Source organism: Miniopterus schreibersii (genome assembly GCF_964146895.1).
Source record: "Miniopterus schreibersii genome assembly, chromosome: 9".
NCBI classification, from domain to species: Eukaryota; Metazoa; Chordata; class Mammalia; order Chiroptera; family Miniopteridae; genus Miniopterus; species Miniopterus schreibersii.
The window spans coordinates 70809896-70954074 of NC_138118.1; the positions used below are offsets into that span (position 1 = coordinate 70809896).

A 144179-nucleotide genomic window follows, 5' to 3' on the forward strand; every position below is an offset into this window, starting at 1 on the left:
AAATGTCCCATGAATCCCACAAAAGATATAGGCAATGGTTCCCAAATTTATATACTTACAGAACCTCCTTTGTCAAACATCATTCTAAAAGACTAATATTTCAATAAACACATTGCGACACCAAGCGTGGTTGTTTACTTTCCGAGTTAAAATGCATGCTGTCAAATTAGACCATCTGCGTTTGAATCCTGCCTCTGCTACTAATTTTCTGCTACTAATTTTCTTGCGTGACCTTGAATCCTGAACATCTCCCTCAAAACGAGATGATAAAAAATAAAAGGCCTACACACGTAAAGCATTTAGAACAGGGCCTGCTAGAAAGTGTTGCAGAGAGTTAACTGCTAATATTATTTTTAAAAGTTGCAGAAGGAAGGGCCACGAGGTAGAGATCAAGTTCCATTATTGGTCTGGTTAGAACTTAGGATTCATCTTACTGCTCATACATCCACCAAAAATCTGGCAATAGAATTACATGAGACGGTAATGGTCTCACCGTAACAACCAAAACACAATGCATAATACGTGAGGTGAAGGCTGTGTTAGCTACCCTGATTGCGGTAATAATTTCTCCATACATATGGGCCCCAAATCATTACATTGCACACCTTAAACTTACACAACTTTATGTGTCAGTCATATCTCAATGAAGGTGAAAGGGGAGAGCAGTTACTATCCCACTACCCTCCTCACGGACATGGAACGACTTCACACAAATAAAGTGCCCAGTGTTAAACCTCTGAAAAACAGAAGACTAACAGGAGATGCTGTATTTACAACCACACCCAGTGTGCATGGTTAGATTACAAATTCCTTGAGGGCAGACACCACATCTGCCCAGTATCTTCCTTCCTGAGGCTTCGAGTTGAGCTTGACTGATCTAAGTGTGGCAAGAACTCAGGCTGTGGGGTGGGTGTGTGGGGAGACGATCAGCTCCCTGGAGGAACAAGATGAAGATGTGCCTGCGAAAGCTGGCAGAAGGCTGTTTTGACAGGATTTTACGGGGCGATGCAGATGGACCTTCCCATCAGGAGACAGTTAAAACCAAACAGGGCGAGGAGAGCGGAGGCATGAAAATCACATTAGTAAGACCAGGGACTGGAGTCAGGCGCTTCTCTAGTTGCTTTAGTGCCTGATATTCCTGAGGCTGATGCGATAAGAACCGGGGGTTTCTCCACCAAAATGCCTTGTGCCCGCTTGCACACAGCAGGCGCTGGCCACCGTGCTGCTGTGAGCTTGTGATGTGGCGAGGAGGAGCGGTGACAGTTGTAGAAGTGACACGTCCACTCCAGCTGCGGGGAAAGGGGACAACAGCAAACAAGAAACAGTAAATGAATGAAAACGGAGAGAAAGAAAGGCCAATTAGGCAAAAACAAGAGTTTATTCCCAAAGACTGAGGCGCGCGAGAGAGAGACCGGATTCAGCGGCCAGGATTTCTTTAAGGGTTAATTGCATGAGGAGAGTGCTCTGGAAACAGGGCTGTGAAAGCCGCTGGAGTGGCCCCGGGCTGCTATTTTTAGCCACATCTGTGCGGCTGGAGGTCAGGGTGCGGTGGGGGGCACCTGCAGAGAGAGGAACGAGTTCCTTGCAGCGAGACAAGTTTTGATGAATAATTGCTTGTGTTACAGCGTGCAGGCAGGGCCTGCTCCATTCCACAGACTGAAACCAGGCTTCCAGGGAGGAATCTCGGGCGGGCAGGGCCGGGGTGGCTGCGTGCGGCTTCCAGCGCCCATGACCCTGGGCAGCGCTGCCAGCGCGACCAAGAGCACATGGGGGGTGTGAACCCTTCTAGGGCTGCCCAGCGCGGCTTCATTCTCCAAGCAGTGCAGAAGCAGCAGTTGTTTTTTTGTCCCAATGTTCCAGGGAAATAAGGAAGAAATCCTTTTTCTTAGAATTCTGTTAGCTTTTCTACTTTGAATTTCTAAGCCCTAGCCTTTCGACTACGTACAAAGGCTCTTCCACAAATTTCATGTTTCAAGCGTAGAGTAGGTACAATCATTCTCCTGTTTTTATTTACGTACAACTATTTTCTAAAGCAGGTGCCAGGTTTTTCTCTTTTCCACTTTCCTAGAAGCCAGTGTTGTCAGTCCCTGCCCAGCCCTAGCCTTGTCTATCAGAATGGCCTAACATTAGACTAGGTCATTAGATATGTCACCTGTGAATGTAGGTCCAGTTTTAGGGGATTCAGGGTCACGACTTCTATTCTTTTTAAAAATATAATTCATTGCCCTGGCTGGTATGGCTCAGTTGGTTGGGCGTCATCTCGTGCGCCAGAGGGCTGCAGGTTTGGTCCCTAGCGAGGGCCCACGCCCGAGTTTGGGCTCAGTCCCCGGGAGGGGGCGCGCAGGAGGCAGCAGATGCATGTTAAGCTCTCACACCATGGACCTCAATATTATTATTATTTTTCTATGATGTGCATGTTCTCTGATCTCTGTGGTTTACAGACAGGGGACAAGCTAGGAATAAACTCTGAAATCCCAGCTCCACTATTGAGAGAGATAATAAAGCATAGTTTTTGAGATCATAGATTCAGCAGACTGGTTGGATTTTTATCATAATTCTGCCCCTTAGTAGCTGTGTGACCTTGGGCAATTATATAGCCACTTTGTACTTCAGATTCCTCATCTATAAAATAGGGACGATAAAATTATCTACCTCATAGATTACTAATAATTACTAATTCAGAAAAAAAATATGAACATTAATAAAATATATGTAAAGTACCTTAAAATAATGACTGGTACCAAGTTGTGTTCAAATATGTTAGTTATTATGTCATTATTTTCACCATTGTTATCACTTTTACTCCTAGCTCCGTACGTAATTTTGGCAACTTACATATCTTCATTCTATGTTTGTGGGTTAGAAGACATTTGTCTAGCATGCATGTGGACATTTGACTGATTATAAACATGCAGTTTAACACTTGACAAGATAGAGTTTCAAAATAATTTTTTATTAAAATAAGATGTTTAGATAACTCTAAAGTATGCTACGTATTTCCCTATCTTGTGAACAGTGTATGCCAACCACTATTTCAACTTTTGTTTACATATCAAGGTCAACCATCATTGTACTATAATTACAAAATATTTTAGGGATTATTAACTTGCCTTTTCAGTAAACGGCCCAGAGGACATAGCAATGTCTCATTTTCTCTGTGCTTTGGCGTTGACTCAGTTCTTCTCAAGGGCTGGCAGGGTACGTGGAACTATTCAGTCGACTCCATAGCCCAACGTTACGCATTTATGTCCCTCTCCTAAGGCATCTTTCTTTGCTAACACTAGTTCTCTGTTTTCCATCCCCCCCGATTCCAATTTTTCTCATTTAACTTTTCTGCGCTCTTGCTCGACCGCTCACATTGCTGCCACTCTCTGGAATGCAGCCCAGCGCTGCTCCTTCCCTTCAGGTTAATCATGTAACCGGGACAAAGGGAATTAGGGCGGTTTGTTTATTCTGCACAGTCCTCAGACTGAGGGGTCTCTCCTTGTGCACCTCTTGATTCATTCCAAATTGCTGCTTTTGCCAAAAATTTCACCTCCCAACAAGTTAGCCATGCGATTTACAATATGTAACATATGTTACAACTTAAAGGAGAAACTTATGTTAAGATTTTAAAATACAATGCTGTTTACTACAAAGAGAAAGTCATACAAGGAATTTCCACTTTAGATTCTATTCAAAAGTGTTTATTATGGAGATGCCAGTGTACATCCCTCTTTCTTGTACTGAATAAATGGCAAATTATTAATTGATAATAGAAGGGATTTCTATTTTCAGTCACTACATTGTTCAAGTCTGATTTTCAAAGCACACTCTCTGGCAGCAGACCTCTTAGGAACCAAAATAGTAACTAAAATGCCCCTTGTCGTTTTCCTTAGATGAACTGATTCTTTCTCTTTTTTCCTCTAATTTTTTATTTTGATAAAATTTTAGATTCTACAAAAGTTGCAAGAATATTAAAAGAATTATTATATACCCTTCACCCAGATTCCCCAAGTGTTAAAAATTTATCTTATTTGTTATCATGCTTTCTCTCCCTCCCCATCTGCCTCTCTCTCTCTGTATATATATATATATTCAACTATATCAGAGTAAATTGCTGACTATATGCCCATTTACCCCTAAATACTACAGAGTGGGTTTCCTAAAAATACAAGGACATTCTCAAATGTAATCATAGTACAATTATGAAAGTAGTGATAATATGATACCTTAGTTGAGTTTTTTCAATTGTTCTATTAGGGTTCTAATAATGTGATTTCTTGAGATGGACTGATTCTTAAATGATTTCTGTTCATTGCTAATTCACCACCTGGTATGTGCTGACTTTACTACTTTAGGGCTCAGAGAGGGATCTTCATCAAAAATCTTTAGAACATCTTACTTTAATAACAAGGGGAAAGTGCATGCTATCTTGGAAAATCTCAGTGACCTGCTAACAATGACAGCAATGGATCAAAGTGCCTCATTTCTTACTCTTCAAAACAAGTCTGGGTCAAGAATACTACTAAATGCAACACATTAAAAAAAAAATAAACTTACTTTGTCAAATGAAACTTGTTTATTTTTTGAATAAATAAATCTAGGAACTCAACCATGTATAAAATGTTGCATCAGAGCATAAGGAATATAGTTTATTAAGTATTATTTTACATATATTACATATTAAGTAACACAATAAAGGAACTATCTGCCTTGTGCTTTGTGAGCAGTGTAAAAGGAGCTGAATTTGTTGCTGTTAAAGGAGATGCACCCTTGTACGCTTTCTCTCCAATGGACAATAAGTCAGTTACAGAGTGTTTGAATTTTCACACATCTAATTTCTTGCTGCGCAGTCAGATTCTAAATTGCTAGTTGAGCATAGCAATTTAAATCAAAATACATGGTTTCATTTTCCTCATAAACAAAAAAGGTATTTCTCTGACTTTTTAGTTACTAAATTGAGTACTTATTGAGTACTTCTGTTATTGGAGGGGAGCGTGCCTCGTCTCCCCCATTCGTTGCTAAGGTCGGAGTTCTTGTGATACCCTGAGAAAGGAATTTTCTGAGATTCGCAGGGGAGGCTGCAATATAGTAGGAAGCTCTGTTTCCATGGAATTGCACCCCTGGGTTTTCAAAGTCCCATTTTTCTTAGTCCAGTCATAGAAGAAGCGTAGCTGGGGTTTCAGGAGAGCCAAATCAGAGCCGGTGTCCAAAGTTTCCATTCCATATTTGCATAGTCCAATATAGCATCAGGCTAGCCGCAGTCCATTAGTCCATTGTGTGTGGGGTCCGCATGGCTGTGGGCCATATGGGCAAACACCAGGAAGCCAAGAGCCAGCCAGGAGCACATGGGCAACAAGAGTCCCAAAAGATGACCTCCTTTGTTTAGGGGATTGTATATCCCCAAATGTTTGTGAGCATGCAGTGGCCACGCCCATTCTGTCCAATCATCGCTGTCTCCAGGTGTGACTGACAGGCAAATACCTTTTCTATGTTGCCCCAACTTTCTTGGGCATGCGTGTATCTTCCCTGTGTTGGACCCCTTCCCTCCCTGGGGAGTGTGAAATTGCAGCTTCCTGGTGAAGCTGCCCAAATGATGTGTCTATAACATCTGGACTTTCCTTTTTTCATTATTAATAACTAGCTAATTATAATGGTATCACTTACTCTCTACAGAATATGAGAAAATATTTTTTTCAATAAATTAATTTTCAGTGAAAGCTGTCTAGAGACAAGAAGACAAGACCTCGGTCACCAAGGAGATAACAAAAGCACAGGAGGTCCTTGGACATCTTACTATATTTCAACTAGCTTTGTTCAAAGAGACCAATGATACTTAAATATCTAGAGTCTGTAAGTTATTGTAGGTAGCTTACATAGAACTCTTGCATATACCTATGCACTTAGAATGGCAACAAAGTTCAAATAATCGTGTGTAAGAGTAAGTTTAAAAGCAAGGAAAAGTGCGAGGTATGGTAGAATATTAAAGGTATCAGTTAAAGGAAGGAAAATAATATATCACTGAGGAAGAAAATCTCCATAGTCCTGGAGAGGAGAGAAACACATGATGCTTTTAAGTTTTATTTTAATACCACATAGAGAGAAAAATAATCTCTCATTTGTATTGGCTTAATTAGTTATTATATCACTTTTAACTATAGAAAACCAGGTGTCTCTATGCTCGTTAAATAAAATAATGCTTTTGTTAGGCATTCAAGTATGTGAAAACACACTAAGTTAAAATTTGTCCAGAATATACCCCTAAATAAAAGTCCTAGGAGTAGCTAAGGAAAGCAAATTACAACGATCAAAGTGTTATAAACAAACAAAACTATAAGGAATATATTTTCTTTGGACATTGTCGAATAAATACATAGTTAGAAAGAGGACACACACAGAAACTTCTGATTCAATTAGTTTAATCTAATACCTTGAAATGGTAAAAGGAAAAGGTACGAAACAAAATTTAAGGGCAGGGCCAGTTGGAGTTGTTGAAAAAAAATCAACTTTGTTTTATCAAACTTGCTTGAATTTACAGCTTTCAAATTCTCATTGTGTGTAACTATGAGATGTCAGGTGGCAAATATTGACTCAGTGAAACAAAGGCACAAGCAAAGTGAATTACACTGAATAAGCACTGTCACGTATTAAGCGTTGGCCCTTAAAGGGATGGTTTTCTATGATTTTATACAGTATCACGTAACTCCAGTGATGGCTTCCAGGGTCAGAGGAACATCTTCTCCTCTGCAAAGGGAGCGCGACACAGAGGGCGACACAGAATATGCTTACACTGGCAACACACAGGAACAGGCAGCAACTACCTCCTCCTCCCTGTGCATTTATATTAAATATTAATTGGGATTGCATCTATGTTTCATTTCAAGTTCGCAAAAACCTACAGGGGTAGAGTAACCACCGAGTTCAGAAACGGTACCGTGATAAAACAGAAGTGTTCTCACCAAGGCTCTTCTATAAGATGTGCTAGAGTAGCAATAACTCAGGCTTGGAATTAGATCAGATTATTGCCGTCCCACTGGCCAGCTGGGCGACTTTGGAAAATTTTCTAACGTCAGAATTTTGGCTGAAAAGTGGGTAATGTTCAATGTATCACGGATGTGCTGAGACAGGGAGTGTAGAGCACCTAATAAAATGTTCATGATATTACAAAGTAAGAGGAAGTTATTATAATATGGAAAGTTATTATTTTATTATTATTGTATCTCAGGATATTGAGGCAAATATTAAAGCAATAAAAATATCGATGTAGCTAAAACAGTCACCTATGTTTAGCTCTATAAAACTCTTGCTTTGAAATGTGGATTAAAGAAGGACCATGTATAAGAAAAAATGACCCTATTTCTCTACTTGCATTTTAGGATTAGAATACCTAAGACAAAGATTTTATGGATTTGCTCCCTCTGTAGCAGTTCACATAAATGGAAAGCATTTTCCAAAGACTGCCATGCATTAGAAGTTAAAAGTGAAGGGGAAAGAAGCATGACGGCGTAAGGTTGAGATGTTTAAATTCTGGCTCTAGGTCCATCCGTTTGTGTCTAGCAATGATCTGGAATCACTAGTCAGGTTTCAGAAATGAGTTTTGAATTTCTCCTATTTTAGATAGTTCATGGAGCCAAGGTATTAGTATAGGGGCATAAGTCTTAACTCTGCTTACCTGCTAAGTAATTCTTACACATTAGGAAGGGTATTTAATCTTTGTGAGTCTCAGTTCCTCACTTCTGCCAAAAATGAGCAGTGCTAACTACATGTTTAATGGTTGTGAAAGGATTAAATGAAATCATGTTTGTAAAGTGCCCAATTCATAGTGGAGGCTGAGAAATACGAATGTCCTTTCCTTCTGCTCAGTCGAGGGAAATAGAATATTTGTGAACTCAAGCAACCAGGAACGCCTGACTTAGAATTCTGAGAAACAATGAGTATCTTATTTTTACTAAAATGGTCCCATATGACTGTATAGAAGGGACAGTAAAGAAAGTATTTATTTTAACCATTTAAATACTGTGTTTCTTGAGTAGAATTTTGGATGGGAATGGGGATAGCGCTGTACACTAATATATACAACTTCAAAAAGTTTCTTACTATCCTAATAGTCACACAAAACTAAGAAAAGACAACTTGCTTCCTTTTAAAAACTTTAGCAATATTATGAAGGACACATAGTTGAGGCTTAGAAATAAGCAACCTACCCCTTTTTGAATTATGAATAATGATTTCTATTTTTAAGAACCACTCTTAGCCTTAGGAAAATCCTTTGTTTCTGATGCTGTGCTGGATAAAGATATTAACAGTGAGATGAGAGAATCGTCCTTGTCTTCGCTTCTGCTACAGACTTTTGATGCCAAGAAGTACTAACTTTGGTTTTCACTCCATTTTCAAGGGTACATTAGCATACCTAGGACTGCACTACCTAACAGAGGCAATCTGACATTGGCTTAAGACCTGAGGATTAACATATATTTTCCAGAGCTTCAGGGTTTGGAAAAGAGGAGTCTTCCTGAACACTCTGTCTGATACGTGGACATCACAAATCTGTTTCCAAATTTTGACAACATAGTGATCTAATCTGGCAGGAAATGAATCCTTTCTTACTAAAAATACTTGAAATGCTAGACAACAACTATCAATAATAAAATTAAGTGAATATCTATCTGAACTGGACAAAAGAGAAAAAGATATTCCTGTGTGCAAGGAGTAAGAGAGGCGGGTAGAATTGGACATCGCCATGTTCCTTCAGTGTATTCTGTTGAATGGGTGTGTTATAGAGGCTGGGGCCAGGATTGCAATTCCACTGAAGGTGATCTGAGACTCATGTGATCCTTGGTGCTAGAAACCTTACTGCCTCTTCCAGCAAAGAGAAAGATTACAGAGTATTTTCAAACACAAGTGGAATATTTCTAAAAATTTGCCTGATACTGGGGCACAAAGGAAGTCTGACCAATTGACAACAATATATCTCATACTCACTAGGAAACAGCAATGTCGATGCCCGCTTAAACCTTAAAATTACAAAAGCAGTAGAGTCTCCTTTATTAAAACAAATGCCTTCTCTCTGTCCAAGCAGAATCTATTATAAATTTAACTTCTAAAAAATACCCGAAAGACTCAGTATATCACTCATTCAGGGGAGAACTGTTCATTATTCAGTATCTATGATTTGCCAGGCTCCTGGCTCAGAGCTGGAGAGAATTAAAAAAAAAAAAAGAGAGAGAGAGAGAGAAAGAAAGAATTTTTCTAAAGTAATAAAAATTGAGTAAGGAAATTTATGTAAATATATACCACATAAGATCAAATTTAATGCCACGAAGTTTGTAGAGTTTGGGTGAAGATGTGACTCTGGAGCTGGGACTTAAAGGACAGATAAAGTTTAAACAGATGGGGGGGGAGGAAGAACTCTGTACATGTGCCCTGAGACTGGCAAGGGCACATGTACGGAATCAGGGAATTGTCCACTTTTGGAGAAACAGCACGTCATTCCACTTGGTGGGAATTTAGAGGGTAAAGGTGTACTGAAGACAAATTCTGAGAGCTTTAGAAGCCATGCTGATGGCTTAGTGGACGGGCATAAAGAATTGGCAAATTATCTAAAGGGAAAATGCCTCAACTCTAAGTCATACTTTAAAAAATGTGAAGCTAGAGTGTGAGAAATCTTCACTTCAGAGTAAACAGCTCCTGGCTTCCATCACTGACAAGAAAGGTATCTCTGTTTTCACCCCTGGACGGGAGGTCACTAAGTGAGACGAATAATGTCCTGCCATTATTGAACCATGCACGATACGCTGAGTAATACCTTTATGTGCAATTTGCACAGCTTCTTAATTAGTTTTAAATATCCACCTTATCCTAGATGACATCTGAGCTTTAATATTATCCGATTCAAGCCGAGTATGTGGTTTTGAATTTGCTTTGCAAATAGCATGTTTTTCAGTGTTGCTTATGCAGCAATATTCTGATCTGTCTTAAGGATTTTGACCAGATAATTCTCTTTAGCCACAAAGATAGAATACAAATCTTTGAACAGATCTGGTGAGATGATGATTCCAGGATATGATATTCACCTGACTTTAAAAATTGCTAAATACTTTTTTCCAGGTTATGATAAAAGATCCAATAAATAAATGGAATTTATCTTCCTCCAGAAAAAGAAAAACACTCATATAAGCTTTTGCAAAGGAAATTTTTCAAAAAACAAAACCTCACAAAGATGTAAACAGCAGATGGGCCTGTGGTGGCCGTGGCCATTGTGTATAACAGAGGTTGGGAAGGGGGACAGGGGGATGTAAAGTCCAGCTCTTCACACTGATGTCACCAAGGCAGACCTGTGCTTTCTGGAGGGAATGCTTTTTCTGAATTTTTTTTTCCCCATTGCTTTTCAGAGAGAGTGGGGAGGGAGAGAGAAACATCGATGTGAGAGATACATCATCCATGGTTGCCTCCCGAAAGCGCTCCAACCAGGGCAGGGATCAGGCCTGCAACCCAGGCACGAGCCTTTGACCAGAATCGAACCTGCAACCCTTCAGCCCTTGGGACAACACTCTAACCACTGGACCAAACGGGCTAGGGCGGGAACTCTTTCTCTTAATTTACAAGAATAACTGACTTAGCATGCCCAAGAAGGCCAACATTAAAGTCAGCAGTAGGGAAAACAAAGAACCAACAGAATTCGTATTTCAAGGAGCACAGGGACAGAGCACTACGTGGGAACGTGGGTACTGAGTCAAGGGACTAGTGCGAACACTATTTGGGAACTTGGGTCCCTCCTTGACATCACACATCTGGGGAATTAATTCCCACCCCCAGCAGAAATCTGAAAGTTTAGTCTTTGAGCAGGTGAAAAAGGGGTCTCTGTTTGGGGGACCCCACAAGGATTTCAGAGGTACATTTCTGAAATGAGGGTTAAGTGACCACTGACATTCCAAACACTGAACACGGAAAACCCCCAGCCCTTCTCCTCCAGTTGGCTGCCGGAATTCTGGAACTCAGAGCCCTGACCAATGTCACTGTTTCAAGATGTTGGCTCTAGAGGGCCCTCAGAAACAACCCACTCAGGTAAACCTAGAGGTCCACTCAAACCATACGGGGTTCCAGTCAACTTTTTGCCTCCCACTCTTACACATGAGCAAACTGACCTTTGAGAGAAGAGATGTCATTAATGTGAACTATACAGCCCTGCATAAAGATGTTTTGGTTAACAAGACACCGCATATACGACTGTGCTCCCATAAGATTATGATGGAGCTGAAAAAGTCCTGTCGCCTAGTGATGACATGGTGCTGCTGGGAGGGACGTGTAGTGTGGCTGCCAGGCACCCGGTACCTCTTACTGACCTCTGCTTAAGACTCACCCTCCAGGCCTTTCCTCTCTCCCTCCTTCTATTCCCAACTTTCCTTCTCTACCTGTTCCCACCGTACCGGGCACATTCCAGGAGGAGCCCGGAGCCCAAGGCCTGGAAGGCACAGCCCCAGGGCCTAAGACGCCTTTTCGGGAACTGGTCACTGTGGCCCAATGTATTCATTACTCACGTGTTCGTGCTGACGCCGGAGCAAACCAACCCACTGCACTGCCAGTGGTAGAAAAGCATTGTACCCACAGTGGTGTTACAATTGCCTACAGTGCTCAATGCAGTAACATGCTGTGGAGGCTTATAGCCTAGGAGCAGTAGGCTAGCCCATATAGCTTAGCGGGTAGCAGGCTATGCCATCTAGGTTTGTGTAAGCACATTCTATGATGTTCCCACGCTGATGAAATTGCCTACGGTTGCATTTCTCAGTGCACATCCCTGTCATTACGCCAAGCATGACTGCAGTGATATAAGCAATTATAATGGGGACAAAAACCAAATGGAAGAAACAGAGACTGTGAGAGACAAGGAAGCATTGATATCCTGATAGAGATATAAGAAGATATTACTTACATTGCATCAGGTTGCTTAAATAAAATAGAAAAATAAGAATATTTATGAATTAACATATATTACAGTAAAAATGAAAAATTCAAAGGAAGGTGGATAGTTGGAAGATATAATTGAGAAAATCTTCCCAAAAGGTACAGCAAGAAAACAAAGATATGATAAATAAGAAAAAAATAAGAAATTAGATGAGCATACTAGGCAGTCCTATATCTAAGATGTTTTTTATATCTTCTTTCCCATTTCTGTAACACTTTTACTGCTAACAAGAAATGACATATATTCCCTTCTGAAGAATCTTTGAAAGGCATGTGTTGTTTTGGTTAGCAATAGTCAAAGTTTGGGAGACCATCAGCCTAATAAGTTATTCATTAGGGCCAATGCTATTCTTCTATATAACCCTAAATTATTACACACAGCACATCCACTTACAGGAGCAACACCATCCATACTGCAAACCATCACCTATGTCACATACATGAAGCTCCCTCCCTCATAACCAGATAATCTGACCCCAGGGAGCAAGGGCCTTATCTCTCTGATTTTCCGCTATCCCCACATATAAGCCTATATCTCTTGGCACATAGAGAACACCTATAAAATTTTGAATAAACATTGAGTGAATTTCCATAAACCTCTATCTAGTAAAGGGATATGTTTTTCTCTGATATATATAGAAATTGAAGGTGACTCAGCTTCAGCAGCTGCAGTTAATTAAATAATTTCTGTTTCCTTCACTTAATGCCTCTGGTGAGGTCATGACAATTTAGTCACCAAAATAAACAAATAAACACCAACCAGCTTTGCAGGATTTTATTCGGGGAGCTCTGCAGCTGTCGAGTTGCTCTATGATGAATGCATTCATGGTTGAAGAACATGGAAATGCCAAACTAGCCAGAGACGGGCTATGGCATTGATGAGGCCTGGAAATTCTTTGGATTACTTACTTACTATGTAATAAAATAATCAAGGGAAGCCTGAGGTCCACCACAACTTCTTATGTTGACACAAAGAATAAAGTATTATCGAACTATGGTAGCCCAGAAGAAGCAGTAATTCATTCTTAATGGAGCTGACATCTGTTCTGGGTAGAGCTTTTCCTTCCCTCTTTCTAGTTGCCATCATCAACATGAGGAGCTCACAGGAAGCTTGATTCAGTAGTTTGGGTTCCCACATAACGTTGCCTCAAGACCAAGGGACCCATTTTATAGTAAAGAAGTTGTAAAACTGGGCGCATGACCAAATTACTCCTGTGATTTCTAAATAATCAACTGCAAGCAAATGTAACTCGATGGCATCTCACCTCGGCTGCCCCCAAGTGGCTCACTTTCTGCCCCCGTGTTGCTCTGCTTCCACCACTAGGGAGGCATCCAAGAATCTGCTCAGCCATTCTGACACATGCACAAGTCAGGAAAGGCAAGGAAGTTTACACCTGACGAGGGAACACTTGACTGAGAGTGGGGACTGGAGCTCCCACCTCATCCACCTTGACCCTCCTCAGAGTATTTTTTGATGTGGGTGATCTGCAGAGATGGGCATCTGGAGGGCTGGGGTGGTGGTGGTGAGGATGGGGAGGAAGTGAGGAAAGTTCACCCTCTGTCACCTGCCTGCCTGGCTGGCACCTCGTACTTATCTCAGCAGAGAAGCCAATCTAGCCATTCAGCCCTATAAAGAAGGTTTGGTTTCTATAAAAAAAAAAAAAAGAAAAGAAAGGCCTTTTAATTGTTCTTTAGAATTAAAGGATTCATGTTGAACCATCCCTGACAATAATTCAAAGTAATCATGATATGGATTTAGAGGAAAATAATGGTCATTATGTCATAGACTTATTAAACATCTTCTTTCATCTTCAATTTGCTCTTCATTTCAGGTGCCTTCATTAAATAATGACATCCTGGTACCAAAAGCATAGCATATTTTATTTTAGAAAATGATAAATTTGATCCCAAAAGAACATATTCCAACATAGAATAAATAGTCATTTTTAAGACTATCCTAAAGTGATCTTATGGGCAGGTGTGTCTTTTCACTTCCCAGAATTAACTAATTTTAAGGAGATATTAATAAATTAAAATAAAATTGGGTTTTGATTATATCTAGTGAATCATTCTTATTTATTATACTTAAAAACAAATATGTTTGATTTATTTAATAAATATTTATTGAGTCCTATTAATACCAGGCACTATTATAAGCTATCAGAATAAATAAATTAGTGAAACAAAACAAACAAAAAAAGATTCCTCGCCTTGAGAAATGCATATTTTAAGAAAGGAGGAACACAGTAAATATTATAAAATTGTAAATTATATAATATTTTATATGATGGTATATTGCATGGTGCAATTGCTGTAAAAATATAGTGAAGGATAGGGGAATTGGGAATGTTGTGATGTAAGTGGCAGGAATCATTCTTAAATAGGGTATTCAGGATATAGGAGGTATTTGAGAAAAGTCTCAAAACTGGTGATAGAAATAACTTTGTAGGAATTTGAGGAAGAGTAGTCCTGGAGGGGGAAATGACAAGGCAAAAGACCCTAAGAAAACATGAACCACAAATCTAAGGACTCATAAGGAGCTAGTGTCATTGAGAGCACAGAGAAAGGGTAAGAGTATAAAGAGAGAAGATAAAATGGGTTAATTGGCAAGAGCATGTGAGAGGATAAGTTGACATTAAATCAAATGGAGCAGGTTGCACGTAGAGACAGGAATATCATGTTTAGTTCTGTACATATTGATTTGTGATGTGTATTACACATCTAAGTGGAAAGTTAAATGGGCATTTGGATATCAATTACATATTTGGCTGGAAATTGAAATTTGGAATTCAGTAGTGATTAGATAGAATGAGATCATCAAGAATGTGGGTATAGGAAGAGAAGAGGTAGAAGAAATGAACCTGGGAGCACTTCAGAATAAATTTGTTGAGGAAAAGACAAGGAATCAGCAAATGAGACTGTTAAGAAATGGCCAGTAAGAAATGAGGAAAACTAAGATAATATGGTATCCTGGAAGGCACGTGAAGAAAGATTATCAAGTGAAGGGGGTGGTTACCTGTGCCACGTGTTGCTGAAAGGTTAAGATGTGGACTGAGAACTGGATGTGTAAGTTAACAACATGGAGGTCTGACCAAAAATCCTGGTGCAGTGATGGGGTGCAGAAAATTTGATTATGTTAAACAGAATTTAGAAGAGAAGGAATTTCAAATACAGTATATAAACGTGGCTACTACAGCTCACAGGGAAAGTGAATGAAGGTCTTATTTTTAAATATGGAAGAAAACAGCATGTTTGGATGCTGATGTGAATGATCCAGTAGACAGTGAAATAGGGACAATGTAGGAGAGAGGGAAATTTCTAGAGATGCATCAATGAATGGGCTAGAGGGGATGAGTCCTAGTGTATAAGCAGAGACACCATCTTAAGATATATCATCTACAGTAAGAGACAGGACAGCAAATTATGAAACAACAGATGCCCTTTTATGTATGTTTTGCTCTCTTGGACAAAGTGCTCTTTATTCCCTATGTTAGGATTTATATATTTTTTCAATGTCATTTAGGGATAACTTTTCCATTGATGATGCCTATAAAAAACACACGGTCAATATATATGAAAACAATATGTCAACTACTTCCTCCATCAACATTCTCTATTCCCCCGTGATGTTCCACCCATAAAATGAAACCTTTAGAATACTGTAACTACCCCCACTCTTTTCACTTCCTCTGCTCCCCCCACTCTCCCCACACACTCTTTTCTTCCACCCTTAGGGGAAATCTTTGGGATCCTTTTACTTCTCTTTTCTCATCACAAGTCTAACCCAACTTTTCAACTTTACTGAAGTAACTTGACACTTTCAATTTCAAGCTATTATTAGAATCTCCCCACACGTTATCTCTTCTATTTCGGGAACCTTTATTCAAGTTTCCCCCATCCCTATCCCTTCAAGGCCTCCAATTCCTCTCTCTACCCTTGTCCATTTAGATGTAACCAGATGTTGCATGTTTCCTTGACAATCAATGCTCCTATATGCCTTGTCTTTCTCATTTTTTTGACTATTCTCATTTGTCTGCTCTTTGGGTGGACAGCTTTTCCATTTCCTGAGATTAGGTAAATAGTGATATATTTTCTAAAAATATGTTTATCTGAAAATAACCACTCCTTCACCTTGGCACATGGATAGGAACCAGGGCTGGCTGGGCATAGGATTTTGAGGTTGCATTCCAGGTCCACCCAGTGTTCTACAGATCAGATTGCCATGTTAGCTATTTACTAGGAAATCCCAGATATCTAAAAAACAAACAAACAAAAATCCAAAAAAATTCTTTGCTCACCGCCCCCCTCCCCCTCCAAGTCTGATTTGATTAATCTAAGGTGGAGCCTGGAACTAGCATTTTCTGAAGCTACCCAGCCACTTCTACGGTGCAGCTAGGGTTGCGATCTTGTGGATGTCATTCTACCGTGAGGCTATGCTGCTGCTGACATTACTGGCTGTGGCCCAGGAGGGAGATGAGAAGCTCAATTCCAGTCTCACCTGTCTACCTTTGTAATTTATTCTTTCTAAACAAAAATCTTAATCTTTTCTTTTCGTGTCCAAAATTTTGGAATTTTATCCTGCTTAGGTATGAGTTTTTTTCCTTGTAAATCCTGGCTAGAACTTGAAAAGTCCTTTTAATTGGGTTTTTGTCAACCCAGAGAAGTTTTTGTCTTTTATTTGATTAATTCATGTTTTAACATAATCTCTCCCTTCTTCTTCTTCTGGAATTCCTGTTTTCTGACGGTCTCCTTAATGTCTCTTAACTCTTCGTTTTCTAACCCCGTGTACTTTATTCTGTGATATTTCCTTTAGTTTTTCTTCTGTGCTACTAAGTCAGTAATCAACAGTAAAACATTCTTTCTACTGGCATGCTGAACTTTTAAACTTGAAGATGGTATTACTTAAGTTCCACAAGCTGCTTTGGAGTGTCCTTAAATTTTGCTAAATGCTTATTATCATTTATATACCCTAATGTCTAGCAGGCGAGTCGCAGCAGGAGTCTGGTCTGAGAGCTGATCAGTTCTTTCTCTTTTTGCTGGGCCCCCATGAGTGAGATGTAAATTTCAGGGTTCTGCTCATTGCAGTAAAAATCCAGCTGCTGGGGAACACTAAATGGCAGCACTCGCACCAGAACTTCCTCTGTCATTGTGGACAGTGTTGCAACCACCAAGTTGTCCATCCCTGTGGCAGTCAGTAAGTCTTCTTGTTCCCTGGTATCTACAGGCCTCCAGTCTTCAGGGATAGAAAACAGCCTATTTTCCATTACTCCTCCACTCATGAAAAGCTGAAGTGACCAAGTACGCTCAGGTGGGCTTATCTTGGCCTCTCTATCCTGGTGCTCACACGTACCTCCTTGCCAAAACAAGATCACTGTAAGCTCAGTAGAGGGATTATAGACTTCAGATATTCATCATGGGTTCTCTACCTCTGATCTCGGCCTTTTTCCCCAACTTTCCCATCTGTCTGCCTGAGGCTCCCATTCTTCATTCCCCACCTGCTTGCACATCACAGCAACACATTGGCCTGGGTTGGAGTTAGAAGTAGAGGAACCAATATCCATGAAGTCGGTATCTTACCAAGGAGCCCTGCTCTCTAAGTTCTAAACTTTTAAGGAATTGGTACTTGTTTGGCCTCATCCTAGAATACCCTACACCATGGTTCTCAGTTAAGGGCTGTTGACTGGTACAGGATCTGTTTACCAATTTCTTGTAATGGTCACAGTAAATAGGAAACCTTCTAAGCAATAATTTTCCATAGCTTGTAGAATATAAATTTATTTATTTTCACCTCCTTCCAGATAATCAAATATAATTGTTCTGTGGTATGGCCTGTGCATTGATATTGTTTGAAAAGTTCTCCATATGGTTCTGATATATAGCTAGGGTTGAGAACCACTGATATAAAAGAAAAGGAACCATATTATAAATCTTTTACAACTACTATACATAGCAAGTTTTACAAAGTCTGGTCTGATAACCATGTAAATGATAATACCTGAGGTGCTATTTAAAAGGCAAATCCCTGAGCCTCACATAAACCTAATAACTTCTTGGATAGAGCCCTTAAAACAGTCATTTTTACCAATCTATTGAGATGAATCTTATGTATACTATTTTTTTTTCTTGAGAACCACAAAAAAAGATGCGGTTGAATTCCCTGTGAAGACTCAAAGAAAGAGGAGAAGGCAGGTGTGCTTCAGAGCACTTTTATAAAACATCCTGCCTGCCTACCGCTCATCCACGCATGAGGCAGCATAAGCTGTTACACACAAATTCTCAGGAGCTTCATAAAATCCGTTTGCATTTCTGGCTCATGGTATATATCCAAGATACATAGGAGGATGGTTGTTCTCTACATATTCATCTGGAACGCAGAAATGACAGAAGCTCTGCCATCTTTCCATACAACCTCCTCAGCACAAGGTTTCAGCACTTGCTAGAGAAAGAAAAAATAGTGTGGGCAATTCACATCTAATCTCATGTGAATCTACATCTACCCTGAAGTTATGTATGTGCTTCCTCTCAAAGTTCACTGGCCAAAATTAACCACATGTCCCCAACCTACCTTTCTGGGAAGCTGGATAGTTTTCCCATGTGTGTAAGAAGGAAAGAAAAATTAGATACGATGAGCTCTAGTTATCTCTGCCACAAATATCTACTATGCGCTTACTATGTGCTAAATACTGGGCCAGAAAATAAGAATATAACTGACAGATAGAAGAATCATCTTCCTGCTTTCATGGAACTCATGAGACAATGAGGAGGAAATATAGGTATCCCACCTATATAATAACCAAAGCCAGAGTTGTCAATAAGATTCACATGAAATACAAATTTTACCCAGCATCAAGCTTTACAAATGATTAGCAAAGGTAATAAGAAAGAAGTATCAACAAAATATGCCACAATAATATCAGGCAGACGTCAGCTCATCAGATGCAGCCTCCTCCTTTCTGAACTATGATGTGTTTTGGTTCTGGAGTGAAGGGTTCTCACTCTGGCTTGAATTAGCCAAGAGAAGCCTCTTAGTGTTGTGGCCTGTGGCCTCACAGTTTATACGTCTCGTCATCTCACAGTTCTAGACATGTGATGAACTGGAATTCATCAGCACAGCTGCAGTTCATAAATCCATAACTTACAGATAATTTACAAGAAACAGTCCAGACAGATCAGGTACATTTGTTAAAAGCATTCCTAGATCAATGAGTGGGAGCTAGTAAATTTCGCCAGTCAATATTTGCAAGAAAGCGCGTGGTTGGTGTTAAAAGGAAAACTGTCTCATACGTTTCCAAGGTAGAAAGAATGTTACAGACCTTGTCAACATCTTTTTTGCAGCACCTGATCAAACAATCAGCCCAACAAAAGCAAACCTACCACAGTGGTCAGTGTGCCAAAGGGAAAGTGCATATTGCTACGAAGGGGACAATTGATAAGTCAAGGAAGTCAGAGAAAGTTTGTGTGAAAAAGTGTGAAGGTGACAGAGGGAGAGAATTCTCTAGGCAAAAAAAATAGCATGTGGATTGAGACTGGGCTGTGACGAGCAAGATAGACAACGGGGTGAAAATGATTTCTGAGACATCTGAAGGGGACAATCCATGGGCAAGGCAAGGTAGATTAGTGATCTTTATCACAAAAACAAAGAAACACTGCAGTAGTTTTAATGGGGGTGCACAAAGAATGACATGAGCACTGGAGGTAAGGAGTGACTAGAAATAAGGAGCTGGGTTAGATAACTCCTGCAGACATCTTAGCAGAGAGGTGATGGCATGAATTAGGATCGTGTCATGTAGAGAAAAGTGTTTTCATTCAAAAGATGATTTGGAGGAAATAGTTACTGAATTGGTGGTGGATTGTATATGAAGAGTGAATAGAGACATATCAATGACATCTCCCTGCATATCTCCATGCCTTGCATTAAGATGATACTCTTCCCCACACTAGGAAACAATGGAAGCAGAACAGGTCTGGGCCACTGTGGGAGAGAATTTAGAACCAAAGAAGCAGATTATTGGCCTCAGCACTCAGGCATGGCCTAGATGTGGGTTGAGGTTGTCCAGAAGGCTCCTATGGGAAGCAAATTATGGCTGCATTTTAAACAAACAGTACGTGAAAGAGTGGAAGGGCAATTTCAAGAACAGCATCCTACTGCCCAAATGGGAATGAGAGAAATTAAACAGCAAAAGGGTAACTGAAGCATCACTGTTGCGTCTTTCATTTCCGAGGGCTGCTGGAAAGAAGGGCACAGGAGTGGGATGATGGAAACAGGGAGGAAGGGAAAGGGAGAAGGAGAGAATAGAAATTTTTGCTAAAATTTATGATATGTTGTGAGATAGCAAACATTAAAGGGGGCAGTCAGATGCACTTGTTTTATATAAATAGATGGTTCCTTTAAAAATTAATCACAAAGAAAGGAATGTCTACGAGCATAGGAAAGAGTAGCAGGTATTCCCAAACACTTGTCAAAGCTGTGCAATAACTCAGTTCTAGATCCTTAGCTGGCATGTCCTAGCTGTGTGATCTGGGACAACTTGCTTATTCAATATGTGCTAATTCAGTAAATATTCCTTTATTCATCTGTAAAATAAAATTATTAATAGCTACAACATCTACATTAAATAAAATAGAGTATAAAGGTACTTTGAAAATTGTAAACCAGTTTTATACTTATATATGGTAATTATATACTTATCAATAATTATAAAATATTATACTATTACTATTAAGTATAATTATTAAATTTCAGAACAAACAGCCAAGGCTCAGAAGAAGCTGAGGAATGAACAGCAGATGAGCTTCTCATATAAACAGAGCAGGGTAAATTCACAGTGGTAAATTCACATAAGGACAAGTAAGGTGAAGTCAAGATTGTTTATGTGGTTGGGAGGCTTTACTGGAAGTTCATGTGCAGGAAAAGTCAACTTTCAAGTAAGTAACAATAATCATGGAATTATATTGCCAAGAGTAAAATCTTAAAGGAGGGGACTTCCAAGTTTTTCTTTCTTTCCCAATTGTAGTTTGTTTTCCTTTTTAAAAAAAGGTGTGAGGTCTGGGCAGCCTACCATTTCCTGTAAACTGTGCAGAGTAAGTATGTGGTCACCTCTTCCTCCCCCTCAAATGTAATCTACTGGATAGTCCCATGGATTCTGCAGTAATAAAGATGTCAACAGTGGATCCTGGGAGCCTTTGAAGATGTGAGGGAAAGAAAGGTGGGTAGTCATCAAGAGAGGCTGGAGGAAGGAGGCTTAATGCGTGTTCATTCAGTCATTTCTAAAATGCATTGTTTTTCAGTTTTTAATATTTCTGAAATTGGGATACAGCTTATAATTATGAGTATATTTAGTTCAGTTTTTCTTGTACACATATACCCCAACCACCACCAATAAAACCTTCAATCGTTAAACTGTCTTCATCTGGCACTGAAAACATATTTTAGCAAGGAAATACAATATTTAATATATTAATTTAGAGTGATCACATTTTATAATGATCTTGCCAATAAAAAAACAAAACAAACAATTCTTTTGCAAAAATTATATTGTTCTGGAGTGATATCCATCTTCATTCATTCTAGAAACTTCATTAAATGCCCACTATGTGCTGGCCCTATCCTAGAAAAACTATTCAATGGGCTCTGAGAGGAGGAGGTGAGGAAGACATCTTATGCAGAAAGGCCATCACTCCTAGGTAGCCCCGGACAAGTACCAAGTACGTGGACAACTTGCTTATTCACTATGTGCTAATTCAGTAAATATTCCTTTATTCATCTTTAAAATACAATTACTAATAGCTGCCCTGTCCACATTAAGTAAAATAGTGTATGAAGTTACTTTGAAAATTGTAAAGTACCAACGAACTCGCCCAGGAGGCACTTCTTTGCATTGCCTCTCATTTTCTCCTCCAGGCCTTTAATTCTCCAGACGGTTTATTTTAAAACCATGGAGTCTCTTAAAGGATACACCTGATCCATTCTTGCCTAGGTTGAGATGGAGGTCAATGACTCTGACCCTCCACTCAGGAATTATGACCTATCAGAGGGTGACCTTCCATAGGAATACCAATATGCTTTTAAACCATGATACAAACCAGCCTCCAGAATGCTGTTCTGATTTGCGTAACTCCAGAATGGCAGGCTAGCATCCTCTCTCACAAAACAGCCTTCCACTGAGCTATTAATTGAGAGACAGAGAGTCTAAGTAATTAGTTCAACAATCTATAAATCTACCTCACCATCCTATCGCTGAGCTCTTTTTTCTTTGATTTTTGTTTAGAGATAATGTAAGACAACTCATTAAAACCATGTTCATTATGTTTATGGCAGCCTCTGACTGACCTAGATAGTAATCCATGAAATGAAAAGAAAGAAAAAGGTGATTTTGAAAGAGCAATGCTCTTACCCAATTCCTCCCAAACTTACCTCATGTCTCTTGACAATCCCCATATCCATTAGGAGGTAGCTATGTTTGAGGAACCACAGTCCACAAGCAAAGGGAAACAACTCCATTCTAGAGGCAATTATAATCCTTGGTAGGGAAGATAAAAACCTGAAAATGACTACCGCCTAGAGTCATGTCAAGATGAAGACACATTTCTCTATCAAGAAAGACTGCCAGTGGAGCGAGTGGAAGTTTAGGGCAATTGTGCTGGCAGCTCTCAACTAGAACATGATTTAAAGGCATGTGTTGGGAATATGGGAGGGAGGAGAGAGTCATTTTAGCAAAGGTCCATAGGCATCCCTCAAAACCAAATATCTAGAACTGAAGTGTCCAAACTCAAAAGCCCTTTCTACTTCTACCACCAATTCTTATTGCTGAAGCTCAGAACAACCAAAAAGGAGGTGATAGCCAAACAAATGCTGTCCTAGCCCTGGGTGGAAATACAAGGAGCCTGATCCTGAGGGTCACCAGATGCTGCAGGAAATAATTTTCCAAATGACACAAATCCTCTTTTCCCTTTGGTTGATAGGAAGAAACTCAGGAGTCATCCAATGTCAGTTAGTATCAAATCAATCACTATTAATAGAAAAGTCCAACTCAGCGTTGCATTTTCTTTGGCCTGAAAGATGATGCTGAGAACAATCTGGCTTGTATTAAAGTCCAGCTTCTTTGCTCATCTCTAGATTGAATAACTGTCTTGTGATATCATGCAAAATTATAATAAAGCACTGATGAGGCCAACCTACATCCACTCCTGATATTTTAAATGCACATTTTAAATGTATTTTTAAAGTATTTTTCAAAGAAATCTGTATACACATCTAGCTCCTTATACATCTCATTTCATCTATTGCAGGATAGGACATTTTATGTGTTCAGGCATTTTGCTGTACAGATGGTTCTTAATTCATAATGGAAAGGGGGGAAAAAAGCTTTGTCAGTTTTCTTTTCAGACGTATCTTTTTATATATCTTGTGGATATATAACATTCTCAAATGGTTCAGCAAAAGAAATAGTCCTTCTTGCTCTTTTTTTCTCTCAGCTGCTCTTTTTTTACTGTTCGAGCCAGTCATTTCAGTCTTAATGGAGTGGAACTCTCTTCCCTTGACTATGAGTCAGTCCAAAATTGCTTGTTGAGGAAATGTTTATGTTTGCCCATAACCCCTGAACCTAACTTTATTTAAAAGGATGGTGATCTTCCTTCTATATAAAAACTGATAGCTCATTATTTCCCAATGACACTCTGCATTTTGAGCCACTCTTATTGCTAAAAGTTTGCCTTCATGAAGCTCAAACCATTGGTCTAGTGTGACATCTGAAAAAAATCATTGGTCCCTAGGAGGACACCTGAAGCTAAGCAGAATCAGCCTAACGCTCCCTCCTTATATAAACATATTATCTTTTAAGGACTCTAAGTGTGATGCTTGCTTTGTTGTTGTTGTTGTTTGTTTTGATAATAAAAATGTTTTATCTTTATAGCAAAAGAATGCTCATTCTCTTCCGGTGTTCCATTGAATTATCTTTTTTGACTCAAATTTCCTATTTGAGAAATGAGAATATCTACTTCCTCCCAACTCTGCTCTTCACAAATAAATACAAGATAAGATTACATTTTAAAAGGTCAATTTAGTTCATCAATTCTTTAGCAATAACAGAAGTTCACCTACAAGGATACTGGAAGTATCTGTCAATCAGGAAGAAAGGATAAGTGATTGTACAGAAATCTTGAGCATTTTGTAAGAATAAAAGGGCACTTTTTCTTAAATTTCACCTCCTCTGTGAAGTTTCCCCTCCCCTAGCTTCCTTTAACCTTCAAAGATTTGGGCTATGACCATCACACATACAAAGCATTAAAGGTGACAGCCCAAATTAGTATTTTGGTTTAATGTGTACAAATCTGTCTCCTAGCTAGATGGTGGGCAACTGGGGGACAAGAAAGTTAACCATTTATTGCATCCCTAGAGCCAGGAATATTGTGAGGAATCCACAGATATTAATTTACTTGAATGAGAAGTTGAGTTAGCTCCATTTCCCAAAGATAAGCTGAATAGATTCTATTGATTTGTTCCAAGGTCACAGACGTTGATGGTTTAGAATGAAGCTGATTCAGCTTTCCTAGTCTCACCCAGACAGGTGATTCGATACATACCATTCATGCATTTCATGAAACTATGTTCCTAAGAAACTATTAAGCTTTTTTGCTTACAATAAGCATATTTATATTTCACAACTCACAAAATGGAGCATACATCTTGGATAAGGAAATATTTTTTATCAAAATTGTTCTCAGATGCATACTATGGATAACCACACAATTTCTCCACAAGTCATTTTCAGCAGAATCCCAGAAACACTTAACCATTCATGTAATTTTTAGATCATAAGTCATACTTTTTAATTATCTGGATACTTTCTTAGAATTTTTCTGGCTTAAGCCAAGAGACTACTATAGGCTTACTGAAATAAAGCAAGCTAATTCTATTGTACTAGAATAATTTAATAATAAGTCAAAAGAAAAGCTCTTATTCTGGATTGAAAACATGCAGATTAATAAAAAATACATACAAAGGGCAAAAATAGGTATTTCTGTGTCAATTATGACACCAATCTCACAAAATCTAAGACTAGGACATTGCCACAGAACACTAGTAGCACTGGTGATCAAACTTACATGGCATTTGACTGGATTTAATGGTAACCAGTAAAATTCTGAAGTCATCTAAAGAAACACATAAGCAAGACAATATGAGGAACAGACCTGTAGGGGGTAGATGTTTTTACTAAGCCTTTTACTCTCTGGGGAGTTAATTAGTTGAAGTCTACATTCCCTGCCTTTCTGAAGAGAAGTGATGTATGCTTACCTCAGGATGTCCATAGAGCTGCCAAGTAGAGCCAAGTTTGTATAGGTTTTTAAAAATATTTTAGACATGAATAAGAGAAGTCAGATTATAAAAAAGGGTTAAACACAATCCCCCCCCGCACTATTCTAGTTCTTGAATCAAATGTTGCCAGTAATGTAGTACGTGATGTAAATATTATTTCACCAGTCATTTACAGCAACATTTTCATAGTGACGCAAGAATTATTACATTTCTAAAATGCAAATCAGATCATGATGCTGACTTCTCTAAAATACTTGAGTGGCATCTTAGACCTCATAGGTGAAGTTAAAACTCCTTAGCATGAAATATAACAGTCTGTGTTATTTTGCCTGTACTTATTGCTCCATCCTTTGTCGCTTATTGGCACAGCCCACATTCCTTCTCTATCTTCTAGTTGAGGCTGCAGCCTTGATAAACTATTTGTAGTTTTCAAACACGACACGCTCTCAACACCCATGCATTGCTTGGCTGCATGGAGACCATGCCTCCATCTCTTCACTTCCCCGCTGAGGTCACTCACCTGGAAATGTCAATCATCCAGAATACTGACTAATCTGAGATGAAATTAAAATAGGTTCTCAAATAAGCTAAAATCAAAGTTACAAAGACCAAAGAGAGACCTAAGTTAGAGCCTGTTAACTCTAAATTTAGACAAGAACTATTATCTGGTTTCTATGTTTATAAGATTAGAAATAGCTAATTTGAAAAACAGTGAGCTGATAGAGAAGGCCTGGTTATCAGCAAGAGCTAAAATAGGAAAAGCTGGAAAACATCAAAGGAAGAGACCAGGAAAATTTTAAAACTTTGATAAAAGGTTGCAATATAGAGCAACCTACATCATTCAAAAAAAGCTAAATTATGGTTAGGGCATATATTATGTACATTAGTATGCATTAGTAGAAAATTTTATAAGCCAATTTGCAAAGACTGTGCTAAGATGTTTAATAACATGAAAGGGAGGGTAACAAAGAACAGGACTTCGTTACCTAAACAGATTAAACTTATGTGGAGTAAGTGCATAATTATTGATAAGTATAGTATTATTTTATTTGGAAGTCTTACCACCTAACAATCAAGTTGTTCTATATGAGGAAAGATGCCCAATAAACAATGGCCATGTATTTCTTTCCTAATTGTATTGACTCTCAACAATACTTTTTCAAAGCAAAAAGAAATATTTATAAGCTTAGTTATACCAACTCTTGATGTTTGTATTTAAAGAGAGTCATATAGGATAGCAGTTTAAGTTTAAGGTATAATTATAAAATTTTAGTATAGATGTTTTACGATATAAATACCTATCAGGCTATGGAGGCAAGAAAGTCAGGAAAAGACTTCTCAGGTGCCCTGGTAGATATTGGAGTCGATGCAGTTAGAATAATAAGTGATATCTTGATTGAAGGAAATGGTAGCCCAGAAGAACATTCCATGCCCCAGCATAGTTCCACACAAAGTTTGGGAAAAGGTACATTTATTTTCATTAACGCACATTTCTGTAAAAAAAATAAAAATAAGTCCACAGGGTATTTTGTATTGCGTCACAAGAAAAGGAAAAAAATATTCTCAATAATGAAAGGCAACCTTCTCTCTCGGCAGTAACTAGGTATTTCCTTATGGGCTGAATGATATCATTACTCATTTCCTTCTGAGCTATAACTAGAAAAACCTCTCATTTCACTGCCTATTTCCAGTTTGGAATGAAAAGTGAGTTGCCTCTAAAAATTTCTGATTCACACTCTCATTTTCATTTCTCCACTGTGACCTGCTTACATTACACATTTCTGTGATTTAAGGTTCTTCTTGTAGTCCTTTTTTAGCATCCCCCCAAAATACCATTTTATCTGTTCTTTTTTTTAATACAAGATGTAATATACGCATTGAAAAAGAGTGAAAATACAGATTCTCTAGCAACTTGCTATTTCTCTTCGTAAAAGAGTAAATCTTTTAAAAAATTAATTAGGCATTAAAATAGCAAAAACTTCTAGTACATGCCTGGGAAATTTAAAATAAATTCAGAAAATAATCATCTTATAATAGGTCCTCAGTTTGATATCTAGTAAGTTTACTAATAACCCCTACAGCTATATGATGTTGAAAGAGAGCTGGGCCCTGGCTGGTGTGTCTCAGCTGGTTGGAGCATCGTGCCATATACCAAAAGGTTGTGGGTTCGATCCCCAGTCAGGATGCCTACCGGAGGCCACCGATCGATGCTTCTCACATCTCTCTCACCCTCTCTCTCTCTCCCCCCTCTTCCCCTCTCTCTAAAATCCATAAGCTTGTCCTCAGGTGAGGATTTTAAAAAAAGGAGTGTTGGGAGCCTCCCTGCAGCGGAGAAACACTGATGTAACCGCCGCTAAGGCAAAGCTATTCAACACGGACCTGCATCTGGGCTGCGAGTTTCCTTTTCAAAAGGATCCTGTTCACACAGTGCAAGTGGCATCTGGCAGCAACAGGGCCCTTGGACAAATTGCAGCCTTTTTAAAGAACGCTCCCCAAATGTGATTCTGCTGGAGTTAGAGTCCAAAGACTTGAGTCTGATTCAAGGGCTCATCACTAAACCTTACAAGCGGTGTGACCATGAGCCATTTACTTCATTTCTCCCTGGTAAAGCGACACATGGTAATAGCCCTACAGCTCATAGGTGGGTCCTGTGCACATTAAGGCACTTAGTGGAAATGCCTGGCATACAGTTAATGCTCGACACACTTTGGTTATTTCTATCATTAACGTAAGTAGTTATGTCAAAAGGGTGGCTCTGGTAAAATTAAAAAGGCCTTGCAGAACCCATTTTCAGTACCTTTAGGTGACAATAGCGGAGTGCACGATCAGACCCTCACTCTCCGCAGCCATAGATGGCCTCGTGAGGGTCACTGCAGGACTTGGCCTGGCCACTTTGTGCCTTTGTAAGCCGAGGAGGGATAACAGGAGAAAATGGTTTCACTGCAGTAACGCGTCGCTAAGGGAGGCTGTGGGGGGCGTGCGGCCACTCTGAAGAGCCGCTTTCCAGCCGCACCAAGAGCACAGAGAGGCCGCCACGTGAAAACACAAGTGGGCATCAGTCTGTGTGGCTCCCCCTCAGGCGGGCCCATAGGACTCTGTCTGCTCTTCTGGGAAAGGCAGGGCAAAGGGGCTGGATCTGAAACTCTCAAGAGCTGGAAGCCATGAAAAAATGATTAATATGGGGCAAAAAGGAACACATTTACTCAGGTTGGCTTCTAAATCAGCTTTCTGAGATCACCAGACTCAGTTCAATGAAATCCCTCTTCATTTGAAAACCTTTACATCAAATAGCATGAGAAACTCAAATAACTATAAAACAAAGCAAAACAAAAACTTAGATGTTTGGAGGACATGTTCAAGGGTATTAACAAAGGAAAGCTGTAATCCTCGTGGAAACAAAATGTTAATAAATGTGCACAGCAGAGCGTGGGCTGGGGAAACAAGTATTTCTTTAAATGTCTGGGGTGGTATTAAAAAAAATGGGTGACTTGCATTGGCCAGTACAGCTCGGCTGAGCATCCCCTCATGCACTTAAGGGTCGCTGGTTCGATTCCCGGTCAGGGCACATGCCAGGGTTGCAGGCCCGATTCCCCAGTACGGGGTGTGCAGGAGGCAGCCGATCCATGTTTTTCTGTCATAGATGTTTCTCTCTCTCCCTCTCCTCTCCCTCTCTAAAATAAAATAAATGTATGTCTCTATTCTGCTCATAGCTGTCTCCTCTCTTAACCAACAGAAGTCTTAAGTTTTTATTTCAAGTATTTGAGATTTGAATTTCCTCTTGACATTTTCTAGAGAATAAAACATTAAATCTCACTATTCTGAAATGCTGTGGTTTACTTTATTGAAAGAGAGAAAAGGGAAAGGTGATGGGAACTATCATGGATAGTTAAAATTTTATACGCCACACAAACAGATAACTTTGATTAGTTACTTTTTCTAAGTGTTTTATGAGTTATCTTGTTCATTCTCACAATAATCCAACAAAAGAGATCTATTTTTCCCCTATTTTACAAATAAGGGCATAATCTCAAACAAGCGAAGTAATTGACCAAAATAAACTCAGTAGGTTGTAGAAGGTAGAAGCCAACCCAGATCCATCTGCTTCTGGACCTCTGCTTACTGCAGTTCACCACTTTCCAATTAGCCAGAGAGAAAAATCTGCCCGAGTGTGATTCCTACAAGGAACTAATTGCTAGCTCTTGATGGGAGGCCTCCTTCCTTCTAGGGGGAAAGGCACTGGTCATTCTAGAAAACAGTGGTGAGCAGTAAGCCTCTCTCTCTGCCCAAGGCTAACTTCCTCATTTTGTGAGGGCTGAATTATTCTTTGGGTTCAGCCTAAGGAGCTTAAAACCAAATGTACTGCCTCATTGAGCAGGATATCAGTAATGAGCATGCAGAAGGATTCCTGGCAGAGAGGATCACAAAGTAAATAGCTTGTTTGGAAAGAGCATTTGAGCTTTAGAATGGAATGGAATTAATTCTCCTAAGTGGAGGAAAGTAAATTTTGGCACACAACTTCTTGCTTAAGAAAGAAGTTATCAATCCATGCCCCAAGTTGTAAATAATTAAGCTAGATTCTTCCCAGAAGCCAGAGCCCTCCTTGTTAGTGATGAAAGCACCCAGGACTTTGTTATTCCAGTTTATGAATTAGCACTGACAATGGTTGAGAAGAGCCTGAGATAACAATGGACCCTGAGACTTAGTAGGTTTCCATGTCATTCAATGAATCATTTTTTGCTCCATCTCAAGCTGCAACACTGGTGTGTCTGGACACATCTAGACTGGTTACATCTAGACCACCCAGCTTTTCACCTCGTAGAATCTTCTATGGGTTAGTAATTATTTCATATACTTTACTTTTTATATCTCAACTATACTGTTAACTCCTCGAGGCCCAGGACCAGAGATTACATGTCATTTCAATCCCGGGATGCAAGAGTGAAAATACTTGACATGCAATGAACCAAAACAAAGCATTTAGTGTCTTAAGCTTTCAGAAGCTTAGCACGGTTCTGGGCCTACAGTCACAGCAATAAAAAGAGCTGAGCCCTTTCAGATTTGCCAGGCACTGCGAATGTAAAATAGCTATGTAAAAGGGCAAATCCAATATAGTTCTAACACCTATGCCTGCATGATTTAATTTAGTCTTCACAAGCATTGCACAAGGAATGGATGACAGGTCTCCCCAGTCTCACCTCAGAACCTACTTCCTTTGACGCTCTGCTACTTCGCCACTTACTGAGAGGACCCAGAGCTAGAAGGAATTTCAAATCTTCAGTTTACAGATAAAGAACTGAAGACAAAGAGAGGGTAACTGGCTTGCCTATGGTTAAACTCCTATTAAATGGCAGAACTCAGCGGGAGCCCAGTGCTCTGGTCCTAAGCTCAGAGCTCTTTCACTAGAGCGTGCCACACGGAGGCAGTCTGTGTATGTAACTTGTGTGCAGTTTTCATGTTTTAGAGGAAAACTGTAGTAATTACAGGTTCTCAGTCCCTTGCATGCTCACTTCATGGCCTATGAGTGACCTTTATAAACAGTAATACATAAAAACTAATTGTTTTAGAGGTAGCATCCTCTATCACTTAACACTGGATGAAAGTGTTTCTTAACTGCCAAGCGGAGAGGTTAATTGAGAGGCCTGAGTGATGTGAGGTTCTGCTTGATGAGGAATTCTGTTAAGATTTTTCCTAGCAGAAAAATAGGAGTTTAGGCTTTTTAAAATTTTTTATTTGTTTTAATTTTTAATTTATTTTTGGTCAAGTATTTCAAATATAAAAGTAGAGAATATATTAGCCATACAAGCATCTCTAGGTAAAAAGAACTAGGTTAAATTCATGTTAATATTTCGCTGCATATGGTTCAAAGCTCCAATTAGAAAAAACAAAAATGTAATAAAACAGCCAATAACCCATTGCCTATATGATTCTGCCTCTCAATGTGACCACTCTTCTTGCCATGCATTTCCCCTCTGCGTCTTTTATGCCTTCTCTGTATATAAATGCATGTAATCATAAATAACACATAACGATTTATATACTTAGAACGTATACGAAGGGCCATTTCTCCATCGGGAAGGATGTGAGTGTTGAGGAGAATATAAGTATCATGTCTTCCAGTGATTTGACAAAACCTCAGATGTGTGGCCTGGCAAAGCGTCTGCGATTGCATATTGTTGGAGTGATTGCTGCATCCCTGGGAGCTGCAGCTTTCTGTTAGTCTTCAGTGGCTGAACTACACAGATTTCTGCAGAAATGATGATCCCATGGAAGAATTTTAGGACATGAGGAAGGCTGGTATCTTTCAGGGAGCAAAGTGATCTTGGAATGTAAAGAATTTATTTGGGTTGAGTTCCATGGAAATTTGTCACTGACCTGTGTTCCGGAACAAGGAAACATGAGTATTTGAGCTAAGGAATAGTTCTTGATAAATAAACAATTAAGACATACTGCGGACAGTAAGTTTTTGCTTAGTTTTTCTTAATGACATAATTCTGGGCACTTGCATCAGAATTGGTTAGGGATTTTAACTGTTTATAAACTTTATGAAGATAATTTCAGTATTAAAATTTTATTATTTTAGGAAAAAAAGTATATGAAATGTTACATATTCTATGAGTCCGTTTTTACCTTACTTTCTTCACTCAACATATGCTTTTGTTTTAGCCTTTAGTTAGAAAGTGGTCTTTAGGTATATAAATTATAACCTTAGCTGTTAAGGCATCTGACAAGTATGAACATAAGATATTATGAAGGAAAAACACATATTTAAATAGCAGATATTGTTAAGGCAAGGGATATTATAATCTTAAATTATGCATCTTGTAATTTTTAATGTAGGTGGTATAGGTATACTTCTTAAAAGTGAAAAACTGACATAATAAAATTGGACTGGAGCCCTGGCTGGTGTGGCTCGGTTGGGTGTCATCCTGCACACCAAAGAGTTGCCAGGTTGATTCCTGGTCAGTACACATGCTAGGGTTGTAGGCTCGATCACTGGTGGGGGTTGTGCAGGAGGCAGCTGATTGTTGTTTCACTCACATCAATGTTTCTCTCTCTCTCCCTTTCCCTTCCCCTCTCTCTAAAAATCAATTTTAAAAAAATCTAAAAAAAAAAAAATTGGAGTGGAGATATAAAAATACCAAGCATTATACACAGAGGACCAAGCTATAAGACATGATAAGAGAATCTAGGATAAGGGTGGAGGATTCCAAATGCTCTCAGATCCCAGTCCTCTCAGCCTTTAAGCTTTCTGCCCATTCACTGCCTTTCCAAAACTGTCCGCACCTGCCACCATCTCCTTATCCCCTTCTCCACCAGCTCTGAGTTTCAGCCCTGGCAGGAACTGCCAGTGGAAGCTCATCTTCCTTTCCCTTGAAAACTTCCTACCCAACAAAATCTCCCAGCAAGTCCACTACCTGCCTCAGGACCTCTCTTGTAAAGGTCCTCCCTTTGACAAATTGTTTTGCACTTCTCACTTGTTGCATTATTCATGCTTTTAGTGGAGAAAACTCCTCAAGGCATTTGACACAAATTTCTCATTTCCCACATCTGTTGTGCGACGAAAGCATATGGATTTATAAGTAATTTTAATAACTCAGTGGTTTCTTGAGTGATATTTCTCGAGGACTCTATGTCATACCATATAGAATAGATAGTGTTGACTTTATAAAGAGGTGAAGAGATTAATAAGGCAGTCTGAAAATTAGAGACATCAGTAAGAGTTCTGGTTTCTAACTGACCCACAAGCACAGGGAAGGGCCTAGTAACCTACAAAGTAATGGTTGCTTGTGTAGAAGTCACTTAATAGTTTTACAAATTACTCTTGTTTATATTATCTTATTTGATGTTCACAACACGGAGATGTTAAAAAAATAAAAAGAGTGACATGTAAAGCTACAAACTAGGCCTTGGCCAGATAGTTCAGTTGGTTAGAGCATTGTCCCGATACACCAAGGTTGCAGGTTCAGTCCCAACCAGGGCACATACAAGAATCAACCAACTAATGCATAAATAAGTGGAACAACAAATCGATGTTTTTCTTTCCCTCTCTCTCTAGAAATCTATAAAAAATAATTTAAAGCTGCAGACTACTCTTCCTTCTAATTCGCCTCTATATTACACATATCATACATTATAGAGTACTGAGACACAAAGCTGGATATAGGCCTGCCTTTTGGAATCCAAACCAGAGGTAAACACATAGCACCCCTGAAAAATAAGCATTTTGCAGACAGTGTCCTCTAGAGGGAGGGGCCTGCTTACTCTCTGACAAGGTCTGTTGACATTTTGATGAAATACTAAAATTAGGTCTAATTAGCCTAGGTATCTGTAATAATATCTGGAAAGTTTTATACTTCTGAACTGCATTAAGATAACAAAAGATTAAGTGAGAACATCATAATCTACACTTGGGACTGGGACTGGTGATTCTGTTTGTGCTACTGTAGCCCCAGCCCCATGTGCCTGATAGGAGAGAAATATGGTGTGGCAACTGGAGAATGCTCTCTCCTCCCCACAAAGTCCAGATAGTACCTGGGAGTTTAATATCTTCTCTAGTCTCTTTAACTTGTCTCTTGAAGGCCATACATTGCAATATTATGGGCAGAACTGTGTCCCTCCCAAATTTACATGTTGATGTCCCAACCCCTCCCTCATACCCCAGAATGTAACTATATTTGGAAATAAGGGCTTTAAAGAGGTAATTAAATTAAAATGAGGCCCTTAGGGTGGTGTCTTTACAGAAGAGAAACAAGGGGTATCAGAGGGATGACTGTAAAGAGGCAACAAGAGGGTGTCCATCTATCAGCCAAGGAGAGAGACTTTGAGAGAAACCAACCCTGTTGGCATCTTGATCTTGGATTTCCAGTCTCCAAGAAAACTATGAAAAAATAAATTTGTGTTGTTTAAGCCACCCAGTCTCTGGTCTTTTCTTACGGCAGTCCCAGCTAACTAATACAATAGCAAAAAAAGTAAGTTCTAAATACTTCAAGGGGACAAAATGGACTGCTCTGCAATAAAAAAAGCATCCCTTGGGGTTTTGAGCTCTCAAACACATACATCCACAGGCCCTCAGTCTTTGTGCTTTATTCTCTACCAAGACCCTGCCTCTTCTTTCATCGGCTTTGCACAGGGCTTGTTAGACATCCTTTATACCAGTGATTTTCCACCGGTGAGCCACACAAATTTTTAAACATGCAATACCTGACTATTTAATCAAGGGCACTGACCTCTTTTCCTTTAGACTGTCAAATAAAAAAAGGACACCAGCCAACACAACAATAGCTGTCTGGTGGGAATGAATCAAAACTATACCTATTTTTTTGTCAGATAGGCAAAAAATAAATTTTTGGTGTGTCGCAGAATTTTAGTAATGAGTTTATGTGCCATGAGATGAAAAAGGCTGACAATCGTTGCTTTATACCATGGATTCTTGTGATTGATAGGGACCTAGCAGCTTTAGGTCCTGAGCATTGAAACAAAAAATTCTACAAGGTCTGTGTTCAGGACACACTTTCTAAAAGATCATCAGAACTTTTCAATGAAAAGTCACTTCCTGTCATCAGATCTTCTTTGGGTCACTGTACAGAGTATGTCTATCAACTTCTTTGCTGTGATTGCCACTGATAAAGCCACCCCCTTTGCTATTGGAACTTTGATACACAGCACATTCCAAGAAATTTCTTGAATTGGCTTGGGGGACGTTTGGAAAATTCATCTTCCTGCGCTCACGGTACTATACAGTGGACTTTCGTCTCTGAAGTTACTTTGCAGTGTGCAGTTTCTTCTTCTTAAGGCACTGGTGATAACCAGCGACCAAGGTAAGTTTCTGTTTTCACCCTTCCTGAAGTCCTCTTTGCCTAGCTTCTGTTTTCCGCGCTGCTCTGTTCTCTTTGGGAATGGTTACTTTTTGTGTCTGAATTCTTGCTTCTCAGTCTCTGCATATATAGCTCCCCCAAATGAATGCAAGAGCAACATTTAGCAATAGGTGCCTATAAGAGCTTTCCTTATGTAAAACCGTGGCTACCTATGTATTTAGTGCCCTGGAAGTGCCACCTGCCTGTTTGCTCAACTCGGTGACACTGCTCACTGACCTGAGCACCTGTGCTTCCTCCATCCTGTTGGGAGGACTGGAGGATCATTGTAAACCCCTCCTGGGAAGAGCCATTTCCAGGTGGTGTCTGAGCTGAACTCATGGTGGCAGGGGTGATATTTACAATATTTAATAACAAATAAGGCATAGGCACACACAAATCAATACTGATACCTAATGTTAGGCAGCAATAATGAATCATCTTTAAAAGGATCCTAAGAAAGGCCCAAAGGAATACTGAAGTTTATCACATACCCTCCTATTGGCCCGGGATTTGTTATAGGGACATGAGACCTGCTAGTCACTCTAGAAGCACAGAATCATTTCAGAACTTGTCCCCCACTGGACTGCCACCCTTTGTGATATCCTGACACTTTTGGCATCACAGACTTACAGCTTCCAGAGGCTGCAAGAAACCCTGGTCTTATGTCCTGCTTGTTAAGGAGATGACTCTTAATCTACTGAGACAAGGGTTTGGTTAACTAGGTCCTCACCGGTTCAGTCACTCACTCCACTAAAGTTAACTGTTCCAAATACAGACCAGGCACTGAATTTCTCCAAAAAAATAAATAAAATAATATAAATAGATGTATGGCCTGGCCGGGGGTGGCTCAGCGGTTGAGCATCGACCTAGGATCCAGGCGATCAGGGTTTGATTCCCGGTCAGGGCACATGCCCGGGTTGCGGGCTTGATCAATGACTCTCTCATCATTGATATTTCTATCTCTCTCTCCCTCTTCTTTCCTCTCTCTGAAATCAATAAGGATATATTAAAAAAATAAAAAATAAAATAAAATAAATAGATGTATGAATAAAAGACTGACTAACGCCACTTTGTTCACAAATTCTCTTTGTAGCACAAATCTGAGCTATATTCAAAATAAAAAGCCTTAACCCAGAGCACAAAGTAGGCAGGAAACCTTTCACTTAAAGCAGGGGTGGGGAACATTTTTTCTGCCAAGGGCTATTTGGATATTTATAACATCATTCGTGGCCATACAAAATTATCAACTTAAAAATTAGCTATGGAGAAAGTTCCTAGATTTATTGAATTTCGAACGAGTCTCGCCTTCAGTTGCCTTGGCAGGGTCAGAGGAAGCTCCTTAATTTAACACAAGAAGGGTTAACTCATAAGCCTGTGGAGACCCGTTTCCTTATCTGCAGAGCCCAGGTTGAATTAACGGGATGCATTCCCACAACTGGAGAAGCAGTGGCTTTGTTTACTCATTCTGGAACTTCCTTCAGAACATGAACTTCTTGAAAACAGGAATTAGGATCATGGTCACAGTTGCCCAACAGGTGCTAAATAAGTGTTCTAAATGAGTGACCTAATGGATTGGTATGCTCTGGAAAGATCTCACCAAGAACACCAGCGTTAGCACTGGGCAAACATTTAAAGAGAAGTCCGGGAAAACCAGAGACAGTGACAAATGCAGGGGAAGAATCTGAAAATTCTTTATTTGAAATGAAGGAAATTGGAGTGTGCAGCCTAACAAGAAACTATGTTAAGGCTGAGGGGATAACAGTTGTCCCAAAGGTCTGAGGGACAGGATGTGGAATGGTGTTGGTGAAGCAGCTCCTCCCCCTGACTGCAGGGTCCATTACCCCAGCACTCAGGCCACAGAGTAGGCGCTCACTCAGTATTACTGAAGGACAAGGGAAGGAATTATTAATGAGGTTCAAAGGTAATTAGGACTCAGGTATAGGCAGACCTTCATAAATGGAGAAATTATCAAAACGGAAATGACCTGCCTTCTGATTGGTGGAGTTTTGCCATATTTAGGCTGTTGCAATACAATCTGGGTGACCGTATCGTGGGTTTCTTTCAACTGTAAGATTTTCTGATCTATTCTCTGGACTTCCAATGAGTTACCCTTTATTTTCTGGGTCAATTGGTTCTGATAACTATACTCAATATGAATGTGACTGATATTCATCGGAAGTGCTTCACCAGTGAGTTTATCTAAACATCTTGGAAATCATGGTGATGATCCATCATTACTGCCAAAGAAAGACACAAAGAAATAACAAAAACTTCAAAGTAGGTATTCTATTAGACTCTTTTTTCATAAAGCACTTCGAACAATTAAAAAGATCTTTCTGTATAGAAAATAAAATTGTTTCTAAAAATAGGCAAATAAAACCATCAAAAATCAATTGCATTACATATTTTAAAAAATTGCTACAGTATGTTTGCTAATTGGAATGGGCCATCCTACATAACCCTATATAATATATAAGATTAGATAATCCTTTTACAGATGCCTTCGATAGTCTACAATTTTATTTGTTAGAGTTTTTTAGGGAGATATATCAACCCCCTTGCTCCAGGGATTGTTTCCAATTACCTTATCCAATATCCAGAAAATATTTATCTTTTATATCCCAAAATGTTTACCTTTTCTTTTCGAAAGGCAGGAACAATTGCCAAAGTCCCACCTTCACGGTTAATTATAACTGGGCCTCTCTTGAGGTCTTTTCCTGTACGAAATACTTAGTCACACAGAATTATTTCTACTTGAGCATTGTTTAGTCAGGGTTGTAGTTTTTCTAAGACTTTTCTAAACAGTGGAATGTTTTGGAAATACAATCTCCTTTATTAATATAAGAGCCTTGCCCGTAAACTTGAGTTAATTCTGTTGAGTCAGGAATTACTGATAGGTTCCTGAATTTACTCAGAGCTTTAAATGTTGTGTTCCAAGTGCCCTTTGCCCCCACGGAATCAAGGAGTGCATTAATGTAGTTGTCACTGTAATATTTAATAAGGAGCCTTGTGTAAGATTTTAGAAACTTTCCATTTGAAGGTGTTTTTTTTGCTCCTAAATAATACAGAAGCTATCAATATACAAATAGGGCTGAGAAGGCAGGGAAGCTGGTCGATTATGCTTACTCTGCATTCCCAGTACATAGAAAAATGGAATTTAAGGAGTCAGGAGTCCAGAGAGAAGAAAAGTCTTCGAGTCCAATGTTTTTACTATGTACACAGTTGAAATTAACTGTCAAATGAGCTTTGAATCCAGCTAAGCGTAAAGAGAAAAATAAGAACTCACGGCTAACACAAGCATGGCTGTTGTTATGCCACAAAACCACAGAGGAAGCAAAAGGAATGAAGAGCAGCAGTGATAACAACAGGTCGTGCTATTTTTCATGTTTAATTCTTTGTAAATCCTTTAAGATAGTGAGCATTCATTCAAGGCCTTTCTGCATGTAAATTGAACTTTTGACCGATTTTTTTCTGCCTTCTCTGTAATTACTTGTTTACATGCTAGCTTCTCCACTAGACAGAAGATGAAATAAGAAAGGGTTTTCTCTGTTCATGTCTCATGCTGTGCGCGGAGCTTCAGACACGACAGACAATGCACACCGTTTCCTCAGGCGTAGTTAGTGCCTCTGCTGCTCTAAGAATAATAGGTCTACTTCTATTCCTTTTGAAGAAAGAAGGGGAAAAGAGGGAGAGGGAAAGTGGGGAGCGAGAGGCAGGGGGAAAAAGGGGAGACTAACATTGACTGGGTCGTCGTAATTAAAACAATGACTTTCCGTTTAAACTTATTGGGATCGTTGCTCACACACATGGTGCTTGACTTGGCATTACTTAGTGTTCTTTAAATGCTAATTAATGGTTAAGTCACTGCCATGTTCTAGGGAATCCTGAGAAGGATTTCGAAAGATTCTTTTCAAAGGTCGCAAAGTTAGACACTGAAAAGTTTTTCACACCCTTCTCCGTATTTTGAGTGTAATGAGCAGCAAAGTGTGCCTAATACTGGTCTTGGTAAACCAAAATAATACTTGACAGATACTTTTTCCATAAACTGGCCAGTAAAGTTGTGAATTGATTTGACAACTCAATTTTTTTTCTGACTGAATTTAGCTAATAATTCAATGTTTTATAATCAGAGAAACTAGTAACTGAGTAACAAGCTTACAGATATCCTTGCAAAGCTTACTAAGTGGTGTGAGCTTTCTCAGCGCTAGCTCTCTGCCAAAATTTTAATACTAAGCAAGGTTTGTGCTTAGTATCTCTCCTTATCAATTTTTGCACCTTGTATTTTCTTTAAGTGTTTCTCTTTTCTCAAAACAGCCTGTCTCCAAGTCAGTGACACATTCTTGGTACTTTTCAGGACTCCCTTCACCTATAGAAATGCCCCATGTCCCTTCACTAACACATGTTTAACTGTTGTGATTATTTGAGCTACAGTGCAAAAAGCCTGATAATGATTTAAAGTGTTATCCTTCCCAGTTGCCACTTTTATTTTTAACAGTGGCTTTCACTGTTTTGTACCTGGAGTGACCAACTATCTCAGTTTGCCTGGGACTTTCCTGGTTTCAGCAATGAAATTCCCAAGTCTCAGGAAACCCCTCCGTCTGGGTAAATTGGGAAAGGTTGCTTACCCTAATTGCACTGAAAGAACTAAGAAATGACCACTGGGGAGACGGCCTAGCCTTCTCTCTCAAATTGCAGTTCCCAGTTGGAGATTTTTCTGCCTCTTCTCTCACATCCTTGTTCTGGATGATCTGCTCGGCCCCCTCGGAGCCCAGCAAATCCTGTCTGTCTTCCCCACCCACCATCCTCGACAAGACACATTTTCTAGATTTGCTCACTGTGCTTTCTGTGTGATCTAAGCCTTCCATTGTTTTGGTTTTCTCAGTAACAGATGATAATCCCAGGCATCTCAGTGGTCACTAAAATATAAACAAATCAATAAAGGGGTCCAACCCTAGCTGGTTTTGCTCAGAGGTTGAGTGTCCGCCAAGGACAGAAGGGTCCTGGGTTCGATTCCAGCTGGGGCCTATACCTTGGTTGTAGGCTCCATCCCCGGCCCTGGTTGGGGAGCGTTTGGGAGGCCTCTCTCACATCTATGTTGGTTTTTTTTCCTCTCTCTCTCTCTCTCCCACTCTCTCTGAAAAGCAATGGAAAAAATATCCTTGGGTGAGGATTAAAAAATAAACAAATAAACAAATGGGTCCAGATTCATGTCACAGTCCCCACCCAGGACACCTAGTCTGTTCTTAGACTATCTTCATAGTTCCCCACCTGTCGAAAGAGCATTCTTTATCTGCAGCACTGAGATCCCATAGTGACAACTCAGAAAACCCAAGGGAAATTATCTACAAGCATGTATTATCTATACCAGTAGTTTCCATTAGTTCTGAAAGCAAGGTTTAACGATAAACCTTGCCTGAGGTAAGAGAACAGTGTAGTGAGAGAGCTCCAGCGGTCTAGGTCTGCCATCTCTCTGCAATCCTGCTCACTCTGTGGGTCTGAAACACCTGTCAGTTTTCTCTCAGGCATCCATGAGTTGCCTGTGCTTAGAGAAGGAAGTAAAACTTAAAAAGGCTCATTGTAGGATTGTTCAAAAGGCATTTGAACAAATAGTTGGTTTTGGTAAATATAAAAACTGAAATTGACCAACTCATTTTTGTTATGGGCTGAATTATGCCCCCCACCAATTTGTATTTTTTTAATCCTAACCCCCAGTGGCTAGGAACGTGACTGTATTTGGAGATAGTATCTTTCAAGAGGTAGTTAAGTTAAAATGAGGTCACTAGGGTGGGCCTTATTCCAGTGACTGGTGTCCTTAAAAGAAGAGAAGATTGGGACACAGACTCATATGTGAGGTGCAAACATGTGAAGACGCAGGGAGAAGATAACAGTCTACAAGCCAGGAGAGAGGCTGGAACACATCCTTCCCTACAGCCCTCAGCAGCAATCAACCATGACACAACTTTGATCTTGGACTTGTAAGAAAATAACTTTCTGTTGTTTAAGCCATCCAGTCTGTGGTACTTTGTTATGGTGGCCCTGGCAAATCAATACACTTTTCTAGTAGATAAACACAGAATATACTAAGTGGTTGATAGAGGCCTCATTAAGGACAGATTTGGAACCTTGCTCCAGGCAGGAACCCAGAACAGGTGGCTTAATTTCTTGCAGTTGCTTTGCAGCTCTCACATCCCAACTTGAACTCTCATCCCTAAGCACCCAGTAATCTTCCCAGCAATCAAAATAGAAAAAAATAAATTAATAAAGGTTCTCCAAGAGTGTGAAAAGAGGACTTCAGATTTTTTTCCTAAACTATCAGCGCAACCTCTTGAAAATAGCTTTAGGAATATAACATCAAGTGCTCTCTCCTCATTTTCTCATAACTTTGATTGCTAATCTTATTTTGTCACAACCCACAGCATCCCACTCAACCCTGAAAAATATCACAATACAATATTCCCCCCTGAAGGGCTTTCCTCCACACAGAGTAAATCGTGAATATACCTGAACAAACATTAAACAGAAACTGTGTTTTAAGAAAGAAAATGTTTTATGGGTTCTTAAAAATGGACAGGGGGAACTGTACGATATGTGAATTCTATCTCAATGAAGCTATTATATACATAAAGCAAACATGCATGCCACCTTCATATGTCCCTTTCATTTTGCTCTATTTCTCACTGTCTCAGAGTCATCTACTTCCCTTGGCTCATATTGCCTTTCCACTTTCCCCTTGGACAATATTTAGAAGTTATTACTGATTCAAAAGGAGGTAAAAGTCTCCAATGAAAAGTCAGATGGCTGAGAATAGATAGAAATACCATTGACCTTAGACCTGCTCCTGTAATTTCATTTAGAGAATGTTCAAAGGAGTTTCCACTGGCAGGTCATGCCACATGATCCTACAGTTTTCTCAGTCAGCCATTCTGGGGCCTCCTCCCGGGCCTCTCCCAATCTCTTTCTGGTAGCAGGTGAGGTGCAGCTACCAGGTTATGCGTCCTGCTTGAGAGTGAACAATTAAGGAGATCTGCCCCTGGGCCAAGTGAATCTGTAGTCTTGACGAGGTTTTAAATGGCCCTGTCATGTCATCAGCAATTTTTAATGATCTGTAGATGGTAGATATTGCTGGTGAGGTTCCATTTACTTAGAGTTAGATTTACTGAAAAAGTTTATAAAAGCTGGCCCATTACCCAGTCTCATAAGAAGGACTCATATGACTAGTTTCTTGAGTTACACGCGAAGGATAAGGTTTTCTGATACAGAAAAGAGTGCCGAGGTTAATCTCACTCACATTTTTGGTGGAAAATTGCTGTTGGCCTCCCCAACATCCATCTCTTCCCATTTCCAGGAACAGATTTTGATCTCACTTGGTGATCACTGACTCTCAGACCTGGCGATCTGGATGGGTTTGCAAGGAAAGAGCATGGGACCCAGGCCTGACCAATCAAAAACCACTGATTACAGCCCTCAGTGATTGGCTGAGGGGTGAGCACAAAACCTAAGTTGGCCCAAACTGAGGTATTCCTGAGTTATCAGGGAATATTCTCTTGCCCTACCTATCAATCAGGGTTCCCTGAGAAAAGCTGAACCACCAGCAATGATGTACATAAAGGATTTATCACAGTGATCTGACCAGACACATTTGTGAGCTGGCCGGTCTTACCTGGCCTTTTTTGTCTCTGGTGCTGAGCTGGAAGTCACAGGTCAGGCTGAGTGAAAGAAAAATGCACATTGACTGGGGAAGAGCAGGGACAACTGGAATCTCTATGTATCAGTCACCAGTACCCATGTTGGTCCCTCCCCAACTCCAAGCCTGCAAGCCAGCTGCTGTGGATAACCCCCAGGAGAAGTGGTGCTGCAGACTCACACTCACACCTGGCTGGGATTTGGAGAAGTGAAAGGTGGAGAACCAAGGGAAACTGGAGCTGCAGGCCCGGCAGCTGCCTCCCCCACTGACAAGCTGAGTCGGGGGCTGCAATGGGGCCTGACCTACATCTACCTTCTGAGAGTCACAGTAGCTATTGCTCCACTGTTGCAGTCCAGATCTTCCACAGATTTCTCTAGAGGTCAACTCTAACCAGAAATATCTAGTGGAGAGAACTCTGGGAAACACAGTTGAGTCAAATTGACACATTACAAAGCCACAACACCTGAAACTGGAACACGGGGAGATGTTGGGCGGGAGCTGCTGCAGTCATCTTGCCCCATGAAGAGAGAGAGCACAGAGCTGCTGGGCGGCTTTGCAGAGCCCAAGGATGAAACTTATATAATCAAAGGCAGAGAAGGGGGGTGGAGAGTGGGAGGTGGGAGACCAAACAAACAATTTGATTACACCTTCAAGTCCTGAATCCTGGAATGCCTGAAACTACCTTGGTAGTTTTCAGTTGTGAGAGACAATAAATTCTTTGTGCTCAAGCTTGGTAGAATCAGTGTACGAAAAACCAGTGACTTCATCATGACTAAGTTTTGATTTTCAACTACTAATCACATATTTATATGAATATATTAAGTGCCTCAGTATATTCCAATGGTATAAGTGTGGAACATTTAAAATCTGCTTCCTGGCACAAAAGGGCAGTCTCAGATATCTCAGAACAGAAAGAAAGAAGTCATAGATCCTCCTAGTCACCCACAGAAGAGTGACTAAAAAGGGAACTGGAGCAGAAAATGAGATATAACACACTGATGTCAAAGGGAGGTTTGTTCACTCATCACCCTTCCTCAGAGTCACCAACCCTTTAAATGCAGAACCACTGACTGGACAGAGAACACCTGGCTGTCCCTTTAAGCAGCGTCTGGAGTCATTTTGCAATTCTACAATTCTACAGTTTAACTCAGACAGTTAAACTGATCACATCAGCTATACACCTGTTTTTCAACGGGGAAAAATTAATGCAACAAGAAGTTTAACAAATGACAAGTCAGTAAGAAGAAGACTTTCCCCAAAGATATTTTACAGAAACAAGAGCATCACTGCATATATTTGTGAAATCATCTGAATACACCAAGTAAACGTCTCAAAGCCTTTTTATCCTCATGCGAGGACACTTTAAATCTATTTTTATTCAAATAACTTTACATTTCAAAGGAGAGGCAGGTCTTAGTTATTTTAAGTAGTTTTATAATCAAAATTACTATTTTTCAGGCTATTAATTCATTTAGAAAAAGTTCAGTTTATATGAATAAATTAAGCCATTATATAATGTGATTTGGGGTTTTTATTACAATGTAAAAACTATTGCTCTGTTGGGAAAGACTAAAACTTGTTTATCTAGAAATAAGTTTTTCCATTTTAACAAAGATTCTCTTATTTCTATAGAAATGAAGAAAATTAACGCAGCGGTTCTCACACTGGGGTCCCTGGACCAGCGGCATCTGCGTGGCCTGGGAACTCATCAGAAATGCAAATCTTCAGGCACCGCCCCAGACCCGGCCAATCAGAAATTTGGGGGGCGGGGCCCAGCGGTCTGAGTGCCAATAGCTCTCCAGGGATTGTTTCCGCTGAAGACCGTCCTCGGTTAGCCCCGCCTAGCGTAAGGGCAACGCAGGATCTGCGGGACGTCGCTCACCACGCACATGGGGAGACACTTCGTATGGAAGAGCAGGAAAGGATTTCTATGTTTAATAAGAAAAAAGATCTATGTTCATTAGAAAAGCCTCCAGCAACATGATTTTTTCATTATTCTCGTTTTCTTTTGAATTGCAACAAACATTCCTTAGGCATTGCCAAAATTATAGAAAATATAATTTTCATTAGCACAGTATGAAAATTCAAGTGTTGAAATGTCCAATTAAAGCACTAAATGATTTCCAGTGTGTTTTCTCTATTGTATTCTCATATCACACATTCAAAACTGTTTACTGGCAGTGACGTTTCTTAGACCAACACCATCCACTAGTGCAGTGCATTCTGCTCCTTCCAGGAAACTGGTCCTCCCCAAGTTCAAAACTTCATATGGCATTTTCTACATTCACATAAAATGTGCTGTATCCATTAGTGCTATGAACAGTTAATGACCCACTATTGCATGTACCATCTTAATTGGCCTTCATATTAAGGTTTAACAGAAGGAAGTAGAGGACTGTGGCTGACACAGGAAAATTGTTACGTTGCAAGCTGAGCGCTGAACTAAAATCTCATCCTAAGCCATCATTAGAGGGAAAGTCTGAGGAAATGAAAGAACTGTCTATGCTTTTTTCACTTCCAAAATGCTTTTAAAGAAGTTTTAGATTAATCATTTTTGATGCTTTTAATGATTTCAAAAATGGGACTTAAGCGCTTTATTTATTCCCTTGATTTGCTGCCAAATATTAAAGGCAATTCATGATTACTGAGTTAATCTTTTGATTATGAGAATCCATTATGGAAAGAAAACTAAAATTCAGAAAACTGAAATGATTTATAAAATGTTAGACTCTATTTATAAGGACAGTGTTTGGACATGGTTTTAAAATTTGTCTGAGAGGATTTATTACAAGATTATAAAATATCTTTTGTGTATTAATATTTAAACCATTGCTTCATCCTTAAGTTGCAAAGATTATGTTCTTCAGTTTTTAAACTCTTAAACTTCCCAGCCACAATCACAACACATGATGCAATGTAAACCTGATGTGATTTATTTAATCTTACTTCCCTAATCAGCTAACAAAATCTCTGTCTTCTCAGATCCTGCAGCCTGGAGAAACCCAGTTATTAATTCTTTACTATCCCTTCCCGAAATCCTCTGATTTGCTGACATGTTAATAAGATTCCAAGAATGTTCAAAAGAAAGCAAATTACCACTCAATGATCGTGTCCTGAACTTACAAGTCATTTTATTTTCCCTCTCCCAGAATTTATTTTCAACTAAAATAAATTCCACCCTTGGATGTGTGTACATAACTCCTTGGGCAGGCTTGGCCCTCCTATCACCAAATATAAATATTGAAAGCTGTAAAGATTGTTCTTAAGCTTTAGTTCAAGTTACCTTTGCCAGCATACCAAATACTCTGGGGTGGATGTATTAAAAGCTCTAAAAAGATTCTGCTTTTACTTTTTAGCCAAATGGATATGTTTTATTCAGGGCCCCCAAACAAAATCCTTATTCAGCTCGTCCACCTTACCTTTGAAGGTGTGTGTTTCCTTCCTTCGCTCCTTCACCCTTCCAGGCTTTCGCCCCAGTTCCCTGCATCGCCTGAGCACCCCCCGCCTGAGGGCTTCAGTGCACTGAGCAACTCTGTCTTCCACCAGCCCCAGGCTGGAAGCGATGCAGGATCCTCCTTCAGGGTCATCATTTCTTTCCAAGGGAAAACTTACTTGATCCCCCTCTTTCATATGATGGCCCCATATCTGTATTTCTTGGCATCCCAGCCTCTCCATCACAGCTGTTATTACAGTTGCCATTTTACATTTAACTGTATAAATTTTTATTATTGTCTGTATCCATCACTTGGCAATACCGAAGTCAGAGATCATGCTGGTTTTATTTTCCCATTATTAACCTAAAAAATCTGTGTGCCTGCCACAGAGTAGGAACACTCATTCCATAAATCGACTGAATAACAATAAATGGATGATTGTCCAAAACACATAAATACTGGCAGGTGGCCAGAGGATTGAACACATGAATAAGCACAGACCATCTCTTCTGAACTCTCTGCCAGCAGTTAACCTTTCTCCTGGCCCAATATAACCTTTGTCTTCCAAAAGCTTTATAAGATACGCTGGCGCATATGCTCTCTCACACACACACAATTTTCATAAGCATGTGAGCAGGCACACGTGCAGATATCAGTGTTTTGGGTGGTTAAGACTATTGCATTCAACAGTGATAAATCAAGTTTGTTTTTGTTGTTGTTGTTGTTGTTTTAATAACCCTTGTTATTAAAAATCCCTGAGAGTTAATGATCCTGAAGAAAAGTCCAGGATTGGCTAGGTCCCAAGATGTCGGGGAAAGGTGATGAAAACTCCAGTCCATGTTTACAGGCAACAGGTTTCTGATAACTCACACATTCCATTTGGCAGTCTTTCAAGAGATGGTGGACAAGAGCAGTGAGCTTCAAGTAAAAAGAAATAGCTACCATTTCCCTGTAAGTTTTAATATGCATTTTTGTATTTTTACCATTTTACTATGCACTCAGGATTTTTTAAAGAATAGAACCAAGTTTTGCAGAGAGAAAACCTACTTCACACTAGTGATTATAAGTCTGAGCATCCTCTCCAGTTCTTGGTTTCCTCACATGAAAAATGGGAACGATGCTGGCAAACTCCAGGGAGAAGTAAGAGATCAGATATAGGAGGCAGGCAGCCCTGAGCTCCAAGTGCGTGTGTGCTTCTCCTGTCTCCCCCTGGCCTCTTGGTAAAACCCCATCGTTCACATTGAGAGCTTCTAGTTTATCTGGGTATCTTCGTGATGTAATTATGCTAAACAGTCATCTGTTTTAACTTAAAGTAAAAGTAACTTTGAAAGGGACACAGGGTTTTTCTTCCCTTTATCAACAACAAAGCAGCCTAATGTTTGCATTTGAAATAGATACAAAAATACATGTCTGATTATAAAACCCATTTTGCATTTTGTGTGCTGCTGTGCTTTCACACGGAAAATATGTTTTCCAACATGAAAAATACAAGGAATATTTTTCTGAGCACGTTCTCTTTCACACACACACACACACACACACACACACACACACACACACACACGTTTCCCCCTACTCTTCTCCCTCCTCCAGAAAACATACCCTTCATTTCTATACTTCCTCCGAAGGGGAGAACGCAGTGGCTCTCAGAGCCTCTAAAGAATGTACTAGCAGTAGAACTCCAGTTAGGTCCCGCCATTGTTTGGTCACAGGGTTTCTCATTCTGTCCAAAGCTGATTGAAGGTCCTGTAGCACGTCTCTATAGCTAGTTCCGTAGTGAGCGCCCCAAGTATAGAGAAAGTCATAGGCAGGTTTCCACATCATCTAGAAAGAAAAAAAAGAGACTAGAGGAGTGTGGAAGGAAAACGGAGTGAAGTAGATGCTTAAAAAAGGTTTAAAAGCCTCCCAAGACTTCAAAGAAAATGAAATACTAATTATACATGGGCTTATTTAATATCATAGAAAACATTTTAATAACTATCAGTTTCCTGTTTTACTCTCGTGTCTCTGAGCCAAGAGACTTTAAAAATAATGACTACAAGCAGGGCCTTACTTTCCTCGATCCACCGTCTACACATTGCTCCTTGCCTTCATGTGAATATAAAATTACTTGCACAACTCTTTGATGATAACAAATGTTATTGAGATAAACTTTTCATCTCTGAGGCATGTTTAAGGTTAAAGTAATAACTCTTTTATTGTTTGATGTATCTGTATTGAGCTCTACGGCACCACAAATCCTAAGAAGGAGATGTACAGTGTGTTTAATGCTTTAAGTCATTTTATTCAAGCAAGGAAAAATGTAGCTTCATGATCAAGTAAAAGGGAAAGCAAAAATATAGTCCTCTAATTAAAAAAGTAATTTAATAATACACTTTATGACCAAAAGAAAGATTAATATTCAACACTTCATTATGCCTTCCCTAAGTACCCACCCGTACCAATGACATCATTGTCTCCATAGAAATAAATGTACGTCAAAGAGAATCTTCATGCACAAGAGTGTATGTAATGGTAACCAGGGCAACCAGGCTGAGAGAGAGCAGAGACAAAGGCTGACCAAATGAGACAAACTGTATAATACTCACACACACATAGATACCTTAAAATAAATTTTCTCTAGGAAAACAACAAAATGAACCATGCAATTATAATAGGAATATTTGGAATATAATCTTTATTACTTGCTACTTATTTGGCCTCACTAAACTAATTCATTTGTAATTTTATCACTTGCAAAATGCAGGAACACAGACCGAGCTAAATATTATGCAGAGTTGCCTTCTTAAAATAGGGCCTCCATAAACAGTAATATCAGATGAAGTAGGGCCTTGGGGTATACATTTTCACCTTCCTCTGATATCCCCATATATGCTACAATTTAAGTTAAATAAATGAAAGGCATAAATAAAGAATACCATTATGTTTCACTTCAATCTATACAAAAAGCCAGGTATCAGGCTCAAAAGATAATTTGATGTTATTTGTCTAACCTGGCATTCCTTGTGTGCCATGAACACTCATACCTTTACCTCTCTTGACAAGGTTTAATTCTGCAAAGTGGAGAAGGGAAGACAATTATCAAAATTATATCATATCAAGGTGGTCATGATGTAGCAACAGAAATCATCCCAATTGCTGTGTATAAGTTTTACCCTCACCAACCTACCACTCTGATAGAATGTGAATGAGGTGTCCTCTCATCTATTTTTCTACTTTTCTGAGTTCTCACTGAAATCAAATCCCCTAAGAGTGCAGGTCACCACTAATAGCTCAGCAGTGGAAGGTGAGCTGAGGCATATTAATAGGGCCTTTTGGCCAGACTCAATCTTGCCTGTCACTGCTCAGATGCAAAGGAGCACTAAGAAAGTAGATTATTCTGCAGTTGGTCACCCTCTGTAGTAAAAGCTCTGACACACTTAACTTTCCCTGATGCTCAACTGATATGTTATTTTTCAATTTGTCATGTATTGTCTAAAATAATGGTGTCCACAGGCGTCTAAGACATCAATCTAAGTCCTTAGTGACTGAGTCTGATAAAAGATGTGTTTGAGGATATTTTATGATAAACAGCAACTGAGAGCATTTCAGTACCAAGGTGACAGCACAGTATCACAGAAAGCAGATGTCTCTTAAGAATCCCAAACAGGTAATTTTCGGGTTGTTTACTACTCTACAGATTCAAAGTCCCTTCATAGTCAAAACGGCCCCACTGGCCTCTGGGGTAGAAAAGCTCTGCATCACATTGTCTTGCTGCAGGAAGCCCATTGGAAAGTCTGATGCATGCTTTGACCATGAAGCAGCCCCTCAGGGCTGCAGGGAGCAGGAAATACACCGAGATGATGCAAAAGTTGGAAACTTCAAATTCAGAAGTCCAGTGATACATCCACCTACTCACTTACGCAGAGGGCAAGATAACCCTCACACATTTGGTAATTTGTACTCAGCAGGACAGCGTGGCCAGCTCTTGCAATTTAGAGAAATTTGGATAGACTGTTGAATCATGGACCCTAATTAAGACTTCTGAAACTGTAAAAAAGACTTCCCCTCACTTACTTTGAAATGCAAGGAGGAATAGTGCCCTACACTCATTGGAGAGTCCCTGGAGTCTAAACCATAAGATACTTAGAAATGGATACACTAGCAATGGGGCCGAAACCACTAGGGCAATGGTAAACTTCATACTAAAATATGAGTATATTTTGCATCTCAATTTTTCCTCTTTGCTGCAAACTGAACTTGAATATTACTTCAATGCAAAATTTGATTTTCTCTATATAATATTATTGGTTGTCCTCAACGCAGATGACAGAAAAGCACTGTTGTAGCACAAATACAATGGAAATATTCAAAATACATTGTTTTTCATTAAATAATTACTTCACTCATTAAACCAAGAATTATTGAATACCTATCACTATAAGAAATTTTGTTGCCTAAAGGGATAAAATTATTGCTATAGTATACAGTATGGTTCTTGCTTTTAGAAGTATATAACATAGAAGGGAGATAGCCCAATTTCTGAAAAGATAGGACTTGGTAATTAAGAACAGCTAAGAAAAATGCGAAAATTACTTGCACATTTTAATTCAGTGTGAGATAAAAATGATAGTTCCATTAACTGAGGAGCACTATGGTATAATAGGAAGATGGGTTTTGGTGTCATAGTGACAAAACTTGGCTTTATATCTGTATTCCATTGCCTATTGAATGAGTCAATTTGAGTAAATTAATCAAATTATCTGAACTTTGAATTTTTTAACCCATGAAATATGGATTCCAAGTCTTGTGTCCAAGATACCTCATGAAGTGTCTGGCATGTAGGAGGAATGTGAGTACTCTTTGGGTTAGGGCAAGGTAAGAAGTCCAGTTTTAGCCCCGCCCAGTGTGAGGTAAAGGAGGGGCTATCTGATAAGACATTGAAATTGGGAGGTGACCTCCAGGGAGCAGTCAAGGGTTTAGCATCACTCATGATGAACTAATGATGAAAAACATGAGGGTAGAGGAAAATGCCAAGTAAGAGAATAAAAGGATTAAAATTTTAACTCTCAATTAAGTCTATAATTAGGGGCACAGTAAGAAATAAAAACAATAAAAAATGGAGAGAAACTGGAGTCAGAGAGATAGAAAATGAAACAGGGTGCTTCATGTTGCCAAATCCAAGGCCTAATAGCTTTCCAAAAAAGACACACAGTGGTTTGCTGGAGCCAGCTCACATCAGCTCCCCAGAGCCGATAGTTCAAGTAGCTTCCCAACTCCATGTTCAATGACATCACATCGGGAGATTAAAATCATCCATGTCGGGAGCATTTATACCATGGAAATTGGCAAAAGCTACAAATGAAGAGCTGGTTGTTAAACATCTACCAACATGCCACTCACTGAGGACATCCCTTTTCTGTTACCTCCTCTGCTACCTCTAACATCAAGTAATGTGGAAATATGAAGGCAAACTTTAAAAAGCCAGGATTTTGGCAATTAGTCGGCTAAATTTGGAAACCTTGGAAAAAGCAATTTAAAGAGAGTGGTGGAGTGCAGACTTCAGGAATGAGCAGGTGTCGAGGAACTGAAAGGCACAAAAGAAATTGGTCATACTCATAATTTGAAAGTTAAAGAGAGACAAAGCTAGAAGGAGAAGCAATGCAAAGTTAAAGTATTTTTAAAAGGACAAAATATGTAAAAAGTAATATTCTACAATGGAATGGGAGTTTGTTTTGAATCCTAACTTTGCTAGATAGGGAATTTAGGATTGTTGAGAATTAAAGAAGTAGCATTATAAAACACTCAAGAAAGAGAGTTAAATTCCTTTAGGAAGAAAATGTAAGCCATGGGCAAATATTAAAATTATTATGAAGCAGGGGTATGTAATTAGGGGGCAAGTATAAAAAAAAATTTGAAAAGGAATGGAATCAAAAGTAAATGTTGTAGTTATGTACCTTGACACACTGATGGAAAATGTTAAACTTGGGGAACTATGCTTTCCTTTAATAAGCAAGTATCTGCCAGATATGGTAAATACAACTTTTTAGTCATTGAGATTTGCTTTAACAACTCCTGACAAAAGTCCAGCTTTCATGAAGGCAACAGATAGTTTAATCAGTCATTTTGTGTCCTTTGTGATATAGATACATGACATTTGAACTCAAGTCCTTAAATATCTATACTTTTATTTCTTTTGGCATTTCTTATTATCTTATGTCATTCTAGTTTTCTTACTCAGCAAGTGAACATATATTACCAAAGGCAAAGACACAAGAGGTAACACTGCAAACATTAACTACAGACTTTATAAAACTGTGTTAAAAGGCCACAAAGGATTCTAAACTGTGTGGTAAATTAAAGAGAAAATGAAATCATTTTCTCTGGAAATGTCTGAATGAATCAAGTGAGTAGAATAAACACTATCCTTTCCGGGATAAGCCAAGCTAAGACTTCCAAAAGCTGGAGAGGAGTTGAGGACTGCCAAGATCTTGCGCAGGTTTACGCTCTTACTTCTATTCAGTGGTTTTAAAACAGTTCTTCTGCTCTTGCTCAATGTCATGACTTCAGAGAAAATACGCAGAAACGCTGCACTAATGCTTTGACAAATCAAAAGAAAAGCCTGCTCCTACGGGTTTGTTTTTGTTGAATGTTTCTCAACCACAGAATAATTTCTCTCAGCCTTCTCACCTCTGTCACAAATACTGGACCCACAGGCATCATTCTTGGCCCTCTACTCTGAGACTTTTTTTAACCGTAACTTCATGGTGTTAACGGGTTCATCTCTGAAAAGGAAGCGTGAAGCTGATCAAAACACAGAGTAGTTCATTTCTCATCTATGAGCTTTGATCTCTTTACAGAAAGGGCCGCAGCAGCACGCATTTAATCTATCGGAGTTGAGCAGTTTTCCAAAGCCCCAGCATTTGTGCAGAAGGAAAACATGTTGCTTTAGTTTATCTTCTGGGTACTGGAGGGCAAAGACAAAGGCAGAGGGGCAACGAAAAAGGAATCAGAGGAATGACAACAGGGATCTGAAATGAAACGAAACAGGGATAGAGATTAAAAAAATAAAGCTTATTCGCAAAAGCCAATAAGACTCTGGATAGCAGACGAGATAATGAAATACAACAGGAATAAAAGCAATTCAGATTGGAGCACAGCAGCTATGTCTTTTTTTAGCTTGTAAGATATGAATAGCATAAAGAATGCAATTAGTTTTAACTACCTTTGGATAATTACATTTTGCCACATTAAAGGATTAATAATCCACCTACTTTCCTCATAAAACTACAGAAGCAATGTTTCATTTTTAATACAATTAGTAGCAGAAATATTAAGGCAAATTGGCCTTATTAATGATGATGATGCATATTTGTTATTTACAATTTCCAGGCAGGCCTTCCAGCACCTGTAGTTGGTAAGTACATAAATATTGTCGAAGATGAAGTCACCATTATCTTTAGAAGAGAACATACTAGGGGTCCCCATTTCCTCAGAAGGGCGATGGCACTTAGTTAACACTGGACATAGGATTCTCTTGGAAGAGACTAAGACAGCCAAGATTATTTGTTCCAGGAATAACCTACCGCTTGGAGTGTCAGAGGTTAGGAATGAGCCAGAGAACGATGGAGGACCCATTCCTTGTTAGTACACCTGCTCAAAGCAGTCTAACATAATAAGAAAACCTGCTGGTCAAACCATTCTCACAAGTTCCTAGTTAGGGAGATTCCAGGCTGTTTGCTTGCCATCCAACCCTCAACCCCACCACAACTATGTTTTAGCAGAAACATCTGAACATCAGAGTTTAAAGAAACGGGGCTTCTCCAATCCAATCTTTCAATATGGAGCTAAATGAGGGAAGATACAAGGTGGGCAAAAGGAGGTTGTTGTGAGTACACAAAACAGAGTCTATTCTTGTGTTATTATTTATTAATTATTGTATTATTTTCCATATGAACAACTGTAAACCTACTTTTGCCCCACCCTGGATAGTGTAAGAGCTCTGGATTTATAGAACCCATCATGGCTTGAATCTAGACTCTTGACTTAGTAGCTCCAGGAGCTTGGGTAAGTCACAAACCTTCTCTGACCCTTATTTTCCCCTTCTGTAAAATAGGGGGTAGAGGGGAAGTGTACCCAATGCCATCAAAGCACTGCCAAGTATAAAAAGCAAACAGTATGAAGGGGCTTGATTAATGCTAATTGGAGTTTGCACTTGAAATGAAGTTAAATAACAAAACCATGGTCAAACATCTAGAAAAAGAATCCAGGTCACCATGCCATAAATCTAGGGCCATTTCACTGAGGTATTCCCATAAATCTATCTCAATAGTAAGCAGTTTCAATAAATGCTGATTTATGTCTTATACTTAGGTGGCCTTGGTTTTTCTGAAATTCCTTGTTGTTTGTGATCCTTAATAATAGTCCTTGATAAAGAAAATCTAAATCAAATATTAGTGTCTCAAAATCCATTTTAAAATATCTTCATAATATTTAACCAAATGTGACTATTATTTCTATTTGGTATTCAAAGTGGTAATGAGACATACAATATAGAATTAAAGATCATAAAAATACAATGCATTACCCCATTGATTTTTATGGTGATGTCTTTTTCTTTATTACATCATTTCAAATAATGGAGTCTTTTTGGAATTAAAGACTGTAGCAACAAGCCTTAAATAAGCATTGCAAAAACTAGACAATGGTAATCTAAATATTATGTCACTATGCCAAATCTCTAGTATAAACAAAGATTTGAGAAATTATTATGTACACTTTACCACTGGTAGATACATTTCCATAAAATACTTTTCCTTTTTAAAGAAACTGCAAAATATCTTTCTTACTGCAAAGGAACAGTGAACTATATAGATTTAAGTACCAAAGCTAGAGCTGAACCAGTTCCAGATGCAGACGCAGACAATGCCACGTCTCTGTAAGCAGAATCTAGGAGCTGCCATCTGAGCCAGAAAACCGGATGAGTCCAAGGACATTCTTTTAGCTTTTGCAAGAGATGTTTTCCAAGGAAAACGAAATGGTGTTAAGCCAGTAAGAAAAAGCTGATCAGCCAAGACCCTTTCTCGTTTGTTTCTATGTATTACAATTCTGCCAGTTTTTCAGAAGAGAAGCCTTGAAATAACTGCTGACTTTCCCCTTACCTGCATTCTTTCTACTGTTAACTCAGCCATTTTACTAAGAATTACTACACAGTACCTTATTTTCTTTCCAAAATCACTCAACATCACAGAATTGCCAAACTCACCGCTGCCTCTTAGTCAAAATAACAAATACTACGTATTTAGCTATTACAATGTGCAAAGCATTGTCCCAAATATTTCACATATAATATGTCTTTTAATCCTCTAAACATCCGATGAGTAAGAGAGTATTATTTGCCTCAATTAAAAAAAAAATGATTTCTAGAAAAGTCAAGAAAATTTCCCAAGGCCCTAGAGCTCGTGGATGGTAGAGCTAGAACTTGAATCCAGACAAGAAGTCTTAACCTCCATGCTCTGTCAATCATTAAAGACTCCTCACTCCACCAACATCAAAAAATATGTATCTAACCACATATCCCAATAATTATTAGGATAAGCTCTGCCCTCCAGCCTACATACCCTCCTTAGTGGCCCCTAGAAGTCACTGATGCCCATAAGCACTGAAATCCCCGCTAGTCCTCTCCAATTACTCAAATGCTTCCCCGTCCTTCAGGATGAGGCTGTTCCCCCTGATGGTTCCTCCCAACTTTGATCTTTTTCATTTAGTTAATTCTGAGAGGACTTAGAAATCAGTGCAGCACAGAGGAAAGGACTGTGCATAAAATACCTGAATTTGAATCTTAATTCTGTCACTTAAGAACCATGTTACTCTGAATAACTTATACAAATTCATTCACTCTTAGTCTGCAGTCTTGTAAAAAGCAGATGGCATCATGTTTTACTTACAAAGTTTGTTGTAATAAATAAGATATTGTAAAGAAAATGTTCATGTGATTAGCTGAGACAGTTCACACACAATAAACTGCACAACTACTATCATTCTCATTGTTAGTTATTTTTGTGTGTTTTTTTAGCATCTAATCATATACTTCTTTAAAATACAATTCAAATATAACAGTTTATCCCAATTCCCAGGCCAAATAAAATTTGGCTTTAGAGAGAAAAATCATATTTTTCATTCTGTTTGTGTTCTTTTAGCTCCTAATGTTCCAATGCTGAGAAAGGAAGTCTCAGAGAATGTGTTAAGTATGGATAAATTAAATATTGAGAGCCAAAATAATAAATAAATAGGAAGAATTCCATATAGAATTTTCATTTACTTATTAAGCAATTAATAAAATTAGCTGTTTGAGGATGACCTACTCTCCCATTTCTTATCGAGACTTAGAATAAAGTGCTCTGAACACTACAGCAGCCTGCCATAAATGAGGAAGGACAGATCCTGGCTAGAAAGTAAAGCAGAGAATTAGATCCTCACTGTTCAAGTGCTGACTACAAAAAGACACAAACATGCCGTGCCAGTTCTAACTCTCTATAGGTGAGTGGTTTCTGAGAAGGGAAAAAAGCTATTACATTTAGAAATATTGACTGTGTTGGGCTTCCTTAGGGAGGGTGGCCCATTCTGGCAGGTCAGATAAGAAATCAGCCTCAACAGGCCTACTGATTGGCGTCTGTGGTTGAGCTGAGCACAGGTAAAACGTATCTTATAGCTGGGAGTGAACCTTTAGTGTCCTTGGTGAATAAGTCTCCATACTGAGTAAGAAGGAAAGAGCATAATCTTTATTGTTAGGCAGGGGCCAATGGGTGAGCACTGTGAAGGGAATTATTGCCATACAAGGTCATAATCCCCAGAGGGCTAAGTGAAGATTACCTAATTTAGGCCTGTGAATATCTTATCCCTGAACCCCCGCCCCCCACATCGCCCCTTTCCAGGGGACTGTTTTTCTAATATTTTGTTGATTCCTATTTTGTTTAAATTAAAGATCTAAACATCTTCAGGAAAACTCCAATTTTTACTAACTTTCACAAGAAAACCTTGGCAACAACTAAACATCTTTGTATAGCATGTGTATTTTTTTCCAAAGAAATACTCTAAAAAACAAAGTCATATTTCAAGTTTTATAGTTTTGTTTTTATGTAGGAATTGCAATGTCATTAGAAAAATTGAGTAATATTTCTTAAAATTAATTTAGGGAGATGGTTAATTTAAAAAGTGATGTTCTCAGAAGTCTCCAGAGAGGCTTTTTTTTTTTTTTCATTTTATAAAAGAGTAAGAAATGGCCAAAATACTCAACAAAAATCTGAGAGACATACTATTAATAATCGCCATTCTTTAATTGGCTTGAGGCTTGATTAAGATGTTGAGGCAGATTTTAATAGTATCATAACTTGAGAAAAGGGGGGAAAAGTGAAATGAGATGCTTAAACCCCCCCATCCTAACCACGTCTACCCGCTCTGCCACTCAGCCACCATACTGGGTTGGGAGTGGGTGTGCAGAGTGCAAAGCACAGGGACCCCCAAAGTCAAAGGCCTGCTCTCTAACCCTGGCTCCATGGCTTTCTGGCTATGCATGTTTAAGCAAGTCACTTAGCCTCCCTACATTTTAGATAATATTAGAGCCTGACCCACAAATTTTTGTTGAAAGGATTAAGTTAATCTTTGAAACATTAAGGGAACAGTGCCTGGGGGCACAGAGTAAGTTCCAGATAAAGGTTAGATATAATAAACATAGAACAAAGGGAAAGAGAAGTTGGAGAGAAAGGAAAGTGAGGGAAAGAGCCTGATCGTAGGCATTGGCGGTCATAGAAGGAAATTTTGGGAATCCTGCCCTGTGAGGTGGTGAGATACGGAAATAAAAGGGGCATGGGAACCAGGAGACCTTCTTATCTCCCTGCCACAAGTCCAGTTCCCTTCCTCTGCAAACCCTATCCAGAGCTAATAACAGTGTGTTTTCAAATCAACTACTTGGCTTGTAAATTGATCATATTTAAGAATCATCTCCTTCCTGGGAGAAAAAATTATACAACTTTTTTTCTTTCCCCCAAGGGGATGGAAATTAGCATACATTTACTCTTCAGTTTAAGTGGCCCAACAAGTAAAGATTCCCACAGATTATTTGGGATGGCTTCAGGCCAATATACCACGGATTATTTTTAAGAATTGAATAACATAGATCAGAATGAAGACTGTTAGTTTTAATCACAATAAATTAAACATTAGCCCCTAGAAAGACACCTGGGGCTTTCCTTTCTGCTTCTGAGTATTTATTAGCCTCTGGCATAGACTTAGATATTTGTGATTGGGGCTGTGCAAATGTAAATAATGGAAAAGTAGGCTGTTTGGCATCCATTAGGATTTGGGGGGAAACAAACTAAAAACAACCATAATTAGAGAGAAGTCAAATGCTTACCAAAGTTGAGAGAATAAATAACACTTTGATAAATAACTCTCAACTAAACCTTTTTAGAAACAAGAGACTTACTAAGAAAAAAAAGTCCTGCTTTCAATTAGACAGTTTTTAAAAAGATTTTTTAAGAGACACTTTAGGTTCACAGAAAAATTGAGAGTTGTAGAGATTTCCCACGTACCTCCTGCCCCTTCATCTGCATAGCCTCCCTATTAACATCTCTCACTAAAGTGGTATGTTTGTTACAATTCATGAACCCACACTGACACAGCATAATCACCCAAAGTCTATAGTTGTCTTTAGGGCTTACTCTTGGCGTTGCACATTCTATGGGTTTGGACAAATGTATGTGACATATCCATGATTACAGTTTCGCTGCCCTAAAAGTTCTCTGCACTCTTCCTATTCACCCTCCCTCCCAATCCCTGGCAACCACTGACTGGTCTTTTTACTGTCTCCACAGTTTTGCCTTTTCCAGAATGTCATATGTTTGGAATCATACAGTATGTAGCCTTTTCAGACTGGCTTATTTTGCTTAGTAATATGCATTTAAGATTTCTCCATGTCTTTTCATAGGTTGATAATTTGTTTGTTTTTAGTGCTGAATAATATTCCATTATCCAGATGTACCCAAGTTCATTTATCTATATACCTACTGACAGAATCTTGGTTGCTTCCAGATTTTGGTAATTATAAATAAAATTGATATAAACATTCATTTTCAGGTTTTTGTGTAGACATATGTTTTTAGTTCCTTTGGGTAAATGCCAAGGAGCACAATTGATGGAGTATATGGTAAGAGTATGTTTCATTTGTAAGAAACAGCCAAAGTCCCTTCCAAAGTGTACCATTTTACATTCCCACCAGCAATGAATGAAGAGTCCTCTGCTCCGCATCCTCAACAGCATTTGGTGTTATCTGTGTTCTGAATTTGTTAATTCTAATAGGTGTGTAGTGGTATCTCAGACAACTTTTTAATCAGTTAACTGAAATATCAGAGCAGCATTTTCCTCATAATATTGTGCTTTTTTCTTTCTTATAAATTTCTCATCTTTTGGCTCATTCAGTAAGAAGTGATTTGTAGGTTGTAATGCACTTCTTAGGGTACAGAGATAAATGTAGTCTTTAAGAAGGCAATATGTCTTCAGCCTCTGGTGCTCTTGGCTAAAAAGTCCTGTTTAAAGGAGAGCTAGGCTCTAGGTACCCAGAAGCCAGCCTGCTGAGACTTCCACGGCACCTGCTGGGATTCAACTGACTTGGTTTGACTCTTGCCCCTTCATGGGAAGGTTGTTTTGTCCTGCACACCCAATTGGCATTGTTGCTTCAAAGTAAGAAAACTACCTCCAGTTTTATTAATTTCCAGCTCTACACCCAAAAAGGAAGTAGAGAACATAGTTTCTGCCTCCTGCCAAGTCATCAATAATCAGAGAAACGTTCTTTCCTTAACTAAAATATCTCAAAAATCCTTACACTGGGTGAGAGAAAGGCACATTTTATAGGTGCTCATCACTGGGATACTTTTATTTAAGTCATAAAAATTAACTTATATTTTTAATGATAAATAGAAAAAATATGTATCTAACTTATGCCTAATAGTATACATTTGTTTTAATATTAATAAAATTTTAATTTAATTTAATTTAATTTAATTTAATTTAATTTACTTACAGGTAAAGATTTACTTTGTTCCATGTGCTGTCATTCTGTATTTGATGTCTATAGGTCTTATTGCATGCAAAATTGTCAAAGAGACAATGAAGCTCTTAGAAGTCTGTTTCTCATTACCATCCACCCTCTTAATGCTTATTGTCACCAAATATTATTTACCACAAATGACTAAGTCTATGCCTAAGGCTGATAAATACTTTCTATTATATAATTTTTCCCTTGCCCTGACTGGGTCCAATTTCCTCCCTTCAAAGTTATGTGTTCTCTACCTCAAGTTCTTCTAGCTCTGCCTACTAACTGGCTAGCTATCCAATTTGGTCAACTCATTTGATCAAAAGCCATTTAATATGCAATCTAATAAGAGAAATATGAATATACTTTACTTAAAAAGTGATACATGTACGTTTCGGATAATATTGATGACTACAGGGGCAGTGACTTCAGTTAGTGGATTCTCTAGAACACTCCCCGTTGATCCCTGAAAGTCCTTCAGGCTTGATTACATTTGATTTACTTAGTCTACAATTTTTCACTATTTTATTCTTTAAAACAGAAATATTACCTCAACAGCAACATCTCCAGCTTTTCCTCGGTGAGGAATTTCATATGCCTCCATTTGTCGCTTTGTGAGTCGTACCAGCTTTTGAGCTAGTTCCCTCCAGCCTTTTCCCAGCTTGACAGCTGAAGTCAGGATAGCAGCCTCTTGGATGATATGTGCCACTAACCCCTGGCAATCCATCTTCAGCAGAGCCTGCAGCAATAATTACATGTCATAATTAAAAGCCACTAATGTGCCCTTTTTCTTAGAAATTCAATTTTTCCTTACATATTCCAGAAACTGGCATCCTATTTTTCACCCTACATATATGTGAGTTTCGTACAATTTAAGAAGCTCATTTACTTTTAAGCAAATCCAACCAGCAAAGTACAGCGGACACAGCTGGACCAAAATTAGAGATTCAGGACTACCTCAGTGGCTAATTACAGGGCCTAGGGTAAACCACTTAACTAATATGTTTCTTAATATCTTTGATTGCAAAAGGAGGATGCTGAACTAGACACTTCTAAAGACACCCTGAGGTTCCAGTGGTCTGTAATTTATCAACCCAGGGATGATAATTCACTCTCCAAAAAATAATTTCTTTCCCAACCTGAGGATTGGCTACAGGATTTCTCGAAGGAGTGAGCACACTGGTGCTGGTAACCATTATTCAATTTTTCATCAAAACATGATTTAAAACTAACCAGAATCATGCCATGGCATGAAAATGAGACACTCCTACAACTTTGAACAAAGCTATTGATAATTATGACTTTAAAAAATTAACTCTCTCCCTTCATCACCAGTGTTACTGTGCCTAATACAAACCACAAGATATTAAAGATAATACGCTCAGTCTTCTACAACACAAAATGGAAACTCATCAGACTCTTGCCCCCTTAGTCAGGCATCTGAGCTTTGTCAAGCACCATGTTTCAAAAGAGTTTATGAGTTTCTCTTTTGCCTTGAATATATTTTTAAAATATGGGATTACATCCATATCTCTTTTTTGTTCAAACAAGCAAATAAACATGTTTGGTAGCCCCTCATCATTTAATAGCACTTAAAAATGTTATCTATTATTATGAAATAATCAGTAAAAATGAATGACCAAGTAAGGCAACTATTAAAGTCCATAGAGAGTTCACTCCCATGGAACCATTAGAAGGACCCATAGTCTTTATACATAGATTATATATTGATCCATAAATTTATAGTGAGGAGTTATGACCTCAGGGAGAAGTACTGAGCCAGGAGGGCCCTGAAGGTTCTTTTATTAAACTGTGGATTAGCAATGCTTATCCCAGTTCCTTGTTTTAAGGGGGGGGAAATCTGCACATAGAACTACAAATCCTGAGTTGAAAGTCCAGCTCTATGTAGTATAGGACTTTAGGTAAATCACATTTTAGAAATTTTTAAAAATATGCTCTTGATTTTTTTAACTTTTATAAAATAATGAATTTCCACTTTAAAGACAAAACAGTTGTTCATCTTCTTTATAACTCTCCACTGAGACTTTCAATGAGTTGAATGTTTTCTGGGGAAAAAATGTTCCTGTGAATCCTATTAAAACATGAGGATTAAGAAGAGAATAAGCAATATTATTTGGGGGTTATGATGAATTGCATACAGAAGAGGAATATTAAATTGCTAAAGTAAAGGGCATTGATTATATGTTTTCTAAAAACCACTAAAAAGTAGACCTATAGTAAAGGCCAAGTTAATTAGTTCGTTTCAGTTTGCTCTCATTCGTGTTATTGGAATTTCTCTGATATTTTAAGAGCTATCCAAGTATTTGAAAGGGGAAGATAATCTCTTAACTGTTATGCTCCAACACAAACAGAAACTTTAATCTTCACTTCAAAAGATGATCCTCACAGGCCGAGTTCCTTGCTAAAATCACAATGGAATCTAAGAAACTATTTATACAGTTTTGTAGGAAAAGCTATATATTTGCTGTAAAGTGACTGCTGAGAATTTTTTTAGCTTCTCTCAGGTGCTTGGTTATAAATAGTACCAAGCTGATAAAGTTTTCTATGGTAAACTAATTACTGTGATCAAGCCATACTCACCACAACGAGTTCATAAAGAAACTTTCTGGTGTTCTTGTCTGCATGGCAATCTTCTTTTAACTTCTTTAAAACACAAGAAACTTTTTCTGATTCTTCATCTGCTTGTATCCGATCAAAATCTTCCAGTGTGAGATGTGAGTAACCCAGGACAGCAGCTAAAACTTTCCAATCATAAACTTTTTCTGACACCAAGGTCAATACAACTGAGTAGATATAAGTCAGTTTTTTAAAGGGCAGGACAATTTGTTCAAGAAGGTTCCTGGTTGTGAAGACACTGTCTGACACTGACATTACTTGTTCCTTTGCAATCACCTTGACATTTTTGCAATGTACAAGTCCAATCTTACCTCTCAGGACTCCCACATACCACTCTTTCACTTTGGACCGCCCGATGGCTCTTACCTTCCCTTCGCCAAGAAGAGCTATCGTGTCCCCTTGGAAATATTCAAGCAAGTAGTCAATCTTGTTTTGTCTTAGCACCGTCTTCAGAGTTACTCCATAATCGGCAAAGTTCAACTTTTTGTCTTGAAATGTAGGATATTTAATGTGCACTGCTGGAAATGAAGAAGCAGACTCGATTTCCTTCTTCTGCAAATCACCTGGCAGATTTGAGTGTCTTTTTAGGTTTGGGGCTGGACTAGGCGTAGTGATAAGGAACTGTGTAACTGGTCTGCCATTGGGAGGCTCTAGCTGAACACGGAAAACGAACAAGTGCATTGCTCTGGAGTCAACTAAAGAAAATAAAAATTGTTTATGAACCACCTGACTTGCTTGCAACTGCTTCTGTTTAATTTCTTTTCTTTCTCCTTCTGCCTTTACTTCAAAATCAGGATCACATGAAAAAACAGAAATATTTAAATCTTGTGGCTTGTCAAGTAAGAATGATTGCTTCCCCCAGAGCTGAAACACAACTGGAGATGTGTTTTTTCCACCCTTCTTAATATCAGAGATTGTAAGCTTTCTTGGCATATAACCGTGTCCACAAACTGTGAAAACAGTAGTGAAACTGGGATGGATATATTTGGGCCCATAAACTCCAACTGAGGTGGTCTTGTGGATATAATCCCAGATGGTGGCAGCTGGTGACTGAGGCGCTTTAGCTTGCGCAGCAACCACTAGATACATCACCTGACTCAAATCTATTAGCTTGACTTGGATAGTGTCTTTATAAATGTAGCAGTTGTTTAACACGTTGAAAGGGCCTTCTTTACTCAGGCTGTGTAAACACACCATTTCTGTCATGACTTGGCTGAAAGGATCCTTTCTTACTTCAGCCCCGATTTTCATCTCCAGCAAAATGGCTCCCATTGTGTTAAGGTTGCCTAACATGATTTCCAACAGTGGGCTTACGGTGCATGAAAGAGCGTGATTAAGCATTTGTGGAGGGTCAAGAAAAACCCTTAGAGACACCTTTTGGAACTCTCCCACAGCTACATGACCCTGGGGCACATGAATGGTGATATCTGATTCAGGTAACTGTACTGACCCTCCCCGGTGGTTTAATTTACAGACCATCACAGTCTCCGCAGCCTGGGTTTGGGCCCATCCAGGACTCTGATTAATTGTATTCAGATCCAGGCAGGAGCGGGCCAGCTGGCGTTGACTTAACCATGCCATTTTATAAGCCTCTCGATCATTCTGAAGCCATTCTAAATCTTGTTCTAGGATCTGGCTGGAGTTACATATATTCTGATGGGCATCGGCTGTGTCATCTAAAATGTCCAAAAGTTCTGAGACACTTTTAGATTTTGGGGATCTCCCTGAGGAAGGCTGCTTAAGCCACTCATGCACGAGTTCATCACCAGAGGAATCAAAAGAATTTCCAGTTTCTATTTCTCTAAAAAACAGAAAAGGATCTTCCTTCAAGATGGAAATATTATCTTTCTTCCGGTTATTTCTTAGCTGAGTTATATCATCCAAAAATGGGTTCGAAGCAGACAGTTCATTCCAGAATGGGTTTGTAGCTTTGGAAACATTATTGCCGTGAAGTGTGAAAACATCTGGCCAATTGAGACACAAACTTGGGTCTGGGCATTCTTAGTATTTAAACAAAAACAAAGCAAAGAAAAAGGTGAGTGTCATTCTGAGATACAACCAAGTTTAATTTTTATTATAGCTTAAAAATTCAAGACTTTTGAGCTCTAGTCTAATAGGTACTGCAACATTAATGTTAAATTTGGTCAAATTTTCATGCTGTGAGGAAAGGGAACTTGTTCTACCAGTTTATTTTGACCATGTCTAATGTTATTTTATCTTAAGACATAATGAATTATAAATAAATAAATGTTTAACAATTTAGATAATAACCAATTTAACACATTTCCTTCAAAATCACCCACACTACATATACTTATGCCTTATACTTTTGTGCTTCATTTTCACAAAAGAAAATCTCTGAACAAACAGGATAATTCAGTCAATTATCCAGAATTTTTTCTAAACATTAAATATTTGGTGTCAATATATCTAGATTATTCATTTAATTTTTTTCTCTTCTGGTAATATTCAATGTGAAAAATATCAAGTACATCTGTTAGTAGCTAAATTTTTTAAAAAAATAATTGGCTAAATAGATAATGCATTTTTCAGATTATTTCCTGATAACTTTGTATTAATAAATTTTAATAATATTAAAATTATTTTCATATACAATCAACATCAGATTAGGAGTTCACTGAGTCTTTTCAAGTTTAAAATGACAAAGCACAGGTTTACCATTATGAAATAAAAACATCTTATTACTTTAAAAAGTGAGTATTTTAAGAAGCAGCAACACATTAAAATATGCACATATCAACTAAGAAATTTCTACATATCTCACAAATATTGAAGTATTTTTAATGTTGAGAGCTACTCATGCTTGGTCATTTCTCAGTAAATATTGGTAATGATTCTGTGGACTCTGTGAACTTGGTATTGCTTTAGAGAAAAATGAAAGCCAAGAGGCCAGTCAAAAGAGAAATGAATTTGAGTAAACTACCAGACTATCTTTTGTTTAATATATAGAGAACTGTCAGGGTTTTTGCTTTAATATATATAGAACTATTATTTTGATTGAAATAAATTATAAGTGACATTGATTAAAAATTAGAAGATGTATTTTGAAAAAGAAAAGCTTTATTTCTCTTATTTCCATACGTTCATCAAACCAGTTCCAACCAGTTCCATCTAACTCTTAAAACTATTTTTCTTACAAGGGTCAATTTCTTTTATGCTCCATAAAGATTTTGTAGCCCACTCCAACCTTTAGAGATATCTTTAACCCCAAAATTCGTTGTATATTTACTGTATATACCATTCATTTAATAATGAGTTTTTGCCTCCTCATAATATTTATTATAATCTGTTGGCTCCACTATTTTGCTCATCTTTTGAATGGTAGTGTAAATATTTCTATGACAATGTTAGATTTTATAATTCTTTTAATCTTTTGTAGCACTTTTCAGAGGTAGACCTGCAATAGCCGCTGGTGATGGATGAAAAAACTACAACATTTATGCATTCCCATACCTTTGATATTGCAATTTTTTGAGGATTTTCGGGCTTCCATTTCCATCAAATTTCCTTCAGACCTGCTTCGTGAAATTCCTCTTGACCAAAAATGGGCTCTTTCACTGGTTAACATTTTTCCACCTACAAAGTAAAAAACAGACCAACATGTAAGCAGACATAGGTTGGCAGAGAAACCAAACTCAAGGTATTCACACATATTTAAATAGAAAAGTGCATATAAAAATACTCTTCATAAGTCATCTCCTTCTGGTAGGATGCTGGACTAGATATGTATTAGCACTCTATTGAAAAATACTCAGATCTTGGATTAATACAAACAAGAAAACTTAGAAATGCATTTGTAATTCTACAAAAAAAAGTAATAATGAGCCCACCTGGCACAGCTCAGTGGTAGATCATTGACTTATGAGCCGGGAGGTCATGATTCAGTTCCCTGTAAGGGCACATGCTCTGGTTGTGGGCTCTATCCCCAGTAGGGGGCGTGCAAGAGGCAGCCCATCAATGACTCTCTCATCCATCATTGATGTTTCTGTCTCTCTCTCTCCCTCTCCCTTCCTCTCACTGAAATCAATAAAGATATATATATTTTAAAAGTAATAGTGAAAATCCCAAGGTTAATAAAACAGAATAGTAAGTCAAAACTTCAATAAATAGACATTCCCTGTTTGGTGACTGGAAGACTAAAAATCATAAAACTAGAATTCTTCCCCAAATCCATCTATACATTCAATTTAGTCTCAAGAAAAATCACAACATGTTATGTCTATATAACACGTGTTTGTGTGTGTTTGTAAGTTCCTAAGCTATTTTAAAATGTATATATTATACCTTTAGAATATTATGCTAAGTGAAATAAGTCAGTCAAAAAAAGCTAAGAACCATATGACTTCACTCATATGTGGTATATAAAACTGAAACTCATAGACACAGATAACAGAATGGTTGGTTACCAGAGGGAAGAGGGGTGGGGGGGAATAAAAGGTAAAGGGGGCCAAATATATGGTGACAGAAGATGATTTGACTTTGGATGGTGGGGGCACATTGCAATATACAGATCCTATATCATAGAACTGTACACTTGAAACCCATATGGTCATATTAACCAATGTCACCCCAATAAATTTAATAAAAAAATTAAAAACAAAAAGATCACAAAAAAAGAAAAAGGCTGATGCTCAAGGTAATCCAGAAGAAGGTCACGAAAGTAATGTGCACCATCAGATACCAGCACTTATTATAAATCAGTGCTGAGTAAGACCATGTGGAATTAGGACAGAAAGAGTCGAAGGACACAGAGTACTCTCAGAAGCACACTCATCCTCACAAGGCAAAAGCCCTTGACCGGAAAGACCATGATGCTGACCTGCGGAGGGCAGTGTTTGTTTACACAGGTGCAAAGAGCCAACCATGGATCACTTCCTTGTGTTTTCTTCCAATTAAACCTTACACTCAGAGGCAAGTGCTATCCTTAATAGGAATTTTTACAACTTTGTCCAAAGAAGCATCAGTCAGTCTTTGTTAGAATGAGCAAGTGGGAAAAGAGAGTCTACCGGCCACTTAACTAGGGACATATTTTTGTCAATATGCCTTTTACAACAAACTTATTCTGATTCTACATGATTCATTAATTTTTTTCCTTAAAAATGATGAATAAAGTATTTCCCTTCATTTAGTTTACTGTTTAAACTAGGCCGTAAGTAACTGAGAACATTAACGAACTGTAAAATGAGCAAAGGATCTCAGATTGTTGGGAGGGCAGGGAATAGCCCAGGAAGCAATGGCACTGAGTAGAATAAAAGGTGTTCTCTTGAAGTCATTATATTTCTAGTGGTCGTTATACAGTAAAAATTGCTAATTTTAGCCATCCAGTAGGTTCAAAGTATTTTCCAACTAGTTCTTGGGTACCACGGCTCTCTCTTACATTTCTATGATCTGTACTGTTTTTAACTCTTAACCTATATGATATTAAAAGTACTTCCATGCAGGCTATAACTCTTATAGGTGACAGCAAATGCTAAAATGTCATAAGAGCAATTATTAAACAGGTGGACTCCTTCAAAGGCCAAAACTAACCAAATAACTTTGCATTCCCTTGTATATGTAACTGGTATAAAATGCCTGAGTGGATCACAAAGGGACTACAACCAACTGATGATGCTCACCTGATGTGATTTTACTGGACATTATCATGGTGTGCATGGTCTTACGGGATGTTATTCCAGGGCACCTTCTGATGGGCTAGTGGTACTCTCCGAATGATAGTGTATATACCTCACCACCAATTATTAAATAGTTTGAGTGTTGTCTCTGGTCATTATGACTAAAGATTTAAAAGACCTAACAGGGAAAATGACAGAAGTCACTTTTCTTTAATAAAAAATAAAAAAATAAAAGGCTTTCAAAGATTATCCAGGGAGGGACTTTGGTGCATTAAGCAGTATTAATAATACACAGTAATTTCAATCATGCGTCCAATCTTGGTAACTCAAAACATTCCTTTAATATATCATCTTGTTAATATCAGCATGTCAAACCATCTATCAATTCCTTTATACTTAAGACCTTTCCATCACTGGTAGAACTGAAATTTGGGGAAATTATAATAATTGTACAGGATAGCATCATAGTAGTGGGCACAAATCAGAAACAGAGAAAGAATAGATCAGAAATTATCCTATGTTCAGCTTAATGATGTAGCCAAAGAACCTTCCCAGAAACCTCACTCCAGAAGGTAAAATGTAAGGACACTAACCAGATTCACAAAAGGAATACTTCAGTGCTATAAAAGAATAAAAAATATCCATCATAAGAGCTGTTATTTGAGTGCTTCCTACATTTCTAGTACCGGGCATAAATGTTCTCATTTATAACTTGCAACAATTCTAGAAAGTTGGGTCTAGCATTATTCCCATTTTAAAGGTAAAGAAATCAGGTTTAAGGGATTTATTTGCCCAAGATTATACAGGCGTTAAGCAGCAGAGTCATGGTTTCAATTTAGAAATACCAGACTCTAGAGAATAAGCTTTTGAAACCTACACTGTGCTTCCTACTCATGCGTCAGACTTTCCTCTCCAAAGGAAGTAAGATTTGGGGCTATGCCCTGGGCTTGTTGCCTGAGAGCATCGAGCCTCACTCTTGACCCCAGGAGATCTTCACCAAGTTCACAGCCCGGCCCAACACATAAACATGTGACCTGTACAGTCAAGCAGGGTCCCCTTCTCAGAGAGGCCTTATGTTTGGTGTAATGTTCTACTGTTGCCATCTTGAAATATTTAATACGTTTTGAGCAAGAAGTCCCATATTTTCATTTTGCACCAAGCACTGCAAATTATGTAGCCAGTCCTGGTTCATAAAGTTGGAAACCCATAGCCTTCAGACCCAAGGGAAATGACTGCAAGGATAAGTGATCGCGAAGAAAAGAGAAAAGCATTATTATAAAGATGAAGGATGCTCACTTTACAGATGATAAAAGTGAGCTGCAGAGAGGTTAAGTGGATTGTCCAAGGTAGTGGGTGCAGAAATCAAACTGTCATCTCCTGATTTGAACTCCAGAAGGAGGGTATGAGACTAACTAGTTCTACCCATTCCATGAGTTATGTAAGAGCAAAATCTGAGATCCTTTAAAATGCTGATGGTATTTCATGTCATAAGAATAGTTTAGGTTTTAAGACCTTGAAGCAAAAATAATGAAATCTTTAACTCACGGAGGGTGAAATAAAATGGGGGAGCAAGCCTCACGCTCCCCCAGGATCATACCTCCTACCAAGCAAGGACTATCTCCTCTTTGTCACTGTTCACAGAACATTTTAGCAGCTATTGGCATTATTCCTGCCCAAAAAGAGTGCTGGACTCATGACAACAGAGGCCCCGAAGAAATTAGACAGATACGGGTTCGAAGCAAAGCTTACAAATGAATTCACTGGTCTGAGCATCGCATTTCTCATCAACAGAGCATACAATATCTACTTTAAATAGTTGTTGTAATGGTATGTGAATTACATCTCAATGAAGCTTTTTTTTTGAAAAAAAGTTGTAAAGATTAAATTAAATACCGTAAATCCCCAGCTAACAACAAATAGCTGCTTAAAAAGATAGTTCTTATCTGTTTTATTTTTCATATCTGTGCCAATTCTGTTGGTTTTAGCAAGAGTAATGAGCGGCTACTGACAAAGATGCTTAAAGAATATTGTAAAAGAGGAAGAAGAAAAATTACTGTGTAATTTTAATCGCTATTTTAGCTTAATGGATTGTTCAGCCAGATAGTGTTCTTTTATCTCTCTAGAGAGGATAATTGAAAAATTACTGTATTATTTGGTAACTAGATTTTATCAGTCCTTTTGCAATAAAACCTAACTTTTTTCAGCCAGCACTTGCCCCAGTGCTACTGGGTAGAATTAATTATAAGATTCCCAACAGTCTTTACCAAGAGAAAAAATCCCTCTGACAAACATCATGTGTACACACCCACAGTTTTCCTTGGTTTGAACTTAGAACACTGGTGTGAATGAATCATGTGTATATCATCTGACAAATGCACCTTCTTGACAGAGAGTAAATAAATATAAACTGGTGAGTCGTTGTTAAATGAGAATAGTGTTCATGCACCAATAATCACTGTGGGCAGGAACACATGGGAAAAGCGTGGTGGAGCTGATAAGATTAAAGAAAAGAACACTCATTATGCCACATCATCCAATGTGTAAAGCAGGAGTTTCCCTTAAATTCTATTGCATTTAATTTTTAACGTTTCAGGGAATCACAATGGTTTTCCTGGTCAATTTTGTAAACTGAGATTCGTGTGCAGAGTATGAACTGTTTATCAAATCACACACTTGAAAAATATGAATATGTGTTCAAATGTGAATATATATTTAGATAGATAGATGTAGTTATAAATGTATATACATATATAATTTAGCTATGGTGCTTTATTATTAGTAATGCCTCACTGTTCTGGAAACTGGGAACTGGAAGATCATTTCCTTTCTGAAAGATAATTAAGTCTTCAAAATTTTACTCACTCAAAGACAGTATCAAGTACTGCTGAAGTGCAAAAGCAATCTGAAGAAGGAAACTAAGAGAGACCCAAATCTTCCTGTGTAAGAAAGGAAACCGACTGGGGGGCTTGGGGGTTCAGACTGCGGGTGACTGCAGCCTAAAAGGGAGATGGGTAAGACAAGACATAACTAAGGAGAACATTCTTAATGGAACACTGAGGGGTAAACCCCGTCAACCCTACCGCCCACTTTTCCCATACAATCTTCAGAAATGTTCATATTACTTACTGATGAAAAAATTATATTTAGTATTAAGAAGTGTTGAGTCCTACTCAAAGGCATGGGTAACAGGAAAACACAGCTGCTCAAATGAACAAAGACATAAAAGGTAGGGGGGGACCATCCATCAAGCTGGGTTTGCCCAGGACAGCCCCATTTTGAAACTGTAAACTTTCTCAGTCCAGGGAAAACCAGGATAATTGGTCACTGCAATTACACATACCAGGATATAAATACATGGTTCCACATTGAGGTTGTGAAATATTCAATGTAAATTCCTTTTTTTTAAAAAGTTTATTTATCTTTATTGTTGAAAATATTACAGATGTCCCCTTTTTACCCCCATTGATCCCTTCTACCCCACATCTACCCCCTGCCCAGGCCTTCCCCAGACCAATGTCTGTGTCCATGGGATATGCTTATAAACATGTAAGTTCTTTGATTAGTCTCTCCCCACCCACTCCTCCATCCCCACCTTTAAATTTTTATTTGAAAAAAATTAAAAAATATTTAGAACCATTATGAGAAAACACACACAAACACACATATATCTGAGCTGTACAGAAATGACTAATTTTAATGTTTAAATTACATTTTGTCATTCTATGTCAGGTGTTAAATTCTAAAAAAACATTAAATTAACTACAAAGGAAACTGTCCAGAATGGAATAAATAAAACTGTCTATCACTGTCCTTTTTATTTTATTAAATCAGTCTAAAAGTTAAACCCCCTTACTTGGCAGCCCAAAGGAACTTCCAACCTTTCCAGAAGGAGCTCGTCCTTTCCCTTCCTCTCCATATCCCCTTTTCACTTAAAGCAGGTGAAATATTCAAGTTGGGAGTAGTGTGTCCCTCTGTGGGAGCTGGTAGGCTTATGTTCAGCTAGAGAAACAAAGGAGCCTCAGAGTTGTCCCCACAGCACCACCTGGTGCCAGGTTGGGACCTCCTGGGCTGCTGTTCCAGAACTTGTGATGGTCTTGCTTCCAGCCCTCTAGCTGGTTGTTCTAAGGAGTGTAGTGTAAAACAGTGCTTCTCAACTATTCTTCTGCATCAAAATCAACTGCGGAACTTAAAAAAATAAAAAGGATGTCCAGTCTTATCCCAAGACACTGGTGTGGAACCCAGTGTCATCATTTTTATAAAATGATATCATCATTTTTATAAAAATTCCCAAGAGAGTCTGATGTATAACAAAGACAGAGAGTTGCCAAATCATAATTATAAGGTGGTGAGAATATATTTGTTTCATTTTGTTTTGTTTTAGATAAACATATAATTAGACATAATAAAATACATGGCAGCTCAAGATGCCCACCCCTACAAGGCAACCCTTCCAGGGACAAACATTTATTGGGACATTGCGCTAGACATGGGATTGCAGGGTGATGAAGGGAAAGCCTCTTCCTCTGGGTGGCATGGCCTTTCCTGGTATGGCCCAAGGATGACATCTAAGACCAGTTCTGCTCTAGGATTTAGGGAAAAGACTACCTCCCTCAGTAGGCTTTGTTGCGTTCATTGTCTCCTTGTCTCTTCTTTCTCTAGATCTAGATGAAGACACTTTGGACATGAAGATAATGTAAAAACCTGCTTTTAGCATAAGCCTTGGTTCTGAATGTAGCTTAGGCAAAAAGAGTTTCCTTACGCTCCAGGTAGCATTTTCTAGCTCATCAAGTAAATAGATAGATGATGATAGATAATAGATAGATAGATGATGATAGATAGATAATAGATAGATGATATAGATAGATAGAGATGATAGATAGATAGATAGATAGATAGATAGATGATAGATAGATAGATAGATAGATAGATAGATAGATAGATAGATAGATAGACATATCTCAAAGAATATCTCCCTGGTTAGCATTTTCCTAGTAAAAGCCTCTTAGTTTTTAATGCAAAAACTATATAGCATAAGAATCTCTCTTTGTGATTTATTAGCCAATGTCGCATGAAGTGATATTCTAAATAAGACCCAACTGGCTTTACTAAGTAAACTCTTAGCCTGATTGAAGCCAGTCTTTTGTATCCCAATGTGACTTAACAATAAAAGGAGGGCATCTAAGATATGGACTAATAATAAATAAGTGGTACTCTAAAGATAGAAAGATAATTATCTAATTGTCCAGGCCCTAGGTGCTAAAAAATAAATCAGGGCCATTTTATGTTTGTTCAAATATATGTATACCGTATCATTTTTGTCTGGTGAATGTCAAAGATAATTATAGTGATGCCAAACTAAATGTTTAATTTCAAAGTTTTCCTCTTAGCCTCCTTTATTCAAAATATGTTTATCTCAATATTTTAATTATTATTTAGCATTTGTACATTTAAAGCCAAAAATTAACTAACAAATTGTTACTGATCTTAACATTAAATAAAGATTTTTTCTTAGTAGAAATTTTGCAGAGCTGACAGGTGAATATAAGAGTCAAGGCACAGCAAATAAACATTCCTCTTTGTTGCTTCTTTTGTTCAAAAAGGAATTGGCTGAGCCTTTTTCAACTCTCATGGCCTGCACAGATAATTCTAAAGCACGAACATTCTGGCAAAGTTCATGGCTTCAAGACAGCAACAAAGCCAAAATCCGTTAGTTTTTTGTCAAACCAAGAAGCATGAAAAGGTTTTCATCACAAACTGGTTTCCTAATAATAATCCCTTTTTCTTTTTTGAGAGTCCATCTGTGAACTGTTAATGACAGAATGATCAACAGACATATTCCTGTGACTTCTGCTGTTACAAAATTCAATTTGACACCAACACACAAAAAAACAAGTACTACTTCCAGTAATGTTTGCTTTGTGTTTTATGACAATACAGTCTTTCCTTGAAAAACACAACTGGTACTGTGTACCCAAAGCCTATCAACAAGGGAGAGTATTAAAAACTTGGAAAACAAAGAGCCAGTATTTAATGAATGGCCTGTTCATCTTTCTGTCATACCAATTTCACTAATCTGAACATCCTGCCTTAGTGGACATTTTATCCATCTCTGCAAATGACTAGCAGGAAGACAGCACCTACTGTATCAGTCAGGGTCCAGCAGGAAAAACAGAAACCATATGAGGTCTTTCAATCAGAAGGAAGTAGAAGGCTGAAAGAACAAAAAGTGAATGGGAATTGACCTAGATTGGATACCTGCAGGAAGCAACTACCACCCCAGGGCCAGGGAAGCCAAAGAGAGGAGGAGATGGTAGAACTATAAACTAATGCCTTTACATTTCTGGGGTGCCTCAGGAGGCACTGAAACAACAAGCATGTCAGACTTGGACCATGGAGGAGGTGCCACACCATAGGCGCTTGGACACCTGGGACTAGGTGTGTCGCATACACTAGTTGGGAAATACACTGGGACCTACAGGACTGCTGCTGGGACTGCTGAGAAGGTAGTGCCCAGCAGAGCAGGGGCTACAGGGGCTCTGCCGGCAGGTGCTGGGATAGCCAAGGGGAACTCCACTCGGGAGGCACTGGGGTGCCGGAGGAGGCGCTGGAGCTGCACCCAAGGCAGAATTATGTACTAAGGCTCCTGGAATGGCCAGGAGATGCTGGAGCTCACAGCTTTTTGCTGCTGTAGATAGGGCCTCAGAAGCTGAAAACAGAAAGTGAGTCACTTTCCCCCTCCTTCATTCCTCAGTCTCTTGCCAGGAACCTCCCATTTGCAAGACCAAACTAGAATCTTGCTGACAATAGTAACCTGGAAAGGTAATCTGTGGGGTACGAAAAATCTATAATACATAGAAGAGCAGGAACTGGTAGAAATGGAGGCTGCCCGGCCGGGCGTGGCTCAGCGGTTGAGTGTCGACCTGGGATCCAGGTGATCGGGGTTCGGTTCCCGGTCAAGGCACATGCCCGGGTTGCGGGCTCGATCAATGACTCTCTCATCATTGATGTTTCTCTCTCTCCCTCTCCTTTCCTCTCTCTGAAATCAATAAAGATATATTTTAAAAAAAAAATGAAAAAAAAGAAATGGAGGCTGAGGGAAAACAGGCAAATGGTTGGCACATCTCCTGTCTTCTATGCCAATTTTTCTGTAGTATTTATTTAACATGACTACACCTAAATTTGCTAATGAGAATTTGACATCTCATTTTTATCATTTTACTAGTGGAATAAAATAATAAATAAATAAATAAAAACATATACATATAAATAGAGGAATTGCTAATGGTCTTCAATTTTATTGCGTATGTATTTTTATGATTAAGTACTTCAAATTATACCGGGAAAAGGAAGTATATAAATATATCACAATGTGTGTTGATATATGTATATGTGTGTGTTGTATGCAATATATATTATCATTAATGGTCAGAGAAAACATACCTTTAGAACTGAAAAGACCTTAGCAATAATTTAATTGAATGGTTGCAAACATAATCCTCTCATGCATGGAGAATCTATTTCTTCAAAACTTAAAGAAATACAGTTGGAAAGTAAATATATAAAAGCAACGTTCATCTGGTTGAAAGGTAAGTGGCCCACACCGCTCACCCTGTTAGCCACCACTTCCCCCACAATGAGAAGCACTGCAGTCACTCCACAGAGCTCAGTTTCCCATTGTACACATTTGAATACTATCAATCAACCTCAGTTGTCTCCTTTTATAAATATGGAAAATGGGGTAATGGATCTTCTAAAAACATTTCCCTAGTTGGTGATCAGGTCAAGACCAGATCTCAGGTTCCCTGATTGCCAGATGTTTATTTTTGTCACAATAGAGAGGTCAATCCCAATATTGGTTTAAAATTTAAATTATGTTGTTTGAGAAAGGTTAAATGACTTGGAATTTTGTTAAAAATGAAAGACAGTCTAAGATTTTCTTAAACTCAACAAGGATGAAGACATTACTTTCTCTTTCTTTCTCCTCCCAGGCCTATCCAGAAAGGGGCTGTGGTCTCTTCTTTTCAGGTTTGATTTCAACTGATTTTGCCCCTTGCTATTCCCTGTGCAGAACAAACATATCTAATTTTTTTGACCCTCTGAGTAGAGTATCATGTGGCCCTGCATTTTTTATATTTAATAAGCACAGCAGAGATAAAGATTCTGTGGAATCATAGTGATAACTTGTTTTTCTTTCTTGGCCATTTGTAAATGTTGACCTGGCTTTGATTTTTAACATTAAACATCCCAAACTCTTTTGTGTGTTAGTAAAAGCTGCGCACATCCTTGTGTACCTACTATCAACAAACTGAGGACTGAATAAACTTGAGAGCGTGGCCTATTTTACAAATGTCTCCGGACAACAACTAAGAAAGTCTAATGTAATTACACGATGCACAAAGATTTCAGGCAAACTCTGGGTGTATCACATAAAATTTTTAAAAGCTACATTTGAGCTTCAAATTTCAGTCATAATTCTTCACACTCAAATTTTCAGATGGAACAGGAAAGTACAGAAAAGTTAGAAACAAATTTTGCAGACTGAACATCATGGCTTTTAGGAGAAATGCTCCCAAAGCTACCATCTATTGTTTGTTTTCATTTTTATATCTTACAATACATAGGGTTATTTTGTCCACAAGAATATATAAGTGATTTCATTTATAGAAAATTAAAAATGTCAAGGCTCATAAGAAGTAGCACCACTCTCTAGCGATGAAACCCTGAAATAGCAAAGTCATCAGGGCAGACTATCTTCTAGTTACCACACTGACTCATCCAGGTAGAGAAAGGAATAATAGGGAGGGCTGAAGTTTGGATATTACCAAAGAAACCTCAAGAAGACTACATACATCTGGATGTTCCTGAAAGTACAGGATACCTGGGGCATGGAGAAGCGTGGTGGGAAAAGAACCAAACCATCGCCAAAAAATACTGATCAAAGCGATGTCTGATGCCCTTTTATGGATGCTAGGGAAAACCTGGCACTAATTAAACTAGTGCCTGGGTAAAGTTCCAGGGGCTTTTCTGAACCAGAATTAGGTGTTGGATGGGAGATCAAGAGGGATAAAGAACCCAAGCGTATCATACTAGTTCAGGATATAAACAATGAACAAAGCAGGCCTGCCGAAGACTCAAGTTTATTGGATGTTGGTCTCCAAGTGGCTAGGAGGGGCTGAAAAGAGATCAGTCGGCCAACGTAAACACTAAGGCTTATCCAGACCAGTAAATATTTTGTCCAGGCTCCACCCTTTGATGATGCAGTCATGTCTTGATAAGCTCCTGAAGTCTGCCCCAGGTCCTGGCCTCTATTCAGGAGCTCTCCATTCTGATCTCAGCCCCATCTTTAATCTCTCAGGTTCCCTCTAACGAAGCAAGATTTTCATAAGAATCACCAATTGATAAATCAAATTACAGAAAAACTATGCAAATAATTCAATCAAAGGACTAAATCCAATCCATCCCATACACCCCAAGCAGTCTTGATATAGAATAAATCCTTCAGATAAGAGACAAAATAGGACTGAAAGATCATCTGAATTGGCAAAACAATGAAGAGTTCATGAAAAGGAAGATGAGATCCACAGAGGACTCTTACGGAATCCTTTGTCCACAGAAGTAGGATGCTGAGACTATGCAGAAAGAGGCTTTTCTAAATTATTAAGCATTATAAAATACTTTAAAAAATGCAAAGCCCTCTATAGATACTAGATCCTAAGTGAGTTATTATGCTGCTGGCAGTAAAAAGGGAGGGTGGTAAGAATAGTAATTTAAATTTATGGCGGGCCTATCACCTTAGACACTTGTGCTTTTGAATGCCGGCTTATCAACCCTCAGGACTAGTTTATGAGTTATTAGTTCCTTTTGCAGATAAGAAACTGAGACACAGACAGATTATGTGGCTTACATAAGGTTTACGCAAGGAAACTGGGAGTAGAAGGAAAAATCGTTAGCTACAAAGGTGGGAATGTGGTCCACAGATAAAGAGTTGGCAGATTTGACCTTCTCCTGCTCAGACACGTGAAGAAAGTAGGCACCATTCCAGCTAAAGACATCTGAGTCATAAGGGGATTACACAGCGAAGGGACCTGGGAGTGTGTGGCGTGTCAGAGGCAGCCTCTCAGTGCAGGAGAGACCAGTGAAGTACACAGGTGAAAGCCTTGGCTTGCCTTGCTCAGCATAATGGACATTCTGGCATCTTCTTGGCCTGAAGACAACCCTTCGCTCTCTACCACACCCTCCAACAACACCAGGGAGATCATCACATAATTAGCAGGAAGCAATCACTTCAGAACTATGCTCAGAAATTAGGATTCGAATGAGGCATAAGTGAAGTTGCTCAAATTAAACAGGAAGCGCACAGCAACAACAGAGCATTTATTAACAGGAGAATTAAACAACATATGAATGAAGAAGAACTCACAGAGGTGAGGCAAAGGCACATAAGGTGTCATTCAAAAATAATACTACAGAATCCACTTTCAACCCTTACCACCTTCTTTTAACAATAAAATAGACTTCATCTTAAAATAAATAATTCTTATTTATTAAGACAATGTTTAAAATAAATTCAGAAATAAATAACACTAAATGCTCTATAAAATGAATCAATAAGAAAGTTGTGAATTATACATATTTTCATAGAGGAAAAAGGCCTCTTGAACAGAGTTTTGTAAAGCAGTTTTGATTTAACCACATCCTATATAATTATTAGCAAGACAAAGAATGAAGTAAAAACAAGTGACTATATCATTTTGCATGTACACACACACACGCACGTGCATTCACACTCATACACTCATTTAAAAGATTACTAGAAATGGGGAGCTACAGATAAACATAAAAATATCTCTCTCATTAACAAACACTAAGTTATGTTTCAAAATAGTAATAAAAACTGAAGAAAAAACCACAATGACATCCAAGAAAAAATGAGGTTACTGAGAGGCTCTGGTATCAGCATTCTCAATCAATTTACTGATCATAACAACGAATTCTGGAAGAGAAAGAAAATTGTTGTCAAATTGCAACAGACAAAAGTGCATAGGTTAATTAGCAGGAATTTCAGCTTTAGGAAATGGCCTAATTCAACTCAAGACATGAGAGATCAAGCAATTACATAAGAGGGGAGCCAAAGCACTCCAGGATCTGTCCCCAGTTTCCTTTTGGCTGAGCCTGGAGAAATGCCCACTGATGCATAGTTAAAAGACATCCCTTGCCATGCTAGCCCACAAACATGGATCTATCCAATGTTCTGATGCCTCTCTCCCTGCTTCCAGGCAGGGTGGCTATTCAGGGAGACTACCCGGGTACCATATACTGGCCAGCATTCATTCTGATAGGCTGGTGGTTACACTAGATTTATCTCTGAATAATTGTACTTTCACTCTGCATCCAGGAAAGTGCCGACCTAAGTTGTTCATTTCACTTTTTTAAAGTCTTCAAAGATGACTGGGTATTATCTGTTAGGACGGATTTCTATTTTTATGTTTCTTTATTAAAAATATATATTCTAAAGGGCGAGAAGTGGCACTATGTCATCTGAATTGATAAATCAAATATAAAGATGACTTGGATGGGTGCTGGTCAGACCCAGAGGAAGGTGGACACAGTCTGCAATTAGAACAAAAAAAAGAGGGATGGAAGTAGCAGACGGGATCGTGAGATACAAGAAGAGGCCCTTCAGCCTGTCTGCCCCACGGTATCATGCAGTGTTTATGAAATGGATTCTAGAGGTTGAGCCGTCTGGGTTCAAACGCCAGCTCCACACTGGGGTTTGTAGCGAGAAGGGCAAAGAGTGTTTCAAGTAAAAGGAATGTGATTCACAGGACATGGAAACAAGAGTGAACCTGGCTCACTCAGGAAACAGGAGGTAGTTGAAGGCTGGGGGTAGGAACAGAGGTAGGAGGTCTGGGAAGTGGCCAGAGGAATGGATGCAGAGGCCAGAAGAGACTGGTCCTGATGGCCTTATGAGACATCCCCAGGAGCTTGAACTTTGGCCTACAAGAAAGGAGACACAGAGGAGTTTAAATTAAGGGAACAACATGATTCTGTCGATGATTTACATTTTAGAAAAAAGGTGGAGCAGAACTAGAGGCAAAGAGAGGTGGCAGTGGCCTGAATCAGGAAAGTGGTGGTGAAATTGGAGAAGGGGACAGAGCCCAACTCATTCCTCGTCTTCAAGTGCTGAGCTCCCTAAGGATTACAAGCCATCCCTTGAGGTCTTGCACGCAAGACTTCCTTAGATTCCATTTTAGAGCTTCAGCCTTTAGGGAGACACAACTTGGAGGTAACACCCTTACTTAGTCCATGCACCAGCTGGACCTCTCTGGCCTCCTATAAAGGAAGGGTGTTCATAACTCACTGACTGCTAATTATCTTTTTATTTTTTTTCAATTTTTCCTGTATTTTCTCTCTCCAATAAAACCATTATCCCCACACACTACTAGATGTTTAGAGTGAAGAGAAAGATTTTTTATGAATTTCATTTACCTTCATTTGTTAAAAACAACGGAAAGTAGATCTGGTCTCAACAAAACCTACGCTTCACTGAGTCGGTGATTACTTTCTTAGAGAACATCTACCGAAGTGAAGGGATGCTACAGATAAACGTTGTTATTTAGTATTTTGCTATCACTAGTAAAACCTTTTGCCTTCACTAAGTCTTTTAGTCACATCTATTTAGGTGAACAAATGTTATAGGTTGTAAAACATTAGAAACTAGACACGAGATTGTGTTTCCCACCAATCCAGCAATGATATAGAGATGAGCAAAGCCTCCTTCCTGAGGGATTTCTAGATTTCAGGATATTCCTCAATGTATTTTGAAAGTAGAGTGCGGTCACTTTTACATTTTATATGTGACTTGAAGGTCAACCAATGTGGTTTAGAAGAAAGAACATGGGACCTGGAATGAAAGAACTTCATCAAGTTTCTAAACCTCTCTGAACTTTGGTTTTTCCATCTATTATGTGGAATAATAATTATACCTTTTCCACCATGTTTTGTGAGAATTACATGGTTTACTGTCTGTGATAAGGACCCAAAGTTCTGTGGTTTGGGGAATGTTCTATATGTGCTTTGTCAAATCATGTAATCAGTAGCTACATGTAGCTATTGAACGCTTGAAATAAGGATAGTGCGACTAAGGAACTGAACTTTTTATTAGGTAATTTAAATTAATTTAATTTAAAAAGACACATGTAGCTAGTGATTACCAAACTGAAAATGTAGCCCTAAAGTATGGTTTGAGTTCCAGTCATTCCTACTGCAAGTTAATTAACCTACAGTGCTCCGGAAATCCTTCGATTAGTATACTGTCCTTGTTTAAAAACGAGTGTTTCCCTTATATGTAGGCAAAGACAGGTATGTAAGCATTTTAAACACAATTTGTGAGACAAACCAGGATGCAATTACGTTTTTAGCCATCACTTTCCTTTTAAAAATGCACTCACTGGGGGGAGTTTTTTTCCAATACCACTGATGAAAATTCCCCAGTTCGCCCCATGTATCTTCTGGCCACTCTTAGATTTAAAGAAAATCCTGTGGTTACTTCAAGTCGCAAAATGCAGCTTTGATTCATCGATTAGAATGCCCCGTCCCACACTTCCATCAGCACAGCACTGCTCCCGTGCGAGACAGGTTTCCTGCCCCCAGGCCCGCAGCCTACAGCCTTCCGGAGAGGACACCGCACACGCCTCTCTCCCTTCCTCACCTCCTCCGTCACCCCGCTTGCAAGCTCCTGCTGCCGAAGCCTCTGAGTGAGCAAGGAAAGGGAGAGAGAAAGCAGAACATTTTTAATCCACTGCTCTGATCGTCCGCTGGCGGATACCATGTGCACACGTGCGTGCATGTGTGTGTACATGCACATGCACGCGAGGGGGCTCTGGGGCACCCGCACGAGCTCCCAGCTGCCCGTGGACTGCGCGGTGCATCTAATTCTCCCGGCGGCTACGCCTCCCCGGGCTCGCTCTCCAGCAGGAAACACCGCAGGCTCCGCAGGGGTGTGCGGTGAAGCGGTTTCTGAGCCCCAGGTAAAAGAAGTCACAGCTCTCATTTCCACCTCTCCCCCCGGGGTTAGCTGCCCAAAACCCATTCTCACACAACCCCCTCTGTGGCTTTTTCTCTTTATGTTTCTCTAAAACCAGAGAGCGGGTGAGGCTGTCAGGGGCTGTAACATATTCCCAGTTGGGATTTTAGTTGGGGTTTTAGTCAGGAACATCTTTCGGGTATCTGAAATCTACTGTCTCGGAATCTTAGCCAAAGTTCCCGATTTAACAACTCTGATCACTGCAGCTGTGATAATAGCAGCTAAAGACAGGAAATTACATTTAAAAATCATCACGATGAGACCAGTAGATAAACTCGGGCATATCCATAACCGTGTGCTGAAGGCTAACATGGTCTCTTCATTGCAATGATGTGGGTCAATCACCACAATTAGAAAACAAAGGAAAGGGGCTAGATTGTCCATATGCCTAGAACATTTATTACTGGAAGCTTTCCAAAGAAACGGAGAGCTGCCACACTGTCCTCCTGATGAGAGGACTCACAGATGGGAAATCTGAAACCTGGCATTTCAGCTTACTTTTCATTCTAGATGCTTTTATGTTATTTGGATTTCGTAATTATATAATTATGTATATGTAAGAATTACTTTAAGTTTTTTATTTAATAAGTTTGTAAATATATTTAGATACATATTAAGGCCTCTAGCCACAGTTCCGTTTTTAAACATATTATTTTCAAGTCTTTTTATTGGGCACAGTCTCCAACATCTTTTTTTCAGCCCCGACATCCTGACACAAGTGTGTCTAAATCCTAGTCCAGGTGAAATGCACTTTTCAAATCACTGTCTAGCTCATTTGTAACATCAACCTTCAGAAACTTGAATGAAACACCAAAGACAGAATAAATGTGTCTAAATTTTTCAGTAAACAGGTGAGTTGTAACTAACATGCTTCCCTTTCCCAGGAGAATACAGAAAAATACGTAGGATTACAGACATAACATAAAACCGCACTCGTACATTTTATATCTGGAAAATGATGCCTGATTCTGGATATTCAAAAGCAAGTAATATTTTAATTTTTCAGTTTATCAAAGATCATCCACAAAAAGAATGGCCCAGTGAGCAGGGCTTGCTCACGTTGCTGGAGACTTGCTATTTTTTAATTAGCGAGGACAAAGAAGCCCTTCCTAGCACCTTAGTCTGAGGTCTAGACTTAAATTTCCACAGGTATCTATAGATATCAAGGAGAAAGTTTAAGTAAGTAAAGTTTGATATGTGGATTAACATAATTTATTTTCTTTAGAATGGCAAAAAAGGGAAGAAACCCCCTCATAAAGTTGTCTCTCTGATAAATTTTCATGAAGTCAAAACTGGCTAGTTTCTAGAAGTGTAAGTTTGGTCATAAAATATTTCCTGTAAATTCAGTCGGGAATAGAAGTTTAAAGCTATGTTATGGAATTAAGCAAAGTTAGGTATTTAGTTCCATATAAAAGGAAAAAGAAATTGAGAAAAAAAAAACACTTACAAGACAACATAAATTACAGTGTTACAATAAATATTCTAAAAGGGTATTTTTCAGGACAAAGCAAGAGTTGAAACTAGCCCAGATCCCAGGTTCCTCGGTCCTCTACCTGCTTGTCTAGCCTGTGGCTGACTTGGTCATGACCCTGGCATCTTAAAACTGCCCCCTTGTCTGCTTTTGGAAATGTCCTAGTGGTTTTCCTGCTATTGCTTTGGTCCCTTCTGCCTTGTTCCCTTCAGTGGTTGCACCAATGTTGCCCGTTTACTTAACCATTCCCTACGGTGTTCTCGCTCTCACTCTCAGCGATCTCTCTGAGCCATTCCAGCCTCCCCATCATTCCAAACCCCATTTTTTTAAGGGCACAGCTCAGTGATCTTGGTCTCTAACCTAGATCTCTGCCCTGAGCTACAAGACCGTAGCAGCCACCTCCAGAGTGTCTCCATGTGGAGGCTGTCATATCCTATACATCTCCGTATATACCTCAAATCAGCATCTCCAAGGTAGAACTCATCTCTCCTTCCTTTTCTCTACCAACAAAAATGCCTATTTCTTTCCCTCAAATCTGCCTTTGTTGATGGTTTTAAAATCTTCCTGGGCAGATTGGATTAAAATCTTGGCGCCCTCTTGAACTTCATCTTCTTCCTCACACATTATATCCCTCTGCCTGATAATCCTGCCACAGTCAGTCTCTTTGTATCCAATGCCACGGCAGTGCCCTGGGTTAGCGCTTATTGCCTCCTTTCTGGAACCCCAGTGCCCCCTCTCTGTTGCACTGGCTTCCCACTTTCTCATCTCTTCCTTCCCTAAGCCTATTTGCCCGCTGCCTCTAAAGTCATCATATTGAAACACAGCTCTAATCATGGCATTCAGGTGTCTGTCCCTGACACTCTACTGAAACTGTTCTGGACAAGAAAGGCCGCCTGTGAAATTTAAAAGACACTTTTCATTCTCATTAGGCCTGTCTGTGACATGGGACATTGTTAATTTCTCCTGTCTTAGAAAGTTCTCTTCTGTCTTCCTCACTCTGTACTTCATTGGATTTCCTCCTATGTCTCTGGCCTCTCCTTCTCAGTCTCCAGGATGGCTATTTCTTCCTCTGACTAAACTTTAGTGTTGTTGGGGCAGGGGCATCAGGAGCTCTCTATCTTCTCATGAAGCAGCCCTTAATACCCCCAGGAGATCCCATCCACACCCGCGACTGTAGCTCTGCCTGGGTATCGCCGACGCTCACAACCGTCTACTTCTAATCCATCTGAAAGCCAGACCTGTCCAATTGCTTAAGCAATTTCTCCATGTGGGTGGTGTCGGGCATGTCAAAGTTCACTAGTCTCAAATGAACCTGTTCCTCCTATCTTCCCTACCTAAGAGAACAAGGACACTACCATTGACCCAGTTAGTTATCTATGTCAGAAACTGGGAGGTAATCCACAATTCATTTTACCCCTTTCTTGCCTCCGAGTCACTGTCTCTAATACACCAATTCCCCCCATTTCCTAAATTCTACACATTCAAGCACACCCATCTGTGGGGAGGGATAGTGTCTTTCTTGTTCACATTGTATCCCGCAACTTAGCTCAGTGCCTCACACATAGTAGATGTTCAGAAATTATTTGTTGAGTTAATGATGGGATAAATTAACTTTACCAAAAGCATCTTGTACTTTTCAATTACTCATATTTTCCCTTCATTTTTTGGCTCTTTAACTTCCATTCTGTCATTTCCAAGGCTCAGTAAAGTTTGATCACTTCTAAGACTCATTTCTCAATCTTCCTAGGGAAATTAAATTCTCCCCTGTACAAATATAGCACTTACTTGACACTTCCTATTACTTAATTATGCTCTTGTGATGTTATTTTAATATTAATAGATTCTAAACTTTTGGGAGTTAAGGACTATGATACTTTGATGTCTCTCTTCCCACATATCCTTTCTCACCTGTCTTAATTGGAACAGACTGAGTAGATAGGAAATCCACCACCCCTATTTACTAACTATTGACATAATATTTCTGTGAATTAGTTTCTTCATCTCTAAAATTGGTTTGATATCATTAACTGCCCCCAAAATTAATTAAATAAGATAATGAAATTAAAGTGGTTAGGACAGTTCTTGGCATATAGTAAGCATTCAATTGATGTTAACAGTTGTTATCTATATTTAATAATAATATAATTATAAAGTAAATGATTGTTAAATGGAAAAGTCAGTCAATCTCTCACACCATAGGTTGAGAAACAAGGAAGTTGATTTGAGATCAAATTTTGTGCTATATTTTAGAAATTGCAGTGTTCCAAACATATTTGAGTCTCTCAGATGCCACAAGCATCTGGTTTTCACTTATATCTATAAAGATTATTTAATTAGAACATAAATAAGTGTGTTGAAATTGAAAAGAAACAGAAACTCTCATTCATCTTGGCTAGGAATATAACCTTGAGTAAATATTTTGAAAAGCAATTCCTCGGTATCACATGAAGTTGAAGATGCATATGCTCATGGCTCAGCAAATCTATTCTTAGAAATACTCACTAGAGCAATTCTTAACATTTGTACACAAATGACACGTATAAAAATATTTATTAGAGTGCTATGTATGATAGCAAAATACTATACAGATATGAATATGAGTAAGATGCGCTACAAGAATCAATGTGGATTAATTTCAAAAGTACAATGTTGAGAGGAAAAAAAGCAAGTTGCAGATGGATAATGTACCCTGTAATGTTTATATAACATTTTCAACACTCAAAACAATGTTATATACTATTTATGGATATTTTCACACAGCAGTGGAAAGACTAAAACATAAAAATAAAAACAGATAAAGAAATAAAACCACCCAACGGAGAGAAAATCTACAGACAGGATAGCAGTAACCATGGAAGTGGGAGGAGAAAAGTAGGATCAGGGGAGCCCTTAATTTAAAAAAAACTTATATTTTACTTGTGAAGCTGGATGGTGAGTACACAGTCTTTGTGATATCTTTCTATCTTAAAATATCTACTACTTATTGCATTTTTAAGGAAAACATCTAAATTGAGTACTTTTCCCCAATGGAAACAGAAGACACACAAATTCCCCTCTACCACTCCTGGAAATTATTGCTGGCGGCTATTCTCCTGGCTAGAAATGAATACGTTTTTGCTTATTCTGAGAAAGAACCCTATTAAGAAGTCCCATCTCTGAGCAAGGCGATAGCTACTGTAATCAAGAGAGAACCCCCAAGAAAAAGTAAAATCTGGGGAGGACATAGTCAACCTGCTCTTCCTTCCCCTTCTCATGCCTAGATGCCTGCACACTCTCCTCAGCATTCCTCCCTGAGTGGGCCAGGAGGAAGAGCAGAGCTACGTTGCACTTTCATGATCAGGGTGCTCACTGTCTCCATTTCTCTGGCTAACTCCGAGGGCTCTCCAGAATTCCAATCCCACGTGATAACAATGCAGTTTCCCTTTCCACTGCAACGTCAACCCATCAGGCAATTTCAAATTGCCTGAAGTAAAAAGAACAATTCCCTCACAAGAACTAGCTCCCTCTCTTTTGCTTCAGTGTCATTGTCATTCTCTCGGGCCACCAAACTTAAAAACTCAAGATCATCTTGCCTGGCAATTTTTTAAACTGTCACCATCATTATTATCATTTAATTTTCTTTTTTACCGAATGTCTGCCTCAGTGCTCCCTTCCATTTTCTTTCCCAGCACCTGTTATTTACTCATGCTCAGATGATTAAAACCTGTTTCCAAAGTGCCCTCTCTGTATTCATGTTCCTTGGGCTGCAACCCACCTACATGCCATTCCTTGGATGATCCTCAAGCACAGCTTCCCACATGTTGTCCCTGGGTCAGGACACTTTTGAAATTCCACTATGTGGATGCCGAAGTCCAAATCCCTTTAAACTTCCACAAGCGTTAAACCTTATTCCAGCATCATCACCAAAGCCCCCAGGATACCCTCTGTAGAAGACCCAATGTCCCTCCTTTCTAGCTATACGTAAAAATAGCCCATTCCATTTCACTTCTGAATTTCTGAACGTGACATTGCATCCACTTCAATGCTTCCCAAACTTCAGGCCTTCCAGTACCTCTTCATGATATTTCCAACACCAAGTACATCTGAACTACTTTTTACATACTGTTTTCTGTAAAATCCACTCTCATTTTAGCTCAGATAAGTCTTTTAATAGCAAATTTCTATCAGTAACATAAATGGAAAAACCGCTTTCTATTGGAATAAATAGTAAATAACTATAAAAATAAGTGGTTTTCAAAAATTAAGTTATAACTAAATACGTCTTGACTGCTAAAATCATCAAGCCTGTTATTACTCTGTTGTTGTTATGACAGAGGTTTAAAAAAGTGTTAGAAGAATTTTAAAGTCATATTAACAACAACAAAACAATGTCCTTAAAGAATTAAAAGTAATTTGAAAAGTATAATAACTTTCTCACTATGCAACACAAAGTTATTAATTATTATCGATATTGCCTAAAATCATTCCACATGTAAAAATTTAGGGAAGCACTGCTCTAGATGAGATATTTTCTACATCTTTTTCTGCTGATTTTAACTCTGCATATCCTTCCAGGCATGGCTAAAGGTCCATCACTAACCTCTTGATATTTATATACCATGACCCCACCCCACCCCCTTCCTCTGGCATGCTGGCTACACATTTCTTCTGTGTTTTGGGAAATCACTCCACTCTACTTTTGAGAGATTCATATACAAGTTTTAAAATTTATTTTTTTCTGATCTCCAGTGATTACAGTTCAAGCAAAGATTTATGGAGACTTTTTTTTATCCTATGATAGCAAGCGTCATATCTTCTAAGGAGTGGGAATTAACCAACAGTGATACCAGGAATGGCATAAGTGATTGATGGATTGGCGCTTCCTCTCTTTAGGTTTTTTATGAGTACGTGTCACCCCTAGTGGACCAGAATCCCCTTAAGGACCATGCCTCAGTCACTCTTTAACCCCAAGTCCAGTTTTAGGATTGCTAAAAGTAATTGTTAAATGAATAAGTGACATTTCCTAGAGAGAGTAGACCATGGAGGGCATTCACCAGCAAAACCAATGCTGCCCTTTTAAATAGTAAACTATATTTGTCAAGTGCCTCTGCAGCTTTCCTTCTCTTTTGTTTTCATTCTAATGCTACCCTGGACTTGCTGACATAGTTCCTCAGAGAGTTTTCATTTAAATGTATCACATGTGAAACTTTGCAGACTCATCACAAGTACTGGTTGCTGTCACCAAATGCCATAGAGAATACTTAGTTTTAATAGACAGGTATATGAGTGGTTTTTCAAGAAAATGTTTTCCAAAAAGTCAATAATGACATATTTAATGTTTAAAATAAATAAAACCCTAAATTGTCTTTTGTCCTCCAAATTAGCTAATACATTTTGAGATAAGATGGTGTTTAACAGATCCTGTCTTCATAGTCTTTATTACCTTGAAGACACAGACACAAAAATAATCTGTTTAATAATAAGCTATAGGGGATGTGAGAAAACTGCAATAAATAATACATATGGCTGTATCTAAAGTTTTCAAGCAAGTTGTAACTAATAATTATGACTTCATAGTTGCTATATCTATACAGGACCCATGAAATCATATTAAAAATAATTATTATGAATTAGAGATAATTGCATAATTAAGTTAAGGAAGGTATAAAAAGAATCACCACAAAGCTCAAGACAACTTAAGAATATACCAGAAATACAAAAAAAAAAAAAAAAAAAGAAAGAATATACCAGAAATACATCATAATCATTACTACTTATTGCTATGCAAAACTAGGCGTAAGCGCCTGGCCGGGCGTGGGTCAGCGGTTGAGCGTTGACCTAGGATCCAGGCGATCAGGGTTTGATTCCCGGTCAGGGCACATGCCCGGGTTGCGGGCTGCAGCTGACCAATGACTCTCTCATCATTGATGTTTCTATCTCTCTCTCTCCCTCTCCTTTCCTCTCTCTGAAATCAATAAAGATATTAAAAAAAAAAAAATTTAAAAAAAAACACAACTAGGCGTAAGCATAGGTGATCCATTATCAGTACTGAAATTAGGACCACTGAAAGTGACTTGGACATTTTTTAAGGAGTCAGGGACACCTTAATATGGGAGGCATCACAATTTTCACTACATTCTCTTTGTCTTCTTTGTAAAAATTATAGTGAAAAACACGTAACATTCTAACCGTTTATAAGTGTACAGTTTAACAGTGTTAAGTACATTTACAATATTGTGCAACCAATCTCCAGAATGTCTTCAGTTGCAAAACTGAAACTACACCCATTAAATATTTCCTATTTTTTCCCTTCCTCCACTCACTGGCAACCACCATTCTACTTCATGTTTCTATGAATTTGACTACTCTAGATATCTCATGTAGTTAAATCATACAATATTTTTGTCTCTTTAATTTGTTTTTGAAGTTTAATTGAAACTTAATTAGGAAGAAGCCAAGCTTATCTTCCATCAGTTATTGTCTAACCATTTATTTAGTACAATGCACTATGCTAACTTCACTCTAGTAACCCGATGAAGTGGGTTCTATACCGACTTTGGAAATGAGGAAACTCAGGCTGGACAAAGTGAAGCATCTTGTCAAAGGTCATATATTTAAAGCAAGGGGGCCACTGAGTCCAACTTCGTGTGACTTCAATGCCCACAGTCTTTACAACACACCTGGCTGTCTTTGCAATATTTAAAATTTTCAGAGGATTCCAAACATCTACATATTTGAAGCAAATCAAAGTGGGTTGTTGTTTTTTCACATTTGACTTTGAATGTTGCATGTCTCCCTCAACTTTTTATAAATTATTTTATTATATATCATGTCTCAAGGTATTATTCTATTGCATGTGTCAAAGTTTATTCTAAACCATGTCCCACAAACTCACAGAATATCAATTACCTTCCCTTTTCCCTTTCCAAGCAGGCTCGGGAAGGAAGAAGCATTTAGTTTCTTCAATTGATCTGGAAATGACACAATTTCCTATTTGTGCCATCTATCAATAGTGAACAGAGTATGAATCTTTAAAAACAATACTTACAGTTATGGAAATGAACCCAAGTCTCTTCAGTTCAGGAACATTGTGTTAGTGAATGGAAGTCACTCTATGAAAACCAAGGGCTCTCTTCAAACGTGTCTTGCTCTGTGTGTGGCACCGGAACTGCGGCTCACCTGGGACTAGAAGTCCTCCCCGTGTGGCTCCAGGCTGCCCAGCCAGAAACCCTAAAAGGCAGAACTACAACACCCACAATTCGTACTCACCTGAAACCAGGGGAAGAGGGTGAATGGCTACAGTTTCACCCTAGGAAGAAAGAATAGGTAGATGGAAAAGCAAAGCCGTAAGTAAATATGTATATATATCAGGTGGTTATATCTGAGAACAATTCACAAATATTTCTAAAAAAGGAATCAGAAAGTAGTTTAATGTTTGCCAAGAAGTAAGAAGGCGCCCTCAGTGTTGGCAAGAACTAAAATATATTCATGCCAACAAATCCTCAGGCAGCCGCGGAACCGGCCCCGCCAGATTCTCGGTCAGTGACTCAGCTGAGGATGCCTCGCAGCTCTGGAGCAGGTGTAGGAGGACTTCCCAGGTGAGGACTTCAAAGCTCCTGCATCAGCACTGTGGCTGTCACTCGAAGCTACAGACATGATGGAGACCTTTGACCCGTCATCTTCCAAAATGTCCCGGATTTTTTAAAGTGTGCTTTTAAAAATGTGAGACAATAGAACACTTGTTGATATTTCCTTCCGTTTTCCTTTCCATTTCCTCATTGTTTATATTTTCCTTCTGTATAATCCAGCATTACTTCTGATTGCTCAAAATTTAGGAACAAGAAATTTGGAGGGGAAAAAGGGAAAAATACATTTTAAAACTTGGGTAAAATGAAAGTTGCAATAATTGTTTCACTTCTTTGCAACATCAGGAACAGAATGTTAAAAACAAACAAAAACTAAGATAAGTGTTTCCTCCGTGTCTTCATACAGCCATGTCCTCATAAAGGCTGTCTCTAGCCTTTATTTTCTGTTAGACACAGCCCAGAGAATGGATACAGACAAGGTCTTGGCTTGGGCTGGGCCCAAAAATGTCATGGGAGGATTTGTTAAAGTAAGAAGAGCCCAGAATAATGACAAAGGAGAGATTTCTTTCCGTTTTCTGTACTTTCTCTCCTTCCTCTCTACATGCCACCTCCCTAAGAAACACTGGGGCTTCCTGCTGCCCGACCCACTTGATCCACCCAGAGCTCCCTTAACGTTTCCCCTGGGTTGCCCCACCTTCCAAACCGAACCCCTCTACCTTCCCTTGTCACGGCCCCTCCATCTCCTGACGGGAACCCAACACTCCCCTAAGTCACTGACACTCCTTTCAAAACAAATGGTTCCCTGTTTCCACGCACCTTACAGATCCTGTTCCCCATGCAGTGTCTTCTCCCTGAAATGTTTTTGCAGCCTTTAGGGAAGCTTCAGATCCTTTCTTTCTTTCAAAGCTTAATGAGAAAACGCTTCTCCGAGAAGCCTCCGCAGTTGGCCTCAATTTCAATTATTCTCTCCCAGCTAATAAATTCCTCAGGACTTTCCCGAGCCTCTTATTGTTATGACTTACTTTATTTTTTTAAATATATTTTTATTGAATTCAGAGAGATGAAGCGAGAAGTAGAGAGAGACAGAAACATCAGGAATGAGAGAGAGTCATTGACCGGCTGCCTCCTGCACGCCCCCTACTGCAGGTAAAGCCCGCAAACCGGGCATGTGCCAGACCAGGAATCGAACCGCGATCTCCTGGATCCTAGGTCGATGCTCAACCCCTGAGCCATGCTGGCCAGGCTCATAACAGATTTTATACCTTGTTTCATTGTTGTGTTTGTATGTGTATACACTCAGGCAGCATTACCTTCCTGTTTGAAGGTAACACCTTATTTGATTCCCACCTTACTAACTCAGTAATTTACATGTAGATGTTTCTGATAAATAATCAATGAGTGAAATAACTGAGATATTAACTCTAAGCTGGATTCTAATACCTAATACCATATTTATCTCTCTCAGAGAACATTTGCACTTTCAAAATTCTCTACACAGTGTTATCAGAATTCCCCTGTGATGTAGTCAGGTGTGACCTCTACAACCTTATTTGCATAAAGGTAAAGTATGAAATCTATCATTTTAACCCCGGACAGTCCCGAAATGAAGCCCCTCATGGATTAGTACTCATGGTTTCACCAGCTCTGCCTCGTGCTGTGTACTTGGTTTTCTAGCACCTTCCCAATGACTGGCCCTCAGTACCATGAATGCACCGCGAAGAGCTGGCCTTGCCTCCATCTGTGAGTTTCCAATCATCAGCTCCAGTATTTCTGGTTTCCTTCCCCTTTATTCTAATCTCCTGGCTCTGATGTCCAAACTCTGCCCTTTGCACTCCTGTAAATAGTTCTTAATCACTGATCTCTCCCACCCAGGGAGGAGAATTCTCCCAGCAGTTAGTTCTTTACACCTCTGCTTCTACAGGATTCGCCTGGTCCTCACACACTCAGCTGTGTCTTCAAGCTGTCAGCCACTTGGCCAGAAGTGAACCTTCTAGGCACTGCTGACACACAGATTTCTGTGGACCATCAGACTCGAAGATAGGCTAGTGTAGGAGACTGCTGTCTGGAGGGTCCTGCCAATCCATCTCTATTATATCATAAGGACCGCTAGCCCCTTAGCCTGCCTGTGTGAATATAATCTAAGACATCTGAACTTGGGCATGGGATTCATCCCCAACACATAGTTCAGGGCTGCTTCCTTAAGGAAGTCTTTTTTGACCCTTTATCTTTTCCTTGCCCCTTATATGTTACTTGTACTGAGTTATATGGTTGTCAGACTGGGTTGATATACTTTGTTCATTTCTCCCCTGAAATAATGATCGTTTGCAGCCATGAGATTTATTGTACCTAAATAATAACTAAAATGTTGACATCTGTTATTTCTTGACAGATAGAAAAAGGGTGTGGAAAGCCAGCCCCTTCTACCCCAGTATGTGGGGAGAAGAAAGCCAGAGGTTGGCTGGAGCCCTAAGGGGGCTTCAGTAGAAACACACTGTAGGTTCAGCCACACAGACTGCACCACTGTGTGCTCTGTGCCTGGTTGGGAAAGCTAATGAGGGACTAATTCCACGTCTATCAGTGTGGGAAAGTGAAGGTGCCAAGAGGTCCAGTGGACCTGCAAATGCCAGAGGTTGGGACAAAGAGGCTACACTATGCCTTCAAGCCTCCAGAAAAATGATAAGAATCATCCATCAATGGATGGCACGTTTGTACCATGTTCCAAAAAGGCCTGCTGGTCATGCACCAGAATCAAACCAGACTCCTCCACAGCAGGTGAGCAGCCAGGAACCAGACGGCATCACATGGGCTTCAGACCCCCTTCTTTCCCGCATCCCATAATGCTACATCTCGTCTCCTACCATACACTTGGGGGCAATCTTGGGGAGAAGCCGATCAAGGGGAGAAGAAAATGGAAGGCCGGGAATTAAGGAGTCACCCAGAAGCTCAGTTAAGCTGAAAGAGACTGTGATGTACTAAGTTGTGAGTTTAAAATCTGCTTCACCCATTTACACTGTAATGGTGACAATCAGCAAGGAAGCTGAAATGCCAGTGACTCACTGTCAGGCCGGCCTGATAGATAAGGGAGAAGCGAAGCACTTAGAATGGCTAATCGGACACAACTATCTGGGACCTGGAATTAGAAACTGGCGACACAAGGGAGCAGAGACAGAAGAGAATCCATTCTTGTGGTGAACAAAAGCAGCTGTGCAAACAATGCCCTGCTCGGAAGTGGCTGTCTCGGCGAGGGAGAGTGCAGTCCAAGGCTTTCAGTGGTGGTCATACAAATTGTGGCTTCTAGGGCCTAGTACAAACAACTAATTTATCCACTAGCTTTTCTGTATTTTGATGGCTGCTCTGGCTTCACAAGCCTTGTGCCTGATTCTCCAGCTTTCCCAGCAATCGTGGAACTGGAGCTTGGTGTATTTTTCTTCAATTTATATTAGCCAAAGTCTTTTACTATTGCTTGGAGCTAAAAACTCTGATACCTCTAACACAGCTCTTACCTCACTGTAACAGATATCACTTCTGCCTACCCCACTGTATTTAGACTCCATCAGATCAAGGACTGGATTTTATTTAATCTCTATCTAAAAGCTCCCCAGTGCCTGGCCATGGTACATGTTTGTTGATCTAAATTGGAATGGCCAGTAAAATGAGGAAGTCTTGCTTAAAGTTCCTTCTAACGTAAAATTCTCCGACCACATGGAAGCTCTTAGTTGCTTATTAAAGCAGAGGTAATTTTTTTCTCTTAATGCCACAGCTGCGTTGAAAATTTAGACTTTATCTCTTATCTGCACCTAATAGGGGGCAAAGCAAGTGACTATTTGCACCCAAAGGAGGAAATAAAACACACAAAAAGTGGTTTAAATATGCCCGGGGTGTTACTTAATCAAAAGGGGATTTTCCTGCTTCCTTCAATGACCTATGTTAAATGTCACTCATGTTCAGTCCCTGTAGTAAAAACATACCAGAAAGAGTAATAGGAAACAGCCATATTCCCCAAATGCTCAGATTTTCCCCAGTATGAGGCTATCTTGGCCACATTTGCAAGCTTCTAAGTTCCCCCTGGAGTTTTTCTCTGTCCTGTTTCAGTATGTATTGACCCTCAGACCCCTTGGTTGGCTGTCTATGACATCCGTTTTCTGGTTCATTTTGTCCCTGAGTCATGATCACACTGTAACTTTCCAAAAATAGTTAATGGTGGTGCCATTTACCAGTTAATTTCAGCGAATAGCTCAGATCATAGTAAAATGTTAGGGCCAAAGTTAACTTAGGTCAGGTTGATCTTATTTCCCTAGATTAAGAAAGTGAGCCAAGTTGTTCTTACAATTTCATATTTTCCTGCATTACATCTTTCTGGCTCTTTACTCAACCGTAAGATGAATCATCCATAATTGACCTCCACCAAGCTGTAGTTTAGAAGTTCATCGCTGTTTTCTTTCATTCGCTGCTTTCAGGTTAACACAAGGACGTATGTGCCAACTCCGCATAGTCATAGATGTTTCCATGCTGCCCTTTTGCTACTAACCAACGATACAGAACCCTCTGTGCAGTTTTTGCTAGACTGCACACATTCCTACATTCCTTAGCTTGGATCCCCTTCCTCCAGCAGCAGCAGGTTGAGTCCTCTCAAATCACATCTTTCTGATCCTATCCTCATGTCAACCCTCTCCCTACCTCTGTCTCTCTCTCTGACCCTCTCTCTATCTCCCCTCCTCCTTCCTTCCCTAACAACAGCTGGAAGAGCTGCTGTGCAAAGGACTCATTACAGTAGGACCAAATACAGACCTTTAATCATATCTGCACAGTCCTTTTGCCATGCCAGGTAACATATTCACAGGTTCCGGGGATTGGGATGTGGATATCTTTGAGGGGCCATTATTCTGTCTACGGCACTGAGTTTCCACCACAGGACATTCTCTCTACAGTATTCTAGGGGTAGATTTTCAAACCATGTGTTAGACCCATTTGTTGGTCATGAATAAATTCATCAGCATTTCTCAGTGAAATAGAATATATGGAAATAGAACAGAAGGGAGAAATGGAAGGAAAAGAATAGAATACATTAGAATAGACCTGAGTGTATTTGCATAAAAATGGTCAGTGTTGCTTCATGAAGTCTTTGTTTCAGTGTGTGTGTGGTGTGTGTGTGTGTGTGTGTGTGTGTGTGTGTGTGTGTGAAAGCATGTATCTATGTATGTTTGAATATTGGGTCGAATACAAATGTTTTAGTTCCTGTGGGTAAATTTGAAAGCTACAGAACTCAAAAGGGGTCTTATGAGGTGTTCTGGCATGAGAGCTATGCACTATCAGGTGTTTCTTTTTAAATATTGGGTAGTAACTAACTAACCAATTAAATCATCTCCCTTATGACACGCAAATGAAAAACTTCAAATAGAGTTACAGGCTCTGGAGTTTTATAAAACCAAGATAAGAACCTTGACAAGACGGAAAATAGAAACCACAAACTAGTCAAAAACTTGAGTAATATGCAGAGACCGTGGGAGGAGAAAGCAGCAGGGTATAGGGTTGGTGACTGGTGGCGACAGTAGAAACAGATTGAAAGAAGCAGAGTAAGAAAAGGCTAGTCACAGGGATGGCAGGACCACAGGGTTCAGAATTATTAAACACCCGTTTATAAGGGCAAGGCAAGGTGAGCTGTTAAGTCATTCTCACATTCGGCAAATACTTACTGAGTGCCCACTAGGTGCCAGAGGCTGTTCTAAGAGCTGGGGACAGTGCAGTGAAGACAACAGACTCTAATCCACGCCTTCGGAGAGTCTATATTCTACTAGCTATGTTTGAGTTCTTTCTCATTACACAAATGTCACAGCGGCTTCCTGAGCTCCCTTACTTTGTTCTCTATCCTTTCAACACCCTCATCATTGTATTTCTTGCAACATGAAAGAACCTAATTAATGTGGCCCAGATTAAAAGATGATGACTTAGAGTTTTGCCTAGGGCTGGTTCTAAATGTGCAAAACTCTCATTGTGAAAGGGGTTGAAGTGGGCGCATGTCCTTTCTTGAAGACAGACAGCTCTGGGAGCAAGGGAAAGAATGACGTAAATTAACCTTGATAAGGGTTTCATCGTTGTTTCGGATTTATTCATTTGCAGAATACTTATTTATTTGTTTATGTTTTTAATTAATTTATTTATTTTTGCTCCAACAAATGATTCTCTTTTTAAGGAACCAAGAATCACCTGTTAGTCAAAACTTGCCTAACTCTGTTAGCAGTTCTCACAGCAAGTCCCTTCTGCCTTCTCAAGAAACACTCTACATCGCCCTGGCCAGGTAGCACAGCTGGTTAGAGCACTGTCTCAACGTGCCAAGGTTGTGGGTCTGATCTCCAGTAAGGGCACATACAAGAATCAACCAATGAATACATAAATGAGTGGAACAGCAAATCTGTTTCTCTCTCCCCCGCCTCACCCTCATCAAAAAAATCAATCAATAAAAACTTTTTAAAAAATAAGAAACACTACATCAATCATCTTATTTCTTCTGTATTTTCCTCTCTATTCTACCCTTTCCTCTCACTGGAATCCTTCCCTACTCACACATCCCTCATGTCTCCCCCGTTTTATAAAAACAACAAACTTTTACATCACTCTCAAGAAACCATGATAATCTTTGCTCCCCATCACTGATAAGCTTTTGACAGAATCTCTATATATACTTGCTGTCAGGTTCCTTATCATCTTCTCAGTCCCCAACCCTTTCTACTCTGACTCAAGCTCTCCTTATAGCCAATGGGTTTTTTTCAAACTTCATCTTTTTTTCATTCTCAGCAGATTTTAACACTTAACTCAGTCAGAATGGCCTGGATGATACTGCAGAAGAAAACAACTCCAAAACCTCAGGCTCACCATAACGCAGGTTGTTTTCTTGCTCACTCTGCCAGTCCACTGAGGGCTAGTAGGGCTTCCTCCTCTTCATCACTAAGGGATTTAGACCTTCGGAGAAGCCTCTATTCTGAACATTGCCCTTGTCTTGGTAGAGGGAGAGCCTGATGAATTTCATATAGGTAATTACAGCGTGTGCCAAGAATCAATATATATATTTTTTGTGCATAATTCTTTAGCCTAAACTGCACACATGGCCACGCTCACCTCCGATCAGCCAGGAAGCAGGTGTCACCCCCGGCCCGTGTCAAATTTCCCTCTCTCCATGTTCACTGTCACTACCCGTCTGCACACTACCCACATTCCTGGCCCGGAATTAAGCAGAAGCCTAACTGGCCTCTCCTTATCCACTTTTAATGTTCATAAATCCATTCTTTGTATTGAATATGGAATGTTTTTTCCAAAGTGTAAATATAATGTCCTCACCTTAAATTTCTCATGTAGCTTTCCCTTGCTGCCATGGTAAAGCTAAAATTCCTATTTGGCCAGTAAGGCCTTCCATGGTCTCTTGACTCCTTTCTATCTGTCCATTCTCGTAACAGTCTCTACCCTAAGGAAACTTCTTTTAGTTCCCGAAATTTTCCAAGTTTTCTCCCACCAGAGTTTTTACACATTCTCTCTAACTGGAATAATCTCTTCCATTTTCCCCTTTAGATCTTGCCCATCCACAAGAAAGCCTTCCTTTCAGAATCTATACGAAGTTTTTAATTCCATGATAACTTTTGTGACTAATTCATGTTTGTTGTTCAGGTAAGCTCCATGGGGCCAGAGCCTGTGTTTGTGTTTCTTCATCATTATTTTCCCAGCTGGTAGCATGGTGTCTGAGATACAGCAGATGTGTGTTAAACACAGTTTAAACGTATGAATGGAAATTCTTATATTCCTTTTATACTCAATTTTAGAGGAAACAATAATTATATCTTTGTTCAAAGTTGCTCCAAAAAAAGAAAGAGGGAGTGAGGTGCTTGTTACTAGGAAAATTTATGAATTTTTTTTTTTTAGAACTAGATGAGAATTTTCCTAAAATGTACTTGTTTATGAGATTTTAGTGATAACCTCCCTAATAAAATAGTCACAGTTGCTCATCTTTTCCCAATTATATCCATGGACAGTCTCCTAACCTGATACTTACGGTAGAGACTATATATCCAAATGGCCTTTTCTATTAAAAAAAAACAACAATGAACTGGGACAGTGTTACAGTGGTTTCCCCCCTTTATGTTTCCGAAGGAATTTATAAATTTCTCAAAGTCATGGATGCCCTCAGTCATAAATACAGGCCTGCAGATTTCACTGAGTTTCTGGGAAATGTAATTAAGTAACCCCACGCATAAGTGATTAAGGCAATGTGTCACACAAAATCCGAGCTGATAATGTAAGGTAGTCAGCCTAAGAACTGAAGCTGCCAGTATTAAGATAATTTATCTCAATTTGGACTCTTTTAAGTCATTAAGGTTCCTCTGGTGAAATTTTAAATGCTGTTCTACAAATATGTTTCTTCACATTTAAAGGGTATAATTTGCATGTGAAATTGAGTAATCAATTTCTCCATAATGGGCACCAGAAATTTTACATTTTTCAGATTCAGTTCTATGTTTAAGGTCTATGCATGATCAATAAAGCATTTTAAAATAAACTCAAACTAAAAAAATTTCGATATATCTAAAAAAGACAAAATGTCAAATATGTTTGAGACTAAAATCATAAAGACATTACTCACATTAATTACTCAGTGTAATTAAATTATTCTGAACTTTCCTTTGCACTTTAAAGCATTAACTTCTTGGAGATACCTAATTAGTGAATTTTGGTGCTATTATAAAAAATTAGTTGCTTCTGTTATTTATACGTATAAAATAGATATCAAAATTTATATAATAGATTTGCCCCTATTCTATTCATTTTTGCAGAAGACTAATGGTTTACTGATTATCTAGGAAAGGCCCTAATGAGTAAGATTTTAATGATGCCTAAGTCACTCCCAGGTATCATGAAAATTATTAGAAAGGTGCTAAGGTACAGCCTAAAGAGAGATTCTTACCATCAAAAGGTTACTTAGACTTTCTCAGGTTTAAGGCCACCTTCATTTTGCAAATTAATTTCTTATTTCTTTGTATAACACACAACAATGGATCAGACACTGCAACAAACTGAGACTCAAAGGATTTATGTGCATGTTCGTAGTAGGTGAACCAGATCGGACCCTGGGTCTCTGGGCTTTTAACTCAGTGTTTTATCCACTTTACCATAATGTCATTTAATATAATCTTCTTTCTGGAATCATCAATGTTCCAACACTCTGGAAACCATAATATTGTGTATTTTTAAATAACTATTTTTATAAGTAGTTAAAAGGAACCATTTAGTAAAACGGAAAAAATAATTTTCAAAAAAGCATTTGAGGATCAAAAACACTTTAGGGAAATGCTTTAGGATTCCAAAGAAGAAATTAAACAGAGAAAAGTCCCTTTCATAATCGCTGGTGGGCAGGTGAAAGTAAAAGTTCTGGCATATGAAAGAGCTCTGGAGCTCATCTGGGTGCATTTGCCTGTACACCACGTAATATAAAAGAATGTTTCTGGGCAATTTAACTACGTTAGGAAGATAGTTTGTGGTGTCACCACACAATTTCCTTTTATATTCATGCTGCTGATACTGATTTCCCTATTGGTCTCCTGACTAACTTTTCCAATATCATTGAAAATATGGAGGTATCAGAGAAATACTAGACTTGAAAGTGATTTTCAAAAATTCTTTTCATACATCACCTCTTGGGGGCAGGAGGGGTGTTGGTGGTGGCAATTGGGAATTGACAGATCCCCGTCTGAACAGACTGTCATGCTATTTTTTAACAAATAAAAACTGTAGAGACTATGACTATTGCCACACAAAAGTCAGAAAAATCTATGGTAATTCTGCCATGACATTTTCCCAGGAAAGTGAAAATGGAGGCATTCCCTGACTAACAAATGACCCACTGGGTAACAGAGGGATTCTTCTCTATAGTCACCCTCCATCTTTCCTTTCCCAACAGAGTCCTAGACAGGAAACTCTCCTTATATCCATCAGAGTAACTAACAAATCACTAGTGTCTAGCGGCTTCCATTAACATTGCATTCCCATGCCTCTACATGTTAAGGAGACTACTGTGGGCTGGTCTAAGAACCTAACCGCTATTTTGAACATGATTTCTTTGAGAAGCTGCATTCCCACTTCCGAAAGATTGACTCACACGCAGTTGATAAGGATTTTTTTAAAGTACACACGGTTTAAGCAGGAGACATAGGCGAATAATAACAATAAAGTGTGAGAGAGGTTTGAGGAACTGGATTCTAACCATTCTTCAAATGCTTGTGGAATTTTACAATTTTGCTGGTAGATAAAACACTGACATAGAAATCCAAACACCCGGATTCACATCTCAGCTCTTCCACTTGCTAAGTTATATGACCTTGACCCAAGACGGTTAACCTGAGCCACACACACTCTTCTCAGCTGGAAATGGGTGTAAACTCTGTCCCACCACATCTCAGGGGTGTGAGGCCGAAGAGGCAGTTACAGGATGCTGACTTCAAAGTGAAACAAATGTAGGTGTGGATTTTACCTCCACCATTTATCACGTTAGACAATGTGTCTGGGTTTCACTTCCCCACCTTTCAGGATTTGGGGGAGGAGTGAAAATAATATATGCCTAATAAGTTCTGGGCCAATGACAGCTGCAATGATCACAAGAGATGTGGGAGGTGCTTGAAAACTATAGGGTGTTACCTAATATAAAGAATTATATTGTTAAAGATATGAATATGCACAGCCATTATGCAATTTAGATCACAACTTGAAATCACAATGCATACTGAACTTGGTGCTTGTTTGCTGTGTTCCTGACTAGAATAACTGAAGAGAGGCCACGTGAAATCAGGGTTGTTGTCTACCTTGATTATGACTTTATTCCCAGGCCTACAACAGTGCCTGGCACTCCGTAATACAGTAACATTAACATAGCACTCACATGTCAGGCATCTCATATTCATAACCTGTGTGTGGTCTAGGTGCTATTATCAGCCACAATTTACAGATAAGGAAACTGTGACATTGATTAGTCTCATAGCCAGTAAAGGGCAGAGTCAGGATCTGAATTCAGTGTGGCTCCAGAGTCCATTTTCTTAAATGTTACATTTTACTGGCGATAAATATTTGTTAAATAAATGCATGAACAACCATTCTCTCCTGTAATTGTCTATCAATAACTAAACCATACAAACATTAAGGATACAATGTTAGTTAAGCCCATTTTATGAAGAAGGGTGTCCTTTTGTGTTCATACAAAGAGACCAAGAAAACCTCCTTGGAGCATTAAAGAGAAAAATGGGCCCATTTCTGAACAGGCCTGAGGCGATCACACGGGGCAGTGAGGGGCAAACAGGTTGCCCACTAAGTCTTGGGTAAAATTATTTGCAGCATTTTCTCCAATTCAATCCCACACAACACATTTATACTCTGGTAGGCGGGGGGCGGGGGGGGGGACAATTGTGTTCAATGGAGAAGTCTGGTACTTGGGGCTCTCTGTCTCAAGGAACAGGCCCCAAGGGAGCTGCGGGAGTTAATTTCAAATCTAGGACGTGAAAATCACACTCCCTAGATTGTATTCTCGCTTTACCATTCTGCAGGGTCACTCACCTTCGGGCTTTTCATTCTCTCTCCTCAGAAGTAAGCACTTTCTAGCCTTGATAGTGTTTGCCCTCGGGTCAGCTTGTGTCATAGAACTGTGAAAAAGCTGTGTAACCTTACAGAATATAAACCTCAGCCTCAGTTTCCTGACTAACACTTGTATTTTCTAAGTTACAGGTCTGTTTTGTGTCATGTGAAACAATGTATCAATAACCATAAATTGCTAGGCGAATGTAATAATATTGTTGCTGTTCTTCTTGAACTAGGGAGGTGAAATGGCATAAAGGTTAAAGGCAGAGTGAAGGCCGCACTGCCTCCTTCCAAACCTGGCTCATGATCCACATGATCTATGACCCTCCTGTGCCCTCAGCTCAAAAGTGATGGCAATAAAATACTTTATCATTAGGAGTTTGCAAAGTTTAAGAGGGTTAACACATGTGATGTTCCCACAACAGTGTCTGGCATGTTATGATAGTGTCTTAATAAATGTTAATTGCTACTTATAAAATTGACACACAGTACTTAAATACAAATGTATGTGAGGTTTCCTTCCCTCCCTAATAAATATTTTCATTCTTCAAACTCTTTCTGGTCTATTTTGCTTTCATTCATCATCTGAATATGAATGCCTTTTACATTCACAAATAACTCTTAATTATCTCAATTTTGCATATTCATGAAGAACACTTAAGTTCTCAAAAACATAATAATTTGCTCTTTTTCTGAGGTCTGGATCTGGCTCCCAAGGACCCAGATGCTCAGGTTGAGTGAACTTAATGACCTAGTGAATTTACATCTCAATCATGTAATTCACCATTCTTATTCAAGATTATTAGAGCTTTCCATTGCAGTTTAAAGCATTTGCTAGAAGGGTGGGGTGAATGGAGGCTTGGATTACATGATAAATTGAAATTTACAAATTCGATTATTTTAAAAGTCTTGGAATCTATTACCAGTGAATATTAGCACTCAACTTTATCTATAGGTTAACAACATTCTTTAGGTCTGACTTTGTATCTTCTATTTCTAGGAATTATTACCTAGATGGTCATTGGGAAACTTAACTGTGTTACGATAAAACTAGCTTTTCCAAAATTATGTCTCCCTTCTTTCCCCCACCTTGGTAATGATGTCATCATTCACTCTGCTGGGTGGGTGCCCTCTGAGCATCATCGACTCCTGTCTCTCATTCCACATGCAGTTTTCTTTCTTTTTTTGTTTTTTGTGTTTGTTTTTTTAAATTTTATTTTTGTTTAAAATATTACAGATGTCCCTTCCACATGCAAAGTTTTCCAAGTCCCTTTGATAACTGTCGCCAAAACATCTCTGGTAAGTTTACCCTTCACTTCCCAGCCCCTTCCCTTTCTTAGATTAGGTTCTTTGGCCACCTGTGGACTATAGTAAGTAGCCACCTAAGTAGGCCACTTGCCTTCAATATCTTATATTTTTTTTCAAAAAATTTCAATTGCTTTATTAAGCAGAAATAAAATAGGGCACAATCAGCTATATTTTCTTGAACCTAGCAATATTTTATGATATCGGTCTTGGATCATGAAGAGATGTTTCCTTAATTCTTTATGCCAATATTTTACATTCTGCTCAAAACCTTTGAAAGCGCCCTTCTACCTAGAGTATAAAGCCAAGTTCCTCCTTAGCATGGCATCCAGGACCCTTCCCAATCTGAATGAGCATACACTTCCAGGTCATCTAAACCATTCCCTCCACACGCCCTCGCTCTAGTCATATGGGACCCCTTATTCTTTGCATGTGTTTGCATTTGCTCATACACCTTTTATCTCACTCAGTTTTTTCTTTCTGCCCATCCTGAATCATGCTTCAGAAACTGTATTCATCCTTCAAAAAGTCTCCTGCTCAGGGAAACCTATCTGACATTTCCTTCCTTCCTTTTTGAGGAATACAGCTTCTGTGTTGCCATGGCAATAGAATAGCCATTATCACTTTCTTTTAAAATTGTTAACATGTTTATGTTTGTTAAGCTACATTATCAGTTTATTATGAAAAAAAGTGTTTCTTGCCTCTAGTCCCTAGATTCCTAAGAACAGTTCCTGAGGCAAAGCTAACCTACTAACATTTTATTGGGGAGTATAATCTCAAGGAAGCAAGAGTGAAGGAGAAAGTGAAGTGATTTTGGAACCAGTAAAGCAAATACCAAGTGATTTGTTGCTGAACTGACCGCAATGAACCACTGTCTCAAACCAGGCCATCTAGAAAAGAAAGGTGAGCAATTTACCTATTTATTTTCCTCTTCTCTCTTTCATTAGTCAAGAGTCAGCCCACAGGGCAGTAACTCCCATACCTCCAAAGTGTGTTGCCCAGCCCCTGTGGGCAGCCATTGGACAAGCCTGAACCTCCATGGGTGCAGTGAGATTGGTCCTAGGAGCTGGAGCTAAGCTGTGATGGTTCCCATCAGTCCAGGCCTCATCTCCTCCCAGGGAGGCAGAGACAACTGGTGTTGCTCAGAAATGAGGTGGTGACTTGATGGCCTGGATGACCAGAGGGAAAGTGTAAGCCATAAGGAGACAGGGGATGCCAAACTGGGTCCAGCTCACTTCTCTTTGTGCCCTGGCACATCACATGGTTATGCGTAATAAGTGTTTACTGTCTGGGGAATAGCACCATCATTGTCTTCACCACTATCAAATGTCACCTGAGGCAACGGCAGCTTACTTACATTTTACAAATGCAGAGAAGTAACATGTACTGGGTATCACCAAAGTGCCAAATACCATAGGAAGCCCTTCCTCTTCTCCATATGACTCGTTTACTCTCATTTTCCCAATATCCTATGGCAAGTATTTCTGACATCTTCATTATATAGATGAAGAAGCTGAGGTAGTGAATTTCTCATCCAGGGTCACACAGCTGTTAAGTCAGGTAGTCCAGATTCTACCCCACGTGGCCCAACTCCAGAGTCTCAGCTTTCCCAAATATGCTATCCAGCTGCCCCAAATACTCCCCAATATCCACGTGCAACTCTACTCTGAACAAGAAAGTCAGCACTAACATTGGAGATGAGCACAGCCTGCATTGTTCTTTATAGCCAAAGGACACAATCACTTAGCAACCTCTTCTACAAAGCCTGCAACAACACAGCACTTCACAACCACCCTCAAATCCGTGATGGTGCAAACATGCTCTGACATTTCCAGTCAAGAATTCAACACACAGTCAACCTTTTTTAACTCCCAGATTAAAACAGGACAAATAATTGGTCCAAGCTATTTTTTCAGAAATCTAAAGTTTTGGAGTATCTGTGGACTGACTTACACAGCCTGTTGAAGTCACAACAGGCCGTTTAATCTTTTCCTGAGAAGAGAGGTGGAATGCACTCTGCCTGTGGGTGGGCTTCTCCTGTGTAACTGAATTACTATAGTGATCAGGTATTTCCCATCTTTCTCCTCACAGGATGGCTGCTGAGACACCCCCACATAAGCCTCTGTCCAATCAGCCCAGGAACTGGATCCCTGCCACATGTTAGTATAGCTCTCCAGGAGAAGCACACTGAATCTCAAAAACATTGTCTGAAAGAAGCCTTCTAGTGTACCTGAAGACTGATTATAGCACTGTTTGATTTACAAAATGTGCATCTCTTAGCAGTCTCAGTGAATTCCGATTTTCCACCCCTAAATTATATAGCAAAAATTTTACCCAGCCACTACCTGAGTCCTATTCTTGCTCTTTCCAGTTGTAAAAATGTTTCAGTTTGTGCAAGAAACACAAAAGTGTTGTGGCTAGATTCAAATATATATTTTTGTTTGTTTGTGAGACAAAACAAGATAATAAAAGGCTGGATACAAGTCCCAATTACTAAATGGCTGCAGGAATTTCAGACCTATTACATTCCTAGCTTTACTTGAAAGACAGGTACAGAATGATACATTGAGGAGGCACAGCCTTATCATAAAACGTTTAATGTTTAAGCCACATCCTAGGTGTCCTCTGGCCTACTGGTTGAATGTCAAATCACACAGATGCGAGTTAGAATCCAGACTACCACACTGACTGGTAGCTGATTACAAATGATCAATCTCTGTAAACCTCATTTGTCCTATCTGTAAGTGGAAGTAATAAAAGTACCTAATTTATGAGACCATTGTGAAGGTTAAATGACTATATAAAGCACTTAGCATGTTTAACTCAAAGCTATTTGACAATTATCACACATGTAGATGCCAGGGATTCCTTGAAAACATATACTGACTCAGATTTTTGTGCCTACTATCTCTCCCAATAATGTTTAAGATCTTAAGGACAACAAAGAAAACAAGAAACTGAAAGTCAACTGAATTGATACGAATAAAGAAAATTTTAAAAGAAAACATTAGCATCTTATTGAAAACAAAAAATTTAAATCTACACAAAAATGGTTGCTGAAGTTCTAAAAATTCAAGGGTTCTCTGAACTAGAAAGCTGTAAATCTTCAGCCCTAGAGAATCCTAAAGACTAGTTAGGGAGAGAAAAAAGAACATCTTCATTCATTTAAATAAGTATTCACTGAGTGTGCGACATATGCAAGGCTCTAGAAAAACAAGTTGATGCAACACGTTCTTTGCCTTTAAGAGAATTTCAACACCATAACAGGGTTATTATAGCAGAAATTTATTCCAGGAAAGGGGAGGGAGCACAGAGGAGGGCGCATCTCCATCTGCTGCACAAGGGGCTGGCAGCTGAAGCAGCCCTAACAAAGGAGGTAACAGGTGGATTGAACAAGATGGGTGAGTAGTAACTGGCTGGGTAGGATGAAGGACAGGGCACCCCAAGCAGACAGACCTGTGTACACATAGGCGTGTAAAGCCCCAGAGGTGTGCCATAGCCCGGCATGCTTGAGGCACTGTGAGTTTAAGGCTGAGTTAAAATGCACAATGTGAATCAAAGAGTGGGCAGTTCTTCCTCTAGGACCTCTGCATGCTCTGTGAGCTCTGCTCAGAAGGCTCACTGGGCTGTACTGCAGGTGTGTGTTCTAGTGATTCAAGTCTCAGCTTAAAATGTCACATCTCTAGAAGTTTTTCAAAGCATATGGCCTAATTTAGCCACTCTGTCACTCTCTAGTGAATAACCCTATTTTTATTCTGTGAATACATTTTATTAATATTTTTAAATTTCCCTTATTGGCTTATCTGTTTACTTGTTTATAGACCATGTCCTTAGTAGTTCCTTGAAAGCAGCCACCTTATCTTGTTGACCACAATATCCTCACTGCCTAGAATTCTGCCTACCACAAAGTAGACAATAAATGTTTGATTAATTAATGAAGGAAGTTGGACATGTGAGCAAGGGACAGAGCATGAAGGGGTTTGTAAGCTGTCATAAAGATTGTGTGTAGCACTGGCCAATGGGGCTCAGTTGGTTGGGCATCCTCTCTTGCACCAAATGATTGCCAGTTCAATTCTGGGTCAGGGCACATGCCTGGGTAGTGGATTCGATCCCCTTTCTCAGGTAGGGGGCATGCAGGAGGCAGCTGATCAATGTTTTACTCTCACATCAATGTTTTTCTCTCTCCCCCTCTCCCTTCTTCTCCTCTAAAAAAAAAAATCAATTAAAAACTATTTTTTAAAAGATTGTGTGTATTCAATAGGTGAAGGGGAAGCACTGATGATTAATAAGTAGAAAAATTACATATAATTGATTTCCTGTGAGAAGGTCATTCTTATGATTACATAGAAAACGCACTTCAGAGGAATGAGACTAGTTTGAAATCTACTGAAGTAACTAATCCAGGACATTTACAGTGAGAGAGGTGAAGATGTTACTGATGAAAAACATGTTTTAATTGAATGGTCAAAAGGATGAGGAAACTTGAGGGTGGGGGAAGAATTTGCTTTGACTCTCTGGTTCATGGCATGTTGACAATACAAGTACTTGAGAATTGAGTTTTCTAACTTTTAAGGAAGTCAGTGGTGCCAAATGAAAGAAAATGGAAACAGAGAAAAAGTGTGGCAATGCAGAAGTCATTGGTGACACTCCAGAGCACAGATTGGGGGAATGAGTCTCATGTCCTACCAACAGTAAATGAATAGTGATAGCTGTTGGTGGCTGCTTCTCTTTTCACCTCTGGCTCCACCTTGCCACAAGGGGACTCTCACAGACATGTGAGTGCACAGCTCAAAGGACCAGGCTTTGTCCACACCAGCTTCTCATAATCACCCCTCAGGCCAGTAAGTACACACACCAAGCAATAGCAAGAAGCACTTCAGGAGACAGCCCAAAAAATGCATAAGTGTTGGAAAAAGATGTGAGGTCAACTGGACAGAGAATTCCAGTCGTGGGTTCTTGGATAAGGGGTTGCCATGGCCTCTGCCTGGTCCATCTCCACTGCCTTGAAGATTCCTTGACCAAAGGGAAGAAACATAGCTAGAGGAGGGCAAGAGCATAGGATCTAGGGCAGAGGTTACTTCTACATGGGTCTAAAGGCAGGATGGGTTGCAAGAGAAACTCCAGAACTTACATCCCGTCATCTTGAAACCCCACAGAAATAAAAGTAAAAAGTCTCCCTCCCTAGAAGTCCCAGACATGTCTGGTTGTTCCTCATTCATTCTAACTGGTCACAAGCCCATCCTATTGTAGGCACCAAACATTCTGGTCAGGTGGAATGTGAACAACTATTGACTTAACCAGAGTTAAGTCACACTGGGGGAGGGGTGTGAACCCCATGGTCTGAGAAGGGAGGAGAGATGGGTGCTAGGCAAGATAAGGTGAAATGATGCTGAGGGACAATGACGTTTGTGTGGGCACTACAGATGGACATGAACCCAGGTTCCAGGGTGTGATGGAGCAGGAAGCAAAAAGGAATTGAAATGTATGAAGCAGCATGAAAGTCTGGCCATGAAAAGAAAGGAAAAACATAATTATAGCAAAGAAACAGTAGTAAGGTCTGATGATAATTTCGCAAGACAGGAAAAACCTGAGCATGTTTGAGTGTAGAGGAGTGACTAACACTTGAAAGTACATATAACATTTGCAGTTAAAATGCAGATTCTGATTCAGCAGGTCTGGGGATAGGGCTTGAAATTTTGCATTTCAAACAAGCTCCCAGGTGATGGATGCAGCTCGTTCATGGACCTCACCTTGAGAAGCAAGGATATAGAGAACTAAGCATCAGACAAAGAATGGCATTCAGATTGTGTCCAAGAAAGGAGATGAAAAGCAGAGATTCCCAGACAGTGCTCCTCTTTGGCCCCTTATAAGAGCCATTTCCCCAGCAGAGAGGCACAAGACAGTATTGTGGAGCAACCTGGGCACATCCCAATGATCTCTGAAGAATACTTTGAAGAATATGCTGACTAGAGGCTCACCTAGCATAAAGCAGGAATGTTGAGCCTGTTACTCTTTTGTCCTTATGCTCATGTTCAACAAAAACGTGGCTTTCGCGTGTGTGTGTCTCCACCCATGTGCATGTGTGCATGCTTGTGGGCATGTGTACACACACACGTGTGTGTATACATTGAGTTCTCTTGATAACCTAGAAGCTGACCACAGAGTTTCAATCACATTGTTAGTGGTCCCTCATGACTTAATTTTCAATCAGTCATATAAATAATGAAACTGAGTTAGAGCTTCGCAGTGTCTACTTTCTATAACTCAGAAATCTGAAAACCATATAAATTTACCAAGTAATGAGGTGTCAGCACCTTAGGGTTACAATACTAAAAAGTACCTCGTTAAAATAAGGAAGTAATCATTAGTGAAAATTTATTTCTGCAATTTTTGAACTGAAACAAAAATTGTGTCATTTTTTTCAGAGATATTCACCTCAGCAATGACTTTTCTGAAACATTAAGTAGGACATTGTCATGACAAACATTTTCAATAACGCCTTTTAATTGAAGTTTCAAAATGCTTTTTTTACACCAAATCTACTATCCCCAGTGTCTCAATTTACTGTTGGAAAATAACATGTTCTTGCAAGTATAGAATGTATATCCTAAGATTTTACCTTGATATATTATTCTTGGGAGACCATTCTGGAAATACAATTTGTCCCTTAGTATCTTGAATACCTGGTAAAATTTAAGTAGAATTTTTTCCTCTTACCTCCTCCTGGCCCTTCAGTCCATTTAATGCTTATCTCATTGTTTTGGAGGCAGGAAAAATAAAACAAAAATCATAGGAATATGTCTCAAAAACTTGTTTTGTCTCTGCAAATGTTTTTTTAATCTTTATTAGGTTACTAAATCCCCATCCTCCTAGTTCTCCTACTTCCCATTAAGTCTTTCATCTCCTTTGTCTGGACTTCTTTTGGACTGTTTTTCAATGACTACCTCTACCCCATTTTCCCATCCCAGTTCATATGTCACAACTTCAGAGACATTTTCTTAATCTCCCTCCATAAATGGACATTGTGTAATTTTTGTTCACAGCCCCCCTACTTAATCCATCATAGCAATATTCATAATTTATCTGTATTTTTTTAAATATCTTTATTGATTTCAGAGAGAGGAAGGGAGAGGGAGATAGAAACATCAATGATGAGAGAGTCACTGATCGGCTGCCTCCCGCATGCCCCCGACTGGGGATTGAGCCCACAACCCGGGCCTGTGCCCTGACCGGGAATTGAACCGCGATCTCCTGGATCTTAGGTCGATGCTCAACCGCCGAGCCACGCCCGGCCGGACAATTTATCTGTATTTGTTTACTTGATTATTTGCTGTCTCTTCTTTAGAATGGTTAGTGCATAAACTCAACTAGATGTTTTCCCTTGTTTTTGGTTGTAAGCCTGAAGCAATACAATTTATTCTCATAATATAAGTGGTTATAGGAAGAAGGAATATTCCATAAGCTCTTTAAAATCAGTAATTCACTCTTTAATTTTTATATATTTCAAAACTGTAGCTCCATACTTGACAGAGAGTAAGCAGATGCTCAGTGAACACTGGCTGAGTTAATGAATGCGTAATGAGAAATGTTTGCAAACGTTAATATTTCATTTTCGCAGCCACGGGAGAAAGAAGAAGCAGGGACCAGACAGTCATGTTATAAAATCCATTTATCCACCAACCACAAGTACCCTTTTGATTTTGGTTGATATTTGTAAGGCTTTTCCCTGGCCTTTCCAAACACAACCTACAAATGCTTTACTGAGAGTACTTGTCTGAAAAACTCCTGCAAGGAAAAAATTATCTAATTTTCTCCAAGGTTTCAGTTTACATCAACCTGTGCTATTATGTTCTATAACTTCTCGTTGCGCTCATGGGGATCACCCTCAGAAAGAGTAGACAGATACTTAGAAAAACCACAATCTTTCACCACACTAGACTGCTTTCCTATGATCATGACCAATGACCTCCCTCAGACATTTTGTGCCTCATGCCATGCAGTTCTTTTTTTTTCACTTTTCACTTAGAACCTGATCCACAAGTTTATTTTTCAGAATAAAAGGCTCATGCAGATGGCTGTGTTTAAGAACTGAGGCCCTAAGTCCAATTGCTAGGGTCCATGTATGACTCCACTGATGACAAATATGACCTTGAACAAGAGAGATATTTAACCTCTTTAGGACACCTACCCACAACATGAACATAATAATGTTTCACTCATGGGGTTTTTATTTTCATTAAAGGAAATAACTCATGTAAAGTACTTTGTACATGTACTATACCAGGAAGTTATTAGTGATTAGTACTTCCTAGTGGCTGGGACATAGTAAGGGCTTGATATTAGTTATTATCAATTTGATACTCTTTTTTCATTTGTAGAGAGAAACTCCCAGGTATTTGAAAAAAGTAAAGGGGGAAGAAAGAAAACGTTTGTCACTTGCCTCCTGGCCATTCAGGAGCTTTGAATAGCATTGCTACTTGGTCCTGATAAAGCCAGGTAAGAGGGAGCCTAAGCGGGAACCTACCTCTCTGCAGCACTTGAATTCCCCAGGAATAGGAAGAGCTTCTTCACAGCTGTATTGAGAACCCTGTGTGTTTTCTGTTTTGGAAAGTCATTCTGCAATATTTTTTCTATATCTCTTGGCCTTTCAAATTTTGCATTGTGAGATGTGTTAACACTGTTGGATGACAATGTCTTTGAAAGAAATTGGAGTAAGAGAATGGCAACACTGACAATGAAAGAAGACAAATTTGTACTTAAAATAGTGTTTTAACAATACGACAGAAAAACCACTGTCACAAGCTCACTAACACACTGTGTGTGCGCGCGCGCGACTTCATGAGTGTGTGAACAAACTAAGTCCCAAGCCAAGATGGATAAAAGTATACTTTCTGTTTATACCCCCCCAAGATGTCTCATTTCCATCATCACTTGAAAAAGAAATTCAGCCAAACAATTCATTCACAAAGTTACTATCTAAAATACTCCATTTCCTTTTCCTGCTCTGAATATCTATTATTACATTAAGGATTTGTCACTTTATTTACTGTCTAGTCCCCTTATTAGAATTTAAGCCTTGTGACGGCAAGGAATTTGTCCATCTTGTTCATATCTCTATCTCTAGCACATAGTAGGTGCACAATAAATGTTTGTGGAATGAATAAATATCCCTTAAAAATCTGTGAAATATTGAGGCATCAAATTTACATGCAGAGCACAGACTCTAGTTAAGTCATTGGTTGAAATCAATGTGAGCAGCACTGTAGTGTGGCATAAATATGAGCCTGGAGATCTAGATTTTAGACTTGGTTCTGCAACCAAATGTGAGAATTTAGGCAAAAGGGTATGACTTTCATTTCTGCCAAATGACATAGATGACAAGGTACTTCTTTTCTCTGCTGTGCTTGATTCAGTTCACTAAAAATTACACCTTTTTAATTGCCTGTTAACAGATTCAGCTTGTTTGTTTTAGGGGCTAAGGTTATGGGAGGGGGCGATGAAAGGCAAATGAGTAGCAGTGTCTTTAAACAAATCTTTACACCTAGGAAGTAACTGAAGACTAGCAGAGAGGACAGGATAAGCAGTGAGGTAATTCTGTTATGCTGTTACGATCTACAAAAAATGAGTTTCCTCTTTTGATTCTCTGTTCTGCAAAATAAAACTGGTAAGTACTCAAAGCACGATCTAATTAAAATTGTACAGAATAATAAATTTGTTTATAGTACAAGTATTTAAATATTTGGCTATTAATTTCTAATTTGAAGCATTGCTAATTTAAGCTTTTTCATTAAAATGAATGGAAACCTAAAAATAAGCATATGAAAATATAGACTAATTCCTCCCATTAATTATTTCATTGGTTCCGATGGCAATTTGCTTTGAGAACAGGCTTCGTCCACTGGGAAGTTCAGTGAAAAGCACAAGCGGCAGTTTTCTTAGTTTTGCACGCCTGAGAAAAGTTTACAGCCTCCTACTCCCATGATAGGCATGTGGCGTCACAGAAAGTTTGTGGATAAGTGTTAATGAAGTATATTAAGTTGTAGTCTGAGTATTTGGAAATCCAACATTATATAATATGACCTGGAGAAAAAGAACGGAAATCAGGGTAACAGATGCATGTTTTAAATTTTTACACAGTATCCCAGTGTTGAAATGCCAAGTGCAATGCATTTTAATGCTTTGAAGTAAAATTATAGAAGCCCAAATTCTATTTTTAAACAGTATTGAGCTTCACAATAGTTCCAGGCGTGAATATATTCTGCTCTAGAACTGAGTTTCCTTACAGCAATCTCATGATTGGACAGCAAATATTGTTCCATGATATGCACAAACTGGAGTACAGTGTACTACACAAGCACAAAATTGTGTGCTGTTTCCGAAAGCCTTACTAACCACAAGACATAATAATTTAAAAGAGCAGACAATTAGAAGAATAATTGTGCATCAGGGTCAAATAAGTCAGAAAAGGGGATTGTTCACTCCAGACCCCCTTTCAGACAAGAAGAAAAGCGCATTTGTTATACCGATGGCCAAAATAATGTTTAAAATTGTAATTTCTAGTGAGTAGATCCCTAGGTCCTATACAGAACAACTCTAACAAGCGTCACAGCCTTGGGAAAGAACTAGAAATGAGCTACTGACAGTGAAAAGTGAATCACAGTTACAAATACTTAGGATGTGCCACAGAGACAAATAGCAACAAGAAGATCAGGCCTGAAGTGTTATCATTTTCTAATTTTTTTTTTTTAATTCTCGCCCAAGGATATTTTTTCCATTGCTTTTCAGAGTAGGAGAGAGAGTGAGAGAGAAATATCAATGTGAGACAGGCACATCGATTGGTTGCCTCCCGCACATGCCCCAACATGGGCCAGGGATAGAGCAGAGCCTGCAACCGAGGTGCGTGTCCTTGGCTGGAATTGAACCCGGGACCCTTCAGTCCGTGGGCCCACACTCTAACCACTGAGCCAAACTGGCCAGGGCTGAAGTGTTATCATTTTTTAAATGGCATCTTTTAGTTCATTTTCCTGGGTTATATTATTCACCCCTGGCCTTGGACATTTGCGTCTGAGGCATCAGTGCACAGAGAAAGAATAGGGGCGGACATCGGAGCATTGAGTTCTAAATCAGACTACGCCAATTTCTAGTGAGGAATCTGGGACAAATCACTTCACTTTCCTTGAGACCTATTGTCTGCACCAGTAAGAATAGAGGTGATATCTTTTGCCCCAAGATTTATGGGGAAGATTAAAGGAAAAGCCACATTCTAGTACATGATGGACGTTCCATAAATATTAGCTTCCCCTTTTCTTTTTCTAAAAATACAGAAGAGTTCCCCAAAAGCTAAGTGTTTTCCATGCTTACTGCATAAAAATGTGAACATTTCAAGCAATAAATAACTTGAGTTTGGCAGCCATGAGTAATCTTTACTCAGAGAGCTTTTTTAAAAAAAGAACCAACTCAGAATTTTTTATGGCAATCCCAATAATAATCACTTTTTAAAAATTCCCAGCTTAATGACCTACAGCCACATACATGACCCCAGAAATGGATATGCACAATTTTGTTCATATGTGTGTGTAATATATATGAAATACTAAAACCCACAGAAGTCCTATTAGCTATCTTAATATAAGGAACACATAATGGAATTTTTAGGCAGAAAACGAATTCTGGCTTTAGTTTTGCATCATGTGAGTTTACCTTTTGAAGTGATACTGACTTCCATATGGTATATACATTTAAGAGTAAAGGCAGAATTGTGAAGGCTTCATTTTTTTCTTCCTTGAATTTCACCATCCATTCTAAGGATTAGTGTATTAAAAGCCAAATTTAGTTTCTCTTCAAAAGCTCCATAATGTGTTAAGGTTAAAAGATATCACCATGGACAGCAAGACTTAGCATAGGGAAATGGATATCACAGCTTCTCTCTCTCCCCACCTCTCTCTATTTATCTGTGCCCAATAAATGCTTGTTAGATGAATTAGCAAATGAATGAATGATCTAAAAAGAACTTCCAAAGATGTAAATAAAAATCTATGAAGGTGAAGCATTTGGTTGATACTTATTAATATCACAATTAAAGGAACCATAATAGGACAATGCAGAACTGTGCAAAAGAGGTTAAGTGTATTTGTGATTTTGAGGAAATGGATTAGATGTTGTAAGTAATATATCCAGAAAAATAAAAATTACCTAAGATCATTGTAAAAGGTACCAGATATTGAATTTGATCCAAAGAGTCTGCTACAGATTGGGAATACAAAGATGAATATAGCACTTGTTTTCAAAGAGTTCACAAGATGATGAAAGAAATTAGCCCATAAACAACCTAAAATAAATGTATATATAAAATAGAGGTGTATATAAAATATAAACATATATGCACATATATGAATAAATGCATATAAAACACTAAGGTACACAGAAGCAGGAATAATCAATGATGCTGGGGATACAGGGTGTAGGCAGGATGGGGGAGCATTGGGATATGCCTCCGAGGGAACAGTTTAATTGGGTCTCAAACATGAACAAGTTCTTATCAGTCATAAAAGGTGAGAAGAACATTCAGGCAGCCAGTAGAGGATGTGGAACAGCAGAGAGGCCCCAAACAAAAGTGGCCAGTTTAGAGAAAGGCGGGGAGATCAATGTGATGGAAAGCAGGTGGAAAGTTGGCATGAGGGCCCAGAAGGTAAGATAAGGAGGGCCTTGTTTGCCATATAGAAAAATCTGTATTTTATATTGTAGGTCAATTGTTTTCAAATTATAGAGTCCCCTCAGGGGCTGCTGGGGAATAAAAGCTTCTTAGCTTTTATCTGTTTAAGGTTCCGCTTAAGATTTCCTTTATGGAAAAAGAAAACTTTCAAAAACCTCTGTTTAAAGTAATGGGCGTGGGAACATTTTTGTTTGTTTTTTAGAATAATGAGAACAGATTTACAATTTAAGAAATCATTGACTGGATCTTCAGTGGAGGTGGAAAAAGCCCAAGGTCAGATCCTGAGAATAATTAGGTTTCCAAGGTGAAAGATCTGGGGAGCCTATTCCAAGAGGGATGCACAGCAGGCCACTAGAACAGAAAGTAGTGCTCTCAGTAACTCTTCACCACCCTGGAGAAAATGAATGGATTCAAGATTAAGAAAAAGCTGTCAGGATTAATCCTAGGCTTAATTTTAGCTTGGGTTTTTGCATACATAAAGATACTCTTCCATGATAAGAAGTAAAAGAGAAAGATCAGTCTTGGGTGCAAAAATATGAGTTAAATTTGAAGTACTGTAGTCCATGTAAATAAATATATGTATTTAGGGGTTGGGCATAAAAGTGTGGGGCAGGAAAGAAATATGTAGACTGAAGATCCAGCTTTGAGAGGTAGTGGCATAGGAGTGTGTCTTTAGTTATAAGTATGTGGTAGATGCCTCAAGAAAGAGGTGAGTACATGAAGATCCCAAAATAAAATGTGTTTTACTTTATTTAAGGGAGAGGCAGAGGAAGAGAAATCTGTGAAAGACACTAAGTAAGAAGGGATAGAAAAACTAGGATGCTGTAGTGTCACACAAAGTAACCGAAGTTTCAAGGAGAGGGTAAACACTGCAGAAAGATCAAGACAAAGACTGAGGAGGGTCTGTTGAACTTGGCAATGTGTGTCTCCTTAGAGACCTCAGCTAAAGCAGATCTACTGGTGGAATGGTGAAAGCTGAAGTGAGAAGGTCAGAAATTCGCTGAATGGATAGAAGGTACTGAGGTTCCATTCAGAGAGAACTTCAGGAGCAAAATACTGACTTATGTGTGCCAATTTTGCTAGAGGCTTCAAGAAAGTCAACATGGCTGTAGGGAAACACCAGTAAATGTAAAATGTCTACTTACCTATAAGACCGGTACCATCTTACAGAGACGAGGTATTGGTTGTAAGGGCCACAGGGATTTTAAAGGAAATTAAGTTTTGGAGTGAAAATGCAAATTGATAGACTTCATTTGATAACTGACTTAAAACTTTGTCTATTAATTCTGGATCCATTTCATTATGTTGCCATGGTTGTAGAAAATTAGATCAAACTAATGAGGAATTCCAGAGCCAAATACCACATAAGGGCCATAGCCAGGAGAGTTGGTACCAGGATTTGGCAAATCTCTGAGCTCTGTCTTGAAAGTAGAAGAAACACTGAAGCATTCTGAAGGCAGTAAATCAGGACAAAGAACATGTAAACAGCTCTTTCCCAGCTAAGGAATAGATGAAGAACACCATGGCCATTCTAGCATTAACGATGTGATTTTTTTTTTTTAAATTCAAGGGTTAACATATTTAGTTAATTTGGTGAGGAAGCAATGACCTACTTTCTATAACTATGCTCAGTGAGAGAGCAAGTGAACCTTACTTTTCAAGGACTCCCTTTTATTCCAAGAAGAAAAATGCTTACTCATAAAGCACTTAGTTGTTTGTTTGTTCAAAAATAAAGAATATAATTTAAGGATTTATGTTTCCTCCAATTTTGATTATCTTTATTTATGAACTAACACATTTCTAAGTAAATAGCTTTTAAAAAGTTGAATACTTACAACTCTGTTTTATTTAATAGGTTGCAATCTACCCTACCCCAAATCCATAGTCCTAATACCAGTTTGTTGACAGCTGACTGATGCAGGCAGACAATGTCTGTAAATTACTTAAAAGAAGATGGCTGTATCCCCAGGGCTTCATAGATGTTCAATAAATTCTTATTAACTAAATTAAGTCATAAACAAAATAATATTGGCCAAAAGTTCACTTATTCTCACTGTGATAGCATCCTATTTTTAAAAAATACTCCCCAACACTTAAAGAAGATTGAAGAACTTAATCGATATTAATCTTGAAGCAGGTTTTGTTTGGATCCACTTGATTGGTTGAAAAGTTATTATTTATACAAACAAGAATACTTTAGCCTAGATATCAAGAAATCAATGCCAAGAGGGCCAAGGAGATAATATAAAAAAGAGAAATATGTGGGTGTAGGGACTGAAGATACTTGTACCTGAAAGGGGACAGGCCAGTGCTATACCACTTCAGGGTATTATGCTGCATGGGCATCTGGTCCCACATCACATGATTTTTCAGGAGATCTCAGAAATATTTATTTTGAGGCTAAATCTTCTACTTTGAAATTTTTATCTCAATTGCTTTTTAAAACACCATGTGATCAACTACCTCTGCTTTAGGTAGATACTTGCCAATTAAGGCCTTCAAACATCAAACACATTAACAAGGATAAACAATTACAGTATACGAATTGTGTGCTCAGCCTGTGCCATCTGGATTGCAGATAAACTTTCTCACTAATGAGGATACAAAACACATTCTGTAAACTGTAGGAGTTACTGTCAAATTCTCTCTTCTCATTTCAGCTGCAGCAGTCTGCAATGCTGTCACAATCTGGAAGTTGAATATTAAAATGATTAAGAAGAAAAAAGATTTAAATACTCTTGCATAATTCACGTTGCAACTAAGACTGAAAGACACATGGTCTTGTAGTACAAACACATTATAAACTTCAACACATAATGAAAATTCAGTTAAAATACACCTAAGTGAAAAGATTTAAGATGTAATTCCTTTCATTATTAGAAACAACCACAAAACAGCTCATTCCTGATAACATAATTGAAGAAGTCACTCTGTTTTAGGTATATTTTATGTCATCATATCATTTGATTGGGGAAGGACACATTTGTGCAATTCATTTGAGACATATTCATTGCACATGTCTGGATCATAAGGTAGGACTATTGTTCCATCACATGGGAAGCTCATCAGGGCCCATTCATCGGCGAAAGCACCCAGCAGTAGAAATATCACATATAGACCAACTTTTGTCACACTTTAGTGAAGGAATTTAGAATAATTTTCTTTAGCTGTGGATCTTCCTCTAACAAAGATTATCAGTCTGCACCATGGCAATACTTTCAAGACTACATTTTAATGGTTATGTTGTTAGGTGAGTGTACTTGGGAGGGAGAGGCAGTGTGTCTCGGCCCAGCACAAAACAAATGCCACATAGGCAGATAGACCTGAGTTTGAATCCCAGATCTGCCACTCATTAGCTATGTAACCTTAGACTAATCGCCACAACTTTATTGAGTAGCTTCCATGTGCTAAACACTATGTTAAACACTGGGTGTACAACAGCGAACAAGATATAATCCTTGCCCAAAGGAGTTTAAAATTCCATAGGAGAATCAGACAAGAATAGGCAATTTCAACAAAGAATCATAAGGCTACAGCAAATGTAGGCAGAGAGTATTTAGGAAACGCATAGAAGTAACATCTATGCCAAACTTAAGCTGTAAGGTTTCCTGGAGGGAGTGATATCTAAGCTGATACCTGGAGGAAGGATAGAAGAGAAGTGAAAAGTGAGGCCAAAAAAAATTTTATAAGGAGGAACTAACATATGCAAAGGCAAGAAATTGAAAGAGAGCCCAGTACTTGTGAGGACCTGCTCAAGGGTGGCTGTGCGAGTGTACACAATGGAACATCAGCTGGACAGTCCTCAACGTTTATCACAGCCAAAAAAAGTTTGAAGGAAGAGTAAAAAATGCAACAACAACAAAACTTTGGAGGGAGAGTAAAAAATACTACCTTATTACTATTCATTCATTTTTCCTCCTCTTAACAAACGGTTATGTCAATCTGCTGTGTTTAAGAAACTGTAGGTCGCCCAGCTTTGCCTTCTCACCTCCTCCATCCCAGCGAGGTGGTCATGCAAAAGGAGAAAGAGTGAATATGTGAGATGTGCCAATGTAGGGGTTTCTAAGCCTGCTCTTCTTATGCTTGAAGAAAAAGTTGTCTTTAAACATGGAAAAAGGGCCCCCCTGAAACGGGTGAGGAGGAGGGGGAGTACAGGTGCAGTCCTTCCTTAAGGAATAAGCTCAAGACAAGTGAGAAAATAACCCGGTCCCTATTATTCCATCTTGGCCAGAAGAGGAAATCAAATCTTTATGGTTCGAAAGTGGATTTGATATTTAGAAACAGCCCAAAGAAAGGGATTCCTTAACAAAGTTCAAGTTTCTTCTGGAAGGCCATTAAAAAACTCCCTCTCCCACCAACTCCTGATTTTGATGATATACTTCTAAACTCTTTCTTCTGAGATGCTATTTCTCAGGCTGGAAGCCATCTTAGGATGGAGTATTTTTGGAGGCTCATGAATGGACAGTGATGTCAGCAATATGGCAACACAGGAAGTTCCAATGTTTGTCTCCTCCCCAAAACATTGGTTTGAACAACTATCCAATAGTGAAGATGCCTCCACGGGAGCTAAGGATTCCAGGTGAGGGATTATAGCACCTGGTTGGAGCACTGTCCAGACAACAGCGCAAGCCCACAAGGATTATGATTAATCAAGGAAACATTACACCACATAAGATGCATTGGAGAGAGTAGAAAAGACAGTTTCATATTACCCCTGTCACCCTCTCCCAAGCCTGGCAGCCCAGTGCAGAAAGAGACACCCTTCCTGTGGGTGAGCACGTGTCTTGATCATGAACCACAGAGCCCACCTGTACCAATGCCAGGCTGACTTCTGCAGCCCCAGGTAGGCTCCTGCAAACCCAGGCTCCATGAGGACAGTGCTAGACCAACTCCTCCAGCCCCAGGACCCCAACCCACCCAAGTGCTACATGGGCTCCCACAGCCCAAACCTCCAGGCTGGTCCCTGAGGCCTCAGGCTACAAACCAATTCTCATGGACCCAGGTCCCAGACTTGCCCTAGGGTAAGAGCGGGCCCTGGAGACATAGATACCAGACCCACCCTTAGTCTGCTCCTGTACCTTGTTGACTCCGAGGACCCAGGATCCAGACCCACATATGTGGACACAGGTACCAGGCCCATTATTAAAGACTCAAGAGCCAACAGTGCCCCAGTGCAACCAGGTCCCAGGCCTGCCCCTGTGGGCCCAGGACCTAGGCCAGGCCCCATGGACCCAATCACCAGGCCACTCACCTGCTGACCCAGGTTCAAAAAAGCCTGCCCAAACACTCCAGCAGCAAGTCTGCTCACAGAAGGCACAAGTCAGTCCACCAACAATCCCTGGATGGAATGTCTGACTCGTAAAGGGATTTCCTGACTAAGACAGTCTGTAAAAACTGCAAAAGGTGCCTGCTTCCTCAAATGTCTAGACAACAGTGTAAACCCATAAGGATTATGATTAACCAAGGAAACATTACGCCTCAAAAGAAATAAATAAAGCTCCAGTAAATGACCCTAAATAATGGAGATCTATGAACTGTCTGACAAAAATATCAGGATAATCCTATTAAAGATTTCAGTAAAGTAAAAAAAACAGACAACTAAAAAAAATTTAGGGGAAAATGCATGAACAGAGTTTAACAGAAAAACAGAAACAAAAATACAATGTTGAACACTAAGTTGAATACAATGACTTCACTGAAGAATTCAATAGAGAGCATCAACAACAGACTCTACCAAGCAGAAAAAAATTTACTGATCTAGAAAACAAGTCTTTTGTAGTCAAAGGAACAAAAAGAAAAAAAAAAAAAAAAAGAGTGAATTATGGGCTAGCATTAGTAGAAACAGATGGTACCTCTAATGAATTCCACCAAATATTTAAAAAAAAAAGAATGCCAATCCTTCTCAAACGTTTCCAAATATTGAAGAGGAGGAAACACTTTTAAAATCATTTTATGAGGCCAGCAATACCCTGATACCAAAGCCAGATAAGGACAATATAAGAGAGGAAAACTATAGGCCAATATACCTGATAAATATAGATGTAAAAATTCTCAACGGTTTGAACTCTTGAATGAATTTAGTGAAGTTTCAGAATACAAAATTTATATGTGAAAATAAGTTACATTTCTATGCACCAACAATGAACTCTCTGGAAAATAAAGAAAGAAAACAATCCCATTTAAAATATTTTGATTGACCAGGCCTGCAGTACCCATTTCTATAGCCTAGACAAAAGTAGGGAGGGGTGGCACCCCAAAGGAAAGACAAGATGCTGTTATATCAGAAGAAAGGGAAATGGATGCTGGGTAGGCAAAATTGCAATGACTGTCTGCTATACCCATATTTTAAATTTTTGTGGAATTAGTTACTGAATTATATTTAGATTGTTCATAGGCAATTCATTAAGTTTGTGTTTTAACTAATAAAAGTCCTTTTTATAACCTAAAAAAATATTTGGGTGATTTTAGTTAATACAATGTAATATGTGAAGCTTTTCATACTTTTCTATGATACTTCATAGTGGTAAATTAATTTGTTGATACAGCTTTATTATTCAAAGATTTAGAGTGACTCAAAGATCAGACATTCTGGGGCACAAATATAGAAAAAGGTAGATTCACTGAGTATAAATGTTTATGAGCATAAGCAATAAACTACTAGCTAGATAGTAAATTTGAGCCACCTCCAAATTACTTGAACATAAATTTTCTATTTTTAAAAAAAGATGAATAATCTCTTGGTTAAACAAGCAACCCCAGTTCTGCATGATTTTGACTTTATTCAAGATGGTAAAAAGAACAATAAACACAAAGTCAGAATATTTGGGTTTTAATAAAAACTTCACTATATTATAGCTGGGCAATTTTGGGCAAGTAACAATTCTCAAAAGTTGCACAATAGTCAAAAGGATATTATGTGTAAAGTAGTTATAAAACCTATGAAACACAACACAGATTTATGAAACAATGGGTTTTCTCCATATAATATATACATATGACTCTCCTGCTTACATGAAAATTATTGCCTAGCTAGTGTTCTTTTATTATTATTCAGCTATTTTGTTCTGATGTATTTATTTCTCTTTATGACTTACTAATGCTTTATGACAATCTTATTGTGTAACCTGTCCATGACCAAGCTAGAAGGCCCTGTATTCTCTAATATATTGTGCTGTGGTTTGATCTTTTGACAATTCTCAGACAATGAGAGATAGCAATAATATGAATGATGATGGAAGCTATTACTTTGATAATTTATTTAGAAAATAACTATATGTGAGATTTAACTTATTATTTAAACTACATTTGATTGAATCAACCTATATTATTTTAAATACCTGTAGTTATATTTCTATCATTTTATATGAAATTATCTGAATATTCCAAACAAGACCAAAAGATGATATGAGATATTTCTTAATTAGATGCAAAATATAAGTTCTTGGAAATTAAAAGATCTCACATGTACATGCATATTTAACTAAAAATTATAACTTTGCCAACACATCTTGACCTTCAACCATATATTGATTCGAATCAGAATAATTATCCCTACAGGTAGGCAGAGAATATTATGCAGAAATGTAGAACCTTTGGTTGAGTCTGCTTCGCCTTGTGTGAAGGAAATAAACCAAACAATATATTATTTTCTCATTCAAAGGTTGAAGGTGTGTTGCTACCTACATTTTTACAGGACAATGTTAATATTTTTATGTTCACTTTTTTTAGAATATATGGCTTTATTATTATGCTTTATATTCTTAGAGTTTACTTGCTTGTTTTCAAACAAGATGTATTATCTGTTTATGTATTAATGTGTTCATTTATTTTATCTGTTATTTATTATTTCTCTATTATCTGTGATAATAAATATCCAATTAGAAAAAAGTATTCCAGGGGAGAGGAATAATAATAGCATTAAATCTATCATGCAAAATGTCATTTTAATTTGTATTTAGAATAATTTTATAGAATTGAAGTCCCTGAAGCTTCAAATCTATTTTGACATCTGCTTAATTCATGTGCTTAACAACCAAGCTATGATGAAGCATTTGCGCTATCAAAAGAAATGATCAATACGGTTCTATTCTTAGGAGCATGGCCTTCAGTTTCTTACTTTCTAGACTTTCATAGAAATCTAACAAACAAAAAACATAAGCATTTGGAGTACAGGATCATAAAATGCCTTCTCCATTTTTTGGCCAGTTATTTAACTGTATTTTTTAAATGTTGGAGATTTGGCCTTAGCCAGGTGGCTCAGTTGGCTGGAGCATTGTCTCCTACACCAAAAGGTTGTGGGTTTGATTCTTGGTCAGGGCACATACATAAATTGTGGTTCCATCCCCCAGGGTTTGAACGGTAGGCAACCAATCAATGTTTGCCAAACATCTCTCACATTGATGTTTCTCTCTCTCTCCCTTCCTCTCTCTTTACAATCAATAAAAACTAAAAACAAAAAAACACATATGCTCAGGTGAAGATAAAAAAAAAATGTTGAAGACTTGGACAAAATGATAAAAGTTCAGTTTATGATCTCAGTGTTTCTTTTTTCTTAAACTATGTTTGTGCAAATATCTATATTTAGGCACAATTGGTGAATGGTATACTATTATTAATATTCTATTTACTAGAGTTATCATACACTTTATGTGAGAGTTTCAATAAATATTAAATCAACTAACATTTATGGGGTCCTACTCTGTACCAGGTATTATATATACTTCAATTTATAAAGTCTCATTTAAACCTCACAATAAACCAATGTTATTACTATAACCATTTTACAAAATGACCAATAAAATATCAAAGAGGTCCAGGAGTGTGCCTCAGGTCCCAAGCTGGTAAGTGAAGTATAGAAACTTAAACCTAAAATTCTAAATTTAAAACAAGCATTCTTTTTACCATACTATATTTACTACGATAAATAACAACAATCATGAATATTAGATACTAGCATCCATTATACGCCACTTACTTTTCCCGTTGGTCACAAGCCAATGAAATTATCTCTATTTTTCAGATAAGTAAATTGATGATCAAAAAGCTTAGACAGTTGCCCATAGTAACCTAGCAGTTAAGGGGTGAAATTCAAATTCAAATTCTAGCCAGGCCACCTGGCTTCACCACTTAAATTCTTCCTATGCCCGGCCGGGCGTGGCTCAGCGGTTGAGCATCGACCTAGGATCCAGGAGATTGAGGTTCGATTCCCGGTTAGGCCTGTGTTGAGCGCTAGATCCCTAGTCGGGGGCGTGCAGGAAAGCAGCATATCAACGACGACTCTCTCATCATTGATGTTTCAACTCTCTCCCTTCCTCTCTCTGAAATCAATAAAGATATATTTTTCTAAAAAAATAAAAAAATAAATTATTCCTATGATAGCATGCTGACTTCCAATTGTAACTAAAACTTACAAAACTACAATTCAATTTATATGAGATGAATAGAAGGTAATTCAGGAATTAACACCTCAAGGTCACCATGAAGGTATCCTTGTATAACACTTATGTTTTTTTAATTGTCTCGGTTTGTTTTTAAGTTGGGATTTGATCCTAATAAAACGTGCTGACACTATTATTTTATATGGCCTTTATCCTAGAGAGTGGCAGCATCAAGTATTTAAAGCCGCCTACAATAGATTGTAAGCGTCCTACCCCCGCTACGCCTTCTCCGTCCACAAGCAATCTTTGTGGTCTCAGTAACTCCCTAAAATGCCAACTTGCATGTTTTCCTGAGGCCAGCATGTTCTCCCTCCTCGCAGGGTCAGATTCCCCACCCAGCCGCTCCCACGCCGGGCGCAGGCAGGTCATGAGCACTGCGGCTGTCCCTGTCCCGGCTCAGTGGCACCACAGTCTGCCTCCCGCGCGCTGCCCCGCAGCCGAGTCCCTGCTCGGGTCAGGTAGCTCTGCTCAGTCATCTAGCTTTTGCTTCTGTGTGGTCTGAGAGAGTTGGCACAGAATCAGTGAGCTCTGTGACTTACTGTTTGGTTTTCTTTCACAATTAGCAAAGAAGGTCAGGAGTAGCCAATAGACATTTATTTTTCAAGAAAAGCGTCCTTCTGTGAAAAACAAAGAGCTGCCTTAAAACAGAAAAGTTAAGAACTTAACCTTATCGCTATTCAGTCATTGCCTCCTTTGGTGATTCGAATATGTTTACCACTTGAATACTCAGTTTTTTATGAGCTTACTGTTACAGGACTTAAAAAAACAAACAAAAAACTAGTATTTTATCTGTTAATATCACAGCAATTAACAAATTTATGTTTTGTTTTCCAGTCCTCATGGAAATCTTATTTCCATGCGAGTCTGAAAGCATTAGATAACAGGGCATGCCACAAATGCCGCTACCAAGACCAAGAACAAACAGCGTTGCGGGCGGGCTGAAGGTACCGGGGAGAATTACAGTAAGAAAAACAGAACCCTGTCACTAGAAGACAGCTGGAGTAGGCTTCAGGCGCAGCAAACAGGCAGAAGTCCATTACTCAGTATTGGGAATGGGTACAGGGCAGGAACCTGTCAACAACTAGAGTAGGTAAGGGTACGAGTTGTGTAGATTTTTCTGGGTAGTGGATCCCATTGGTCCTGAAGATTGGTAAGGAGGTCTGCTTTCAAGCAGGAGGTGAATGAATTCATGCCTCCAGACATGCACTGTTGGGGATGAAGCAAGGAGAAGCTGTTCACCATGTTTACAGGTTTCTCCATTTTTTTATGCCTTATTTCTGGTATTTTTTCTCTCAGGCCCATCCATACTCAATCCATCTCTACAGCTGAGCAAGAAACAAATTGGGGTTTACTGTCTCCATCAGCATTTTGCATTGTATTAAATTTAAGTCAATGCTTTCTATAGCCAAACTCCTCACCTGGATAGAGCTGGAGCTACTAAGGGCCAGACTTCCCTAATACTAGGCAACTTCTCCTTGTCTTAGCACAGCTTTCTGGACTTCACCTTGCCTGCCTGCTTAAGGCCTATTATATTCCAGACCTTCTATGTCTAACTAGACTCCAATTCCTATCTCTTCTTGCTCAACCCAGTCTCATGGGCATCCACGTATTACACTTATAATCGCTTTCGTCTTCTCTTCTCCAACTGCCTTCAGGAGACTGGCAGGGTGGCCGAGAAGAGGATACCATCCCCAGAAGATGATTAAGGAATGGCCTCCATTACTAAGGAACATGAAAATCCTTTAAAGACTGAGCAGATAGGAGTGCTGGGAGACTCCATAAGGGAAGAAGTTCCTAAGGTGCTTTCATAGACTATAATGTTGGCATCAGCATTTTCTCACTTTGATTCCCAAAAGTTCAGATGCAGCCTGTAAGAAGATGCTAATCTCTCTTTTAAAACTCAGGCTTCAGCTATCCTGGCACACAAAGGATAGTTTTAAAATTCCAAGGAGAAAACAAAGGAAATTAGTTATAGAATATCCTAACAGCTTTGTGCTAATTTTTCATATTTCAGGATTCTTGTTCCAAGACAAACAAATTATATTCTAAAAGGGCTGACCCAACTTCAAAGCTTTCTTGCCTAAAGGACAGACATGCATCTAACAAGTATACATTCAGATTTTTAAAAATGCAACTTCGTTTCACAACTATCTTATTCTATCTACTCCAGCTACCTCCTTACAACAAAAGTCCAGATATACATTTTTACCTTGTTTTAAGATTCTCTCACAGTTTGAATTCTTTCTACTTTCTTTCCAAATATAAGAATCTGGGTGCAAAATGAAGAGGACATGGCCTGGGACACGGGGTTGGAACATCCAAATCCCTAGGTGATATATCACATCCTGCTTGGTCTCTGAGTTGGCCTCTGTCTTGGTGCTTCTTCAGTGGTGTAACCACGTGGACACTGAGTAGCCTTTAGAGTTGAGGTTGTTCTGCTTGGTCTTTCGAGTGATTCATGTCACCACTGCTTGATGTCCATAGACTTTAGCCCCCAGTCCGAGGATGCCATACTCTACAGTCTATTTGGCTACAGTAGTCCTCCCGCTGATCACAAGCGCATATAGCACTTACGAATGGCCTTAAGGGCCTAAGATTTTTTATTTGCTTTCTCTATACCACACCAAAGTGAGACTTCACTCAGGCCCAACTTCTCTGATTGATGTCTCCTTCAACTATTGTTAAATGCCCCTGGCATTTTAGATGCATGGCACGTCTTTGTGAAACTTTCCATTTTCAAGGCTACACCCAGGAAAGCAGGGCATGGGCCCCAGCAGTCTTTGGAATCCCCAAACTTACTTGGGTGTTGTTAATTTTTTCTTTGAGACTCACCCTTAAGGGGAAAACAGAACACTAGGGCTTGACCTTTGGTTCTTCTCTCTGTCTCTCTCCCAGGCTCCATCTCTCAATGACCACAAGAGCTTTCCTCTTCCTATATGCCAAGAAACTTCCTTGCACTGCATCCTCTTGCTCCTATGCCATAGTTCCATCATACAGGTTGCCTGATTCTCTTCAAGCTGAATGTCTGCCTTGGCAGTTCTGAGAAAAATCATCCTCAAACAAGGCAGGCATTTTCAATAACCAAAAGTGCCCACTTTCAGACTACTAAAAATATTTCTGTAAAGGGATTTTGCCTTCCTCATGAAACAATGCATGCTACTGATTCAGCAGTTTAGACAGCCAGATACCTAGGAACTGGGGTGGTGGGGGCTAAAACACATTGATTTGATGTCTCAAAATTAGTATCTCCTTATTAGTTTTTCCTCCCATCTTCCTATTTATCTCTCTATAGTATATATTTCCCACCACATAAGTATGTTCCCTGGACTTACTTGGCCCTCAGAGCAAGGACAAAGACCCAAACTCCAGCCTCCTTAGGCCCTTCCTCTCAGTAAATGATTGGCAGAGTTATAGAGGCTCGGGTCAGAGCCTCCAACTCACCTAAAGCACGTGACCTTGTCTATTACGAGAACACAGTTTAGTAGTACTTTAATTAGGCAATAGCCTCAACAAACAATTGCCATATAATACATACATGCTAATAAAAGCACACATTTGGAGTGTTATTCTGTCTACACATGGTAGTCTATACATGGTAGACTAAACTTAAACAAAACTCTTCCTTGAATTATAATGATATAAAATGATAATCTAAACTCTTTATATAAAAATGTACTAATCAAGAAAGAATTACTGCAGAAATCACTGGGCAAACCTTACAAGAAACAGAATTCTACCTTTATATAAAGAGTCACACTGGCCAGGGCAGAATATATTTTCCACCTATAAACTTATTCTTTAAAATCAGCTTTCAGTTCCTGTTACTTGAGATTTAAGATTGGTTGACTCCTGTTCAAGTCAACAGATACTTCAGCCAGTTCATTCGTGAACAGACAGGCTTATAATAAAAAGCAGTTTCTCTAGAGAAAGTGCCTCAGCGGGATTTGAATGGGCACTGTGCAGGAGCACTCCCCTTTAGAAGAATAAAGTTACTCAAGGTGACCCCTCTCCTCAGTCCTCAGGGAATCTCTGAAAGAAACTAAAGTTGAAAGCCGTCCCAGGAGCAGAAAGAACTGGCAGAAACAGTGACACTCCGCAGTGGTCTTCTCTCCTTTTGGTCCTTCCCTTCAGAGTTACACACAATTGTGTATTTCTGTCTCCTACTCTTCTAAGGTTCATTTTAAATACACTGTAGTCATTTTACTAGATTTCTGAATCTGTTTGCTTTTTATGTTTTTAAGTGATTTAAAAGGTAGCGCTAGGAAATGTTTCTCTGTGGTATGTTACTATTGAAGATCCAATAGGGAGCAAAGATAAAATCTACTTGTTATGTTTTGCTGTATTTATTTTATTGAGCCTTATTATATCCCATCAGAAGTTGGTGAAGGTCAGGTTTTATTCTTTTCATTTACAGGCTGGAGGTAGAGTAAAGCTCAGCTGGTGTGTTGAATGTCACATTAGAAACAAGCAGAAGATATAGGAATATGTGACTTAAGTCTCTGACCAGGGTAAAATACACTCAGTCAGCATTTTTCAAAAAATTATCCATGGGTTGCAAGAGACAGTTTTGTAAAACCAGTTTCTTAGTCACATATATTTAAGTAATCTCTCATATTAAATGTGCCTCCAGAGATAGTGTACACATTAAAGGTTCTGTGAATCCCACAATGAAAAACAATAATAAAATTTCAGTCCATTGTGTGTGAGGTCTGCATGGTCATGGGCCATTCAGCTGCTTAAGGCCACATGGCCATACGCTAGTGCACAGCGAGTGTGGGTCACTGAGCAAGAGATCACAAGAAAAAAAGCAGCGAGAGAGAGAGAATTATTTTACCCTTCCAAGATTTTGCGTTTGTAGTGGCTCCACCCCACTAGCCATATCTTTTCCCCCGGGTTAGACTGACAAGGAAGCACCTTCCCTGCACCACCCTGACTTTACTGCACATGTGCCCATCTCCCCCTTTGTTTTATCCCTTTCCCCAGTGATCTGAAGGGTACCAGCCGGTGGTTCCCTGGGGAGTGTGAAGCTGTAGCTTCCTGATGAAGCTGCCCAGATGACCATGCTTAGCCTCCCCTTTGTTTTCTTCCTATTATTAATATTAATAAACTAGCTAATTACAACAATAACAGTACCAGCTGAAGGGACATGGAGACAGATATAGATAGATATAGATATAGATATAGATATAGATATAGATATAGATATAGATATAGATATAGATATAGATATAGATATAGATATAGATATAGATATAGATATAGATATAGATAGATAGAGATAGAGACAGAGATAGAGATATAGATAGATATAGATATAGGCGCAAGTAACATAATAAGGAGTTTGAACTTTAGCCTGAAGGTAATACAATTATTGATTATATATCACTTTTAGCCATTTTAAGTCCCTCTAAATCCCTAAAGACTCCTCTACCTTCTACAATCCATACTAAACTGAGGGACTTTGTTACATAGATTCAGGTTTCCTCGATTCTCTTTCTTTTCCTTTCTGTTTTGAGCTGCCTTCCTCCCAACTTGTCACTTTATCCCTATAGACTCTCCAGTCAGGTACCTCTCCAGAAACCTAATACTTAGAGGATAACTTTTGCACTTGTCTTCTGTTTATCTGTCCAAGTGTCAGGTGCCACTTATAAATGTAGTGTCTGTTCGAGGTTAGCAGCTAATTTACTTGCATTTTAACCTTCAGGTTAAAATTTCTTTGAATATGGTCAGTATACAATATATCAAAATATAGATCCCTGGACCCTATTCTAGACTTAGTGAATCAGAATCCTGAGAGCCGGGGCCGACTTTGCTTTTGGGAGGGGTTGACACGAAGATGGAGCTTTGGAAAGCAGTCTTCTCTCCTAACTTCAGATTTGTCTCTGGTTTCTTAGATAGAAAGATAAACCAAGAGAGTAGGGAGGAAGTCATAATATTCCCATGGAGTGATAAGAATAAATCTGGCCAATATGTGAAAGAACCAAGCTATAAACAGAACTCAATATTTCAACACAAAAGACCAATACTAGGAAGTTTCCCTCTTATGCCCTTACTTGCTTTCTCTAGGAGGCTGAAAGAACTATGAGTGTTTTCTCTGCCCCACTGTTATTGTTAGCAATAATTCCCAGAGATAGTTTCATACACCAAGGAGATCATGTTCAGAAGTAGAAAATAATTTAGCAATTTCACTTTAAGACTTACCCAAAAGTCCATTTAATCCCTGGACTCTTTGTACTCAGGAAAACTTAATTTTCCTACTAGATAAAATGTTTGTTCTTACTTCTCTGCTGTATTAATTACATCCCAATCAGAAGACAGAAACTAGGCAGTAATTTCAACAGGGAAAATTTAGTATAAAGAAATAGCAAAAGAGGATTGGAGTCATAATAGGAAGTTGGCTAAGAGAGAGGGGATTCTAAGGTATACCCCAGGGCTACTGAGGGAAAGTACTCAAGGAAGGAACAAAGTTAGAGAAAGAGAATCCTTCCTAAATTTGGGACTCAGATCTCACTGGAGAGCGTATACTTGAAGCCCACTGGATGTTGGAAAAGATCAGTGGGTTGTTCTAAGCCAGAGAGGGTCCACAGTTGTCAGGCCATCTGAGAACTGCCTACTATGATACTGATGAAATCTGCTTGGAAGCTACCCCATTAGGTTGTTACTGACTTGCTAGAAAGCCAGCTTGGGCACCATCTGAATTTATGGACAGCCACCTAGAAGTGCAAGGGGTGTGAGAAGGAATTGCTGTTGATTCACTGGAAAACAAGCTGGTAAAATCCACTGAATTTAGCTGCCATTGAACTTGTAGCTGGAAACGGCCCAACAGGGGGTTGTGCTAGGGGATGGTGGAGAGGTGTCACTTGCTGCTTGATGCCAGGACACTGCTGAAAAAAGCCATTAACTCTACAGGAGCTCAACTAAATGAGCACACCTGAACCTGGGAGTAGAAACTCTCTCCCCAGTGTCCCTCTGACACCCTGTATGTACTAGCAGTGTTCCACAAGGCCCACGTTTGTTATCACAGAGCAGGAAAAAGGTGAATTTGGAACTGAGAAGCAATAAATTGATAACTGGTACATCCGCTACTAACTAAATAAAAGCTTTTCTAAAAGACATTTTTCAAATATATATTCTATTATATATAGTCAATATCTGAAATAACATCATTTTCTTGAGAATGATGTAAAGAAAATGTTATCTGAATCAACAAAGGATAATTTCATATTTTCTTGTGTTTGTTGAAGAGTCTCTGTTTTTAATCTGGACAGATATTTTTACTATTAAAAAACAAATAGTTCTTGTTAGTGACCAACTGACATTGCTAAAAAAGTTTAGTTAATCAAAAATGAACTGGAAATTATAAAAAAAATTTAGATGCTCTTTTTAATTTTAATTTTGAAAATGAGGGGCTGGGAAAGCTCATCCTACCCACAGATGGCAGTTGCGTGTAGTCATTTGGTGAATAAGAGTAGGTCCGTTCGCCCCAGACTCATTCTTTCTCTTCACTCCTTTGATGATAACTTTCCATCTTTAAGGTCATGTTTTTTATCAACTATTTCTAGAAAACACTTTTTAAAAAATACAGATATTATTCTAAAAAGAATAACATACTAAGTAATTAATAATTATTAATGCACAAAGAGGGACAAGGAAATGTTGTATATTCATAGCAACAAAAGGAAGATGTTTTTGTGTTTGTTTGTTTTTAATGTAGAACAGAGGTCAGCAAACTTTTTCTGTAAAGGGCCAGATAATAAATATTTTAGGCTTTGTGGGCCATATGGTCTCAATTGCAAGTACTCAACTCTGCCCTTGTAGCATGAAAGCAGCATCAGTAATATGTTCCGATGAAACCTTATTTAGGCAAACAGGCAGCAGGCAGGATTTGCAGAGGAACAGGACAAAAATATGGTAAAGGGGACACTGTAGAAGGGAAAAGGGAGCATCATGAGAGCCCCAGGCATCTATGGATAAGAGGCTACAGAAATAGTAAGTCTTGGATCACTAATCAGTTTGTGGTCTTGCCCAAGGAAGATTAGTAGAGCAAACATGGAGTATGAAGTTAGACTAACCAGGGAGCTGCTGCCTACAAACTAAGCCTCAGTTTGCTCACTTGTGAAATAGAGAAATAATACCTTAATCACCTAGTTTTTGTAAGAACAAATAATATAAAGCTACATTACAGATGCTCAATAGCTGCTTTATACCCCATGCTTAACTTCCTCATCTTTTTATTAAGGGGCGTGCATAGTGGAGTTCTAAGATTTTTTCAATATATGAGTCAATATACTGTTACTAGACATCAGAGTTCTGGAACTGTCCAGCATGGGATGTGTATTATAATTTAACCTTATGGTGAGGGCCTATGTTGTCCACCATCTCAGCCTCATTAAACTTTTGTTTTTTCCAGCACAAAGAATCACATGAGGAAATTTCCAACCCCTTCTCCTGACTGTCTAAACAGTAGTTCTCCATAGGGAGAGAGGGTAACGTGGGGTTATTGCTCCCTAGAGTATGATTTTTGTGTGTCTCCAAAGTTGGGAAACCTACTGGTATTTAGTGTGCAGGAACCAGGGATGCTAGACTTCTGGGAATGTGTGGGACAGTCACACACCACAAATATTCATTCTGTGTTCTATATAGATTTATATGTTCCCACTGGACATTCATGTGAATTTAAAACTTGTTATTTTCTGAGCTGAGAGTCTAATCCACTTTACATATAAATGCAAGGCATTTAGAATTATTTAAATACACACTGTTTCTTAGAAATTTAAACATCACATAAATTGATGGAATATTGTACTTTGTTTCCACCAGTACTTTATCAAGAATAAAAGAAAAAATATTTCAAGAAAAGCATATCATTAATGCCAATGCCTCTTAAGACATTTTAGTCATGAATATTACACACTTGGATTAGTCTTCGGTTATATCCACAGTGTTTCTATATGTGCAAGCATTTGATTCACATTTATTTTGTTTTGTTTTGGTATAGCTTTGTCCTCATATTTGCTTTAAAATACAAATAATTTTATTGGAAATAACTTTTTAATTTCTTTCTGCTTTAACTATTAAAGCAACACATTACTGTTTTATAAATTATGTGTGCAAGGACATTATATTATTTACAAATGTATTTTCAGGTTACTAAAGATGATGTTGCAGGATACTATTAAGAAGATAGCCTCAGATCTGATGGGACTGAGGACTCCTCCACAAATTGCCCTAAGCAAGCATTGTCCTAGATTCTTTTTGTTAATGACCAGTGAGAGAAGAAGACAGTGCAATGTGATTTCGAGTTCCCTAGAGCAGATTCTACAGATTCTCATTAAATATCTTGTATTTGTAGATGTTTTCACCTTACTAATAAGATGAAATTTCAAGTAAATCTAAAACAAATTGTGTGGTTGAAAGTGGATTGTATAGCCCTCCCCCGGCCCCCATTTATAGAAAGATGATTAGTGCCTTTCTGGCAATGAGTAATGTAGGACCTTACTCCAATGTCCTCACACTTACTTTGCTCTTAATAGAACACTTAAGACTCAGGGGGAAAGTTGTACAGCCAGAAGCAGCTGACATTGCCCTACCAAGTCTTCTTGGAGAAATGTCAGTGCTTAGTTGTCCAGGTTATTATTTGCATTATTAACAATTCTTCCTATTCAGTGTTGAGTTTATATACCTACAGCTTTTCTGCTTGAAATTTTTATAGCCATTTATCGGTCATTTTGAAATATGTAGAATAAGCATGCCTTTGCAAAAAGAGAAACCTGAGCAAAATTTCTTCAATGTTTTTTTCATTTCTGTTTAAAACACAGAAAGAAGCTCTCAGTTTGCTAGAGAATGAGATCTAACATTTCCTTCATACAAAAATGGAAAATAAATATAAATGAATTATGTTCATTGAAAGTGACCAAATACACATTATGAAGTCCATCATGACAGGTTTGTAGGACTTCAAATGAGTCTTTTTTAATTTATGCCTCTTCATTTCCTTCATATGTGAATGCTGGTTTTTCCAAAGAGCTTCTATAAAGCTTTGCTTGTGGTAGCTCCTTGATGCTACTTGAAATGATTTAGACTAACTTTAGAAATGCCATGTTGCTGTACGATTGGCCATTTCTCAAACGGTAGTCCAAAGCAAAAATGAATGGACTCTCCTTCCATTTCACGTGATAGGCTCAAACTGCCAGATCAAGTTCTGTATTGAAATTCATAAGGAGGATTTTTGCTTCATACTTTGTCTTCCTCGATACAGATGGAGTGACCAGTTACCTGGGCTATTTTTCACTTTATTTTACAAGTTAGACTGCTCTTCAGGCTGCAACAATGTGTGTGAACCATTTCTATTTTATCACCATCTGGAGCATAGAATATACCACAGCAAATATAATTTGGATTATTTTAGCTTTTGAAAACATTTACCAAAGAATATACACTTGTTTTTCATTATCAAGTAATTTTCAGTGCTGTTTGGCAATATTTCTCTGGCATGTCAAATAACTTGCATTCCATATTTGGTGTAAACAACTTCTAGAGAGAATGTTAATTTGGATATAAAGCAAAGTCACCTCTGATTTCACTTAATCAAACTTCACGTCTCCCTCCCCCACGTTTTCAAGTAAAGAGATAAACTATGACACTATCTACAAACACACCCAATGCTGCTGAGATATAGTTAGGCCTTGAGCACTTGATGACTAGGAGCTTCATGGTAGTTTTCCTTCGGGGAAAGAGTAAGAGTGTTTGGATCTCACTGTTTGAGGGCTGGGGGGCTAGGGTGGAGATAAAAGGCAAGATCTCTCCATCATTTACAGCTCCTCCCTACTGTTGGGTGTTTTGGGTGCCCATCTGAACCCCATGAGAAAATGGATGGAGGAAAAAGCTGAAGAAGTTGCTGTGGACCTAGTGATACTGTGGAGTTGCTCTGTTGAAGTTTTGACACAGAATTGGAGAGAGAGTCTTTAGGACCCCATTGCGACTCTAGTGCAGTGCACTTAATGAAGGGTCTAACTCCATTAATGAAGGGGGTGGCTCTATGTGCTTTCAATCTACAGAGCACCAAGAGCCAACCAGCCCCTTGACACGGTGGGCTCCACCAGTGGTGCCAGTGGAGAAGTACCACCTTCAAGCATCCTGTGAGGGGACAAACCTCAATAACAGAGTAGAAAAAAATGAGACAACAATTTATGAATTTTGCATGTGGCATCCCTGGGAACTACCAGAAATGATTAGAATAAAGGTTATGGGGTGGTGGTATTTCTGTATTATTCACAAGAAAACAAGAGCCAGTGGCTTATTATAATTAAGATGACCCTCCTTCTAGTCAAAGCAAAGGACATTACCACAGCTTCAAATATCGTCCTAAATTCACATCACCACCCAAGACCACTCATCTGAGCTCAGACCAGGTATCCATCTCCCTGCTCGATATGATAAACATTTCACAGACACCTCCAAAGCAATATGACCAAAATGGGGATTACGGTATTTCCCCACACCCTGATCCTTTTCCATGTCTCCGTGAGGGATACAGCCACCTAACCCAGTATTTTTCAACTTTCAGTGCTACATTTTAGAATCATCTGGGAGTTATAAAAAACTACCAAGGTCTGAACCCCATCCAAACAAGTTAAGTTAGAATCTTTAGAAATAGGGTCCAGGCATGGGTTCTTTTTAAAAAGCTCCAAGGTGATTGTATGTTAAGGTGGAGTTCCAGTACTCATCAGTTTATTCCAGAAACCTAGAAATCACTGAACACCTCCTGTTTCTTCACCCAGCCCTCAGCCAACATATCGCTGAAAACCACTGCTTCTACTTCCAATAGGGTTTAAGAATCTCTCTACATTTCCCCTGCTACTGCAACCACCCTAATCAGGCCACCAGCATCCCTTACGTGGGTAAGTGCAACAGCCTCCTCATGGCTTTCATCCCCTCTTGTCTGCCTCTAAGCACTCTGCTAACAGGTGGATTTTGCCCATGCTAATCCGGCTACTTGGGACTCTTCTTCTTTACTTTTTACCTGGCTTATTCCTACTTACCCTTTAAGTTCCAGTTCAGGAAGAGCACTTCTCTTTCTCCAGAAAACCTCTCCAAATCCTCAAACTATGTTCAGCTCTCCCCTCATTCACTACAATAGCACCTTAAGCATCTTATTTATTGTATTATCAGAGTAAGTCAGATAATAATTTATATAATTATTTGTTTGACTCTGTCACAAGACTCTAACGGTGAAAACAGATGGGAACAATAATGATAAATGTGGAAAAGTAAAAAAATAAAATAAAAACATCTGGATCTACGGCTCTTTTCGAAACATCTGGATATATGGCTGTTTTCAAATTGACCATGATTACAGCTGGGACCAAACATTTACAGTGTACTTAGCACATTACACACATGATCTCATTTAAGTCTCATGACAATTCCATGAAATAGGTATATTCACTCATTTATTTATTCATTCATTCCCTAAACAATTTGCAGCATGCTACTTGTGCAAAAAATGTAGAGTCACCTTTTGAGATGGTAAGAGAATGTCAAAAACAAGTTGACCAGGACATTTACTTAAAATGCTGATTTGGTTGCTCCATCTTGGAACCACTGCATCAGGTCCATTGAGAATAAGACCTGGGTATCCACATGGTTATTAGTTCTACCAGTGATTCTCATTCAGTTTGTTTCAGAAGTCCTGTTCCAGGACAGATTCTAACAGGGATGAACTATTTATAAATATGTACATATTTATAAATATGTAAATATGTATTTATAAATATGTAAATATGTATGGACACTTTCCTATGCCTACCAAGTCAGAATTGCCATTGGGCAGAGCTCAGGCAAGTGCAATTTTTAGAAATTCTACAAGTTATTGTGAAACTAGGCATCTCTGAATAATAATCACTCTTTTAGATTCTCAGAATCTGGTCCAGAGGTGGCTGCAGGCTATGAAATTTTGTATAAGAACAACCTCAATGAAACAAGATAAGGTTAAGTAAAGGTAAGCATACAATTTTGAGAGTTGGTTCATTAATACTGCTTTGTTTTGTCAATGGCTAGGAAAATACTTCTTAATCCATCACAGGGAGTGTCAGTTTTTAAATGAGTTGTGAATCAGTAAAGCACAGAACCATCACCATCCTCACATCATGTATACAGGGATGTAATCCTGCCCCAAAGATCTGGTCATAGCATAGGGAATACAGTCAATACTATTGTAATAACTATGTTTGGTTCCAGGTGGGTACTAGACTTATTGGGGTGATCATTTCAAAAGTTTTATAAATATCTAATTACTATGATGTACACTGAAACTGATACAATATTGTATGTTAACGATAATTGAAGAAATGTTTCTAAAAGTATTAAAAATAAATAAAAATATATAACTACAAACTCAAAAAAAAAAAAAATTCTGGTCATGAGGCCAAGGAACTATGGGGAACTTGGTAGAAGGGATGGTGACCAAAAACTTATCAAGATACTAGATGGCTTCTTGGAACTTTGTTTATTTGCAATGGAAAACTGCCTAATGTTAGATATTCTTGAACAGAATGTCTTCCCTCACTGTCTAGAGGAGAAAGGCAGAAGAAGAGAAAAGGGGAAGTGTATTTATTTCTTCATTCACTAAACAAATTACAGAGTACTATATGCACAAAGAATTTAGGATTATATTTCTCAAAGTGTAGTATTTGTATCTGACACACAAGTTCACCAGGATAAGATAAAAGTTTATGGTAATAGCATTAAACCAAAAACGCAGTTTCAAAATGAAGATAAATATATATGAAAACAGAAAAAAACCCTCTAAAACTCATCTGAATCTCTTGCTCTTTTTGAATTAATAATAATCACAGTTAACATTTAACACTTAATTCATATACTAAAGACTTTAACATACATGATCTCATTTAAGCTTCACAACAATTCTATGAAGTAAATACTATTCTTTGTGCATTTATTCATTCAACAAATGTTTAAAATTCATTGACCATGGCCACTCTGTCCAGCACTGTCTAAGGAATAGAAATGGAACTATGAAAAGATAGATAAGCTCCCTGCTCTTGTGAAGACAAAGAAAAAATACACATATTCAGTAAATACAGGAACGGAAGGCTTTGGGTAACTGAGATCTAGACAGGTTAAACAATGATTTTAATTCACAAGCAGGAAGACACAGAGCCAGGATCTGAACAAATAACACGGGTTGATTGCAGACACACTTCTCTTTATTACTATATTACATAGTCAAGAACCAAACCAATATAGGTCAAACTATGTGAAATTGACATTTTTATAGGTGAAAAATGTCAAATTTTTAGCAATTTCATATGCATCAACCTATACTCATACAGGTCTTTTTCATAATTCTTAGCCCTTTTTTTCACCTGCAATAACTCTTTCTCCCAGAATTGCTTGTGATTGTTGACAACCCAAATACAAAGCTGGGAATTAAACCCCATTTTAGAAGATTCACATTACTAGAGTTTGGCAGGGCAGCGAGCTCTGTAGTCTGACGATGGCTTGTTGGGCCTTTTGAATATGTTGAATGCGGTCTGCGTAGCCAATTAAGGAAAAAGATGGCCTTGAGCAGCTTTGAAGCAGTCAGTGTGGTGCAGAGAGGACTCTTTTTTATTTACTGCTGGCTATTTTGGTCTCATTCCCAACACATATAGATCAAATCATACCATCTGGACTAAGAAAAAGATGACTTCATAACAGGTTTCTTGTCCAAGTTTGTGGGTTTAAAAAAAATATGTATAGTCAACAACACCAATTCAAGACATTTGGGGCATATACTACAGTTGGATACAAGGAACAATGTAGAAATAAAGGTATGTGCTCTGCGAATCAAAATAACCTACTAGAGAATTCTAAAACATTCTAAGAGCCATTGTATTCTAACAACCTTAAAGAGGCCCTTAAAAAGAAATAATTCTTTAAGTATATACACATAAATATTTACATTTCTCTTCAAATATATGTCTCTCCAGATCAAGGTTTCTCAAACTTGTCACTATTAATATATCGGGCCACGTAATTCTTTGTTGTGTGTGTGTCAGGGTTTGGGAGATGTCCCGTGTATTATAGATGTTTGCAGAAATCTTGGCCAATTATACAGAATTCTGCCGGTAATATCCTCTCAGTTATGGTAACTAAAAATGCCTTCAGACATTGCCAAATATCCCACGGGCAAAAGTTCCCCAGTTGAGAACCACTGCTCTTAACAGACCTAAGAATAGATAAGTATAAGGACATATGGTGCTATGGAGACTTGAATTTCTGTCAAGTTGTCGAAAGGGAGAAGACAGTGTTTGTGTCGGTCATTATCGACCATGTGATCCAGTGCTTACGAATAGCTGGCATCTCACTGACCAATTGCAAATTTCAATTATACTGCATACTAGCTGTAAGATCTTTAAAATGAAGGCAGCAAGAGGATTTCAAAGAATTATGAACATTTAGAAAGATAAAGCATTTAAAGCACTTGGCATATTGCTTAGCACTGAGTAGGTACTCAACAACTGTCAAATCTTATTATTTTAGAAGATCCTGCTAGCACAATTTTCTTTGCCTCTCAGTGTCTCTGCTACTCTCTGTATCACATATAGATACACATACATATTATACAAGCATTTTCATATGTGGCCGTATGTGTATATACATGTATGTATAAATGCAAACAGGTAAAACATACAAATGCATGTATGAGTTCTTGAGTCTGTGTGTATTGGGGGCAGAGGCCCAGAAGGAGAGTCAGACTCACCATAATACAAAGCAGATGTGACTCTGTTTGATCTTTTTTTTTTGGCAGATTAAAAAAAGAGGAGTTAAGTAAACTTTATCTGGCATGTTTGAAGAATAAGGTAATCAAATGTTATAATTAATAGAGTGTTAGCACGTAAATCCAAACATGGATTATCAATTATAAACATTTAAAATACAGTAAAGTGCATTAACACTAAAACTTACTAACATGATTAATACATTTTTATTTCAACAATTATTTATAAATAGCTTACTCTTTTTTTTAGTTCTCTGCTAAGCACTGATTTTTTTTTTTTTTTAATGAAATTTTAGGAACTTACAAACCTTCAAGTTAATGATTTTAAATCCCTTTTTCTTCAGAGGTGTAAAAGATGTAAGAGTTTACATTAACTGTACATGATATGAAGGCATTTTGGAAAGTATTAATACTACTGACATTCACTTGTTTCCACTGCACTTGCCTCTTTCACATAAATTTAGGATACAGTGTAGTAATATTAGATGGCTGCCCTGCCCCACAAGTTAAACTCATGTCAAAAGCTAAGAAGCTCTTTTGTAAATTGAAACGGGTTTCTCTTCTATCACTAGGGGAGCTTAGCAGATATCTAATTCTTCTCTAACATATCCTTAATAAAAATTAATTCTGCCTCAGAACCCGGTAAAGGAGGAATTTATTTGTCATAATTTATAGTAGTTAACAAAGTAACTATCATACCTTTGGGCAGCTGAGATGCTGTAAAATTCCTAATGAAAGCCTGTCTCAAATGTATACACAATATATTGATTATCTGATCACTGAAAACAACAGAAAAAATAAGTTTAATTTTTTCACATAACATTCCTATATCTATTTGACCTCAATTCTTAAACCTATTACATATATATATATAATATATGCATTCACACATATATATATACACAGAATATATATATGTATATATTCACACAGAGAGAGTAATAAAGAAATAGGATAAAAAAGCTGTGGCACATTTACACCATGGAGTACTATGCGGCTGTGAAGAGGAAGGACCTTTTGGCCTTTGGCATAGCATGGAGGGAACTAGAGAGTATTATGCTAAGTGAAATGAGCCAGTCAGAGAAGGACAAGTACCAAGCGATATCACTTATATGTTGAATATAATAAACAAGATAAACTGATGAACAAAGTGGATCCAGAGACTTAGAAGCATGGAACAGACTGAGGGATCTCAGAGGGAAGGCGGGGAGGGAGGGGTGTGGGTGGGGAGAGATTAATCAAAGAACTTATATGTTTATGGGCATGGCCCATGGATGTGGACATTGGTGTGGGGAGGGCCTGCAGGTGGGATGGATGTGGGGTGGAGGGGATCAGTGGGGTTAAAAGGGGGACATCTGTAATGGTTTCAACAATAAAGATAAAGTAATTCTTTTAAAAACAAAATAATAATAATAAAAATAAAAAAGAAGAAATTGGGCTATATATAAACAACTTGTAAATCTTGCACTATTGCTGCAAGTTTTTGTAAGCTTTAGGCTATATTTAAATTAAAAGTTTTTATAAAAATATCAAGTCATATGGGAAAACCCAAAATACTGCTCCCCCACCAAAAAATCAAGTTTTGTTATACCAAAGACTTACTGTGCTATACTGATCATTTGGTAGTTAAATTTATGTGCATAA

The 144179-nt window shown here is 38.7% G+C and overlaps 1 protein-coding gene across 1 annotated transcript; it reads right to left on the minus strand.

Annotated features, from left to right (window-relative positions):
- Nucleotides 1-44132: 44132 nt before the first annotated feature.
- On the minus strand, nt 44133-91230 carry MACC1 (MET transcriptional regulator MACC1). Its single transcript, XM_081147373.1, has 6 exons — nt 91156-91230; nt 66410-66532; nt 62900-64935; nt 60849-61037; nt 47833-48054; nt 44133-44724 (listed from the first exon to the last, which is right to left on the minus strand). Exons 2-5 carry the CDS (start codon nt 66522-66524, stop codon nt 47842-47844), a joined length of 2553 nt encoding a protein of 850 aa, XP_081003499.1. The 5' UTR covers nt 66525-66532; nt 91156-91230; the 3' UTR covers nt 44133-44724; nt 47833-47841.
- Between the last annotated feature and the right edge of the window lie 52949 nt (nt 91231-144179).

Bases quoted from the DNA above. Each gene is read 5' to 3' on its own strand.
- MACC1 (XM_081147373.1), bottom strand. From the start codon at position 66,524: ATGTTAACCAGTGAAAGAGCCCATTTTTGGTCAAGAGGAATTTCACGA. The intron at 64,936-66,409 runs GTATGGGAATGC...TTAAATACTAAG, and splicing joins AAAAAATTGCAATATCAAAG to AATGCCCAGACCCAAGTTTG. The intron at 61,038-62,899 runs GTGAGTATGGCT...TTATTGCTGCAG, and splicing joins TTCTTTATGAACTCGTTGTG to GCTCTGCTGAAGATGGATTG.